At 38.6% G+C, this 144179-nt stretch overlaps 1 long non-coding RNA gene across 3 annotated transcripts; it reads left to right on the plus strand.

Moving 5' to 3' along the window:
• The first annotated feature begins 11539 nt into the window (after nucleotides 1-11539).
• Nucleotides 11540-76664, plus strand: LOC107503146. Of its 3 annotated transcripts, XR_004955651.1 has the most exons (5): nucleotides 11540-13906; nucleotides 14056-14106; nucleotides 73846-74031; nucleotides 76027-76085; nucleotides 76584-76664. It is a non-coding gene; the product is annotated as an uncharacterized LOC107503146 (long non-coding RNA). The 3 variants fall into 3 exon arrangements; XR_004955650.1 differs by having other exon boundaries at nucleotides 11540-14106; XR_004955649.1 differs by lacking the exons at nucleotides 11540-13906; nucleotides 14056-14106 and adding an exon at nucleotides 58094-61115.
• The last annotated feature ends 67515 nt before the right edge of the window (nucleotides 76665-144179 follow it).

Below are 144179 nucleotides of genomic sequence, written 5' to 3' on the forward strand. Positions count from 1 at the left end.
GAAAGCTTCTGATACCTCTGAGTGTCAAATGACAATGGAATCCCTCCTGTATCCCACACTTACTTAGAAAGCTTATGAGATAGAAAGTGGAGAGAATCTGGCTAATCAATCAGTCTATCTTATGAATATTAAACACGTTAGAACGTATTGGAAACTAAGGCCCTGAAGGAGCTGAATCACGAATGCCAGCACAGCAGTGTGAGACTTCAGTTTTAATCTAAGTGGCACATGGCACGACAGCTGAGAGGTAGTCCCAAAGGCAAGGTGCCTGCGGTCAGAACCCAGACCTGCTGCTTTGTCGTTTGCGTGAGTTTGGGCGCATTACTTAATTTCTTTCTGCCTCAATTTTTTCATCTGTAGAATAGGGATATAATAGTACTTGCCTCAAATGGTTTTTGTGAGGATTAAACAAATCAATGTAATTTAGTGATGTTTTAGTAGCATCTATTTGTTTGGACGTTGCTTAACACAGAGTGTGTGCCGTGGCGGTGTTTATTTAATAAACACTTCAACCTTGTGTTTTAACAGATGAGGAAGGTTCTCTTAGACATAATTTTCTTCAGATTTTCATAGGAATTTCTCTAGTCTGACTATAAAACCTTATATTCATGAAGTCACCGGTGTCAGACATTTTGAGATCTTTCTAATTACACTCAGAATTGCATGAGCCTCTTTTCTAAGGAATGGCCTCTATGTTCAAACTTCAGCTTGCCTCATCTCTGGATAGGATCATGGAAAACAGGTGAGAGGCCAGGCAGAAGCAGGCAGGGAACAGAAGTGGATAAGTGAAAGGCAGGAGTGGGGGCGGGGGGAGGGAAGCTGGAAGGAGGCTAAGGAAGGCGCCATTATTTCTTCTATAAAGACCCTCAGTGAATCTTTAGTTGGTGGGGGCTACATAAAAATATTTAAAGCAGGCAGTCTCCTGTCCCTTCCCCTCTTGTAATACTGTACCAGACTTGTTCTGTAGCATAAGAATATAAATCACCACATTGCAAGAGGCTCTGCAAACAGTACAAATTGCAAGTCATTCCTGGGGAAGAGGTGAGCAAACATTCCAAACCCCAGATGAGCATCCAGCAATGCGCCTGATTTTCCTGTAGGGTTAGTGGAATCTACCTCATTAGTGAGTGTGAAGCCCTGGAAATCACTGGAGTGTTGTCGCCTCTGCGGGACGTCTCTGTAATTGTGGTGACTTGGAACTGGATGGGCCCTTAGCAGTGCTGATGTGTTATTATTTAGGACTAGATGTGTTGAGAAGTACCTCTCACTTTCCCAGCACCTTCGAGTTGAACACTCATCTAGTGACTATTATATGATCCCTTCATATTACAATGCAGAAAATATTAAGGTTGTCCCCAAATGTATATATTTATGTTAAAACTGAACCTTGCATTTTACGGAAATAATACCGTACTTTACAGTTTTTAGAATTTTGTTACAGGATCTCATTTAATTGTTACATGTAATATATAAGATGAAATATGTTGTATGTACGAATATACAACTATAGGACACACATACTACGCTATACTATGCTATGATATAATATAAATCCGACACGAGGCAGATGATTTTCTGACCCCCATCTTACAGATGTGACATCTGAAAGTCAAAGAGCATATAATATCACACAATAAAGAGTAACATTATAAAAATTTATTCATTCATTCGGCTGTTCATATACTCATCAAATACTTATTCGTGCTTCTTTACTGAGCCAGGAACTATTCTAAGTTCCAGAGAGACAGAGAATAAGACCAAAAAGATCTCAGTTCTCTTGGAGATTACATTTTAGTGGGGGAAAGAGAGGCATTAAACAAACAACAGAGATAATGTGAGATTGTAAAAGTTGTGAAGAAGACGGTGAAATGGGTGATGGGATAGAGTGATTTTTGATTGGATAACGAGAGAAAGTCTCGCTGAGGAGATCACAAGTGATCTGAGGCTTGAGAAAAGTCAGAGCAGGCCCTGTGGGGACCTTGGGCCTGAGTATTCCGCATGAAGGGAATGGAAATAACAAAATCCCGAAGAAAGGGCTTAGCTGTATGCCCAAGGAAGTGAGAGGAAGAAGCAGTGTGGCCAGAGTGTAGTGGATAGGGATGTCAGAGTTCGAGATTTTACCCTACTTACAAGTTCATGAATTAAGCTGCTCCTATTTTATGGACGATAAGAAGACACGAGATTCCCGAGTCAGACTCAGCCCAGAGAGCCGCGGGAGAATCGTGTGTGTGTCAGGTCCCCTTCGTCCCCGAAGTCCTGTGGGGGCAGTACAGATGGGCCAGGTGGGTGCTGCATCCTCAGAGGGTTTGTGTACAGCTGAGGGACACTGAGCTTGGAAGTCAAATCAAATGCTGCTCCGTTTATAGTCAGTGCTAAGACTATACACTTTTTCCTGGAGAGAGACATTATCTCATCCAACTCACCGGATTCAGGAGTGGCCAGGGCCTTGAATTCTCTGCACGCCCAGCATGAACTCAAGGATGTTCGGGTCCATGGCAGGTGGCCTCTCCCTGCAGAGGGGCAGAACATGCAGAGAGGCAGACGCGAATTGGTCCTGGCCAGGATCTATGCAGGGATAGAATGGGACTCCATTTGCCAGTTGCTGGCTTTGTACCAGTATTCACAGAAACCTACAGACTTCTTATTACTCTGTGCAGTGAGCAGTTAGGGTCCTGGCAGAAAACTGATAATACATTTATGGGATTGAATGAAAAGGGTTTCAAACAGAGGCACGGGCCAGGTCAAGGACACCAATAAGGGGTGAGCGGTAAGGAACTCAGGGACCACTATTACCTGCGTCCAGAGAGAGCTTAGAGCCTTGGAAGAGGGACTGCCAAGTAGCCACTGCCAACAAGATGGTGAGGAGGTGGGGCAGAAATGGAGCTGGGTGGAGAGCGGTAACACCCAAACTCCTCTTTCCCCTCCAAAGACTAATCTCTCCTGCCTTATTTCCTACTAGATGAACTACCATACTGTATCATTATATATTTTTTTAAAAATTAGTAGAAAAGGTATACTATATTTATGTTTATAAAAGGATGCTCTTTTTCCCCATAAATCTTTAAATTCACTTTAAAAACATGTAATACAAAGTCTCGAACTCTCTGTTTTTCAAAACTAATTTCCTTATAAAATTGGGCTGGCTCACCCGCTTGTGTACAAGGCACCAAAGGCATTTGTATTTGTCCTGTTTACGCTCAGGAAGAGGCCCTGAGACAGGAAAACCGGATCCCAGTCCCAAATTTATCATTAACTGGTTATAAAATGACAGGGCTGTTAATGGTCTCGAAAGCTCTTTCTGGTTCACTGCTGTGTTTGACTACTTCATTTGATCGAGAAAGCAGGACTTCCTCTTACGGGGCAGCGTTGATTGAACTTTGTAATTAGCTTTGCTGTACTCATTGCTGTTCAGGATGAATTTTGTTTTCTTTTTAATCCTTATTGACTCGAGGTTCTTATATTTATTCCCATAGGAATACTGTTTTATTCAGATTTCTTTATATCTTGGTGAAAACCAATCCAGAATTATACATGATATAAACTGCTTCTCTTTCTTAATTTTTCAAATATGATATACAAAACTGAGGAAATAGAGTGATTGACACAAATATCTAGTTTTCTGTTAGAATCGAAATGTGATACTATCACTGTAGCTCTTTAACCTGAGGCTGTCTATGTTCCCAGGGTAATTACATGCTCACCACATACATGATTATCATATGAGCCAATAACACATTCCACTACTACTGGGGAGTCATTTACACAGATATTCCTGGAACTAGGGTCCTGAAGATTCAGTTAAATCCAAGCCCTTGGAAAATTTTGAGGAGCAATTTGTTTTATCGGGCCTCTAAATTTTTACTTTAAAAACAAAGAGCATTTCATAGCCACAATGATATTTAAACACAGGAAATCCCGTGGAAGTCATTTATCCTAGAATGACATGTGGAAATAATTATTAAATAGTTTCTCAAGAGACACAGATATGCATGCTTCTCTTTATTCCTTTGGTCAGATTTATTAAGAGACCTGGTTTTTGTGCTCAGATGACTTTGTGGCAAGAATCATAACATGATAAAGCGGAAGAAAACAGCTCTGGAATTAACTGGCCTGATTCCTTTCCTGAGGAAGAGGAAGGCCAGGAGGCTGGCATTTTCTTAACACAACACAGTTGGGTGGTGCCCAGGCAGGACTTAGAACCCAGATCTCCAGCCATAAATGTCGTCTCTCACACAGTACACGTGTAAGCTCTTCTTTCAAAAAAATCAAATGACAAAAAGCTACAGTCTTCTTTGACTGCTGTCCCAATCTTAATATTCTTCCCAGAATAACACTGTTATCAGTTGATGTGTAGCTTTCAGACACTTTGTTGAATGTTTACACACATGCACACATACACACATATATGTAGAAATACGTGTGTGTGGAAATATATGATATTGTTCCGTAGTTTTTCAAAAACATAAATACTATTATACTGTACATTTCATTCTGCAATATGTCTGTCTGGATATTTTTCTGGATCAGCACATATCTATCCCCATTCTTTCCAATTGTTGGCTAATTTTCTAAAATATAAATAAGCCATGACATATGATGGACATTTAGATTGTTTCCATTTTTCCTCCATTACAAAGTACTTTTCAAAGTTTAGATGGCATTAGAATTACCAGAGGAGCTTGTTAAAATAAAGTCCTGCCCCACCCCACATCCTCTGATTCAGTAGTCCTGGGGTGGGATAACCACCCATTTCTAATATCTAACAAGTTCCAAAGGAACGCTAATGCTGGTGGTCTAAGGGCCATGCTTTGAGTCATACTGCTGTAGTGAATATCGATCAATGCCCCCACTTCCCGTGAGCATTTGTCAGTATATTGCGTGTGGGCAGGAGGAGGAGGTGGATGTGAAGAGGATTTGCTGGGTCATACCACTTGTGTGTTTTTGACTTATAGATACTGAGAAATTGTCCTGCAAAGTGGCCATACTGCTTTGTGCATTTAGCCATTCCCCGCCAGCAGTGTGTAAAGTCAGAGGGCACTTATTCGCTCACACTCTCACCACCTTGGATGTTGACAATCTTTAGTTTGTCCCCACTATGTTTGGTGAGAATGGTATCTTGGTTTATTTGCCCTGATCACTGATGAGGTTGATCGTCATTTCAAAATGTATAGGCCATGTTGTTAGGGGCGCCACAACCTAAACGGGCCCTTAAGGGTTAAGGATAAAACATGCTGGGCTTGGGCTTCACAAGAACAGAAGACAAATAGCAGCTCAGCAGCCCGTGACACCAACATGTTTGTACAGAGAACTCTGAGAACTTCCTTTGTTTTACACCACCTGTGCTTGACCGATCAGTACATGACCAGTACCCCCTTTCCTCTTCTTTCCTTCCACTGCCCCTTGTCCCCATAGCACCAGCTGAAGACCAATTATATTGTGACAAGTCCCTTTTGCTTGCCCCCCTTTGTTTTTGCTGTATAAATATAGCTGCTTTGCAAAATAAAATTTGAGGCTTGATCAGAATACTGTCTTGCCTCCACTCTTTTCTCTCGTCCGTGTTACCCCTCTTTTCTTTAGGTTGGGTTCTCCTCGGTTCTCCCACCAAATAACCGGTCCCGCGGGCGGGACAGGTGGCGCCCAACGTGGGGCCCGAGTGCAGAACCCTTACCCAGGCGGACTACGAAATAACAGAGGCCGCGGCTCGTTAAGGAGAAGTTTTTCAGAGAAGAAGTTTTTCAGAGAAGACTGCCTTTCACCGCTCATGGAAGGTCCTCGTCTTCGGCTCACCGGAGATCGCCGTCTTCGGTGAGTGTTCATCCGCCTTAGTTTAGTTTCAGCACGGACTGCTAGGATCATAAGTAACAAATTTTAAACGGAGAAAAGAGTTGAGCATAAACTCCCTCTGTCTTCTCTTGGTCCTCTTGTCTTTTCCTTTTTTTCAAAGGATTTGGGACTTTTCTCTCTAGCCCGCTTCTTGGCACAAGCCGTCCACCCCTGAGGTTAGAGGCTGCTTTTTCTGAGTTGGGAGAATACAGTGTGTCAGTCGACTTTAAGGCAGAAGTCGTCCACTCAGAGGGCATCCCGGTCGTAGACCTCTCCCTCCGCCCTGGAGAGAGCGGTAGGTCTGCGATTCGCCTCTTGAGAGCCGTGTTGGCGGATTATACCAACCGACTGCCCACGTCGAGACCTCTGATATAATCCCTCCTCTGCCGCCTCTGTAAAAGAGCCTTGTCTATGCCCAAAGGCACAGCCGGCGGGACGTCCGTAGGCATCGCACCCCAGGGGGTCCGTGTTAGCGGATTGTACTAACCGGCTGCCCACGCGGGAGAGAAGTTAAGTTCCCTTCTCCTCCTTTTTGTCTTGATACCTATGTTCACTTCCTCAGTTCCTATCCCTCTTTCTTTTTAGATAAATAAAACAAAAAGATGGGACAAACCTTGTCCAGAGAAGCACAATTCATAAAAGACTTAAAATGCTCATTCAAGGAGCGAGGAATCCGAGTAAAAAAGAAGGATTTAGTCAAAATTTTTCTCTTCATTGATGAAGTCTGTCCCTGGTTCATAGTAAATGGCCCTGAAATCCATCCAAAAAAATGGCAAAAGGTAGGCAGAGATTTAAACGATAAGTTACAAAAGGAAGGTCCTGATGCCGTCCCCGTCTCTGCTTTCTCTTATTGGGGACTAATTCGAGACATTGTAGAAACCGCCTCCGATGACCCCGAAAAACGACAACTCTTGTCAGTAGCGGAGTACTGCCTTAAACCGCTGTCTCGCTCAGCATCCGTTGCCTCTCTTCCCACTGAAAAGCCCCCCTCTAGATGTCCCTCAGTCGTTATAGACATGAGCGATCCCTCTCCAACTAAAGGCATATACCCCTCTTTGCCCACAGGACATTCCCCTTCTCCTAAAGGTCCTCTTACCAATCCCTTATTGACTAAAAGACCACTCAATGACCCCTTAGATCCTGGTGATGCCGCCACCTTAGGAGATGAGGCCGTACGATATCGTAACCCAGATTGGCCTTCTACTTGGCCCCCACCCTACAATCCACAGTTCCGTGCGCCTGTTCTGCCATTCCCCGCCTCCAACGGCAATAACGCTTCACAAACCAAAGATAAGCTTGCTGCACAGATGGCCGAGATAGAGAGCAAACTGGCCTCCCTTCAGGCTGCTTTACAAGAGACTGTTCTTACCGCCCAACGCTTGCCTATAAAACCTTCCAAAAACCCCAAACCAAAAACCCTCACTTTCCCTGTCATCACCCGATCCCAGCGACCTGAATCTCCCACCTCTAACACCGCTGATCCCCCTGATGTCCCTGAAGGTGGAGAGGATACTGCTAACAATAATGATGAGGAAGAAAGCAGTGACGACGAACTCCCTCCCCCCGCCCCAGAGCGTAAAGAGTTCCATAAATTACAGTTCAAAAACTTAAAAGAACTAAATACAGCTGTCAGGACTTATGGACCTAATGCTCCTTACACCTTATCTGTCCTCGAAACACTGTCTCGAGGGGGACACCTTCTCCCTTGTGAATGGCTCCGCATAGTCCAGGCTGTCCTCACCCGTGGCCAATATCTAACTTGGCGGGCTGATTTCTGTGACCGCTGCCAGACTATAGCCGCTAATAATCTTAAAAATCCCCGCTCTCATTCTTGGACCTTTGAAAAACTTACTGGTCAGGGGACATATGCCACTGAGGAGCGGCAACAAAATCTCCCTATTGGACTCCTCTCTCAGACACATAATGCCGCTCTCGGGGCCTGGAGGACTCTTCCTAGTTCTGGCACACCCACCACGCCACTCACCAAGGTTATCCAAGGTCCCCAGGAAGATTACAGTGAATTTGTCAGTCGCCTCCTAGAGGCTGCTGAGCGCGCTCTAGGAAGCGACACCGCTAATGATAGATTGGTCAAACAATTGGCTTTTGAAAATGCTAACGCCTCCTGCCGAGCCGTCCTCAGGGGTAAGACCCGGGACAAGACGCTCGATGAAATGCTTCGCTTGTGCTGAGACGTTGATCCATTTACTTCCAAGGTATCTCAGGCCATTCATCTAGCGGTTGGTGCTGCAGTCCAGGCCAACCCTGGCCAACAGAAAAATTGTTTCAAATGCGGTCAGCCAGGACACTTTGCCCGTCAATGCCACGGTTCCCATGACAAACCCAGGGTTCAGGGCCCTTATAATAAAGGATCTTCTCCTCCCTCGACACCTTGCCCTGTTTGCAAAAAGGGCCGACACTGGGCTAGAGACTGCCGCTCCACCACCGACATACTCGGTAACCCCATCACTCGCCAGCAGGGAAACGGGCAGAGGGGCCAGCCCCGGGCCCCTCAGCCAATCCCTTTTCTCAGGGCCTCGGGGAACAGCCAGATAGAACAAACTCAGCCCCTACCCACCTTTCCCCAAAATCAGTCCATTCCCTTTACAGGGCCACCCCAGGAAGCGCGGGACTGGACCTCTGTGCCTCCTCCGACATCATATTAGAGCCCGATAGCGGGACTCAGGTGATCCCCACAGGCGTTTTTGGGCCCCCTCCTCCTAAAACATTTTTTCTTATCCTTGGAAGGGCCTCCTCTACCTTGCAGGGCATCACCATTTTTCCCTCTATTGTTGACAGTGATTATTCCGGGGAGATAAAGATATTAGCCAGTAGCTCCAGAGGCCCACTTTATATACACCAAGGTCAACGCCTTGCTCAGGCTCTGCCCCTACCCCTCGACACATCTAATCCTTCCCTAGGGCCTTCCCGAGGGGCGTCTACGCCTGGTTCCTCTGATATTTTCTGGATGAGGCGGGGGATGTTGCCTTTTCAGCCTCCTCACTAGCAGCCACTACCCCCTGGCCCAACCTCACGGTTGACCTTTGTAGGCTGGCTGCCGGAGCATCCTCAGACTGGGGGCTCCCAGACACATACCTTCCTCTCTCTGAAGCGCCTCAAGACCCTAAAGCTGACAATCGAGCCTACTCAGGGATGGGATGTGACTCGGGCCAAGCACGAACCGCCCTTAGAGACATCGACTTCTATGTTTGTCCAGGTGGACACCGAGACAGGAGCCTTAATTATAAATGTGGTTACAGGGAATCCTTTTTCTGTGCCTCTTGGGGCTGTGAGACCACGGGTGATGCATATTGGCACCCTAGCTCCTCTTGGGACTTTCTTGTTGTAAAGAAGGGCGAGAAAGACAAAGGCCCCAAATGGTGGGGAACCTCAGTCCACCCAGCGTGCAACAAAGGAAATCAGACGACCAAAGGTTGGTGCACCCCTCTTCTTATAACATTTACTAACAAAGGTAAACAAGCTCCCCTCGAAGGGTGGCTCAGGGGCCATGAATGGGGTCTCCAACTCAACTTAAGATCATGGTATCCAGGCCTTACGTTCAAAATTAGGCTTACCAAAGAAGTGCCTAATACAGAGAAAAAAATTATTTTGGGACAAAATTTGGCCCTATATCCCGCGCTTCCCCAGCCTAGTCATAAAAACAGGAAGACCTTAACACCCACACCTTCCGCCCCCTCCTATACAGCTCTCAGTCCTACTGTGTCCTTCCAAGCCACCTTGCCCCCTGCTGGGCCCTCTATGGGTAGCACCCTTGTGTCCCTCGCCAATGCTACCGCCCAGTCCCTTGCCAACTCCTCCTACGAGACATGTTGGATTTGCTTTTCCCCCGTCCCGCCTTTTTATGAAGGAATCGCTGTAAACACAACAGACATTATTTCTACCAACCAGTCTGGACTTACACGCTGGATAAACTTCCCTCAGTCTTCAGCCTCCCCCGGTCAAACACTGTCCCAATTATCAGGAATTGGAACCTGCATTCATGGAGCCAACTTGCTCCTCCCCCCTGAACTTACGCCCATTTGTAACTCGTCCCTAATTCCTGATACCTCCCACCAGTTTATGGTTGCTCCTAATGGTACTTATTTTGCTTGCTCGTTTGGGATAACGCCCACTGTCGTCCCTCTGCTATTAACAAAAAATCATGAATATTGCGTTGTAGTTATGCTAGTACCTCGAATTTCTATTCGTCCCCCCACAGATTTACTTCCTTTTTCTGGCTCCCCGCGCACAAAGAGAGAACCTGTGACGGCGATCACCCTTGCTGTCCTTCTTGGCCTAGGGGTCACTGGCGCAGGAACCGGCATTGCCTCTATAGTCAACACTAGGCAACAGTTGTTCACCCTTAGCCTCGCTATAGATAAAGATATTCAAGCATTACAAGAGGGCCTCAACAATCTTAAAGAATCCCTTGTATCTCTCTCTGAAGTAGTATTACAAAACCGACGTGGCCTCGATCTCCTCTTTCTCAAAGACGGGGGATTATGTGCTGCATTAAAAGAAGAATGTTGCTTTTATAAAGATAGAACGGGCCTTGTCCAGGACAGCATAGATAAAGTCAGAAAAAGCCTAGAGGCCAGGCAGAAACAGAGAGAAAAAGATGAAGCCTGGTATAAAAATTGGTTTTCCACCTCCCCACTCTTTTCAACACTGCTCCCTAGTCTATTAGGACCTTTCATAGGCTTGCTCTTATTACTCACTTTTGGCCCCTGGGCATTCAGGAGAATAACAGATCTAATTAAAAGACAGGTTGACTCGGCGCTATCCAAAGGACCTACGGTATACTACCAACAAATCACAATGACAGAGCCCTCGGAAGAAGTCGGCGCAGCCCTAAATTTCTCCACCTTGGCCCAAGAGGGACCTCGACCTTGGTATAGCAGGTTTGGTTGGTGGTAAATACCCCTCTCCCTACGGGGACGACATAAGGGACAGAGAAATGTCTACCTTCACCTTTGATAGACCAAGGGAAGGTATGGGCATCGAGATGGGTGCAGATGCAAAGCTACTGCAAGGGAAGACCCACTAGAGGGTCCCCTCTGTCCTTCCCTGAGAACATACCTGGTTTGCATAGAGGTTGGTATCCAAATCACAATTTAAAACCGGCTCTGCCTCTCCTCCCCAAAAGATACCAAGAGCCAACAATAGATGGGCGTATATAGCCCACGGGAGGAACCAGGTCAATGTTCCCCCACTCGGTTAAGGCCCGCCTTTCTAAAAACAGAAAGGGAGGAGATGTTAGGGGCGCCACAACCTAAACGGGCCCTTAAGGGTTAAGGATAAAACATGCTGGGCTTGGGCTTCACAAGAACAGAAGACAAATAGCAGCTCAGCAGCCCGTGACACCAACATGTTTGTACAGAGAACTCTGAGAACTTCCTTTGTTTTACACCACCTGTGCTTGACCGATCAGTACATGACCAGTACCCCCTTTCCTCTTCTTTCCTTCCACTGCCCCTTGTCCCCATAGCACCAGCTGAAGACCAATTATATTGTGACAAGTCCCTTTTGCTTGCCCCCCTTTGTTTTTGCTGTATAAATATAGCTGCTTTGCAAAATAAAATTTGAGGCTTGATCAGAATACTGTCTTGCCTCCACTCTTTTCTCTCGTCCGTGTTACCCCTCTTTTCTTTAGGTTGGGTTCTCCTCGGTTCTCCCACCAAATAACCGGTCCCGCGGGCGGGACACCATGTGAATCTCCTCTTCTATGAATTGCATTTATTCCCTAAGTGAGTTTTTAAAATAGATTGTTAGCTTGTTTTTCTCATGGATTTATAGCAATTTAAAAATATATATTTTGGATATTAATTCCGTGCCTGTTTTATATGTCTGAAAATGTTTTGCCCAATGCTCGCTCTTCTATACAACAGTTATTACTTTACTCCTAACTTGATAATTACTTAGATAGTACTGTTTCCTTAGAGGATCATAAAAATTATTCCAGAATAAAACATTTTTTTCCTTTTGGACCCTCAGTTCAAATCCTGCTAAATGTTGGCTAATGATCAACACATTTTGAAAACCTGAGAAACCTTTTAGCGAAAGGTACCGCCATTGTGGAAGAGCCCCCTGACCTAATCTAAGGGGAAAAGACTCACATAGTTGAAATAAAGCAACCTTCATCTTGTCAAAAAGGAATTTCTGTAAGCTCCTGAGTAAAAGCTCTTCTAAGCCACTTTGACATAGGATTATTCTCTTTTGACATATTATAAACATTAAAGAAAATTTAATGCCCATCTGGACAGTTAGTTTTTGCCAATTGCTACCACCACCAGCTGCAAAACTACACTGACTACAAGCCATCCAGCTGCCATGCGTACCCAGTGCCAAGGGAGAGCAAGCTGCCAACACTGCTCCAAGTGGCTGGGCTGGTTCGCAGCCAGGATTTGAGGGAGGATGTGCTGTGAAACACGGTAGTCCCGACTCGGCTTTTCAATGAGTGTTATTTGTGTTTGCTTTTTTTTTCTGGTCATCTACTGTGGGAGGCTGCTGGGGACACCATCCTTTTCCTGGAAATGGCAGCAAAACATGTTGATCCTTCTTCCTCTGCCTTTTATGTACTTGCTGGCATCCTTTGCATTCACATTCTGCTTGCATGCAGTCATTAGCTGGAACCGCTTGGAGCTGCAGAAAATGGTGTCATCTCTCCAAGACTGGGTTTCCCTAGCTCCTAATCCAATGGTACCCCTTTCCTTCTTTTATTTTTTTTTTCTTTCCTTATTTGTTCGGCATTTATTTTAGCACAAAGTAACACAAAGAAACTGCTTACTCAGCCATTGTTTCCCCAGAGGTGCTCTTACATATGTGCATTGGGTTGCAAGCACTCTTATAAGGGTATTTTTCCTCAACTAAGAGGGGAGTCTTCTTCCTTCCTTTTAGGAGCAAATCATTTTCCAGCTCAGAAGATAAATCCTCCATTGACATCTGCAGTAGGTTGTACCAGTGTTTGCCAAATAGTCCATTTCTTTTCCCCATCGTTTTCCCCTGTGGGTGGATTGACAATTCATCCCCTCTTATTTGCAGTTAGGAAAAACCATGTGACTTACTTTGGCCAATAAAATGTGGGCAGGAGTGTTGTGCATAACTTCCTCACAGTAATTTTTAGAGCTAGCTGGTTTGAAATGTTGCTCTTCCCTCTTCCCAAAGAACAGCAATGCCCAGATAGAGACTGCTCCATCAGCCTGGGTCCTGGAGTGAAGGCATGGAACAGCACATCAGCTTGCCTCTGACAGACCTGTAGTGTTAGTAAAAACAAAACAATTGTTAAAAGCCATTGGAATGTTTGGGATTATTTGTTACTGCAGCATAATGTAGCCCGTTGTGATGGATACAGTATCCTTTCATTTGTGAGTCTCTACAATAAAATACTCTTAACATGTTGACATTACGTAATAAGACATGGAATAAGAAATCTAGGAAAGTTATCCCTAAAACTAGGCGGTGCTGCTAAAATGTATCTGGCCAGGTTAACCTGGGATCTTGGAATGTGAGAAATTGCAGGGACCTTAGAGTTCTTCTAATTAAACCCTTGCATTTGCACATAAGGAAAGTGAGGCTCAGAGATGTTAAGTGACACACTTTGTCAGCCAGGTGGTTGGTGGAAGAAAGTTGCAGAGACTGGTGGAAGCCAGGCCCCCACTCCATGCTCTGCCAATCATGCTTTCTCCTGAGCTCACTTAGCACTGGGGAAAAAATGAGAGAAGATTCTTAAATAAAAAGTTTTTAACGTTTTAAGTATTTCTGTGAGCCTTAAACACGTTAAACTTCCATCTGCCTACTTTAACTCTGGATTGTCTCTCATTCTCTGCACTACTGTTTCATATCGAGGACACTTTATATTACCAAAATGAAATGCATATTTAGAAAAGCAAATTTACTATAATGGACAAGTATAAGAGTTTTTTTTAGGCACTGTTCCAAAATATACACATTCATGATCTTCTTCATTTTACCATATAGTTAAGAATTGACTCTGTGCGACTGTTTTTCTAAATCAGTCATGTCTAATTTTATTTTAGAACATGTGAAGAGTTCTGCTCACTTCCTGGATAACAAGCCTTCTTATTTTGTAAGTTATTTTTCTTTAATAATAACAGGAGTTGAGATTTACATAATGCTTACTATCACCAAAGCTCTTTTCAAAGTGCTTTATATCTTTTTACACACTTAGCCCTCACAGCAAGCTTGTGATGTAATATTATCATTTCTCATTTACAGAGGAGGAACTGAAGGCACAGAAAAGTTAAGTAACTGACCCAGCATCACACAGTGAGTAAGCAGCAAAGCTGGGATTTGTACAGACACATTCTAGCTACACTGCTCTTAGAATGGCTGTAATACTGATAATGTTCAAAGTAACAACAGGGCTGGAAGCTTAAAGACCTTAAGTGACTCACCCAAGGTCATATACATGGTGAACCTGAAATTCAAGGCCAGATCCATCTCTAATAAAAAAGCAGTGACAGTAAAGGCACTTAACAAAAACAAAAACAAAAACAAATGTTCACTGCTTTATGTATCTGATACTCTTAAGCTGAATACTTCACCTGGGAACATAGGCTCTCGGCAGAATAAATGGCAACCTTCTTATCGAAGAAGTAAAGAAGGGGAAACAGGCATCGGATGGGTGGTTGGACCAGGGGCCCAGTGATATCTCCTTTCACGCTAAGTCTACCTGATGCTGTAATCTTCATGGTATTTCTCCAGGAGAATTGCTTTTTTTGAAACGTGAAGTAGAAGTTAAGAGCGTTAAAGTGCTCAAGCAGCTTAACCGTGATGTCACTTTTGGGGCCAGTTGTAAAACTAGGGTCTTTTTACTCAGATATCATGTTCTGTATGATGGATTTTACAGTTTTAACTATGTGGGGATGAATTTTGCAGAGAATCTCAAAGCTTGAGTGGAACTTTCTACCACTAAAGTGTTGAAACTGTTTTCTGAAAGGAAATACTGAGGGGAAAATATTTTAAAGTCTTGTGTATGTGTTTTAATTTTTAATTAATGGCAGCCAAAAAGCAGTTTCAGAAGGACATGGACTCACTTTGTGAATCACTGCTTTAAACTTCAGGGCCCAGTCATGAGCATCCTAACCCCGCCCCCCCCCCCCCCCGATCTGTGGACAGGGTTGTTGGAGGATGCTACCCACCCGCCCCCCACCCCCACCTCTGGGATGAAAGGAGATGGGAAAATTTTAAGGCACTGTAAGCTCTCCAGGAAACAACTGGTATTTGTTAGGATATGGTTTTAAATAATGGCTTAAGTAAGATAGAAACTGTTTCTTACATGCAAGTCAGGCATCAGCCATCTTGTCCTGGAGGGGTTTGGGGGCTTTATGGTGTCAAAGACCCAGGCACTTCTACCTTTAGCTCCCCTACCCCTAGATTGCTGCCTGTATCCTGTTACCCAAATGACTCACCACCATACCCACAGTGCAGCCCATGGAAACGGAGAAAAGGGACCAGAAGAGGGTCCATCACTTCCTTTTTGGGGCATGTTCTGGAAGTTGCATTTATTTCTTCCACTCATCCCATTAGCCATCATTTGGCCACATGGTCACGTTCAACTCTAAAAAAGGCTGGAAATATTATGGGTGTCCGAGTGCTGAGATTAAAATGTTATTACTCTGGAAGGAGGGGAGAACAGACGTTTGGGGACGACATCCACTCTGCTTCCTCTTCCGCTCTTTGTGTCCACCGCCACAGTAAGGTCCCGAGGCCCTGCTCTTTTCCAGCCTTGTATGTCCAAGCCGTTATAGCTCTTGCCCGTTGGGTGCCTCAGCATCCCTCTTGAAAAGCTGCAACCCTCACCTAAAGGCCTACATCTAGCATTGGAGGGGTGGTAGTTCTAAGGAAGCATTGTCAACAACCAACAGGAGTTACCGAATGACTCATGTCTTTAACTTACTGTTCTTGATAGATATAGAAAGATCCCATCATAATCCACAGTAGTAGTTTAAAATTCCCGCTTCCCTTCTTCCTGTTTCTCTGTCCTCAGAAGCTGCTCCCAGAAAAAGTAAGAGTCCCCAAATAAGCCTCTTACTTCCTAGCAACTCCTCCACCCCCCTCCTCCCGCCAAAACCTATGGATATTCAGCCCCAAATGACTTTCCTCTCTTTCCCATCTCCCATTTTTTTTTTCTTTTTGACTATATGTTTCCACTCTGAAGGCAACAAACCAAGGGGGAGAATGTCGGTACAGGTTTTCCCGCGTCCAGTTGGAGAGGAGAGTGGAAAGAGAATGCCCGTTCTCCACACAGAGGTGGCCAGATAAGTTTTATAAATATGAATTAGGATAGTGCCACTCCTCTGTTTAAAATAGTTCACTGGCTTCTCACCATACTTGGAGAAAACACAACTAACTGCCTTTTCGGGGCAGACAGGCTCCTACGAGACACGGCCGTGCCCGCCGCAGCTCATCGCCGGCCCCTGAAGGGCAACCCACCTCCCCTTTGCTCTTCTTTGAGATCTTCCCTGCCCGAAGGCCCCATGTCTGCTGCTGCCTCACCTGAGTTGCTCTCCCTGCACCCGAGCAACTGCTATTTGTTTTTCAGTTTCTCTAAAATGTTGTCTTTTCAGAGATGCCTTTACTGACCTTTTATTCTTTAACAAACCAGGTTTATTTCCTCTAATGGGATTCGGCAGATATCCTGACATACATTTACACGTGACTTTATTTGTTTAATACTTGAATCATTCACGAGACTATTAGCTCCACGAAAGCAAGGCACTGTTTCACCTCTCACCGCGTACCCAGGCCTTTGTACTGTTAGAAGATGAAATTCTCGTTATAAGTTTCTTATGAACCTGTACCATCTATCTACCAATGAGGTAGACTGTTATCTTTTAAGAAGAGGATGCAGAGCCTGCACTCAAATCTGGACCAGTTGGGAAATGCTCATCTCACCTCTGTCTGCTTTTTTTCCTTCTGCTTTCTGCTCCACTCCACAGCCTAGGACATGTTACCCAACAGTTCAACAACAGATCAAGAGATGATACTGTGTAAAATAAGAGAGCTGAAGCTTCCCCTTTCTCAAGGATTGTTAGGCCCCAATTATTATCATACACCCCTAAACTTTGGGAGTGGTGTTTTAGCCAGCATTCTCCAGAGAAACAGAACCAATAGGGTATCTCTATCTCTATCTCTATCTCTATCTCTATCTCTATCTCTATCTCTATCTCTATCTCTATCTCTATCTCTATCTCTATCTCTATCTCTATCTCTATCATCTCTATCATCTCTATCTCTATCTCTATCTCTACCTCTATCTCTATCTCTACCTATATCTACATCAATACCAACTTTACTATATATCTCTATCTCTCTGTCTCTTTCTCTATCTCTATCTATATATCTCCATCTAATCATCTACTATATCTACTATATATCTATATCTACCTATAGCTATATCTATATTTATCTCTCTATGGAGAGAGAGATTTTGAGGACTTGGCTCATGTGATTATGGAGGCTGCAAGTCCCAAATCTGCAGGGTGGGCCAGCAAGCTGGGGACTTAGAAAGGAGCCAGTGTTGCAGTTCAAGTCTAACCGCTGTCTACTGCAGAATTCCCGGTTACTCAGGTGAGGTCAGACTTTTGTTCTCTTCAGGCCTTCAACTTATTGGATGAGGCCCACCTACACTGTGGAGGGCAATCTGCTTTACTCAAAGTCCACCGATTTGAATGTTAATCGCTAAAAGAACACTCACAGGAACATTCAGAATAGCATTTGACCACATATCTGTGCATCATGGCACAGCCAAGGTGACATATAAAGTGTATCATTATAGTGTATAAACTTGTTCCTCTGGGGGAATAAAAAGTCGCAGTGTTCTTTTGAGAGCAAAAATGGTCCACAAACAAAGAGCCAAAGTCCCATGGCTGAGAATGCTGGTGGGATGTAGAGGTAAGACCAGGACCCCCTCAGCCCCAGGAAGGGCCCACTGTACCCAGAGGTCCAGGGTGTCACTCACCAAGGAAGAGAAGAGGCAGATGAGAAGGAAGCGCAGGGGGTGGGAGGGAGGAGACAAAGCCCTCAGCGTGGGGGACCAGGCAGGCTCTCACCTTACCTTGGGCCTGAAGTCTCTCCCTTTGCTCTCTGCCTGTCTGTAGACACACTCCCCATTGCCCATTTTTAGTAATACACTGGTGGCTCCCTGCCACTAGGCTTATTTGGAAGCAATAGATAAATGTCAGCGCTTAGAAGCTATGAAACATCCTAACTGGCCCCCCTAGACTAATAAACATAAAAAAAAAAAATCCTGATTCAGGCAGCCTGATGGGCTCATTGGTGAGAGGGAGATAAAGTTTCCCTTCAGGACATTTATAATTTACATAATAAAAAGCTTTTCACCTTCCAGTCAAGGAGCAAAATTAATTACCATGGCCCTGTTACCTCTCTGAACATTTTTTGCTTAAACTGGCAGGAATAGTTTGTGAACTCTTAAATGAGGGGTGGGGGCCCCAGAAGAGGGAGTTAGTGGAGGCAGAGTAGGGAGAAGGGGAGCCTCTCAGCTCACTTTACAAAGCCTGTCATTTAATAAAGACATTTGTGGCCTGAACTGTCCTTTCAAAGCGTTCAGTACCGAATAATGTGCTAATGATAATGGAGTCCGCAATCTGAGGCCCTGTAATCACCTCCCCTTAGACAGATGTTGAATGGACAGTCACCAGAAGGGTTATCTCGATTATATCCTTCAGTCATGTCTTGTCCTCTTCCCTTTTGGGCACCAGTTCAAATAACAAATAGAAAAGCTGGTGTTCCAGTACCTTTGATTCTGAAGATATATGAACAGCCCAGAGTCCTTTCGTACCCACGCGGGGTCTCATTCCAAATTCCTCGAGCTTTTCAGAAATCTGACAGCATTACCCTACTCCTGTGCATTCTCACCGCTCTCATATGGGGGAAGCACGTGGCCCACCTTATTTCAGAGTTTTGCAGATTGAGAGATAACAGTGAAGGGAGGTTATGAAACAGTTCACTTTCCACTGAAGAGCTGGGCATAGAATTCAGTCTCAGGTCCACAGGGGAGCAGGGTCTCCTGTTAGACCAGGAGACTCAACCAGGGGGCTCTAGGAAGTGAAGTGGTTAGGGACTATGAAGTGGAGAGGTGAGAATGGAAGTCAAAGCCTTCTTACCTTTTATGGGAGAGGAACCATGATTGATTTAATTTTCATTGTTTTTTTTTTTTTAATAGTAATTATAACATAAAACGGTATTACAAAAGGAAATAGAAAAAGATGGCATGGTTACAAGTATGTTTTTCATCTCTTTTAAGCCTGGTTTCCTGTCTTGGATAAACAGAACATCAACAGGGAAGTAAGGTAGTTGTTTTTGCTTAAAAATTTAGAATTTTGAGGGGACAGCAGGACTCATGGACAGTCAGCACGTGAAACACCGTCCGCTTTCAGAGTCCTGCTCACTTTGTGTCTCGAGCCCTTGCTCAAGGAAAGCAGCTACTTAAGTAATACCCTGGAACACAAATGTGCCTTTCTACAATGCCAGGTTTATTGAATGGAACCTTCTTAGATAAACTGATCAGGTACCCATGCAGGTTAAACAGAACACACAGAAAGGGGCAGTGCAGAGTCTTATGTGACAGAGTGATGGGATGAAAGTCCTTAGCGTCTCCAAAGTGAGTGAGCTCTGTTGACTGGTGGTGGGAGTGGTTTCCTGTTGATTCCGAGCCAGTGGCTACAAAGGCCAGAGTTCAGCTCTCAGCATACCCATCTGTGATGCTCTCTGATCAGATTTGAGCATCATCTCTCTGAGGTGTTCAGCTCAGGATTCCTAACAGGGTGGAATCCTTATGTTTATGGTTTTTTTTTTTTTTTTTTTTTTTTTTTTTTTTTTTTTGCAATTGGGGCTTATTGAGGGCAATAGTGGCTGACATTTCTGTGATTTGGGGTGCTTCAGTCACACACTAAGGGGGACCCCCTTATGTACCAGTTGACATTATTACCGTGGCTCCCATGGAGTCCATCTGGTTAAGTCCAAAAAGCCCTCAATTCTTTATGCTCTGTACATTTTGATTCTATGTCCCCTTGCCAGAGTCACATCTCTGTAGCCATTTCTGGAATCCAGTGTCCTTGAAGCTGCAGAGCACCCATGGTTTTTGCTCTCCAGGTGGTGATTAAGTTAAAGTTATCTCTGGACCAGTTTTATCAGGGAAGGGTGCAAAATAAGTTTGGTCAAGTTGAAAAGAACAGTTTTTGGCATAGTAAGTGTAATGAATAAATTAAGGAATGGAGTGACAGGATCTAGCTACAGAACACTTTGTAGTGTCTTTTTGATCTGAATATAAGGCAGAAGCCGAAGATAGTTTAATTATGGTCCTACTTTGGAAAATATTGTCTCACTCTTTCTAGTAGAAACTACACAATGCTTGTTTGTATCCTGAGAGAGAGTAAAAACTACTGGGTGAGAACATGGACCGTGCATATTCTGCTGGTGCCTGCTGGGTGCCCATGGGTAGATTTCTCATCTGCTAAGTGGACACCATAAACTATGTGCCTAATAAAAGACGAAGTTTTTATAAGATCGAATGAATCAGTAAACGCAAAACACTTAAGATCCTTCTCAGGGCATAGTAAGCATTCAGTAAATAAATGTTAGCATTTCTAAATTAATAATATTTGGTATATAATCTTTTTGAGGGATAGAATTTATTTCATATGTGATTCGATCAACAAATGGCTAAGTCTCACTTGCAGGTGAAATGACCAAAATAACTAGTTCAGTTGTATCATAGTCCCATTATTGCTGGTAGCTTAGTGACCAAATTGGGTTGATTGTACCATAGTATGACATTGCTATGTACAATAATAAGCTATTACTACAAACTTCGCAAAATTTATGAGTCAGCTCATATAGACCTGACTAACATGATTTCCTTCACCCATTATTTATTTACACACGAGTGCAACTAATTATTCAAAAACCACTAAGCCTCTACTGAGGGAACAAAGATCCATGAGATCTGGTCTCACCCCTCAGAAAGTCCTGGACTCGGGAAAAGACAGGTTGCACATGTCATGTCCTCGCAAAGGGCCCCGCGTGCACCAGGTGAGGAAGGAGGCTTTTCCAAAAGGAGGAACTGTTTATGTCAAGCTTGATAGAAAACAGGGAGATAGCCAGGAGGGAAAAAACATTTGAAACAGTGAGAAAAGCAGGAGCTACAAAGTTGGAAAGGGAGAGAGTCTGGATGGGCAAGAGCCTGGGGTGACTGCATTCGGGTGTATACAAGGCAGAGAGGCAGGGAAAGGCTGCCAGGCCCCCTCTCTGGCAAAGTTTCCAGCGCTCTGGGGAGTTTGGGCTTCATCCTCTAGGCCAGAGGGTTTAAGAAGGGGTGAGGGAGAAGGGGAGGTGAGCAGGAAGGGCAGGAGAAGCTACCTCAGAATTATCACACCATGTCCTAATCAAGAGGGGGAAGGACAGTTATCGTGGAAATGGTTGAGAGCATAAAAGTTCTCTGGGAGATTTGAGTAAATTCTCTTCCTTCCACTCCTTGACCCTGAAACCGCCTTCCCCAGCAATGGAAGACATGGAAGGGCTTCAGTAAGGCAGGCACACACTAAGGGGTGCCTTTCCAAACTATCACTGGGATTGCAGTGTGGAGATGGACTGACACGCAGATCAAGGACAGATGAGTGTGTGATTTTTCAAACGCAGGCAGAGGGGCTCAGGTGTGAACTAAATAGGAAGCATTTAGAAAATGATCACTTTTTTGTGTCCTCTTGGACAGGGGAGGCTGAGAATAAGCGGCTTCTACCACTATCCTTAACAAAGGTAGGAATGCAGGACAGGAAGCAGTTTATTTTTTATATTTAGGTGCTGGAAAGACATTTCAATACCAGTTCAAAAAAATAGTTCAGGAGAGAGTTCTGTTTTCAAATTAGTAATTTTGTTTTGTAGTTCCAGCTAACCTATCTGAATATTAGACAAAACTTCACTTTTAAAAAAATTTTCTATAGCTCTTTTATATGTAAGAATGATAACGTAGAGGACAAGATAAATGGATTTTCTTTTCCCACATAGAGTATATTCTGTGTAGTTTAGTACCTTCTAAATTGAATTCCCCCCTCCCCCCCCCCAATACTAGACTCTTCTTGAGCCGACTCTTTCCTCTTTCAAATTCATGTAGTTTAACATTCCAGAAGTTGACTTTGTTCAATTTTGCAAGACGAAGATTCATGGGTAAAGAGAGCATAAGAAAATAAGAACATTCTTGAAAGTAGAGGACGAGATTAAGTAAGGGTAGGGAGACAGAGAAAAAGATAATAATTAGCAACCCAAAATTAAATTAAACAAAATAGAGGTTCCCAGGCCAAGAAGGGTCTTGGGAAAGGGGAAAAGAAGAGAGACTAAGTGTACTCGTGTTGATGTTCTTTGCTTGTATAAATTTTAAATCAAATTTGGCTTTAGATTTCTGGCAATGCAGACTCAGTGCAGAATGAGCTGGAAAATGAAGACTTCTTGCTTGCTACTTTTAGCTCTCACCATTCTGCTGGTTCAGACAACTTCTCACTGGGTTCAGTGTATGGCAATGAAATGCAAATCATAAATGAGGAGAGCTGCCCTCCGGGGAAAAGGGGGGCTCTGGATGCAATCCAAGGTCTGTAATACAGAGAAAAGACATATTTCTTTGTCACACACAGTAGATTCTCCCCGAGGGTTTCAGCGATGGGAATAAGATGATTGGGAGGGGGCGAGTGAGTGGCAGTGGAAATCATTACAACGTTCTTCTCTCCTATGAAAAACCAAACAAAAACAAACCCTGTGTGAGTGGGAACACAGACAAGCCCGAGGCCTCGCAGCCTTTCCTCAAGGCCCACTCCATGGACTGTAGTTATTAGCCAGGGCGGCAGAGCTGCAAAGCCTCTGTGACTGTGAGCTATACCTACATAACATGTATTTGTCACTCAGGTTGACCTGGGGTGAGGAAGCTGTCGAGGAAGCTTGAGATTGTTTTTCAAACATTTTGCGTTCAGGAAAATTCAAAATATGTTTTCCCAAGTATTAGCCCTCTGAATATTTAAAACCATGCGTATTCTGAGGGAAATTTAATCCACATGTTTCTGATTCATTTACACTTAATTCATCAAATTGTTGTTTTGTAAGAGTCATTTGATGTCCAAGAAGCTTTATGAGGGTTTGAGTTTTTTTTTTTTATTTTTTATAAACCTTCTTATTTGAAATAGGATGTTACTCATGCCAATGGCAATCCCAAACAAAATGCAAAGAAACATCAATCTGAATCTGACCTCACAACCGACCAGATTTTAGGTAGTGGGAGGTCAGGGAAGGAAGAAGAGTTGGGAAGGACTTCAGTTTGGCAGAATATAAGGAATATTCTCTATCTTTAATTGGGATGCTGGGAATGGAGTCTTTTCATTGACTATCCCAAAGGAAACTAAATACAAAGAACACCTCGTCCATGGGAGGCCTTAGCCATCTGCTTGTGGTTGTCAGTGGAGGTGGTTTTCCATTGTCTCAATCATGAAAGTCTGGGGCTTCTGATGATTTTCAGAAGGGTCTGAGCCTTGAGTAGAAAGATATTTGTTTTTCAAAACCAGCTTGATGTATAGTGGCCAAACACCAGTGATTTTTAACAAAGCCCCTTCTTTTTAATGCCTCACGCTGGGCTTCATCTATTCATTAGATGCTGATGTCCTTGGAGCTGACCAGGGGCAAGGACTTGGAGTTCTCTGGCGACCTGGCATCCGTGGCATAGATCTGGCATCTGTGGCATAGAAAGATATTAAACTTTGCCTTGATGATCAGATTGGCTTGACTCTCTACAACCATCGCAAGGGCTGAATCTAACTTGTCCCCCAAAGGCAGAAGGCCAATTCTAGGCAACTTCTCTACAATAAGTTTCTCGGAATGAAACCCCATTCTATTTTGACCCAAACACATACTCCCCCACCTCCACCCCCGACTAATATTGTCACTGTCTTAGTTTTGGAGCGGGTAAGCTTCCAGTGTGACGAAACTGTCAGAAGAATTAAAAAAGAAGACAAAATACAAAGGGTAATGAGCCACAGCCTAGAGAAATTTTCCTGCTTTAACCTAAAATCTTGAGATGCTGGTAATTGTCTACTGATTTTCATAAAGAAAAAAAAGACCATCTTCAAACACGTTTATAAATATGATAGAGGTAATTTCTGGGTTGGTTGATTTTAAAGATTTTTATGCCTTGTAAATTCTGACCCATGTTGCCAAATCATTTATATTTAATATGTACATTTTGCATTTAAGCATAAGTTGGCTTTTAGATATTTTCAGAAAACAGTGCTTTGAACTCAGGATAGAAATTTGATTGAGACTTTCTATAGTTGAAAATAAAATAATTACAGGGTGAATTCAGTGTTCTGGCTTTAGGTTCATGCTTGTAACTCCCACTCAAATTCTCTGATCGGCGTGAATATGCATTTCACTATCATGACCTTGGTCGATTTTGTCTGAACCCGTGCAATGGAGTTATAAGAAACCAGCCAAGAAGGGTCTCCGTGGAGAAGTTATGGGGAATTTTGTTTGTATTTTTACTGCCAGTGCCGGGCTTAAGTGGAAACTAAGAATATGAAGCACTTGTACTTTGCTTTCTGATGGTTAACCTGTACTCCAGAGTTTAGAAATCTTTGTTTTCAAAACTTGCAATGATTTGAGGTATGTGGGTGCTTTGGGAAAAAGTACATTCAATTACCCTTTGTCTTTCAACGTTCCTATTGGTAAAATGGACTAAAGATAATGTTACTTTCTTGAAGAAATGAGAAAGCAGATAAAAAACGTTAAAGACAGAAACCTGTTACAGAGTAAGAAAAGGCGTTGTGCAAAAAATAAAGAGCAGTTTTAAAATAAGACAAAATAAAAGAATTCTTGCTGCATTAGAAGTTATTTCATCAGAAGGGCTTCTGTTAGAATTTAAGCTTCGTGAAGATGGGGTTTTTTGCTTGTTTTGTTTACTGCAATATTCTAAATTCCTGAAACAGTGCCTGGCACATAGTAGGCATTCAATAAATATTTTCTGAATGACAGAATGGATGAATGAATATCAATAAAACTCGGCACAGCAGGGAAGTGATGGCCTGCTTTCTTTTTGCCTGCTCAAGCAAAGCACTAGTCTGACATATGGGGACACAGCAGGTAGATAGGCAGCCACAGAGTGGTACAAGATCCTGGAGCCTGGTGCCCTGGGTGGCCATGCTTCCACAATATGTCTGGGAATGCTGCTAACTGAGAGACGAACATGAAGTCACCAGTTCTCTAAGGACAAAATGAAGTGGCCCTTGTGCGATCTGGACGTTTTTCCTTTTTTTGGCCTGTGGCCTGTGTCCAAGTCTCAGAGACTGTGAAATGGGAAGGTGGGGAGTGGGGGGTCTGGGATAATTAAGCCTTTTATTCCTAAAAATGCTGTGGTGATAGAAGAAAGAAATAGGTAATGGTAGGAGAATTTAGAAATTCTGCTTCAATTCCTAAACTCTGGAATAATAAAAACAAGTTGTCTTGATTTAGTCACTGAGTCAAAATAGAAGTTGCTTTAAAAGATATCACAATACTGGTTTATTTGGGTGTGTGTGTGTGTATTATTTTGCTAGGCCCACCATAACAAAGTACCATAGACTGGGTGGCTTAAGCAACAGAAATGTATTTTCTTACAGTTCCGGAGGCTAGAGGTCCAAGATCAAGGTGTTGGCACGTTTGGTTTTTCTTGAGGCCTCTCTTACTGGCTTGCCAATGGTCACCTTCTCTCTCTGTCCTCACATGACCTTTCCTCTGTGTACTGAGGAACACACACACACACATACAGAGAGAGAGAGAGAGAGAGAGAGAGAGAGAGATGGACAGAGATATCTCTGATGTCTCTTCCTCTTCTTATAAAGACACTAGTTCTATTGGATGAGGGCCCCACCCTTAGGACCTCATTTAACTCTAATTACTACCCTAAAGGCCCTATTTCCAAATATAGTCACATTGGTTTCAACGCATAATTTTTTTTTTTTTTTTTTTGCATGGGGGTGGGACCATAACTCAGTTCGTGATAGGGGGTTAAGCAGTCTATTCTCAGGTTACAGTGTCCAGCATCCAGGGCATCTGTGAGGCCCTCCCAACAGGAGATATACTAAAGCAGTCATAGTCATTAAAAAGTAAGGATTTTCTCATGTGTTATGGTAGTGGAACTGGGAGGCATATTCTATGATCTCTGGCTCCTATTTCAAGTCCCATAATTACTATTGAATTGTGGCATTGGCTATACCGCAAGATATATATAAAGGCTAAAGCCTGCTTTATGGTTAGAAAGCCCAGGCAAAAATCATGTTAATTAGGAAGAGAGCCCATCTATTTCTTTTTTCATTTATTTTTAAAGGAAAGTTATATGCTAGAAACATAGTACTTAGGCTTTCAAATCCTTATGCAAACCACTGAAAATGCAAATTATTTACCAGTAATGTCAGCATTTTTTGAGGGAATTTCTATTATTTTCAATGCTGGAAATCTCCAGAAATTGAGAGCTAGAAAGACCCTCAGAGAAATCTATATCCTCATTTTATTAATGAGGCACTGCAGACCCCGAGAAGTCAAGAGACTTAATGAATGTCTCGCAGCTCGTCAGAGGCAGAGGCAGAGGCAGGAGTGCTTGAGCTCCTCATGTGGCCTTGGAAAAACTCCTGGAGCCTTCTTTTGGGCTGAGGTTGCCAGCTGCCTGAAAGTCATGGAAGGCCTTTTCTCCCTTGACCTATGCATTTGCCCTTGGGCCTCATTTAATCAATCAGCAAACAAGTGTTTAATGAATATGTACTTTATGCTCAAGGACAATAGACAAAAACATAACATCCTGTCTCAACAGATACTCAGTCTGGTTTTGGACGGCCAAGCTAAAATTCAAGAAAGACTATGAGAGCAAATACCATTTCTCAGAAGGAGTTAAAATCCTAGTGGGCTAGGATTATCTGCTTGGTTTCCTTGGAGTCTTAAAGAGTCTCAGGGTCAGATCTAGACGTGAACTCAACTTTGTTACTATCTGGGTGAGCAGTCACTGGGCTTACTGAGCCTCAGTTTTCCCATCCGTAATGGGGAGAGTGCAGGGCTGGGTACAGACACATTTGAACTGTTGTGGTGGTCGTTGTGGCTCTTATAGCCACATGACTGGAGGCCCAACTATTAACACAGCTGCTGCTGGTGTTCCCACTGCCTCCAGTGATAGCGCAGCAGAAGGTTTGCTCAGCCAGTAGCCTCCAGGCAACTCCTGAAAGCTGCTTCATTTTTATGGAATAAATGACGTGTCCAACCTTATTTATAATGCTCCTGACTATGGATTTTTGCAAGACCTGTTTGTAGTTCTTCTGTAGTCCTCCTACGTTGCACCTTAAATATCTAATTCTTCTCTTTCTTAGGTGAATTGGAGGAAAATGTAAACCTCGTACCTCTACTTCTATTGTAATGAACATTTTCCATGTTTGAATAGACACATTAGCATGTAATAATAGGAATTAACAGAATCTTTGGGTATAAATTTTAGCTCTGTATCTACCTGTTTTGTGAGCTTGAGCAAATTATTTAATTTCTATGTGCCTTGATAATCTTATCTGTAAAATGGAGACAATCATATATTCATATCCTATAGTTGCAATAATTGAACAAGCTAGTCCATGAAACATAATTAGTGTAGAGCCTGGTACATAGTAAGCACTCAATAAATTTTAGCTATTATTATCTATTTTTAAAGAGGAGATGAAATTACTTTGTGTAGGACTACTCTGAATAAAGAAGAAAGTTAAATAAAGAAGGCAATCTCAGAATAAATTCCCCTGTCATTGATCAGGTATGCTCTAGGCATTATGATAAGTTCTGGAGAATAGGGATACTTCAGGTTCCTGGAAGAGCTAATGGGGAAACAGAGGGGAAAAGTACACAATGATGTGGTAAGTGGAGGGAGGCACCCACAAGAGCCTAGATTGAGGGGAACAGTGTGTAAATCTCTCTGGGAAAGATGGGGAAGGAGGAGTCTTCACAGAGGAGGAAGAACTAACTTGAAGCTTGAAAGAATGGTTAGCAAGTGGCCAGGTGGATAACGAGGTCCAACATATTTAAAGACACGTAGGTATGAAAGAACAAGATAAATTCAGGAAACAGCAAATAGTTAGGTCTGTTGTAGGATGCATGGAGAAGAATGGTAGGAAACGAAACCGAAGATGGTGGGCAAGTATTGACTTTTGAACTATTTTTGTGCCAAGTTTTATCATGAAACCCAATATTCTTTAAATGTGTCCCCAGATTCTTTGCTCGGTGAATAGATGTTCTGTTAATAAAATTCCGTGGCTCAATAAATTTGAGAAATGTTTGGTACAACAAAATTAGTTTTTCTTACTGTAGATTTTTCAGAGCTATTGCTATAGCAAGAGAGGAGTGTAAAATGGAGCTTTCTCTAAACTAATTTGATTTTAGAATACTTTTATTTCAAGTACCTATTAACATTCACTTCCAGACAACAATGAAGAATATTGAGGAGGGGAGTGACATGTGATTATATCTTGTTTCCAGTTAGCATCTATAAGGGAAAAATGTTTTTTAAGGAATATAATATTTGTTTTTTAAGTATAGTAATTATTCTGAAATGGAGCAATAAACATACGTCAACCGAATCCAAAGGGGTTGCTCATTAAAAAGTAAAATACTGAATTAGTTCTTATTTACAAAGCATAGTTTGATGGTCAGTGCTACTTTCTATAGGGAACTCATCAGCGAATTTGTTGAATATTTAATAGAATTCTTTGAGTATCCAGTGCAGCACATTACTATATTTATTTTCACAGGTTGATAGAGCGGCCTTGGCAAGCCGAGCTATATGTCAACTTTATGGACATATTATGTAGGATGAGCACAGGGTCTTCTCTACCTGCTAACTGCATGACTGTGAGCAAGTTATTTGATGTTTTTAATTCCAAATTTCCTAACTTGTAAAGAGGAGGTAATTCCTGCCTCCAGGAGTTGTGTTGGTGGGATGGTGTTAAAGTACTTCGTGAACTATAAAGAGTTGTCTAAATGAATAGTCGTTAAGCACTGTAGGAAGCTGGCACACGGTGGGCCCTCAATAACATTTGCTGAAGCAGCTGATGAAAGTAGGTCTTGGCGCTGTCTTCTAGCAGCATGAAGAAGGGTGGTTACTCAATGAGTACAATGAAAAATCAGGAGTTATTTGTTAGCTCTCTCTTAAGACTATCAGCTCCCTGACAGATGAATCTGAACTGTGTTTTCCAGGGTTCCCCCAGCAAACTGCCCACAGATTTTCCTCATCAACAGAAGGCTTCCAGAAGTTCCATGAAATGCATCACCTTTGAGGTGGCAAGGGGAGCAGGCAGCGCTTTGTTCCTAAGACTTTTTCTCCCCAGCAGTGTTGCTCTTGGAGTTCACCTTAATCCCAGTTCACCCCAGGAAGTTCACCTTAACCATGGTTCACCCCAGGAAGCAGGAAGGTGGTTGGGGTGAGGACTCACCATGGAGTGTTCTTGTAGTGTTCTAACACCTACTTAAGGCTGGGTCCCCAGTCCCGGGCTCCACTCTCTCTGTCCTGGTGCTCAGTTTAGCGGAAAAGGCATATAGTGAGAACATAAGGCACCAGATGCTATTGTAAGCTCTGAGCGTTTAATTCAGCTTGAATTCTCTCTAGCTTTGATGCTGTAACTGGCTACCGTAAAATTATAAACTATGAAAACCTTTTGCAGCGTTCTCTCTTTTCCATGCCCTGTTCTATCTCAAAAGCCCCTCGTCACCAGAGTGGCCTTTGTTTCTCTTATCTTTTCATTTAGGTGGATCTCTGTCAGGAACGAGATAGTTCACAATAATGGGCCAAGTAACAAAAGTAAAATAAACCACGTTTTCTTTAAATGCAATAATGCTTCTTTGAAGTTATAATTATTCTGAATTTACCTGTTAAGCTAAGAACTGAAAAAAGGTAAAAGAATCAAAATTAATTTCCTGGTTATGTAATGATGGTTTTTCACCCTCAAACATAGTTCTTCCGGAAGTAATGTGACCTCTCCCCAGCAGGGGGCAGTGTTCATCTTTAAATGATGCGGGCCTGGCTAGCGGGCCTCACAAAACCCGAAATCACCCATGTCCAAGAATCCCATGCCCTCCAGAGCAAACATTCGAGATTCTTCATAAACACAAATTTCCTGAATAAAATCTTATGGTTTGGTAAGTCTAGATTTGCTCTGAGTTCTGACATTAAAACAAAAGCACTCCATAAAACAGACCCATCGGAGACTTTATGGCAGCATTTGGCCTCACTGTCATTGTAAATAATGTTTTAATCATTTGGGGTTGTTGGGATAGTCACAGAGTAACTGAAAATCACCCTAGTATTATCATAGCAGCGAAACCGGGGTTTTGTTTTTGTTTGATTTTGCTTACTGTAGTCATCCTGAGGCTGCTCAGACAACCAGGAGACAAATGAAACAACTTGCTACCTTCAGACAATCCAGCCCCTCAACTGAGGCCTCTTTATTCTTCCAAATAAGCATATTCTAGCTTCCTGGAGCAGAAGTGAGTTGTTCACCTGTGGTGACTTGGGTTCTGAGTGAAAGGACTGTAATAAAAATATGTCGCAAGTCAGATTTAAACTATATAATATATAACAAACACGGTATACGCTAAGCTTTACCCATAAAACTCTTCTGAGAGTGAAAAATGGCAACCATACATTTGGGCACATCTCCACAGCAACTTAAGCTCTCTGCTGATACCCACCCCTTCCAGAGTGGTCTGGGTTGGTAGATGGAAGGTTATCTGCTCTCCAGTGGCCTTGAAGAACCAGCATTCAAGAATGTGGGTGAAGTCAAAAGATTAAAGTAGCCACGCTGCTTCCAAGCCTGAAATCTTACGTAAAGCACACAGCCTTTATTTTTTATTAAAATGCGAAACACACATTTTAAGGAAACATTTAGGATATTTTTTCCAAGTTCTTGAAGAATTTTGCTTTTTTCTGCCTTCTAAGACATGGTTTCCAGTAATTTTCCCATACAATTTGTGCTTCTTGTGACTGATAGTTTATAGCAACACCTAACACATTTTATGGTGCTATTACAAAATTTAACAAAAATATATGAGAATGGTGTGTTTACAAAGTTGTGCAATCTTCTAAGTTAATAGAAGCAAAGTTCCTTTGGAAGAGTTAAATGGGTCTTAAGCTATAGTACCCAAAAGGGTGGGGTGTGGGAAAGAGAGAGAGAGAGGAGAGAGAGAGAGAGAGAGAGAGAGAGAGAGAGAGAGAGAGGAGAATGTAGCCCTTAAATTATTCACTTTTGCTTTATTCCATTATCATCATTTATAGTTGTATTTGGTTTTCACACCAAGGCAGCTGTTTATTGAAACAGACTTTCATAAATGTTAAAGTGTTTAAAGCCTAAGAGTTTGGACTTTGAGAAACACAAAACAAATCATTTGACCTTGAATTGTATATCATGATCCCCTGTTTCAGCATAAAGTCTGCATATGTACATGTTTAATGAATAAGACCCTTAAGGTTTGCAAAAAAAAAGCAACACCCTAGATTTATATATTCCATTAAACATGATCTTCACAGGCTAATTAGTTAGTAATTTCACCCTTGCTTGTAATATAAACCATTTTATGCTCAATAATAATAAAATCTATGTAAACTAGGCTCTTTATTAATAAACATTATGTGCTTCTGGCTTTCAAATAAAATAATGCTCTATGTGCCTTTCTATCATGCCTAGAGTAATCACACAGTAAAAATCAAGCAACTAAGACAGTGGTGTTTATCTCGTGTTGTAGAAAGACAATACGGAGACCATGTCAGAAGCTTAAGAACGACATATAAACTAAAGAAGGTTGGGATGGAGGACGGAAGAATCCAAGTCTTTATTTCAGCATTTGGCATGAAGATACTTTTAAGCTCTCAAGATTACTTGAAATATGTTTTTGAATCATGAGCTGACATTAGTGGAATCACAGACAAGGGAAATGACTTGAATCAGTCTTGCTCATCAACATCCCCCTGACCTGTGGGAACCCAGAGAAATGCTTAATGGAGAAGCCCTGGTTCCACTTTTTGAGTCTGTACTGTGAGGCAATGGCGGTCTTCTGAGGCAGCTCCTTCACGGACAATAACCACAGGAAAACTTAGGTTTCAGCAATAAGTATCATACCAGCTGAGCTAATCAATATTTTATTAAAATCATCTAACAGAAAGGCTCTGATTTGTGGAATGTGCATTACTCTAGGACGTTAGCTACCAGTAATAAATCACACCTGGGCCGGACCAGTTAAATAATTTTCAGGGTCCACTGCAAAATGAAAATGCAGGGCCCCTTTTTCAAAAGTTATTAAGAATTTCATGATGACAGCAGAGCATAAAACCAAGTGCAGGGCTTCCTAAGCATGGGGCTTATGAAACTGTACAGGTTGCACGCTCACGAAGCCATCTCTGTGCCTAGGAGACACAGCGGCCCCAGGCTCTCCTCATGAAATTTATTTTCCCTATGTATTTCACCTCCCTAGAAGATGATAGATTTTGGTCAACACAAGAAGAGCTCCAGTTATTCTGGAGCCAAGATAAAAGTTTTCAATAAGAATAATTCCAAATAAACTTTTTGCTGATATTATGCCAAATATAAGCTATGAGTATTTGGAGGACTCTGAAAAAATAAAATCTTGATTGACAAGTGAAACTGTCTTTGCTGGGAGATATATTACTTCAGTTTTAAAAGCAGAAGAGGCACTAGGAAATTCTAGTCACACTATGAAGACTCCTGTCTGAAGTTTCCTTCTGTTATATAATAATAACAAAAACAATGGCAAACATTTATTGAATGTTTATTAAATGCGTTATATGTATTAACCCATTAACCCACCAAACACCCCAACCCTTTACGATAGGTAATGTTATGACCAAATTGTAGAGCGGAGGGAGAGAGCAGTTAGGTAACTCACTCCAGGACACAGAGAAGGTGAATGATAGAGCTGTGATTTCATCCTGGGCATTCCTGTTCCAAAGTTCATACCCTTCACCACTATGTCAGGGTGGAGAATGTGGAGCGTGAAGTTGTTGTTTTGGAAGTTTATTCCATGACCACTCAGGTGCTGTGGTTCAGCAATCTGACAGCCTGTTTACCTTCTGCCAGACAGTCCTATGATTCTTTGTGTCCATTGTAGTCAGTATTCACACCATCATGGGGCCGTATGAACAACATGGGGCCCCCAGGATGACTGCTTTGAACTGAACTGATCAGTTCAAACAACCATTTGACTCAATCAAATAACTGGTTTCACTGATTGTTTATTCGACGAGGTTGATCGGTTGTATGAACAGAGCGAATGGGTATTTTAGTCTTTGGGACTGTGGAGACACAGCCTGCCACTGAAGTAATACCACTATTGTATTGTGATGCTGAATGACACTAGTCAAGTTCTTCCTGTAAAAATCAACATCACCAGGTTTGACTCTGGGGAAAGGGCCATTGTTTCTTCTCTAATCGAATCTAAGCAAGTTAAACTGTTTTTATTCCTCCGTGAAAGCAGCTCAGTGTATTAAAGAGTGGATTGAATCCTCAATACAGAGGTAAACAAAAAATAAAGGACAGAAGGCGTACTTTTATTTATCCCCCTAAAGGAGGTTGCTGCTGAGAATCCTAGAGAAGATTTTCTTCTATCTAGAAAGTCAAAGTTAGCTCCACTTTTGTGAGTTCTAAGGCCAGTGAGCAAGTCAGGTATCCCCCACAGTTCTGGAAGAACAAGTTGGAGGCCAGAGGGCAAACCAGTGTTTGTTTAAGGTTGACCAGTGCACGTAAATGACCCAAGGAGGTTCATGGAAGTGTTGAAAGGCAGAAAATCGAAAACCTGAGGAATGTTTTTAAGAGTCAGGTGGTTAGTCTCTTTGCTCTGTAAAGATCTGCAGAATGATCCCACTTACCAGCATGTATCTCTGTATCTCTTTATCACTGTTAAATATTTACAGATCAGTGCTTAACTGCCAAGCCCTTTACTTATCAGAAAGCACTTTTTATAAGGCAGTTAACACTGGAGTTGGAGGAATAATGAAAATGCCCTCTGTCCTACTCACTTCCCAATAGCTAATGACTTTGCCGAGAAGGAAATCTTGGAACATTCAGAATGAATTCGGAGATGTGAAGGTAATGTATGTAATTAAATGATAGATTTGCCCACTGTCATAGGTATGTCTCTGTTGGCAAGAAAACTAGATGCCAGGCATTCTGGATCTGCTTTATTTATTCATAAATATTCAACAGATATTTATTGAGAGCCTTCTTTCTCCTTGGAGCTGTGCTAGAAATTATAATAGACTGGCGAATGTGGCAGACAAGAATGCCTTCGAAAAGCTGCAATTTTAATAAGAGGAGAATATGGTATCTGGATAAGTATACTTCCACTACCAAACATGAAAAGACAAACAAGAACTGCTCTACTTGTAAAATTTTCTGTTTTCATTGCCCATTTCTATAAAAGAAGCTTTTACCTGAGGGGTAGATGCCAACGCTTCCTGCCCATCACTAAAGATATGTCTAGGGGAAAATCAAGGAAGCATAGAATAGGACTGCATAATAATCTCAGCTGTAAACTTTAATTTGTTAAACACATGTAAAAAAGGCAGAGTAATATTCACTATTGGATACATCAAGCCAACCGTTTACTCTGTAAAATGCTTTTATGTACAATGGATCTCATAAAGCTGAACATTTAGTCTATTTTACTAATGTTGGTCCACTTGCACCAAAGAACAGCATAAGTGATGTGGCACGTGAAGTTTTCCTCCAGACCTTAGCCAACACCTGATCAATGGAATAGTTAAAATTAGGATTATGTTTTTCAGCCCTAGAGTCAATTGCCCTTTAAAACTCAAGCTTTTCTTAGAGTTTCTGTGTTGTTAATCAATAGAATAATCTAATATGTAGGACTGATTTCCCTGAGAAATAATCAGGTTTTCAAAAGTTAGTGGTTTTGTTTGTTTGACTCTTAAAGAGGCTTAAGAACATCTAGTTTCCTGGAGCCTTGAGGGAAGTTGGACACTCTGTGGTTGTTAGTACCTGGAGAGAATGAATGCGGAAGGAAATTTTTTTTTTTTTATGTTGGCCTCTTTTCTCCAACTTTCTGTCAAACATTTGGGGTTTGGCAAATCTCTTTTTGCGCATTTTGCCAAGCACTTTCCCCCATAATTTAAAAAAACTATGTACGCTTCAAAAGAAATTTAATCTGCATGTCCCTGGTTCATTTACACTTAACTCATCAGAATATTTGCTGGCGTTCTTTCATTGTCTAAGAGTTTGGTGAATCCTCCAGCAAACTCTGTCCTTCTGTCAAAGTTTCTTATAATAAACAAAATTTCAACTATATAATTCTATACTCTCAGGAACCAATCATTCTGGTGCTGTTTGAAATACTCACATTTTCACAGCTTTTGATGATAGTGTGTCATCCAAATTTGTTGGGCCCAGAGTAAAAATAAGAAAAATAATTTGATTTAATGATAACATAACTTTTAAGAAAAGCATCAGCTCTAAAAGTCGATTTTCTGAAAATGGAATATTTGGGAAAGTTTGATAATCTCCAAATATCCTGCCTATGTAAATATTAGCAATCGATTCAAAATATAGGTTGATGCCAGTTTAGCTGACATAATTTGAGATTCATTTAAAATCCTAGAGTTAAAGAAAATAAAACATTCAAGCTCTTTGCCTCTTTCTAATGGTACTTTAAATTTGCTTCTGAGAACTCTGAAATAGTGTTGAATGCTTTAAAAGCAAAATGGCTAATGTGTCTCCAAAAAGCAGTTTCGGCCTACACCAGTATGAGCTACTGAAAGTTATTTGCCTCAGAGTCAGAAACCCAGCTTTCCAGATCTGATTGTCTTCCCACCACTCCCTGAATTTTTGTGTGATTTGGGGATCATTTATAAAATTCCTCTAGTTTTGGGTCTCCCTTTGTGCAAATTGGGGAAACCAGGCTTGCACTACCTATATAAAGATATTTTGGGGGATAAAATGAAATAATAAATAAATAAAATAGTATTTTAAAATCTATAAGTGTAAAGCATTTCTACAATGGTACCTCTCAAACTATTTTTGGTGAAAGACAATGCTTTTCCCTTCAATCTATTATGAGTTGAAACATTTATAAAACACAATGAAAATGAATGCTAGGAAAAATGCAATAAAAAAGACATATGAAAAATATAAGGTCAATTTTAAGTGGTATTAGACCCAATGAATATGTAATTATTGTTACTTAAACTGGCATAAAATTTCAAAATGCTTTCTCTTAATTTCACTTCCCATCTCATCACACAGGGGTAACATGGACCTGGGCTTGTCCCTGGACCCCACTTCGAGAAGCTGTGCTTTGGGAGACATGGCAGGGACAAACAGTAACTTGTAATCGTCCTAAGGATCTTCTTTTCAGCATCCGACAATGATGGCTCCTATCTCCAAGTAGTGTTGTCGTTTCGAACCGCCATCTCTCTTTCTCCTTTCCTAGATATAGTAGCTCCACTTACGAGACATATTTTTTGAATATTTCCCATTTAAATTTTCAATGATGCTCTTTTAGGCTTCATGCCTTGGCGGCATCCTAGGTTCTGCCATTTCCTTTACCTGTAACTTTTACTTCTCAGGCATCTCCCTTCTCTCTATTCCCGTTGCTATCCTTCTGCTCAGGTCTCCTTGCTCGAACCATTACCAGCCTCTGTCCAGTCTAAGGTACCCTTCACACTGAGGCCAAATTAACATGTCTCAGCCGCATCCCTAATTAGATCAATTCCTTGTTCACAAACATTCTAAGACTCCTATTGTCTGTCAAATGGAGCACTGCTCCCTAATCCTTCCTGTCTTTTAGGCTCCTCTCATGCTATCCCTTTTTGCTTAAGATGCCTGCTCCCCACCTCCAGTACCCTGACAGTTGTATCCTCCCTATCTTTCCAAACTTATGTCAAACACCATCTTCCCTGAGAAGACTTTGCTGGGGGACGTGCTCGGTCCTTCTCTGTATGGCTCTGTGGATTACACAGAACAACTGCCCTCTGCTCTTCCCTGCCCCTAGCCCAACTCAATTACGGACAATTTGAAATGAAAGGCTATGCCTTACTAATCTCTTAAAATAAAAAGGTGATAAGTCACTGAGTAATGTGAATTCCCTTTGCCATAAAAAAAAAAATTATCAGAGAACATGTAGAAAGTTAATTTTCCCTTCATCACGTCTCCTCATCTCAGTATCTTGGGTTGCCATGGTCATGTGTTTGGTTGTTTGGGATGCATTTGTTGAGACTTTTTCCCTTTTAAGTATTTACATATATGACTTGAAATAGCTTGCTTTTGTGTGCGCATGCCGGGATCTATAAACATGTTAGCTGTTATTTCTTTTGTTCTGCAATTTGTCCTTTTCATTGGGCAATCTGCCTTGGAGACGGGATGGTGTCCACACCCATGGATTGACCTCTCTCTCTGACTAACCCCCAGCATTCCAGGAATAGAAGTGGCAGAGCTCATATAACTATTACACTTTCGGATCGTCTCTACTTTTTTGTTATTACAAATATCTGTATCTTTCTTTTCTAGAACCTAGCTAGAACCTAGCACAGTGCCTTGTACGTGTGAGCGCTTCACAAATATTTGTGGAACTGACCAAACCAAGAAGTTCCCAAATTCCTTTGACTTTTTAACTTTTTGTTTAAAAGATTAGAAGTGATAAGCACTTGAAACAGCCCAAAGACATTTCCTGGAGTTTCCTGGACAACTCGTATTTGGACTTGGCAGTTAGGGTGAAATGTGGAGAACATGAAGGAGGGTTTCAAGGAGGCTAATGAGGAGTAAAGAAGTAGAAAGTAAAGTTTAGAGAGAAAGGCTAAAATGAGACTGAGAGCAGACTCCACAATATTCTTATGTGACGATCACTGTTCTTTCTCTACAAAGACAGAAGTTAGGAGAGGACTATGAACATGTTAAGTTGATATAACAGGAGAAGGGTTAAATACAGGATAATTATGGTTTCCCTCTCTTGGAGACTTTTATGAGCAGAATTGTTTCTTCTCTCTAGGAAGATAAAACAGTAGTCTTATCTAATCCTAAGGAATTAGGTGACTTTTCAGGGATCTTTTCTAATGGAGAACTTATTAGCTCATAATTGCCATTAAGCCTTAGCTTGTGCCATTATAATTGGTTCAGAAAACTAAAAATTCCCAGGGGGAACTATTTTTATGCTAATGATTGGGTAAAATGTAAGGGTCCAAGTCTTATATTTAATTGCATTGTTCCTAACTTCTTATTCTTCATCTTTTAACTATCATTCTCTGGAAAGAAATTCTTTCAGGTAGGTTAGTCATGGAAGTCTGCCATTTAATTCTTTCGTCTTCATTTAGGTTACAATTCCATCAACATTAGTGGATCATGACCTGAGTCATGGATGGCCTTTGAATGCAGGCTTAATCCTAGAAATATATATTCATGTGTCAGACCTGTGTCCTTTAAAAGGATCTTTTAAGTTATCTTCTCTGTCGAGTCACTGAAAGATCAGTGATACAGACTGTCATTTCTTTGATGACTGAAATAGCCATAGCATCTATAGCTTCTAAATCTTTGTGTTCCAAGGCCCCTAGACAAATGCTGCCAAAAAGGAGACACTTAAATGAGTGGATGAATAAATGAGAATGTATTAAGGACACAGCTAAATTCATATTCTCTGTCCCTCTTTGGGCTCCAAGAGTTATTTTTTCCTCTCTTCGCTTATTTCTGGATTCCTGGCAAAGTTCCACCTGAAGGAGATTGCCCACGAAGAAAGACATTTGTCACCCTGACACCTAACACAGCAAGAGAAGGAGCAGAGCTGCTCAGAGGCGGCAAACCGCAGGAGTCAGAACTGTGCCAAGCCCCTGATTAGGGCCAGAGTAACTCTAGCCATTTCCCTTCGCTGCCTCTTTAGAGTCATACTACCAACTTGTTACTTTTTTTTTTCTACAGGATTCCATACTTACATTTATCCAAGAATTATCCAGGAAACTGCTCATTTTATTTGTCCTTTCAGCCTGTTATTTCAGGTTAAATCTGTAAAGGCAAATTATTAGGGCTGTAACTCTAATCCCACCAATTTTCTTAGGCCTCACGGTTAAGTAGTGTTATAGCAAAGTCCTATGTAAGCAGCTCCTACGTGCTCAGGAGCCTCCATCAATCTGGTGTGTTTTCACTGCATTGGGCTGTTTCAGGAGGGCTGGGGGCAGGGTAATGGAGTCAGTTAAACAACTGCATCGGACAGAGTTACAAAGAAAAAAAAATCTTCCAGGACACACGCCTTCTACATTTTCTTCATTTACACATGATATAATTATATTCAGAATCACGGCCAATTAGAACTAGAAGAGGCTTTAGGACACATGAGATCTAGTGATAGGACACGAGGAGGCTTCCAGTCTAGTCCCTGACCTGAGGCTGCTGATATGAGTGGGCGGATTCGCTTTGCAATAATTCCTTGAGTTGTGCACTTAGGATTTTTGCACGTCTCTGTATGTTACACTTCAATGAACAAAATTCGGTAACTTGAAAAAAAAATGTGATCTAATCCAACCATCTTTTAAAAAAAATTTTCAATTATAGTGGGCATTCAATATTATATTAGTTTCGGGTCCACAGCATAGTGATTAGATATTTATATAACTTATGAAGCGATCGCTATCTTTCTTAATAATGAGGTAACAGGGAGCCAGATGTCAATTTCAGTGTCTAAAATTGTGAGCGCATCAGAGGCTGAGATGGACTGAGAACACAGGGCTTTGAATTGCCAAGTTGACTGTTTTAATCTGGTGTTTTTTTAATAGCATGGAGCAATTTCTAGATCATCATTTGTCAAATAAAAGTTCCAAATAAGATCTCCATTATGCTTAGTAAAGCAGGAAAATTAGTTGATACACTTTTAAAAGGAGAGTGAAAGCAGAGAGCATTTCTGCTCAATCTTGAATTAAAAGGGAACTGTCAATTATCCAGAATGTCCTAAAGCTGCTGCTTCTCTGCTCTAAATTCTGGGGCATGTGTGTGTGTGTGTGTGTGTGTGTGTGTGTGTGTTTTGGTAGAGGCAGTACAATTCAGAATCCCATTTTACATGTGGTAGAAGTTTCCAAAAATTTCAGATAATTCAGACTAATATTCCCATGGATAGAATGTGAAATAGAGCAGACATGTTTTGGGTGAGAATTAATTTACTAGTTTGGGTACCCTTACTTGTACCTTTACTCTGAGAGCCATGTAGCCACCCTTTCCTACTCTTTTCCATTATCCTTACATGGTGGGCAATCCCTCTTACCAGCTATGTTACCTTGGACAAATAATCTCTCTGTGCCTGACTTTTTTCATTTGTAAAGTAAAGGTAATGATACTGTGCACGTACCTCAGAATTCCTGGAATGAATAAATGAAGTAGCTTCTTGTCTATCACATATGATAAGGTTTGGCTGCATATATGATACACAAGATACCAACGACTCAAACAAGGTAGAAACGTATTTCTCACTTAGGTTCTAAAAAGGTTGAAGGCAGGTGTCCAGGGCTGCTGTGACAGCTTCAATGGGACCCAGGCATCTAATGTCTGTTCCGCTGTCCCTGTACAAGCCGAGCCTGCTGATCCCTGTATCTGTGGTCCTTCCTGTCCTCTGATGGCTATGTCCTCTGCATCCCTCTGGCATTCCTGTGCCACCCAAGCTGCCCAATGATCCTCAGTCAAGCTCCCCTACCCCGTCCCCCGACCAGGGAGCTTTTTCCCACTGTCACCTTTGAATTGTTTATTTGGAAAGAAGGAGAATTCAATTTATGCTTAGGTATGGATAGTTGATGGGCCTATTAGATTTGCCTTTTTATTGCTCAGTTTACAAGAAGGTTGCTCCAACAATGAGATTTGGGAACTAACAGTGGGCGTGTTTTGGGAAGAGAGGCTCTTTCCTGTCCCCTTCAATGCTACAATATAAACGCTGCCTACCATGATGGTCAAACTATTTAGTAATGTTTACTTGTGCATTTTTACAAATGATCTCTGTTTTAGAGATTTAGCATCAAATATTTGGAAAGCTGAGGTTGGAATAAGGGTCACTAAAAATTATAGTCAGATGACTTTTAAAATTTTTTCCACAATCTATATGGTAAATGTGCATGTTTGGTGGATGTGTTTCTAGTTTTATCTTGGAAATGTAAGATCTTTGAGAAAGAGAAAGTTTATTTGTAATAATTACATGCCTACTTCAGATTATTCATAAAATACATTACATTAGAAAAATTTTAGGTTAAAACAACTCAGGAATTTTGAGAGGAACTTGGACCCAAAATATTTTAAATACATGTTTTTGTTGTTGTTGTTGTTGTTGTTGTTGTTGTTTGCTGATGAAATTACCGAATCTGGACATGATTTCGTACCATGAGCCATTCAGGACTGGCAGGGCTTTCCTGTCACTGCAGATGAGCTTAGATGTCAAAAGCCTGCTTTGTTGCCAAAATCTGGCGTATCTCCAGATTATGAGTGCTAAGAGGAAGGAGAGGGATGTGAAGAGCTCTCCACAGTGTGGGGACTAAGTGCTATAAATTACATGCTGTAATCAGAGAAAAGAGCACATTTGCAAAATAGTTTTTTCTTCTTTTGATTATAAATATAATGTAATATTAATATAACATGGATAATAAAGAAAAGCATAAAAAAATAAATGCTTATACTTTGTGTTAATAAACTTAGTAGTACATTCAGTCTTATATGTTACACAACATATTTTCTTACAAAGACTTTTAAATACTTTTCCTTTGAAAACTTTAAAAAAGTAAAACATACACATGAACATGAAAATTCAGACAGTATTGAAATTTGTAAAATGAAAAATGAATGTGTCCCCAACCAGGTCAACTCTTTGAGAAGTAACTTTTTCTTTGATTCCCTTTTCAGTTTTTTAGTTGTTATCACTATATTTTTAAAAGAAATGTGTATATTTTTATTTCTTTCTTAATCAGCTTTAGTCATATCTATTGTTTCTCTAGCTCTGAAAAAATGTGAACTTTGTCTTTCTTAGACCCTCTCTTACTCCTGCTTTTCAAATACTGTTCGTCTAAGTTTAATTCTTTGGTTCTATTATTTACCTTACCATTGTAAATAAAATACTTAAGCTTCTGCTTGATCTGTCAACTTTGAATTTGTCATAATTTCCTTAAGAAGTTGACCTCCTGCACTCATCTTCATTTCTTTGGCCGTCTCTGCGTTTTCCCCCTAACTTCTCTCAGCTATACCATTGCTTTTGCCCTGCCATAATTTGTAACACATTTCATTTTATCACTATAATTGTCTTTAATATTCTTTAATGTCTGATAGTAACAGAAGATAAGTATTATTGATGGTTAATTTTGGATATATTATTTTTTGGAGCCAGGTACACAGCTGAAATCTTGGGATTATTTTTCTATTGAACCTTTGAGTTGTTTCGCTGTTTCTTGGCTGTCAATGGTTTTACCTTTTTTGCATTCCTTCTTTGCATGACTTGAGCATATGATTTCAAAAAGTGGGCGTGAGAAGTAAACCATCTGAATCATTGTGTAAATGAACATGTCTTTATTTTTTTTTTCTCAGTTACCAGACTGGATTTTATAGAATTCTAAATTCAAAACAGTTTTTCTTCAGACTTTTGAAAGCATGGCTCCAGTGACTTCTAGGATCTAGTTATTCTGTCGTCCAAAGCCAATCTGATTGTTGTTCCTTGTTAGGATATACCATACTTTGGTTTAGTCTTGGCATTTGGCCCAACTCTGCCATAGTTTTTGGTTTCAGCAATGCAAGTGAAAATAAGTGAGACTTCGTCATCATTTTTGGCACCCCTGAACTTATGCGTGTGCTTGAGTTTCTTTAATCAGTCCACTAATGGTATTGAAAGCAAGGCGTGTCATTTGGATGATTGCTAATTTCTAGGTCCTTATTTTTAAATATACATAAGCATTTTAGGCATAACTTAGTAAGAAAAAATGTCCTTCTATTTTGAAGTTCTATCAATCGAAGCAAAAAGGTGCAATTATTATTAGAAAACAAAAATAATACCCTAACGACTAACAATGATAGTAAGAATACCAATTTTATAGGTCAACAATAATTATTAAGAACTTCCAAATATTCAAATAAAAAGGAAAAGAGATCGAGAGTTAATACAACTGTTAGCAGAGGGCATGTGAGCTGGGGAACTCTCAGCCCTGTCTCCTCCACAAAAGCAGATCTCTGGGCTGTGCCTAGCTTCCTTTGCCCTATGCTGTGTTATGGAAACTCTCCAGGCCTTAAACTAGATAAATTGTAAGGCTCACTTTGTTGGTTTCCCATCTCTCAAAGATCATTGTCCTTTGTTGCTTCATGTCCAATATCTTTGAAAAATGTTTCTTAAGTTTTGTCTGGTGTTTTAGATGTTTCAAGCAGGAAGATAAATATGGTCACTGGTATTTCATATTAACCAGAGGTGAAAGTATTATAAACTTAAATTCTTACATGAAAGAAAATCTCCAAAACAAGTAGACTTGTGCGCATGATAATTTCAAGATCCATGATAATTTTAAGACGTAATAAAGAAAAAAAGTGAAAAGAATAAAATTACAGAAAAACAAGGAACTTAAATGCATTTATTCTCACTATACTGCAAAACTACACTAAAGAATATTTTAAGGAGCAATTTCCTATTATTTTGAGTCTATGGACTTGGTTATGAGTTGGATTGTGTCTCCCAAGAAGACATTTTGAAATCCTAACCCCCAGTAACTCAGAATGTGACTTCATTTAGAAATTGCATCATGGCAGATGTAATTAGTTAAGATGATGTCACACTAGAATAGGGTGGGCTCTTAGTCCGATATGATTGGTATCCTTAAAAGAAGATGATAAGAAAACAGAGACACATGAGGGGAGAATGTCATGTGACAACAGAGACAGAGATTGGAGTAAGGCAGCTATAAACCAAGGGATGCCAAGAGCTGACACCACAACTAGAAGCTAGAAAGAGGCAAGGAGGGAATATACCCAGAGACTAAGAGGGAGCATATCCCCACCAATAACTTGATTTTAGACTTTTAGTCCCTGGAACTGTAAGACAATAGATTTGTGTTGTTTGAAGCCACCTAGTCTGCGATACTTTGTTATGGCAGCCCGGGGAATCTAATATAGAGACTATACATTTTTACAAAGTTGTTGAAATGATTACTATAGTTTGCTAACCATTTTTAAGTTTTCGAAGATAAAGGATAAACAGTACATTCTAGGTATAAGGTTTCTTCTAGAAAACATGCTACTCAAAAAGTCTTCTGAACTATATATTTTTTGCATATAAAAGATTAGTGATACTATTAAAAGTACCAGTTGAAGTGAATGTCGATTTAATATCCCAAATGATGTGGTGACAGCAGGAGCAAGTTAATAGCTGACAGTTTTAAAAAAATTCTTTATCTTACCCTATTCAAATTTGACAAATAAAAATTTTTAAAATTAAAGTTTTAAATAAAATTTCAGATTTGTTCTTGCATACCTAAGGTTCATTCAATGATGATGATTGTTAACTTTGGCTGGATATTGATTTCATTCTTGGTTAGTTTTTTTGTTTGTTTTTATTTGATTTTGGACCAAGATGTATATTCAGAACACCTGTACCTTGAGTGTAAACTGTTAATTCCTCCTGAAATCTTTTTGGATCCTCATTTCCGGGCTACGTTATCAGGGCCCCTTACTCTCTGGCTTCAGGTTGTGCAATGGGGAGTACAGGTAAGCCATCAGAAGGTGGGAAGCAGGTATGACAAAGAAATGTATTCCTTTAGTTCCCTTCCTGTAGACTGGTCTCAGGCTGCCTGATGATTGACCAATTAATTGCCATTGCTCCTCTCAAGGTGAGTCTCTCATCATGACTTTCTAATTCCAAGTTCTGGAAACCCAGGATCTGGAAACTCATCCCTTCCCTGGTGCCTTCCAGGTAGGATGGGAACAGCTCCACTGGTACTGGCACTATCCCTTGTGGTTTTCCCACACTTTTTAGAAAAGGATCCCTTTAAAATTCCTCCTGGGATTATCCTAATTTAATTTTTGCTATTGAATTCCTAGTAGGATTCTGACATGGACCAGTCGGTAAACCTCACTTTCAGTGCTGCAAAATGGCACGTTCCTGTACAACCAAAGATCTGTGATGGGGTGTAGAGCCCCAATGACCCAATATCAAAGTCTATACAGAATTTCAAAGCCTCCTCAGGAAAAAACTACTTAAAGAAAATATACTCCTGATTTTCAAGCTACTAGTAATAAATGTTTTTCTAATAAAGGAAGAAAGGCAAATTATGCAGAGAATTAATTTCATTTTTCAATCCCCTCCCTGCCCCCTCACACCCCCATATGATATTCACCTTCTGTCATTACACATATGGGCCTGTGTTCTTGACACTTAGAAGAGTCTCATCCTTTAGCAAAGAGTTGCAAATGACTTTTTTGCTTCTGATATTAAAAACCCCAAGTGTGAATTCAGGTTGCCACCTGACCGTACTCTCTATATTCCTTGTATTTTTAGTAATGTTCCCATACCTCACTCAGTCTGGCTGCATTTTGGCACTCTGTATTCAAAGCTGTCATCAGAAGGCTGCACCCTATTTAAACCTACTGTGGCTGTTTTCTTTTAAAATCCCTCATTAATATCTATTTCTTAATGTGACATGTTAACATGTGGGGGTTATTTTGATATGACTTCTAAAGTCATAAGCAACTCTTTTCCTGGGAAAACTTCCCAGATTTTTAAAGATCAGTGTATTTCACTTCATCTATGTGGTGCTCTCTAGAAATTGGTGCTACTTATGTTATTGTAAGATCATGATTCCCTCCCTCACCCCTTTTATGGAGTGGGGTGATTTGATCTAAAGTAGAGAAGACTTTCATTGGAGGAGATTGTTACTGCGAATATCCCTTACTGATGATTCTAGATCAGAGAATGCTAGAGCTTCAGGGGCCTTAGCAATAATCTAATTGAAAGAGCTCTGTTCATAGGTGGAGAAACCAAGGGAAGCCAGAGTACTCGCTAAGGGATACACAACTAGTTTTTAGAAGAATTAAAACCAAAATGAAGGTATCCAAATTCTTGCTTTTTATACTAGACCATACTTTCTTTTAAAGAAAAGCCTTGTATAATCCCTTCTCATTAATTTGCAACAGTTATATAAAGTCATATAAAGTCACTGTGGAAACTGAATTAGTGACTACTGAACCACTGCTCCTAAGGGGAATACAGGGTTAGGGTCCTGTGAGTCTCTGGTCACAAAACTTTTGTCAACCAGTCAATATATAACCTTGTCTTATGTGATACACATTTTATGTGATACACATTTTATGCGATATACATTGTTAATTTATTAACCTTGAATTCGTGGCCAACAGAACTAAAACTCATGCCTGAATAGAGTTTATCTAACGCACATACTTTCTCCATAAGGCACATCGCAGCATTCTTTCTTTTGGGAACACTAAACAGCACTTCAGCACTATTCCCGAGGGACATTTTAAACAGTGCTATCACCAACAAAAATGTGAAAAACGTGGCACTAAGGAGACTGTAAAAGGACACTTGTTTACACAATATGAGAACTGAAACAAAAGACAGAGTGTTGCCTTGTTCACCTCAGCTGGGAAAGTGCACATTGACCAACTCAAATTTTTTACCCTCTGCATTTTCTGTGAATGCACACAGAAGTGCCATGACTATTAATTTCAGGGTTTCAAATAAATTTTAGTGAGTAAGTGAATTTGAAAATATGAAATCCGCAAATAATGAGGATCAACTGTATATAGAAAAGGCGAATAACAAATCCAAATGGGACAAGTTAGGAGTACAAAAGAGGTATTGTGACAACATCAAAACCTTTTATTATAGAAATAAATAGGATTACTCTGTAAAGAACACCTGCATTTAAGGTTTTGTTTTGTTTTGTTTTGTTTTGTTTTTTGGTTCTTCCTTTATTCTTTTTCAAGTACCTTCTTTGCTCCTATTCATGACAACCTGTCTGCATCCTGCCCACATTTTCCTCCTCATTTCACTGAAAATGCTCTTGCTGGATTACCAACTCTCTCCATCTTGCCTAATCCAGTGTTCAACTCTCATTCTTCATTTCATTTACCCTCTAACACCATTTGGTCAGACCAGCCCTCTCAAAACATTTTCCTCACTTAGCTTTCAATATCTCATGCTTTCCTGTTTTTCTCCTACTGCATGAGCACTTTTTCTCAGTCTCCTTGATAGATTTTTCTCTTTCATCTCCCAGTCTCTAAATATTAGCATGTCCAAGGCTTAACTCTTTGCTCTGTTCTCCTTGTCATTCTCTAATAACACAAGTATAAATAATATGTATTGAAAATTTTTCCATATTGGGGCAAATGAAGGAGGCTGCTATTGTATGAGTCCAGCCTGCGATTCCCACCCAGTTGCCTTAGGGATTGAAAGGAGTTCTATTTCCACAGAGTATGATCAATTCTGGAGAAACACTTGTACCATATGACTCCCAGATTTATAGTTTCAGACTTGACTTCTCCTCTGAGTTCCACAGTCAAAGTCAAATATTCAGTCCTCAGGAATGACAGTGTGACATGGATTTGCTTTCTACTTAAACAAGAAAATTGGACAAAAGATATGAAGATGTTTTCAGATTTTAGACAATAGTGAGTATAGTTCTGTGAGCCTCAAGAGAGGGGAAACAACGGCAGTCAGCCCTACAATCACCCCAGCTTTTCAGTGGGAGGAATAGGGAGGAGATACCAAGCAGAGTGTGGCAGTTTTATTTTCTCTGAGTCTTGGGAGTAAATTGCTGCTCAGGGTGTTGGAGGCACCTAGAATTTGCAAAGCAGAGTTCTAGAGAGGAGGGAACTACACAGAGAAAAAGAGTTCCAGAAATATACATAGAGATCTCATTGAGATTTTACTAAATACTGAGGCATGTATGCATAACATTAAACTTCATGAGATAGAGCAAAGAGGAACTAGGGAACTGAATAATTTTTAGCTCACAGAGGTCTTCTGAGAATTTTTCAAGCTTTCACCAGCCAGGGTGGAGAACCCTGTTGAATACATCAAGAATTCAGTAATTGAGACTCTATTGAGGTATGCCTTTTTAGTGAAGCTTAAATCATCTTAGAATAAATAAGTGATAGCAGTGATGGTGTTAGCAGACATGGACATTAAAATGACTAGTCTAAAAATGCACATATTGAGGAAAGAAATTAACAATATAAAAAAACCATGTGGAACTTCAAGTTGAAAATCACAATATCTGAAATGAAAAATTCTCTGGATGGGATTAACATCAAATTGCAAATTAGGGAAGAAAAGAGTAGTGAGCATGAAGATCTAGCAATAGACCTATCCAAAATGAGACACGGGAAGGAAAAAAGACTGAAAAAATTCACAATAACTATGATTCGCGGACAATATTAAACAGTCTAACATATTTGTAATTAGAGTCCCAGAAAAGAAGAGAGAGGAACAGAAAAAAATGTTTAAAGAAATAATGACCAAACAGTGTCATCATTTGATAAAAACTATAAATCTGCTGATCTAAGCTACTCGAAAGTTCCCAAGGAGAACAACTGGGAAGAAAACCACATCAAAACAATGACAATCAAACTTCTAAAAACCAAATTTAAAGCATTGAGAGAAAAGAGATGTATATAGAATAAACAAAAAAATTTTACAGGCTTATTTACACCAGCTATGTAGGTCAGAAGACAATGAGAAGGTTATCTGCAAAATAATGAAACTGTCAACCTCAAATTCTATACTCACTTTGGAAATATTTTTTTGATGATGGAGAAATTAAGAGTTTCAGACAAACAAAAACTAAGATGATTTGTTGTCAGTATCTATGTATCTATACAAGATACTGTATAGTATTTGTTGTCAGTATCTAATGTATCTATACAAGATACATTAAAGTGGAAAAATAACTTTACAAAATAAGAACAAATATATATATATATTAAAAATACTCAAATTATTAATGTCAAGAGTGAAAGAAGAAACATCCCTATAAATCTGACAGATGCTGGGAATACAATAAGGGAATATTATTCTCATCTTTTTGCCAGTAAATCCAAGGACTTAAAATGGAGAAATTCCATGAAAGACCCAAATTATGAAAGCTTAAGAATGAGTAGAAAATATAAATAGTTTTATATCTATGAAATAAATTGAGTTCATAATTTAAAACTTTTCAGTAATGAAATTTCCAGGCCCAGTTGGCTTCACTGGTGAATTTTATCAGCTATTTAAGAAAGAATTACCAATACCAAAAAAATTCTTTTAGAAAATTGAGGAGAGAAGACATTCCTACGTGATGCCCCCTAGTCAAGTGTTTTGTCTCTACTAAGGCCTAGTAACATGCTAGAAGCACTTGGCCATGACACCAGATAACCATGTGTCCATTATTAACTATGTTATATTGAACCAACTAAGTGATAAAGTCTGAAGTGCCCAGCAGTCGTGTGTAATACGGAAATGTTACATCTTGGATGAAGCCTAAATAATACCAGAGGGTATGAATAAGCCTGGCATGAGCAGATAACCCAGATCCCCATGTAAAGCAGTACCCAGTTGCCCTTCCTCAGCCAGTAACTGTAGCTACATGGAGATGTACTATATAATCAACTAAAGTAGGAGAGAAAAGTTTGAGCTTGATTTGCAGATGGATCAGTTTACTATGTGGGAACAAATAAAAAATGGAAGGAAGCTGCATTGTAAATATATTCCAGGTGACCTTGAAGGTCAATAAAAAGAGAAAACCTTCTTAATGGACAGAGCTGTGAGTGGTGCAACTGGTCATCCACTTTGTGGGAAGAGACAAGACTTAAAGTGAGAATATATCCATATTCTTGGACAGTAGTCAATAACTGGCCATCTGATCAGGGGCCTAGAAGGGAAAGGATTGGAAAGTAAGGTCTAGTATGAAGGCATGTGGATAAACATATGAGAATGGACATGAAGCATGGAGATTTTTATATCATATATTAACAAAAAGACTCAGCAGATAAAATGCATTGGCCAGTTGCGATTAGCCAGTTTTCAATCTGGCTTCTCCCTGATTGAAATATTAAAGTGACTAAGATGGCAGAGATGGAAACTATGCATGGTCTCATCAGCATGAACGTCTATTTTCAAGGCAAATCTAACTAACCCACCTCTGAACATCAAACCTCACTTATCCACTGGGATTTTGTGTCTGCAGAGTTCTGATACCCAAAGAGGTACTATTACCAAGAGCTCAGACCTCTCAAGTATGAAGATTTGGTTCATATCACGTGATTAGCCACCAAGGCTTCCTGCTCTTCTTTCACAGGTATCACACCTGCGGTAGGTGAAGTCTCTCCAGAGTATTTCACTCCCTCTCTGTTTATCCTACATAGGTATTTCCCCCAATAAATCTCTTGTACATTTAATCCCATCTTGGCATCTGCTTCTTCAAAGAGCCAAACTGACACAGAAGGGAACTTGATCAACCTGAGAAAAGGTAATTACACAGAATTTACACCAAGTGCTTCCTCTTTGAGGTAGGGAATAAGGCAATGATATACACTCATACAACTCTGATTCAGCATTTTTCGGAGGTCCTAGCCAGAGCAATAAGGCAAGAAAAAGAAATAAAAGGCGTACATATTAGATTGGACAAAATAAAACTGCTTTTACTTATAGATGACATAATTACCTATCTAGAAAATCCTCAGAGATCCATTAAAAACTTACTAGGAACTAATAAGTGAGTTTAGCAAAGTAGTAGTATATAAAGACAATGTACAAAAATAAAATATAAATCCTAGAACTAAACAATTTGAACTGGAAATTAAAATAATAATATAATTTATAATAGCATCAAAAACCATGAAATTCATAAGTGTATATTTAGAAGCCACTCGAATCTTAACTTGACCAAATTCTGGCTTCTATCTCACCTCCCCGAGTGCTATCTCAGTCCAGAGTACTTACATTCTCGCAGTTGTCCAGACCAAAGCCCTGGGATATATTCTTTATTCTCCTCTCCTCACCTCATACCCAGTCCATCACCAATTCTGGTGCTCCTTTTAAAATATATCTTGAATCCTAATACTTACACCCCCTTTCCTGGAGCAATCTATCGCCATCTCTTTCACGATCATCTGACTGGCCTCTGCTCTGTCATTTGTTGTTGTTTCTGTGGCCGTGACCTCACAGGCAAACTTTTAGGTGAGCAGGGAGTCCTAGCAGAACAGTCCTGGCTCCTGAGGGAAGCCCTCCACAGAACCTCAGTTCTCCTGCTTGCTGGGGCTGGGGGATGGAGCGCAGAACATAGTAGGGTGGGAGAAGTATTAATTTTAATCAGAATTTTTTTAATTTTTATTTTATGATATTTTTTGCTTAAATAAAAATTGCTTGCACATCTGCATTTCTGTGGATAAGAAAGGCAATTTGGGGTGCTTTGCGAGATTCCTAGTTCAAGAGCTCCCTCTGCTGTCAGTGTAGCAAAGTATGAAATTTTTTTTTACTAGGTTGTGTGTGTGTGAATGTATCTGTGTGTTGAGGGAGGATTGATTGATAGAAGGAAGGGTTGTGCATTCTTTGATTTTTTTTCTTCTTCTTTTTTTTGTCTTTAAGGATTCTACCTTCCTCACTCTTGCTTCCCCCCTCCCCCCTTCACTATTCAGTTTTCTAAAGGCATGGCTCTTTCCATTTACTTTCCCCTCCCCCTCCCACATATCACTTTTCCTGGAATATGCTGCCTTTACGAGATGCCACCTCGAGTCCAGCACACGATTTTAAGTCTCTTCTCTGATTCTTCTCTGATCTACCAGGACTCCTTTCTGACATTTTTGCACATAGGGTGGACTTACTCTATCCATAATTTTAGATCAGTCTATGGCCTTTGCTCTCGACTCTCTTTCCTTCAGTCTTTCCAAGATTGCTCTTCTCCCCGTGGAGATTTGGGGCAGCAGGAACAGGAAGGCAGCCTGCTAGTTCCCTAAGTTTGATTCTAATTAGCAATAAGAAGAGCTTACATTTGTAGGTGTCTGCATATCTCTAAGTACTTACACTATGTTAACTTTTCTTGCTCAACATCCCTCTGAAATAGGCAGAATAGGTTTTCCCACTTTACAGATGAGCAGACTGAGATTTAGTATGATATGTTACTTGCTTAAGGTCCCATGGTTAATAAAGAATGAAACCAGGTCTAGATGCTGTCCCCTTCAAACCTTATTATCTATTATTGTCCAAGTGGACATTTTCTAAATTACAGATTTCCTAAGTTGAAGATCTCCGAGTCATCTCATAACACTTTCTCAAAGGCTTAAGGTTTGCCACTTAATGCACTTATCACAGAATAAATGCACAAAACAGGAGGAAAATCATTAGCTATGGGATAAAAAGTATATGCTGTTGCTACACTAAGCCATTTGCACGTAAGTTGATGCTAATACCTCTACAAACCTAATATGTCTTTTGTTTATTTGCTTTTTTTCTTCTGTTTCATATGGATTCATCAATTGGCAAGTATTAATTTGATTATAACAGTAGTTTCTCAAAGTTCTACCTATATACACAACAGTCAATGGCAGATTAATGTACATGAACTCAAGCTACTTCATCATTGCTTTGTAAATAAAAGCTACCTCATTTTTACATCCTTATGCTTGAAGTTGATGGTATCTTATCTGGCATCTATAACAAAAAAAAGCATCATTTGGCATCCCTGCTCCAAAACACTGAACTTCTATCAAAGAAAGCATTCTACTACGTTTCCTTAAACAACCTTGTGAATCTATGACAAGCAATGACTTGTTCTGAACAAAACCCCTCAGCTACTGAGGATAATGTCTTTTAGTCAATAGTCGCCGTCTTGTTTATAAAGAAAATGCAGTCATTTTCTTTACTGTGTATACAAACTCCGGAGAGCTGTTTGTTTGGTTTTTAACAAAGACAATACAAAAATAAATTAGGCCTCGATTTGGTTTAGGTAAGCAATCTTTTGAGCCACAGCTGTATTACTAACTGATCCATAATTGCTCTGCATTTATGAGGTACATAGTTTATTCTCTCGCTTGCCACACAATAGGCCGAGCAAGTTAAAGAGCTCCAAGTTTCAAGGACTGGAGTTTTGGGTGCCTGCCAGGACTGATCTGTTTAACAAACAAGCTGGAGGGTTCTTATTAGTAGCTTGTGGCTTGCAGACCATGAAGCCCCTGGGGCCTGATGCACTGATCAAATGGTGGATCTTTATACCATCGAGGCTATTGGATGAAAAGAACGGCACCACATTACTGAATGCGCTTCTCATCGACCTTAATTATGGCACTGCAAATGACTTATTTTGTAACTCTTTCTGTTGGTCCAGAAAACGGGCTATTAAAGATTAACATAGGAACTATTTTTCAAATTAAAATGTGGACAATTCCGATGAGTTACAGCTATATTATTCATATTACAAGAACAAGCCCTGGTTAGATTCGGAAAGTGAAGAGTCATATTTCTAGTGGAACAAAACATCTTTTTTTCTCCAGTTTCTGCCCCCTGCTTAGATTTTTGTTTCTATTGAGTGACTCAGGGTGGCTTGAGGCTTTAAAATTAATGCCTGGTAGAGTATCATTGAGGCCTTAGAAGAATGAAGTTAGTCTGATCTATGTTACATCAAAAAAAAAAAAGAAAATCTGGATAATATCATCTTTTGCCCTCCTTGATCTCACACATTATCTTCTTCTGCTTTCATTAGATTGCTACCTTAAAAGTGTTGTTGTATTTTAATAGAAGCTGTTTCAAGAATACAGATTCACGAGTGGAGACATTTTTGAAAATTGTCCAGTATGTCATTAGTAAAATCTTTTGTGTCTCCTGCTCTGTTGTTGACTGGCTAATAATTTCCTCTTTTAAAGTTAGAAGACAATTGTCCATTAAATACCAATTTGATAAAGTTGTATATATGTGTGGTATAGAAGAAGAGAGATTTGAGAACACAAAGCTATTTGCTAAAATGATGAGTAACTCTAAATATGATTTGCATTCAAGGCAGAGTTACCCATATTATGATGATGTGACCAAAAAACAGTATAAAACAGTTTTTTTAAATGCTAATGATATTTAAATCCTAATCTCTGGTAAAGGGACCAAACCAAAAACAAGTTTTATTCCCAGTTTTACAATATTCTTGGACATACTTTATCATTTGTAATATTGGCATGGCTAAAGTAATTTTTAGTTATTTAGGAGGAAAGTATTTACATAGAAAAATGTAATCCTAAAAAGTGTAGCTATTATTTCAACTGTAATTATTTAGTGTTCATAAAATTGGCTGCATTTATTTCTTACAAAACCATTTAACCAAAATCAACGCACCATAACAAATACCACACTTTTCTTCTTTTATTTAGACCTCAAAACCATTTACTGTTAGCACTGAAACTGTTCTTTATTTTTCATTTCTTGACTTTAGAGCTGTATTTGTATATGCGGATCATTTGGCTATTTTAATAAGCATATCTGATGGAAATTAGCTACTTTAAAAGGTGCTTAAACTTGTGCAGGTTAGGCATGCAAATTACATTGAGCCCAAAAGTTCAGAACCTGGAATAAATTAAAGTAGACAAAGTGGACTGTGAATGTGAAGCATAGCTAACAAAAATTCATAAGATGCAAAAATTCTTTATTTCAATTTGCATCATTTGTTTCAATCTAACACATACTTTTTGAATCTCTCTAATGTTCCTGTTTCAGTGCTTGATTCAGGGAAGACCAAGTCCTGGTTCCTGCTTTTGCTGAGTTCACAGTGTTGTAGGGAAGACAGAAAAGTCAGACTATAACCGTAGTGGAAGTGGGCACATGCAAACATGGAGATATTTGAAGATAGTTCAAAGGATAGTGTGACCACCTCGGAGAACTAGGGCAGGGAGACAGGGAGAGCTTCTCCAATGAGAATCTCTCTTACGTGGTTTTTGAAGGGTCAGTTGAAGTTTGCCAGTCACAGAAAGGCAAAGGGAATTCCAAGGGAGAGCGTCTAGCATGTGCAAAATCACAGCGGGTGAACGAGGAAGCAGGTCTAGTGCTAGAGTTAAGTGAGCAGAGGAGAATACTGGGACCTGAGGATGAGAGGTTAGGCAAGATAGCTTGGGAAGGATCTCAGATGCCATATTAGGACTTGGCATTTTTGAGGTAATAGACATCCCTTGAAGAGTTGACATAATCAGATTTGTGTGGTTGCACTTTAATAATATATTTTCTATTATAAAACATATCAAATGCATGTAATAGAAACTCAAAAATGCTTTAACTCTACCAACTCAGAGACAACTGTTAACATTTTGGTGTATATTTTTCTGATCACTTTTCTATGTATAGAATATTATGTATTCTATATTATAGATTCTTCTGATTACTTTTCTATATATGTGTATAATGTATGTATCTCTGTTTGTATGTGTATATATATTTAAAATGGCTTCATAATATATTCATTTAATAACCTGCTTTTTCACTTAACAGTGTGTATGTTGAACATTTTTCTCTATCCACATTCTTCTACAAAATGATTTTTAATGACTGCATAGCATTCTATTACATAGAAGTATTCCAAATGAGAAATAATTAATTAATGGACATATGTATTATTTCCATATGTTTTGCTATCATGAATAATCATTCATGAAACATCACTGTGCATATACATCTTTGTGTGCATACCTGACTAGGTTCTTAAGATATAGTCCTAAAAGTTTTATTTATGGTTGAAGAAGTAGAAATAATTACGATGACTTTGCTATGTATTACCATATTTCTCTCCAGGAAATATGAAAATTATCCTGGAGAGGGGTGAGGTTATAGGCCAGGAGACATATTAGGCAGCTATTATTAAGTGAGAATGACTGGCGACTTATTGAATATGATAGGTCAATAAAAGGAAGACGCCAGCTTCCTGTCTTGGGTGATGGGACCCATGGATATACCTAAATAAGAAAGGTCCTGCAGGAAGAAGAACTTGATTTCTTTAAAGTCCATCATTGTGTATTCTAAGTTTAGTTAGGAATGAGTATTCTGCCTAATACTTTATTCCTTCTATTACCAATTTTTTAACTTCTTTGGATCTAAATACCCAGACTCAAACTATTAGATAAATTCTTTTCAGAATAAAAATGACCCCACTTAATTCAAATGAGAACATTTACTGAGTAGTTTATGCAAAACTCTTTACGTGGTGCTTATGGAGAGGGCAGGAAGAGGGATTACAGAAACACTGGAGGACATGGACTTGGGAAGACCTGGGGCAGGCATTTTATCTTCATGGCCCTGAATGAAGGAATTTGGTACCAAGCCTTGAAAGAACTTCACTGATGTTGCTTCCAAGCCTGGCATGTGCTTTTCTGATATTCTACAGAATTTTAGAGCTAGGGAAGTTTTTCTCCAATCCTTCTTCTATGAGTGAAAAACTGAGTCTTGAATGCATGGGTCGATGTTTTCAGAGTTCTACAGGTGAGCAGAACTCATATCTTTTCCTTTCTATCTCCCTCATCCTGTGTGGCCCCGAGCCAGGAGCCAACGATTTCAAGGCAGTACCTCTAAGAAGTTCACACATAGCAATGACTTTAGAGTACTGCCTGAATCTCATTTAAGTAAGAATGAATTCTAATTAATTATGACATTTCTTGTTTTGAAAAGGGAAGGATGCTGAAGTTTAATCCTTTATTCAATAAATGACTACCGATCACTGCTACACGCTAGGCAGTGTGCTTTGTGTAGGGGATATAACAAACATAAAGACAAGATGCTTGCTTTTACAGCATTTATAGTACCAGAAGGGTCATCTAGACAAGAAAACAACCCATTACGATGCAGGGCAATGGGTGCTATGGTACTGGAAATATAAGGTGTTATGAAAGCTGTAAGAAGACATTGAACCCAGACTTTGGCATCAGAGGAGTCTATTTAAAGGAATTGACATCTTTGTGGGGACCTGATCTTTGGGAAGAAGTTAGATAGAAGAAGTGGAAGTGGAAAATAGAGAGAGTGTTCCAGGCTTAAAGAACGTGGAGAGAGAGAACAAAGAGGCCTTTAGTGAAACTGAAAGACTTCCAGCATTGCTGGGCAGGAGAAATCGTTGTGACTGACTCCCAGATTTCCACTGTGGGCACCCTGTGGATGATAGTATGCTTAGGGTCTGCTGGCTTCAGAGTGATGCTTTATCATCCACAACAGAAGTAATCAGCCACAGGTCATTGATCAAGGCATGATCCTAGCAATACAGGAATCTGGGAGGACACTTCATGCCTGTCTCATTGTATTTTGCATTTTCGATAATTGTGGCTGTGATAATAGAAATGGCATTTAGAAGATTCCTACTCTGCAACATACTATCTCATTTAGCCTCGCAAGAGATATGTATGATTATACTCAGGTTAAATCTTTTGCCCAAGGTCATAAAGCTGGTGAACAACAGATAGAATGCCAACCCAGATTTACAATTTATAAACAAAGTTGCATGAGAGAGCCTTTAGGTAGACCCAGGTCCCATCCTAGTCATATCTTACAGAGTTCAAAGAAACTCATCTATCTGTTGAGTATTTGCTAGCTTATGGGCAAATTCTTTCTATTATGAAGATTAGAAAAATGACCTTTTGAACTAAATGATGAAAAATTCTCTCCCTTCACCTTTTCAATTTCCCACTTCTAAGCCTGAGTGACTAATGTTCTGCCCAAAAGGTGATTTGCTTCTTGGCCAAGACTGGGACCATTAAATAACATTCCTATCAGTATAAGAGCGTTTCCTGGGAAGTAGGTTGGAGACTCCGAAGCTGTGTGAAGCCATTTCAGAAGTTTGGTCCTTTTAGTTTGTCATATAAGTGTTTCTTTATATGATGGTATTAAACCATTGAGCAGTGTAGGGCTCCCCCAGTTCGGTTTACAATTTTAGATTGGGGAGTCCTAACTGGTATGCTGAGGCAATGTCTGTCCCACTAGTGCTTTGAGATTGGCTTACTTGTGTAGTTGCAAGTTGACTCTTCAAGCTTGAGGAGGACCAAGAATGGCCAAGAGGCTCCAGGCGTTGTGAACCTTATAGATAGTATGAGTATCGATGTCACTTGAGTGAATAAGATTGGAAAGCAATGGTTACAGCAGAGGTTTCCAAGTCTGAATTAGCACGAGAATCACTTAGGGAAGCATTTTTTTAAAAAAGAAAGAGGGTACCAGATTTCTAAGGTACCAGATTTCTAAGAGTCATATTATTTGACTCTTGGGGCCAGGAAATATGCTCATAAGAAGCTTCTTAGGTAACTCTGATGTTCTTGGTCTACAGATCAAGGTTCAAAAGTCTGGATTGTAAGCGTGAACTACAAGATGAGACATGCCTGCTTCAAATCATGGTTCTATCACTACTTACTGCATAATTTATATAAACTCTTGGAGCCTCCATAAAATGTAGACAAAGACACATTATACAGATGGAAGAAGTACATAGTATAATGCCTGGTCCTGAGGAGCACTGAATAAATCCTAGTTATTATTACTATTATTTACACTTACTGGTGCTTCAATGGCCAGAGTTAACGTAGTCTCCATGGTTCATCTCATTCCTTTGTTTCTTTATCCCTCAAGGTTAAGACTACCACACAACCTTTCTGTGCCATATATAGTTAGCATTTTGGAACCCCCTAGAGATGGATTTGCAGTAACCACTCTACCTTTCACCTCCAGGGGCACAGATTTTCAGGTTTAGAACATAGTGACCATAGAGAAGAGAATAATGGTAATTGGCTCGCCCATGAGTTGACCATGACTTTACTCATTACCTGAGCCAACCTGGCTATGACTAACTTTGATAAAGAGAAAACTGACACAGTATATTCCAGAGGAAAGAAAAAAATAAAAACTTTTATTTCCTTGGTTAATATAGATAAATATTTGTATGTCGTAAGTATAAGTTCTTGTTTTTAAACGATTTGCTTTGCATTAAATTGTGCCTTTGACCAAGACTTCCCAGGGTATTAATAAGACCTCAAGCTTCTTCTAGATGAGTAAAACCTTCCTTGGTCAAATTAAGAACAGTGCCATCTTCTATAAGGGTTTAGAAAAAAATCCAGCTATAGCAAATGATTAAAAGGCAGCACCACTTTTAAAGATAAAAGTTTATAATTAGCATGGAAGTTTTATAATTTAAAATGGAAAGCTTGTGAAGCTATAGGAAAGCAGGGTAGACCTCGGCTACAAAATAACAGGTTTCATATGTTAAAAATATCAATCGTTTAACCCAAAAGGAACCAATTTTAACACATTTTTTTCTAATATGTGGGTCTGAGACTCAGGTAAATCCACAGACGTAGGAAATAAGTCATATCCTTAAAACTAATTACTAAACTTTTCCCATATATTGCTCTCCAAATTTATAATTTTAAATTTCTATTCCATCAGAGTTACTGAATTCAGTGGGTTTTTTTTTTTACTTTATTCGAAAAGGGTAGGAGCGCTTATATAGTATACTGCATTGAAGTTTGTCATCTGTATAATAGCCATGTATTACTTATCTAATTGCTATTATCCAGACAAATATGTTTTTCAGTCATCTGGGATCTATCTGGAATAGTATAACTTCTGTTTTAACTTAGGGTTAGTTTAATTTCAATATTATTTCACTTTTGTTTATCAAAAGCATACCTTTCAACTTGACAGGTAATAAATTGGTATTGTCAAAGAACTGTCAATCATCTAAGAATATATTCTTCTAATCAACTGGCATGAATTTGATACATGATAGATAGCTTATCAAATGTCTGTTTGGATTCTTTCATTCGGAGTGTGTTAACTGAAACTATGGAATGATGAAACTTGATCTCAGGCTCAAGTAGTAGAATTTTTGTACCTAAAATATAAAGAGGGCTTTTAGGGGGTAAAGGAGCTTAGGTGATGAAATGCTTCGCTGTGCAGTGCCAGCTCCTTTTGACCCCCCATTTCTACCCCCAAGGTTAGTTTAAAATTGGGATCACCAAATTCCAAAGCCCAACTGCACTCCAGGATATAATTTAAACTATGCGGTGGTATGAGTATCGTTTCATTCATAGTGCCTGACAAAGAAAAGTAAATTTGACTACTAGAGGTTTCTTTTTAGGAAACCAATTGGTTTTTACCAGCAGTGATCGCATCTCTGTTCACACTCATGACGGATGTGGAGACAGCCAGCTTCCTTCTGGGGTTTGCAGTAAGTTTGGAATACTTTTCTCAGCTATTCTGGCACGACCCACGTTCGTTTTTAGTTATTAACGGAAACTTCTACAATGATCTACTAGGTAAAATGTAAAATCTATGTCCCATAACTATTTATGCTCCAAACTAAGACCTCAGTCAAATCTTTCTCATATAAAAAGTGAACAGGAGCCTACAGCTTTCCATAAACATAAGAGGTCAAAGAGAGACTGTGATTGTTTCAATTGGTTTGATCTTTCATGGGCTAGCTCTCTGTTCTCTGAACTTCTACTACACTATATTTTAGTATAAATCGTGTTGTCACATTCGTGTTTGTGAAGTTGTAGTCTGATACTGGTTTATTAAAAGCTCTTTAGTACAGAGATTGAATTCTGTATTCCTGCGACATTGGATTAGGAAATTGTATTTTAAAAACACATTAACTGAATTATGTGAATTGATTGCAACTTGTCAGGATTACTTAGAGATTTGCTTTAATGTTCTCCCTTACATATGTATGCATGCATGAGCACGTTGCAGTTACAAGGCTCTAATCCTGATTAGCCACACAGTAAGAATCGTGTTACCCGTAAATTCTGGGAAACTGTTGGCTCAGAAAAACCTGTGCAGTTTTATGAATGTAGTGTAGAATGGATAGCTAGCCTGAAGTAAAGATAGAAAAATTGTGTATGTGTGTGGGAGGAGAGAGTCTTAGGGGGCTCTTAAGGTAGTGTAGTATTTGGATAAAGGCACTTTTATCCAACCTAAGGCTCTATTTCCAAAATCCTGTCACCTGAGTCATATTCTTGCCAAAGGCACAAAAGTGGTGGTCAGTGTTGGTGGAAAATTTCCTCTGCTTACAGGCCGTTAGGTTGACATTTCTCCTTATATAAGTATTTCCATTGTAGATTGCTGAAGCTGATTATATCATATTCTGGAATAAAGGATTTTACATTTTTAAGCTCCCACTTTGACTCCACATTATTTCAGTCAAATCAAGATCAGTCTGGAAAAGGAAAGTAACATCAACATGGAGGAAGCACCAGCTCAACAGAGGAAACACAAATCAGCATGCGGTAAATTTAAATGAAATGATCGTCTTAACAGGTTACAGACTGAATGGGGGAAAAAACCCACAGAAACCTTTGTCTGGGAAGAGGCTTAAGTACAACCACCTTCTATAGTTTAAACCTATTCCTAGGTACCCACCTCTCTTCTTGCCATATTTTTAAAAAGTATATACATTTTCTCAAACTTTGTTCTTTACTGAATTAGTAATTTTTAGAAACAAAGTGTATATATCCTCAGGCATAAAAGTGAAATGTTGCTTAAAAATTAAGCAACTTTGATATACTATAAAAATTGCCTATCTTCCAACTCCTCCCTGCCCCCTTGCCAACTAAATTGATACCTAACCTGAGATTCGATAACAATGTTCTTATTCTACATTGGGGGTGATTGATCCAGAGGTTTTAGAAATGATCAGTATTAACTAAAGAGAGGAAAGGGGCTGTGGTCAGCTGGGCACGCCTGGGTCTGTGGCAGTGCTGCGTAATCCTTACCCCAGACAGGACCTACAGATTCTTTCTTTGAAGCTGCACAGAATTCAGTCAAAAATGCTGTCAATGTAATGCATGTGTGTATACCTTATTTAAGGTTACATTCTTGAGGTGCGTTTAAAATATGACTGCTTTATTTTAAAAAATGTGGAACTTTAAGTGCCAAAGCGCTGACAAGTAAGATAACTACAGTAAAAATTTCTGCATTCACTTTTACCTCCATCCTCAACTTCTTGGGTAATACCTATAGCCGACCAAAGATTTGTCTAATGAGTTGTGAACCTTTCTTTTGAAAACTGGGTTCTGCTCACAGTAGAAAAAATAAGTAATCACTGCTCTTATGTGAATTCAGCCTAAAATTGCAATGTTTGGGTCCATATGGGGACAATTTGGCATGGGAGGTAATTACTGAAAGTATAAATGTAGTTTAACTCCAGCAAGTGATAACAACATCAGAGGCAGTTACCAAGCATCACTCTAATTACCTGATAGTATTTATGAAGCATCCATAGACCACTAGCTCTATATTTTAAATTGTAATAACAATTACAGTGGAAATAGACCTTGTCCTCTGGGCATCTACAAGAGAGAACTGATAGCAGATAATCAGATGCACAAACTGAACATTTCTCAATCCTCCTGGTTTTCAAACATCATGATTTTGCTCTCCAACACATATCCCTGGGCAAACTGCTGTAGACAACGTGAACTCTAGGACAAAATAGAACACATACATATGAAAAAATGAAATTGGACCACCTCCTTACACCATACACAAAAAATAAACTCAAAATAGATTAAAGAGTTAAATGTGAGCTCTGAAACCATAAAACTCATAGAAGAAAATATAGGCAGTAAACTCTTTTTTTAGCTTTATCTTCTTAGATATGTCTCTTTGGGCAAAGGAAACAAAAGAAAAAAATAAATGGAACTACATCAAACTAAAAAATTTTTGCACAGTGAAGAAAACAAAATATGAAGACAACCTACTGAATGGGAGAAGATATTAACCAATGATATATCTGGTAAAGGGTTAATATCTAAAATATATAAGGAACTCATGCAACTTAATGCAAAAAACCCCACACAATCCAATTAAAAATGGGCAGAGGACCTGAATAGATATTTCTCCAAAGAGAACATACAGATGGCCAACAGATATATAAAAAGATGCCCAACTAATCATCAGGGAAATGCAAATTAAAACCACAATGAGATACCACCTCACACCTGTCAGAATGGCTATCATTAATAACTCAACAAATAACCAGTGTTGGCAAGGGTGTGAGTAAAGAAAACCCTTATACATTGTTAGTGGGATTGTATATTAGTGCAGCCACTATGAATAACAGTATGGAGTTTCTTCAAAATTTTAAAAATAGAGATACTATGAAATCCAGCAATTCCAATTTGGGGTAATTATTCGAAGAAAACAAAAAGACTAGTTTGAAAAGATATATGTACCACTATGTTCATTGTGGCATTACTAGTAATAGCCAAGATATGGAAGCAAGCTAGGTGTCTATATTACATATATATCATATATATATTGTATAATGGAATATTATTAAGCAATAAGAATAATGAAAACTTGTATTTGCACCAACATGGATGGAATAAGTCAGACAGAGAAAGACAAATACCATACGATTTCACTTATATGTGGAATCTTGAAAAAAATGAATAAACAAAACAAAATAGAAACAGACCCATAGATAGAACAAGCTGATGCTTGCCAAAGAGGAGAGGGGATGGGAACATATATTTTTTTAATTAAAAAAATAAAATAAAATCATAAGGAAGAGATATTATATTTTTAAAAAAGATGAAAGATTATGATTTCCACAGGGAATTAAAGGTCAAAATGCCTCATCCAGGATTACTCTGTGGGTTTGTGAATGCAAAAATGCATTTAGGATCAAAAGGAAATACCATCAAAAATGTGAATAGGTTGCTCCCTCCTTCATCAGCCAATTGCAGACTCCTAGAAGAAAGTTCAAGGGTGTCAGATTTGGATAGGCTCTTTCAGGCCAACTTCTCACTTACACGTAAGTCTCAGCTAAGAGTATCACTGGCAGGATTAAAATAAAGTGCATAATATCTTGATTGTATAGGGGATCTGAATTTTTAATACATTTCTGAGTGAAACACTGGATTCAAAATTGGATTTACTTGGAAATGTGAATATTGGAGTAGCAATAAAGAACTCTAACTTTTATTGACTTTCTAGCACGTGTAAGTAGTAAGCTGAAGGCCTTTCATATGCATTATGGCTCATCACAGTCATTTGTTCTCCACTCTTTATTTTCACAAATTCATTCAAATACTAACTCTATTTTAATATATTAATCCCAATTTATATAATGTCATCGTGCTTTTCATGGAATGGCACTCTATTGCTGTTTTAACTTGGAAGAAACTGAAAGGTCATTCTTGGAAAAGACTATGATAAGTCAAATCTAAGTCTTAAAAGCTTAAATAGTCTTATATGCAAACTGGAGTTATATAGTGAGGAGGAGGAGAGATGAAAGCACTTTCGTCTTTTAAAAATGTGACTCCTCCTTATAATTTTATGAGAGTACCCAGATGATCCTATTCATTGAATAATCTGTCTCGAATATGAATTCTTGGAGAACAGATTATCTTCTATATAGTCTGAAAACAACATTCTTCCTACCAAAGAATTCTCACTGTAGCATTTGATGATAAATAATCTATTATATGCTACCTGTTTTTTTCTTCCAAAGATGAATTTATTCACATTTTTCACCAACACACGTAATATATATGTCCTGATTATCTTCACTCGGTTAAACAATACCTTCCTGCATATTTTTGCCTAGTTGCACAAGTTATAAATAGATTAAGATATTTTGAAAGTTTTGGTGAGTTACGACCCTGCCCATACAAACACTGTGTATTTTAAACAATACAGTGTAATTCTATGTGGAATCTAGAGCTTGGTAGAAGCATGTAAAATCTTACAGTGGGACCAGAGTTTTGGGTTAGTGAGGTCGAATCTCCTTCCAAATGCAGAATGTCTTTTTATACCAACAATGTGTAGCACACCTGTATTAACCAAGGTTCTTCATGGGATGTGTTTGTATATAGAAAGAGATTTATTTTAAAGAATTAGCTCATGTGATTATGGAGGCCGTTAAGTCCAAAATCGGCAGGGTGAGCCAGCAGGTTGGAGACCAAGAAAGAGGCAATGTGGCAGTTCCAGTCTGACAGCTGTCTGCTGGCAGGATTTCCTCCTGTTCAGGGGAGGTCAGTTCATCATTCTATCCAGGCCTTCACCTGATTGGATGAAGCCTACCTACACTATGAAGGGCAATCTATTCAAAGTCCACCATTTTAAATCTTAATCTCATCCAAGAACACCTCTCAGAAACATCCAGAATAATGTTTGACCACATATCTGGGCACTGCGTCCCAGCCAAGCTGAAACATAAAATCAACCATCACAACTCCCAACAATAGCAGTTGGAAGGAGTGTTGCTTTTCCCATTTTGCCCGATTTGGGCAATCAAATTTTGCTTGTAATAGGGAAGTAACACACACACACACACACACACACACACACACACACGAGTTCAGTTAGACTTAATGAAAGCTCAGAATGGTTAGTAGAGAATAAGTGAATCCACACTATGAAATGACAACCCTACACATAAGTAATACTAGGACCAAAGTGGGAGAAGGGATCTGATTTAAAATTCTCATTTCTTATCACTAAGTCTTGTGACTTTTGCCCATGTAAAAAGGATCCAGAAACTCTTCTAGTTTCCTCTTCTCTTTGGTTTGTCCTACAATACTCTTGTCCCACGCTAGGAAGCGTAATTTTTTCTTTCAGGACAGTAGCCTGCATCTACTTCTGAATTCGTTTGTGTCCCCTTTTATTTTCTCTCCTGCTCTCCCATATTATGCAGATATTTAGAGCTGCTCACACTCCAAACCCTGCATTCAGAGAGAATGCTCGGCTTTTCTATCTCTCCTTTCTCATGGCAGTCCATCCTTTTAACTTTTTAAAAGTACCAAGTGACCCTATAAAAATATTAATCACATTTTTCCAATAATCTCAATAAACAAGTGACTCTAGAAACTGAGCCAGCAGGTAAGTGTTTCCTACTTTCCTTCCACTTCTCTAGACTTCCTATCTCTATACAATAAGCCCATAAACTTGCCCGGAAAAGGAGAACTCTCCTTAAAGTTGAAAAAGGGGAGAGAATGAGCAGGTGAAAGCAAGTTTTCTTTAGCTGAGGTTTCGCGGATGGGGGAGGGAGGAGATTGTGTAGGAAGGAGGAGGAAGCTGGGAAATCACACACAGTAATATATTTGTTTCAAGTATATTTCTAATTAAGCATTTCTTTGCTAGTATAATAAAGGTCATGTACCATCTTCAACAGATGCCATTTACTGTCTAAGGTGATGGAAAGCATGGTAGTGTTTGAGGCAGCTCATGCCAATTTTGGACAGCTGTAACTTTTAGAAATTTCCTCTTATTGTGTCAAAATCTTATCTATCCTCTGAAATTTTACTCATTCTCCTATATCTGCTTCCCGCAGCAATGAGTCTTTATTATCTATCGTAGAATACAACAAAGCTCCTAAATCTTATTTTTTCTTGTTTATACCCCCAGTTCCCTCAGTTACTCTTTATATGACACAATTTTTAGACTCCTCTCTTTTAGTTGCCTTTCTGGATACTTGCTAGATTTTAATGTTAAGATGTTTCAGAACTGACCTGAGTACTTTAGCTAATGGCTATCTGCCTTATACCTAGTAAAGTGGAATTACTACTATTTTGTCCTATGATTTGTGCTTATTATCATGACAGTTATGTTTGCATTAGCTTTTTAAACCATCATATTACATGGTTTGCTCATATTGAGATTATGGAAACTCAAATCTCCTGGTCTTTTTCATTACAATTATTGTCAAACAAGAACCGCTTCATACTTAGTTTTCCATCTTTGTTGTTAAATTTCGTCTGGTCGATCTACTGGCCTTTCAAAATCTAGCTGTATGACACGCGCTTAAGGACACAGAAACGTTAAAGTTCTAATAAAGAAGGACTTCTGCTGAGTGGGAGCAATGAAACCAAATAAACATACATTTCAATCAAAATAATTAGTGCTACATTCATAAAAAATAAATGTAAAAATAAAATAATTCATTTGAAAAGAAGTATAAAATATATTTTAAAAGTAATAAAATGGTTCCAATTTTAGTATATGTGCTGCCGAAGCAAGTACTAAAAGATATAAAATGGAAAAGTAATTATTTAGTAGTAATGAGCTAGATCTAAATCCCAGGTTATATCGATAAAGGCCAGAATGTGAATGGGGGAAGGGATGGGGATTATATAAACACACCAAATTCTTAATATCCCATAATGAAAATAAATGTTTTTGTTTCATTCATGAATTTGATATTTTTTAAAATATGAGTTCACATGTGATTTGAAAAATTTATCAGCAATCACAAGTAAAATAAAAAATATAGGAGATCTGTGTTCCAAATTACTGTGAACGATAAAAGCAATCAAAACACCAATCAAAGCAAAATACAGGCGCACACAAAGTAAACAGCAAGACATTGCCCCCAAACAAAAGGAATAAACAAAATACTAGAGGTAAGGTCAAATATCAGACATAACAATTGAAGTAAATTCTGTAAATCTCCCAATGAAAAAAACATACATTTTTTAAGATGAGCTTAAGAAAAGATAAAGGAAAAAAATAGGCAGATTAAAACAAAATGATACAAATGTTTAATACAAAACATAAAACATTGCAACAATAGAACAGAAAATGGTTAATATCTTTGATATCTAAAGACCACATAATTGACATGAAAATAATAAATTTCCATTCAAAAAATAAATAAAAGACAAGAATAGACAATTCACAGAAGAAACACAAATAGTAATATTTATATGGAAAAATATTCTATGTCTCTGTAGTCAATGAAATTCAAATTAAATTTAAAGAAAATTTGAGATTAGTTTGTTTTTGCCTACCAAATCTTCAAAGAATTTGAAAAGGAAAGATTATTTTAAATGGTGGTAAGATGGGTTCTTTCTCAAACCACTGCTGGTGATAATGCAAATTAGTATAAACTTTCTGAGAACTCATTTGGAAATATGTATCAAGAATCTTTAAACATTTTTCTACTAAATAAATCCACTTCTGGAAATGTACCCTAAGGAAATAACTGGAACCGCAGATGAACATTTCTGTACAATACCTTGCAAAACAATTTATTAAATTAAATTTTCAGAATAAAAGCAATAATTAAATTATAATTCATTATTAATTTACCAGAAATTATGTTATAGTTTTTAATTTCATCAAATCCAAGTTTATAATCAAATGCCAGGTGAATAAATGTATGATTTTAATTTATACATTTATACATTACTGTAAATACATGTGAATTTACTTAATTCTAAGATACATTTTTTTTTCAAATTCTAAGATACATTTTTCTTTTTTTAATGCTTCTTAAATTTAGATAAATTATACATTTCATGTAATTTTTTTCTCAACCCCCAAAGCTGTTTTTAAATTGATATGTTATCACACAATGATTTACATCTTGGAGTCAAAGAAATACTGTGTGTCCACATGCTTTAAAAAATATTGCTTATATAGTTGGAAAATAAATTATTTTTTTTAAAGAAAAAGGCTCTTGTGGCATATCTTTAAAAATTGCTTTTCATGTTGGTATTTAATGAGACTTATTGGAGCTCCTCTGCGCCATGTTTATGTTCTGCACCTGTGACCTGCTTATTTACTTACTAAAAAGAGAATGAAGCCCATTTGGAGTAGATTTTCATGATGAATACACACCAGATCCTACTGATCAGCATTTCATTTTCTATGGTCAACAGACCACCTATTTAATAGTCTCTTTCTGGAATTTTACAAGATAACAACGTCATGCCTACTTACTTATTGTTTCTAGAATCAGCTCTGAAACCCTGTATCGTTCCCTTTCTGGAAAACGAAAGTGAGTCTGTTTCATTCCAATTTCCTGACATAGCTAAGGTTTTCCTAGATTCAGTGGTTCCCCCATAACCTACAACTTCCTTTAAAATCTTGGAGTGTAAGTCCTCCAGAGGTGGAGTGTAGGCTTCATTTAAGCAGCTCATTCTTTCTGGGAATTTGTGTACTCTTTTAACCTATGTTGGACTATTTTAGTTTTGAAGATAATTTTCTGTGATTGAAATGCTTCTCTCATCTACTAGCATTATAATGTCATCTCCAGTATTATACATTTTACTTTCTTATTCACATCTGTGATCTAAGCAGAGTTGAAATGATAGGTTTTATTGCCTTTGTCACTTTTGTAAGCTTTGGCGTAATCAGCACATTACGATTCTGACAATTTTCTTATACATTTCACAATTTGTGTCCTTGGTTATATGACCTTCCTTGCCTTTATATATGTATTCTTTCCAAATCTAAACTCATCAGAGAGTTTCTGGGAAGTCTTACTGATGTCTTTATCTCCACATTTATTAATCACAGTGTGGTCAGAAATTCATTCTTATAACCTCCATCTCTCTTAGGCCATGTTCTCTTTCAGAGTCTCCCTTCAAAAACCCATATTTGAAATTTCTCTAAATGACTAGCTTTTCAAACTTTTCCATTTTTAAAATGTTGGGTACCTGCCTAGCTCTGATCAAAAGTCTACATCTTAGATATGAACAGTTTCAAGATGGCATGATCACCTTTTCCTACATTCCCTATTGCTTTTATGGTTGGTGCCAGAAAATGAAAGATTTAAATGAATACTTTGCTTTGTCAAGATAAATAGGCTAAGTAATTGATATCAGCAAGTCGCTATGTGGCAGGGGTCTGCTTGGTCCTGATTGCTCAATTTTGTAACACAAAGTGAGAGCTGTCAATTTCGGGTTTTGCCCTTAGGAAAAATGCAACATGACTGGTCTTGCAACTTCAGAGCTTTAAAGTCTACACACACATTGTATGGAAGACTACATAGTACACACACAGCACACTGAAATCGAGACTCCAAAGTACCTCACCATGCTTCTGCAGGGCCCTGTAATTCACGACCACAATGAGCAGAACAGCGGTGTTCCTTGTTTATTCCATCTGAGTAACCCAATAGTAGTAAAATTAAAACTTCCTAAACAAGAAGACATTGAACTCTTTAACGAATTCAGCTATGTTATAAAAAAGCCCAAATGGGTTTTTCAATGCAGACATTTTGTCGAGACGCTTAATTTGTTTGTCAGACCCAAAACGTGGGAGTTTCACAAGTGTTATTTCTTTCCCATGCAGGACATAACAGTATAACAACCTATATTGTTAGCATTTTGTCCTAGTCTTCTCTGTTAGATTTTGGTGGAATTCTCAATTGAAATGATGACGTGTGTGATAGCTGCAGAGAGTAAGTCAGGACATTTAACATCTGTTAGAAAGAAAATATTAGAACTTTAATTTACATTCATTTTTTATCTCTTCAATTTAAATTTCTATGCGTGATGTAATTAGTAGTACATTTATAAAATATATGAATAGATAAATGTAAATATATTGTGGGGAGTAAAATTTATTGATTGTGGCACATGATCACAAAAAGTTGGAAACAATTTTGTATAAGTGTGGTCCCTCAAATTTTTATTATATATATATGTATATATTTATATTAAATGAAGATATATATTCTTCCAGATTTAAGAAGCGATATTTTGTTACATGAAAAAATTGAGTCTCTTAGTATTTACTCAGAACTCAAGAGGAATAAATATGCAAAAGTTTGGAAAAACAACTTAAAATAAGATTTCATGACCTGTGAGGTTTAGTTAATATTAAAATAGGCTATAGAAGGAGAGACTTCTAGCTCTCACTCAATATTTGTTCTATCTTCCTCCGTAGTCGTGGAACCCATGACTTTTAAATAGTGCACATTCTTCAGTTTCCATTACTCTTGGTGCTATAAGTAAGTTATAGCTAATGGCGTGTAATCAGATATACTTTGGCTTCCAAGTGCATTCATGAGTCCAACAATTGTGTATACATCTTCTGAAATGTGTCCTTAAAAGAAGGGCATGCCATTCTCCCCTTTCTTCTTCCTGCTGGGAGGAATCAGGACGTGATGGCTCAAGATCAAGCATCCTTCTCATGAAGAAAAAGCCACACACTGAGGATGACGGAGCAGCAAGACAGAAGGAGCATAGAATCTCTGTACTAGCTGTGGACTGCTAACCTCCACATTGCCACTATAGAGAGAGAAATTAACTTTTATCTTGTTTAAAGCACCGTTGTAGCTTCTCAATTACTCACCACTGAATCTAATCTGAGTAATGAAATAATTTAGGTTGTGAAATATTTCCTTGAAGTACAATATATTGACGAATCCATTACAAAACATCTCACATACTATGAATTTAGTTTGTATATACTTATTATTCTACCTTTATTGAATATTAATGACCAGATACAGAGGAAAAGATTCAATTTCTTACAGGTAAAATAGGAGACATGAATGCAAACAAAAACAATAAAAAGTAAGATGTGGTACAATAAAAGAACTCTAGAATAGAAAAAAAAATTAGGAGTAGAGAACATTTAATCTTGGGCAGATGCAACAAGAAGTGGCAGAGATTGGGAGGTAGGGGTGGTCATGCGGGCACAAAACATGTTGTTGAGAAAGCATACAGTAGTCATAAGAAAGGCTAAATGGGAGAAATTGTCCCAAACTTGCTCTGGGACAAAATTTTTTGTGTGTGTGAGACAGTTCACAATCAACTTTCTTCTGGAAAGAAATTAGCATTCCTGATAAATGCTTAAGCAATTTTCTGATAAAATTTTAATGCGATTAAGAGCTCTTCTAAGAAATCAGCTCCTCACCCTCTCAGCTAATGCTTTTTAACAGATAAGTTGTTTTTTCCTGAATTCTGTCTAATTTTTTATTTAAACATTCTCTTTTTCTATAACACATCCCTACCAATAGTAAATCTTTGATTTAGTCTCTTTGTACTTTTTCCCAGGCAGCAAGAGAGATGAAAACTTAGGCACGAGAATTTTTTAGCATAATCGTATTTGGATAAAATAAAGTGTGCATTTGAGGGTGCAGTAGTTGCTAAACCAGGCTAAATGATTTTGGAAAGCAATGACTACTGGGCTAATGAATTTAATCTTTTTGGTGGGGTGTGTGGAGTCACTTAGAGTAGCCAGAAACACAGTGGATGCTCAAATGCAGTTATTAAATTGCATAAGGAGTCTGATGCCATCTGGTAGTACTATAGGACTTCTTGTCTGGTATAGAGTGCTGGGTCAACCTGAGCTGCTTCTCCACCACTTGACAAGCTCTGATGTGAAGATCATCAAAGACTTTCTTGTACTACGTTGTGATTTGTGCAGCACCAATCTCAGCCTTCGTTCTTTTTGACCTACATAGTTCATTCATGGGATTGTCCTTTCTCTCATTATGAAAATTCTCCCCTCTTGGGCTATCATGATGTAGTACTGTCTTGATTCTTCTTTTCCTCTCTACTTTCCTAATTCTCTGACTACCCATCTTCTTTCTCCTAAGTGACTTTCTTCGTTCTTCCAGAAATGCTGTCCTGTGTTTTCCTCTTTCTGCACATGCCTCCTCTTATGGTTTTCATACTTGATGATACATCAGGACTTTCTGCAGCATAGTAAATACCTTTGACCCTATGACATGTTAAAACTATTCCTGTTAGCACTATCTTGAAAACAGTAGGATCGGTGACCATAGATTTGGGCTTGGCTGAGATATGCTTGGATGCACAAAGGTGGACCAAATGACTTGTCAATGATTTATTCCTGAATTAGGACTTTATGCTTAGGTCTTTGTGTTTTTAACCTCAGATAATATTTGTCTGCCTTTAGCACTAAGAAACTACCTTAGGAAATACTTTCCAGATTAATACTAACAATATTGTTGATGGCACATTTAAAACAGGTGCAAACAAAAGTCTCAGTTTAAGATGTGAGTAGAATGAAAAACATAGGGTATGATTTTATCAGGTTACTTTTTTCCCATATCCTATCTCCATGCTTTCTAATGTTGCAGTCATCACAAAGAATTATAGTTTTGACTGTGAACTCCTTGAAAGCATGGACTATATAAATTTGCTTCTGCACCTCAATTGGTTAGCACATGCCTAGTATATAGAAGGTGCAAAACAGAATTTGACCAATTAAGAAAAATGATGTGATTAAGAAAAAAATAAAATCATTTAACAAAAAAATTAGAAACTAGATAAAAGGTAAAAATGAAATTGAGAATTTTTTAAAGGTCCGAATTTGCTTCTTGACAAATTTTAAAGAAATGTCAATGGAAATTATGATGATTAGCTTTTATACATTGGTATTTATATATCCTTTCCAGTTGACACTCCTCTTTTCCTGACTTCCTTTGTGATTGTTTGACTGAAGTGGGTAAAGGGGATCAAATATATGGTAGCTGAAGGAAACTTGACTCTGGGTAGTAATCACACAATAGAATATATAGATGTCAAATTATAATGTACAACTGAAAATTATGTAATTGCATTAAGCAATGTTATCCCAATAAACTTAAAAAAAAAAATAAAACAGATCTGAAAAATTTTAAACATTTCTGAAATTAAAAGGTGTAATCTACTTACCCTCCCCTTAAACATGGATCAGCCCAAGTGACCTAGTTTTACCAAACAGAATGAGAGAGAAGCAATCCTATGACATGTCTGTGACTAGGTTGAGAGCAATGACACAGCTTCCGCCTGGCTCTATATCTTGGGAGAAGTGCCTTCGGGGGCCTGAGCAGCCATCTAAGAAGTCCAGATACTCTAAAGCTGCCATGATGCAGAGAACACGTGGAGAGACCACCTAGAAGAGCCTCACTTGTTTTAGCCACCAGTACTATGAGCCTTTCTAGCTGGAGCATCAGGCGTAAGAGTGCAAAAGCCTTCGAAATGACCCCAGTCCCAGATGCCATTTGCCTATAACTGCATGAGACCCAAAACTACCCAGTAGAACTACTTCCAAATTCCTGAATCACAGAAACATAAAAATCCTCCCCAACACTAAGTTTTGGGGGGATTTGCTATACAGCAATAGATAATGACTACACATTCTCACTAACCTATGCCCTCAGCCAGATTCACCCATTTAAGTGCATCATGCTTTTCAAAACATGTTAAGATTTACAGATAATAAATCTATTTATGTACTTCTAAATTTTATTCTCATTTCTCGCAGGTATCCCTGAATAGCTAAAGCAAGGGCCCACTCATACTGGCTTGAGAGTTATGACTATGGAACTTCAGAACGCAAGGCCTTTCAGAGCTACCAAGAATGTCACTTAATTCACTATGTCTGGCTGAGGAGGAAGAAAGATGGAGAGGAAGAGGGGCTGCTGAGTGACTGAGGAAGTTTATATAGCAGGTGATTAGAGCATATTGGCACCCCTGCTACAAACAGAATGTAGTTTTTTTTTAGGGCAAAGGCATGTGAGCCTTTAAACGAGGCTGTATATCAGCTTTCCTGTGACCCAGAACATGGAAAGGTCTGGATCTGGGAGATGACTCTGTGACCTCACCAGTGTTACACCTCTGAAATTTCGAAGCAGGAACAATTATAAACAGATACAATATACCTGAAAAAGAAGATATCTCTTATTTTCAGAGCTTTGAGTTTCGTTATAGGAGCTGTGTTTTTCGACCTGACCAGAAGAAAAATCCACATTCCTTTTAAGATACATAAGGTGCTTGTGTCTTTGGGTACGCTAAGTGGACAGAAATAATCCCTGGCCACAAGACAAAAACGCCAACTAGCAAGGGCAGTAAATTCAGCTAACATTGCCTCAGCTCAATGACCAATTGAAAGAGGACATTGGCCTGGCCACTTGGCCAGGAAGAGGGGACAGTAGACATTTGAGGGTAGTCATGACTTCAGAGAGTTCTAAAAGAATCTTCACTTTCTAAATGGACCTGGTGTTACTTAATTGTTTGTGAAATTTGAGGAGACTTGTTATACACTGTTGGACTTCGGTTTCTTTTATTATGATTTAAGTTACAGAACATGTAAAGTTGTGAGGTGAGTGTCTATATTTCTTTCAAATTCTCTTCAGTTTGGTTGTAATTAGGGTTCCCACAGACACGTAGTTCCCTCTGCCTAGAACACCTTCCTTCAACTTGCACCCTAAGCTGCCTTCTCATCATGAGCATGTACTTCTTGGGAAGAACCCTCCCCCCTGCCACCAAGGTCGACCACCACCTCATTTATGACATTATTGATGATTCTCATACCTCAATAAGATCATTTTCCATGTTGTGTGGTCAATATTTGTTTTCTGACTTCATTCACTAGACTGTGAAGTCCTGGAAGGCTGGCTCTTAGATGTTTTTTGTCCTTTTGGTAGATTTTTATTTTCGGCCATGGATCATATACAGATATTAGACCTTTCCTAGTTTCCTCATCCCACTCTCCAGACAAATAGTAGGTACTCTCCTAACGGGTCAAAATAGCTTACCAATTGTGGAGAGACAAAGAGGCTTGTCCAGTGAATTGCTCTAGCTTGCCTGGTAGGAGCCACGTGGGATCAGTTACTACTTGTCATCTCAGCAAGAGGGTCAGTGGCCAGTCTCAACTTTCTATAAAATCTCCTAAAGATGTCGGTGCAGGGCAGCTTGTACACCAGCACTGGTATGTACTGCCCCGAGCAGCTAGTAAGAAAACTTCAACTCTTTTGCCCTTATTATCACAAGGCTGCTTTCCTGGGAACCCTATATATTTTAATTGAGAGTATCTTTGATTTCTGTTATTGACCCCAGTCAAAACCAGTTCTTAAATTCTATTATGCTCCTGGAGACTTGGTAAATGATCGGAGTTGCCATCTGAGAACCCAGCTACAAGCAAGTGACAATAAGATAACAAACCTAGTGGAAAACCAAAATGAATGAATTAAAAGAACTATTTAATTCTTAATATACAAAGGAACTTTGACTTTCATATCCCATGCTCAAAAATAAAATGTTAGGAGAATCTCTGCATTTGAGTCAGAATAGAAAGATCTGTCTGTGGCGAATGTCAACCTCCTATCTTTCTGCAAATTGTTAAAGATTGGTGGTTTGTTAGCTCAAATAGGAAACCAGTAGGAAATATAGTATTTTCCCAGTGTATAAATCCATGTAAAGATTATGTTTTCAGGTGGAAACACTATTTCGTCTAATCACCATTTGAAATTTTAATTTTGAGTTGTGGTACTAGGCCAGGACAGCTATGACAATAACCTCAAAACTAGGCAAACACTCATTCTTTTAACTCAAGATCTATTTTGTATTGGTTTATAACATGCCTTACTCTTAACAAAGACTCTCCAAAATAGTATTTAATTATAAAATTCCCTAATCTCTGCATAAAACTCTTCTCTCTACCCAGATAACACAGATATCTAGAAAAGTGACTTGACATGATGTGAAAGCGTGTCAGGATTAGAGGTAAGATAGTTCTCGGGTCTCCTAAATCTGTGTTTTTTTATTTGTTTGTTTGTTTGTTTTAAACTGCATGTTACTTCCCTGGCTTTATGGTTTAACGAACAAAAGGTTCAGCAGAATCTTTGGACATCAAATGGCCTTCATGAAACAATGTCTTGATGAGTTAAATAAAAACGAATCAGAAACACATGGACCCAACTTCCCTTGAAATATAAGAGGGAATACAAATCAAGGCAAAGAGCACTTAACAAACACTGGGTTTGGGTTTCCTGAACCTAAAATGTTAAAATAATTAGCAAGGACCTATTGAGGCTGAAAAGTGATCAGTTCTTAACTCAAAACTGAAATAACGAAAGGCGGAAAGGTCCTAGAGAAAGGAGTGGCCATAGGGCAGATGGAGACCTTTGAAAATTAGCTTTTCTCCCAAACCACTTGTTTCCCAAAGCTCACTAATTTTGTGTTTATTTATTTATTTTTCTTCTCTTTCGCTTTGATTTTCAGGCTGATGACCTAAAATACTCTGAATTAGTTCAGCACAAGTCTTTCTTGTCCCTTCTCAAAGGCAGGAAATGATGACTTTTGGCAAGACAATGCTCTGTTCATTTTTGAATGAAGATAAATTCATGTATTGACCATTCAGGAAGTTTGTTTAAGCAACCAGGGTGAATTTATTTCCTAATGAGTTGGACTTCTCAACATTCCACAAACCTAGAAAATAAATTCTTTCGGGAAGTACCGTGAAAAAGTTGTAAGAAAGAATTATTACGTACTAGAGTACAGATTTTTAAGTAGATTGTAAGCCTCGGGGTGGGGTGGGGGGACTTAAGTTACTAGGAACTGAGAGATAGCAGTTTCCTTGCTTGATCCTACAGTGTACCTGGAATTCCCGGAATTCCTTCTCTGGCCCAGATTTTCTTTTCTTTCTCACGGAGGCCTTTGGGACTCCTTTATTCTGCTTCCTTTATTCTTCCACAATTGCTTCCCTCCATCCTTTGTGATTTTTTTTCTTCCCACATTTAAGTCTGGCTGCAGAGCAGGAAGCAGTATCCAACCACTACTTCAGAACATGCATTATTTTAAAAGATTATTTTAGAGACTTTTTAGAGATTTTATTGGTAATCATCCTAAGAAACTGACTGGGGCAATAAAAATAACAGCCAAGGAGAAGTCTCAGGTTGACAGAGTAATCCCTGGTTTCTTGGTTGCTGACTTCCTCCAGCAACTGAAAGTTCGAATGCAGTAACCCTGCCTTGCCACTTATCTCTGAAAGTAGAGCTCAGAAACCAGACTCGTTTTCCAGGATGGCCCTTGCCAAGTCTGAAGATACTACCCAAGTTGCAGCATTAATGCCTTCTTTATGTTAAGAGGGAAGTGTCCATCTCTGAAGCCCTTCTGCTTAGAGAATATTTGTTCACCAGTGCTATGCAAAGAATTAGCCTCTTTGGGTATATTCTCATGTGGCCCTCCAATCTATGAATTTTTTTTTTTTTTTTTTTTTTTTTTTTTTTTTTTAGCCATTTCAGACTCATCAGGCAGGAGCAAACTTAAAAATAATATTTATTTAATCATTTAAATATGAAACACTTTACTTACTTATCAGTGTAATAGATGTTTATGTCCATTAGGCCCCAAGTGTCAGGTACTGTGAACAAACACATTGGTCAAATGTGTGATGTGTGATGTAATTTAACTCTAATAAATTGTGAGAGTATTCAGCAAAGCTCGAGTCTTGGACAAAGGAAGCAACTTTATTAGTTCATTCAACAAACACAATCACATTGCTTTTTCCTGGATCTCTACTGGTAATATTTTACCACATGACAAAAAGATGAGAACAATAGTCTGGAGCTGAGGAGCATTATTTACATGCATAATGGAATCTGACACTCCCTTAGATGTGAGACCTTCTATCAAACGCTTGAATCCATTATTTCCTTTTCCGCCACTATAATAATGGCATCTATTATGAGGCAGGCACATGACTTATGCTCTCTCATTTAATTATTGAGCAACCCTATGAAATAGGTAAAGCGAGCCATATTTCATGATTAAGCAAATTTAGACCCAGAGAAATTGAGCAATTTGCTCAATTTTGGGCCATTGATAAAGTGGAAGAATCTACATTTGAACCCAGATCCAACTCTAAAGCATATTGTAGTCATCACATTCCTCTTTATTTTCTCAATTGTTCTATATACAATGCCTGGAACTTTCAAAGAAGTCTGCATTATAAATCAGTTCCATGATTAAGTTTATATGGCCAGAAAAACCAATCTCATGATTTCATAATTATGCTATTATAGGTCCATGAAATGTTAGGGACATTTATGGTCACCAAATCCAACCTTTTTTTTTATTTTTATTTTTTTACATAGATAAGAACCCCTTAGATATAGGATGTTGTCTTCAGAGTGACACTTAAAACAAAACAAAAAACAAAGTCCTCCCATTCCTCAAGCCAGTGAGCTTTCCAATCCATTTACCATCTGGTATAACCAATCAAGTTACAATCAAAAGATAAAAACTTCACCAATTAAAAATAGCTCAGAAACCCACCTCACTTGAGCCCCAAAGCTATCATCATGCTTTAAGGTCATTGCTAAAGTAATCTCTTCTCAAACCGAGTTCTGGGGGCACTTGAATATTTTGAATTGGGTTCTAATGGTTGTCTAATCTTTGACTACACTGTTGATTTTGATAGCTGGAAGTCAAGATAGAAGAAGGTAGAGTTACAATCCATACTAATAATATGGGCACTTGTATAATGGCATCAGTTGAGTCCTCAGCATCATTATACAGCATCATTTTGAATATATGGTTGGTTCAGTAAATCCATAATAGCATTTGATTCCTTAGACTCAGAGCTCCTTATCAGTCTTAAATAATATTTCTCTTTGCCACAAGTCCCAGAAATTCAGCCTGTTTTCGTGTAAAAAAAAAAAAAAAACGATCGTGTACCGACAATTATTTTTGAGGTGTTATTATATGCAAATGCTGTTCTAAATGCTTTATACATATCATTTCATTAATCCTTATGAAGTAAGCAAAGTTATTGTTTCCATTTCATAGATGAGAAAACTGAGACAAAGAGGTTAAGAAACATTCCCAAGATTAGACAACTGGTAAGTGGTTGAGCTGTTCTTCACTATATAATTTTGGTTTCTCCCTCCACAAAAGTTCTCCCAGTTCTCTCTTTCTTTGATCACTCCCAAATGACACCCATATATTATATGCCCCTCCCATCACATTTTAAAAAATAGGGGTTTTCTGGGAATTATTGCTATAAAACAAACAGAAAGTAACATAAACATTGGTAAATTGCAAAGTTACAGCATCTTATAGTTATTTTGATTGTGATTCATGATCTGTAGCTTATGACTGCCTCCTGATATGACAAATGGAAGCCTCAATGGTCTACCGTTCTTTTCTTTTTTTATTTCCCTGGGGATAGCAGTGTTTCACTCATCTGTGCCTTTTTCTTCGCTTGAGGAAACTGAAGTGCTTGAAGACACTGGTAATAGAGGCCAAACAAAAGGAGTACTTTGATCCTATCTCATAGGCTGACTTCTGTGTAGCCTAGAATGATCCCCTCTGGGGGACTAAGAAGAAGGAAAATGAGGGGAAGGAAAGGAGGGAGAATTATCCTTGTCAGTTAAAGCACAATCAGTTTGTTTTGCTATAGCATCTTCTGGTAAGAATTGAGAGTACCTGGACTTAATTTTTCTTTTAAACAGGTCTATCACTTACCCTTGTGGGGATAGTAAAGGATAGATACAATTAGGATCACATGGTGAATTGGGCCATTGAAATTTTCAGGGCCAACTTCAGATGTTGAACTTTTGGTTCCCTGCCAATCAGTTGTCCAGGTGTTAGTCTGTTGGAAGCAGGCAGGCACATTTCATGCAGAAATGAACTCCAGTGTTTGGGTTGTTTTTTTTTTTTTCTTTAATGATATACTATTATGTCAACACTTTTATATGTTATGAAGAAAATCCTAATTAAAATCAGAAAACCAAAGAAGTCACTTTACTAGGACTCAGTTTCCTAGCTTTTAAAGCGAGAGAAGGAACTTGTCATTTCTAAGGTGCCTTTTATTCTAACATACTTTGCTTTACAGAAACCATGTGAGTGAAAGAATGTATGCTCTTCTGCTATTTTGAATTTTATCAGACTTTGTTTTATTCTGAATATTAAAGCAGAATTGAATATTTTTCAATTAGCTTTTTATGTAGTACCAAACACATATTTAATTCAAGAAGAAAAAAAAGCCAAAAACTTGTTTTGGGGGGCGGGGAGAGAAGAAGTGCTCTTCAGTTTTCTTAGACATTAAATGGCTTATTCAAAGCAACATTTTGATAAATTGTGTAAATGAGAGAGGAACATATGGATTAAATTTTCCTTGAAATACATACGTACTTAAAAATTAAGGAGAAAAAGTGCTTGGCAAAATCCATTTGGGATTCTGCCAAATGGGAAACAGTCTAAAAATAGTTGAAAATGCCATTTTATCTCAAAATGCTGCTATATTCATCTATCCTTATTGATTATTTTAATATTGTTAATCATTCTCCATGTATGTATTTATTTTTTCAGTTTGTTCTATGCCCTGGGGGCTTGTTCAGTTTCGCTACCATTTTTTTAAAATAGCATAGTTCATCGGTCACTGAAGAGCACATCACAGTATCTATCGCTCCCTGTGAGTTTCCTGTTACTTGGACTTCTGTGGAGGTTTCAGTTTGATCTCTCCTAGAGTAACAACTGGCATTAATTCATATTGTTTTAATGAAAAATTCTAAGGAGCACTTTGTGGTAGAGAAATAAAGGGGATCTGGTCTTTGAAGATGTGGAATATGGTAAATAACTTTCCAGTAAATCATGCTATTGCTATGGAAGAGCTTTGAGAGAAGACAAGCCCTGAGTTTCATGATTACATATAATTCAAAACCAGATAATCAAAGACTTAACATTAATAATCAAAGAGATAATATTCTTCTGGATGAATAGAAGAAGTTGGTTTCTCAGTGGATCCCATTTTACAACTCGAAGAAGAAAAAACATTATTTTCTCAAAAATCTTTAAAATCACAGATTTCTGATCAAATTGGCAGAGCTTTCTAGTTCTAAGTGTTAAATTGATCCTAGTGAAATGATTCAGAGCAATTTGTGTAATTGCTTTACAACAATCTGCAAGACAGACCATGAAAGGCGCATCTCTGCAGATAAATTGGTCAGATTCCAGTCTCTAGGACGTATCCTGAAACCTGACATTCTGCCTGAAATTTTTCTCTCCTCTTTCTGCTTCTCACTCCTTTTTGTAATCTAATCTTTTTAGCAAGAATTCTATTTTGTCATGAAGATATAAGGAAACAAGAACATTTTCTTAGTGTTAAAATCTCAAACCTTAGGAGATTTCATCAGATACAGCAGATACAGCAATGTACTAAGAATATGTTCAAGGCAATGACAAGATTTATTTTCACATGATGATGATGACAATATCTTATCCTTTGAGGTTAATCATTAAAACACAACAGTATGTTTTTTTAAAAATTGTCGATGTATCCTTTTTCTGCTATAGTATCAAAATGTTATTTTTAATAATTATTTTTCAGTGAATTGTTTATGATTTAAAGAGAAAATTTCTTCATTGGGCTCATATGTTTGTTCATGCAAAATTGTAAATAGAATTTTTACAATTTTATGGGATCTGAAATTTAAAATGTTGTGTAATAACTCAGTAGCAGACAAAGAAGTGAAGACTTAGCTAACACCCTGGGAACTTCTCAAATGCTGGGTTTTATGTTTAAAGGGCTATTCAACATAATAGTGTATATCTGAAATATAAAGGAAATAATTTTGAAATGCTTTATTCCATTTACTTAGAGAATATTATAAGTAACATTATAAGATTAATTTTGCTCTTGGGTAACCCAAACATTTTAAATATATATTATTCTATTCTTTAGCCTACTTGTTTGAAATGTAGTGGCATATTCAGAAAGTCTGAAAAAGAAGGGGTAAATATAACTATTTTACTAATGGTATTGTGGGAAATTATTTCAGTTTATGAAGAAAGGAAACTAGATGTTTGAACACCTTCCTCAGCATAAGGTGTATATTTGCCATACTTATGTCAGACTTAAGTATAACATGGTGGTTTGAAGACTTAGATTATTATCACAGTTTCTTAGTTACTAAGAGAACTTGCTTTTTTTAAAAAAATCAACCTTATCAAGGTATCACTTACATACAATAAAATGCACTTATTTTAAGCATACATTTAGATGAATTTTGACAAATATATATATCTGTGGAAACACCATCACCACAATCAAGATGTAGGCTATTCATATCACCCCGAAAGTTTCTTTGTTTCCCTTAGAAGTCCATTCCCTACTTTAAAGAACTTTTCCACCCCTGATTTACTTTATACCATAATAGATTAGTTTTGCATGTTCTAAAATTTGATATGAGTTCAATTAGATAGTATGTACTCCTTTGTGCCTGACTTCTTTCATGCAGCAGTTTTTTCTATATTCATTCATATTGCACGTATCAGTAGTTTTTTTCTTTTCTTTTCTTTTTTTTTTTTCGCTGATCAGTGTTCTATTTTATAATTATATCACAATTTGTCTATATATATTTAGGTTGTTTCCACCTTTTGGCTGTTATGAATAAAGCAGCTATAAACATTTATGTACAGGTCTTGATGTGGGCATATGTTTTATTTCTCTTGAGTAACTACCAAGGAGTGAAATTAATAAATTTATGGTAAATGTATGTTCTACTTTTTTAGAAACTGCCGAAATGCTTTTTCAAATGTTGCACTATTTTATACTCCCACTAAAAGTGTATGTGAATCCTGATTACTCCACATCTTCACTGACACTTAGTATAATTATTCTTTTTAATATTAGCCAACCTAGCGGGTATGTAACGGTGTCTTATTGTGATTTAAATTTGCATTTCCCTGATGACTAGTGATGTTGGGCATCTTTTTATGTGCTTATTGGCCATTTGTATATATTCTTTTGTGAAATGTCTTGTTTAAATCCTTTACCCTTTTCAAACTGGGTTGTTTGTCTTCTTTTTGAGTTGGAGTTTTTTTATATATTCTGGTTAAAATTTCTTTGTGAGACATGTGCACTGGTAATTATTTTAAAAACTTTTTTAGTAATATTGTATCAGAAAATATTATATCCTGGCAATATTGTATCAGTTTATCTTCTTTAAAACATTTCCCCTCAACAACAACAGCAGCAGCAGCAACAACAACAGCCTAATAACTCGATTTAAAAATAGGCAAGGACTTTAATAGACATTTCTCCAAAGAAGAAATACAAATCACCAAAAAATGCTCAACATCCCTAATTACTAGGCAAATGCAAATCAAAACCAAAGTGAGATACTACTTTACACCTATTAGGATGGCTATTATAATAAACAAACAAGCCCAAAACTAATAAATATTGGCTAGGATGGGGAAAAATTGGAACCCTGTGCATTGCTTGTGGGAATGTAAAATGTTGCATCATCTGTGGAAAACAGTATGTTAGTTCCTCAAAAAATTAAGGATTTCCCATATGATTACCATATGGATTACCATATTGTTCTGCCATTCCACTTTTAGGTATATACACAAAAGAACTAAAAGCAGGAACTTAAACAGATATTTTTATACCAATGCATACAGTAGCATTATTCACAATAGCCAAAAGATGAAAACAATCCAAATATTTGGAAAGATGAATGGAAAAACAAAATACAATATATATACATAATGAATATTATTCAGCCTTTAAAAGGAATGAAATTATAATATGTACAACAACATGGATGAATCTGGAAGACATTATGCTAGGGGAAATAAACCGGGCACAAAACAACAAATATATGATTCTATTTATACGAGGTGCTTATAGTAGGTAAATTTGTAGAGACAGAAAGTAGAATAGTGATTATCAGGAGCTAGTTGTTATTAGCTTAAAATAGATATTATAAATATAAGACATTATATGTAAACTTCATAGTAACCACAAAGGAAATAGCTATAGTAAATACATGAAAGGTATGATAAAGGAGTCAAAATATGCCACCACAAAAAGTCATCAAATCACAAAAGAAGACAAGAGAGAAAGCAAGAAAACAAAGGATCTCCAAATCAAAAAATAACTAACAAAATAGCAATATTAAGTCCTTACCTATCAATAATTACTTTACATATACATGGATTAATTTCTCCCATTAAATATATAGAATGGCTGAATGGATTAAAAAAAAAAAAAACAAGACCCAACAATAGGTTACCTATAAGACACTCACTTTATCTGTAAGGACACACATAGGCTGAGAATGAAGGGATGAAAAAGGATATTTTAAGCACATGGTAGATAACTATACTTATATCAAACAAAATAGACTTCAAACTAAAAATGGTCAAAGAGATAAAGGAGGTTGTTATATAGTAATAATAAAGAGGTCAATTCATCAAGAAGACATAACAATTGTAAATATTTATGCATCTAACACTGGAGTACCTAAATACATAAGGCAAATACTTTTTGGAGACTTTAATATCCCACTCTCAACAATGGATAGATCATACAGACTGAGAAAAAATAAGGAAACAGTGGATTTGAACAACACTGTAGACCAAACGTACAGAACATGTGCAGAACATCCCATCCAACAGTAGCTAAATACACGTTTTTCTGAACTGCACATGGAATATTTTCTAGAATAGATCATATGTTAGGCCACAAAACAAGTCTCCACAAATTCAAGAAGATAGAAATTACATCAAGTATCTTTTACAACCACAGTGGTATAAAACTAGAAACAATAACAGTAGAAAATCTGGAAAATTTACAAAAACATGGAAATTAAACAACATTGACATGAACAACCAATGAATCCAAGACAAACATATAAAGAGAAATAAAAAATATCTTGAGACAAATGAAAATGGAAGCACAACAGTCCAAAACTTGTAGGATGCAACAAAAGTTATTCTGAAGGAAGTTTATAATGATAAATGCATACATTGAGAAAAAAGAAAAATCTCAAATAAACAACCTAACTCTATACCTCAAGGAACTAGAAGAATAAAAACAAACTAAGCCCAAAGTTAGCAGACGGAAATAAAGATTAAAACAAATAAATAAAATAGACAATAGGAAATCAATGGAAAAGATTAACAAAGTTACCAATAAATACAAATGATATGAAATGGACAAATTCCTTGAAAGATGCAAACTACCAGAGCCGAATCAAAGCTCAGTCAAGGAGAAAAAGGTAACCTGAGCAATCCTATACCTATTGAGAAATCAAATGTGTAGTTAAAAATCTTCCTAAATGGGGGGAAAACAATTTTAGGTCAGATGGCTTTACTGGTGAATTCTACCAAACATACAAGAAATAACTAATGCTAATTCTACACAACTCATTTATGAGCCCAGAACTACCAATTATCAATACTAAAACCAGTCATATTTGGATACTTGATCTATAACAAAAGTGGCACTAGAGAACAATAGGAAAAAGGTTGTCTTTTTAATAAATGATCATAGATCATTTGTTTAATCACATGGAAAGAATTTTCATCTACCCCTCACTAATCACAAAATTTTATGTTTTGATTTTCATTTAAATGTGAAAGGTAAAACAATAAGTCCTTTAGAAAGCAATGCAGGATCATAAAGAATATCTGCATGAATTTGGGACAAAGGCTTCTGAAACAAGACACAAAAAAGTACCAACCACAAAGGAAAAAATTTCTAAATTAAACTGCATTTAAATTAAGAATCCCTTTTGTCAAAAGATACCATAAAAAGCGAGACAAGCCACAGAGCAGGGGAAGATATTTGCCTATATATAAACAACAAAGGACTTGCATGCAGAATATAAAAATTATGAATTAACTGGAGTTATCAACATAATAGAAAAATAGGCATGAACTTCAACAGACATTGCACAAAAGCAGATACCCAAATGGATAATTAATATATGTAAAAGTACTTGACCATATTAGTTATCAGAGGAATGCAAATTAAAGTCGAAATGAGAAACCACTATGAACCCACTAGAATGATTAATTTTACTCACTGTGGTATGTTGAAGCATTAATGAAGATGTGAAACAACTAGAATTTTTTATACACTGGTAGTAGCAATATAAACTGATACAATCACTTTGGAAGATTGTTCGGCAATGTCTACAAAAGTTGAAAAATCTTATATCAATATAGCAATCGCATTCCTAAATATATTTTTTAAAGAAATGCATACATACTCACCAAAAGACCCAGCAAGGATGTTCCTATTGCATTATTCATAACAGTGAAAACCTGAAAACCCAAATGTTCATAAATACTAGAATAAGGAAATACATTGTAAAATATTCTACAATGGGTCGCTATACATGAAAGAGAATGAAGAAACCACTGATACACCATAAATCTCACAAACCCAATATTGAGAAAAAGAAGCAAGAAACAAAATGACTCAGACTGCATGATTCTTTCCCATCAAGTTGACAACACCTCTTGGCATCCGAAGTGGGAATAATAGTTACTTTGGGAAAGGAAGTTAGCACAGGCAGCTTTCTGGAGAGCTTGTGACGTCCTTTCTTGATCAGAGTGTCAGATGTGTTCACTTTGCAAAAATTAAACTACACTCTTTAAGATTTGAGTGATTTTCTCTATATATGTTATAACTCAATTTTTAAAAAGTTTATTAGCATTTGTGTTGCTCCGGAACTACTATTCTGTATGGCATATTATGAGAGTAAAATGAGCTAAATGCAAGTGAACATATTTTTTTTCCTGTAATATGCACACATTACCTGTGGAGTCTTATTTTTCACATCTAAAGTATGACTTTCAGAAAAAGTCCTAGGTATATCAAGAACTGGAGTCTGGAAAACTGGTTACTCTGAAGCCAGCACTCAACATGACCTATGCTAGGACGCTTTGGGCACTTTGTGGCTGTCTTGCAGTAGACCCAGTCCACGGCTTTTGCCAGACCACCATGAGCTTGCCGCTAGATCTGATGATGGATTATTCTTTCCAGCCAGGTTGGAAATGACCCCATTTTACTGTTCCTCCAGCACAGCAAGTGCATTTTTAACTCCCAGTCTTGCTCCTGCAATTTCCTTCCTAAGAAGCCAGCTTTCTACCAGCCAGTATATAATTAGTGGGGCCCGATGAAAAAGGAAAATACAGACCACTTGTGCAAGAGTATTAAGAAGTCCAAGACAGAATGCAGCACAACATTAAACCAAGAATGGGGCCTTTCTTAAGGTAGGACCCTATGCACCTGCATAGGTTGCATGCCTATGAAGCCAGCCTGGCCCGGCAGGAAACAGCACATTCACTTGGAATTTTGAAGTGACTTATCTAAGAGATTATTTACAGAGATGTATGCAAAGTTGAGGGAACCAGTGATGACTGTTGAAGCACCCAGGCATTAAATGGCAGCAGTGGCAAGCTTTTGGGACAAGCGAGGATAGGGGGTGACCAGAACCTGGTTAAGAGCTAAGGCCATGGAAAAGCAGCTACCCCAAAATAACTGTAGTTATAGAGGAGGAGAACTGCTGTCAGAATTGTGGCAATACACGGAGGGAGTAGGAAAAATAAATAACATGCCATCCCTCTCTTCCTGCCTCAAATGTTCACGTGGTACGTCTTATTGGCTGAATCCATGCAGGAGCCAGAGGGCAAAAGGGCCTGGGTAATATAGTTGCTGGACAGCCTCCTGGAGACCTAAATAAGATAGAGAAAAGTAGAGAATAAACCTAGGGGCAAACATATTCACCAGCACAATGTTTAACTATATACATGTTTTCCATCCTTTAGAAGAGTACTCATCAACCTTGGCTATGCATTAGAATCACCTGGAAAGCTTTAAAAAATACTATCACTTAGGTCCCAATCCCAGAGATTCTGATTTAATTGACTTGAGGTACAGCCTGGGTCTTGGGATGTTGTAAGTCTTTCCAGGCGATTCTAATGGGAGGCCAAAGTTGTGCATTAGAGTAAGATTCCTCAACCTCAGCCTTATTGACATTTTGGGTTAGAGAATTCTTTGTCGTGGGGGTTATCCCGCGCCTTGTGGGATGTCTAGCAGCATCCCTGGTGCCAGTTGCAACACCCAGTTATAACAACCAAAAATATCTGCAGACACCAAGGGGCAAGAGTACTTCCCCACCCCTCTTTGAAAAGCTCTGTTTGGAGCAGAGGTACTTAGTGTTGTTCTGGGACCGGAAGCATCAGCATAGCAGGTGGGGGTGAGAGAAAGAATGTGTTATAAATGCAGGTTATCAACACCTTCCCATCCTAAATTTGCTGAATAAAAAACTCCAGGTTTGTGGCCCAACAGTTCATTTTAAGAAGTCCTTCAGATGATTCCGATGCATGTTTAAGTTGAACCAACTGCTTTAGAGCCTGAATTGAGTCCAATTCTTCAAAAGAACTCTCTCACCCATGTCAGTTTATACCTATAAGCTTATTCCTTTTCTTTGAACTTCCAGGGTATTATATTCTGTGTTTCTCATATTAGCACTTAGTAGTGTGTTTGTTAGTTAATCAGTAACTTTGTTACTGGGTTATTTTCAGCAAATTTTACTTCCTTACAAGATTATGAGCTCTTCAGGAACAAGGACTTCTCAAATTAACATGCAGCAGACTGGATGACCCAGTACTGCTTGGAGGGGGAGTGACGGTCAGCTGGGGAGCCAATGTTGGGAGCCATTTTGAGATATATTAGAAGCCATTATGAGGCACTGAAGAAGTCACGTAACTAAAAACCATAACATGGCTACTGAGTTTGCTTAAACAATGGTTCTAGGAAACAAGATGTTGAGTTACCTTGGCGAGCCTCGTAAAGTCACCTTTTTAGGTAATAGAATGTTTTACAACCATGGAGACAATGATGTGTATGATCTTATGTAATTGTCAAGCATTGTTTTAGTATATATGTTGTGCTTTGCTATGGTATTTAGTATGTATGTTGTGCTTTGCTATGGTAATCATAAAGATATATAAAGGCTATGCTAAATAAACTCGAGGCTGCAGCTCCGACTGCACGCCCTCCCGAAAGATCTTTTCTGTCTTCTTCTTTTTTCTTAGGCTTCACTCCCCTCTTTCAGGTGCTGTTTGAGCTCAGCCAGCTGGCACCGGCAAGCCAACCCCAGGGAACTGAACCTAAAGCTATTCATTTTCCCTGGAAGCACTTAGAAACATATTAAGGCAAGGCTTCTCAAACTGCCATGTGCAACTAAATCTCTTGGGGATCTTGTTAAAAACTAAGTTCTGACTCAGTAGATTTGAGATAAGGCCAGAGATTCTGCATTTCTGACATGTTCCTAAGCTAGACTGATACTGCTGATCCTTATAGCAGACCTCGATTGGCAAGGCGCTAAAATGCTTATCAGTTACATGCACCTAGTAGTCACACAGTCCTGGAGCCAGGAGACTCCAGAACAGTTAGATGGGCTAGAAGTTAATCCTTCCTGAAAATGGCAAAGGGAGCTTCTTAAAAGACCCAAAAGGTTCTGTACCCTTGTCAGCTAGTTTCATTGGCGGTGACTGGATGTCTTAAGCTGGTTAAGTTCTTGTGATTTTTACTGACATTGAAGGAACTTTGTTCTCTGACTATGTATTCTGGTATCTTTATGTCAACCTCTGTGCCCTTGTGATAATAGTCAAGATCTATATCCTGCATTCCTTTCCTCTCTCTCAACTCCAACCCAATGTTAAACATCTGATTAATGCTTAATCAAATAGGTGAATAAGTGAATGAGTAAATGAATAAAGTCTTAAGTGACCTTTTGGTTTCTCTGCCTCCATATAAACCCAATCCAAGTATTCCCTTTCCAAGTTGTGGGCACTTGGATAAACGTGAAGTGCTATTCCACCATTTATTCAAATCCATCCATCGTACCCAGCCAAAGAAGGCTGACGTGCAACTCCCCAGGCAAACAATGGGATCTCTAAACCAGTGAGTTAACTCTAGGACTTCATTTGTTAAGACCCTTGTGATAGTCCCAGGGGAACAAAGACAGAAACAGGACTTCTTGCCTCATAAAAATTGAAAAATCTCTATCATTGAGATGACAGATTTTATGGCTAAACCATCCTCAATTTTTTTTTAAGAATTGGAGAATTAGTTTCTGCCCCTTTCTTGGCTAACTCATTGCCAAAGTTAAAAACCCTAACATTCAGGAAGTCTATTTTCACTTTTTTAATCTAAGTATTTTTCTTGCAAAGTCAATTTCTACTTATTCTGGCCTTAGTGGAGGGAGAGAGAAAATCTGAGCTGCACATTAGTACTTTATGTATTTGAAATCTTACTCTATTAGGACAATCTGAAAGTTTGTTTGGCTAAAATAAATAGTCCTTATTAAAAACTATTTTTCCCTTCTTCTGCTTTTCCATGTTGGTAATTCTATCAAAACAATGAATAAGAGGGGAAAAAACTGTAGCATTACACATAATTGAATAGAAAACAATAGCAGCTTGGAGCTTATGATTAATAAAGTAGTTAGCTTTCTCATGTTGGGAATTCTATCAAAACAATGAGTAAGAAAAAAAAAACTGTACCACTAGAGATAATTGAATAGAGAATAATAGAATAATGAATAGCTTAGGCTTTATAACTGACGAACTAGTTAGGCTGTCTGGTCAAATGTTGCTGGGAAAACATTATCTGGAAAGACTTTATGGGAAGAATACAACTTCCAAAGAAGGCTCAAGTTCCTAATGGAAAAATCAAATATGAGCTTTTCAGTAGTTGGCAAAAATACTCCAACATAACACATTACTATTTCAGGCTTCTCGTGAATTATGTCACGTTACAAGGATGATGAAAGACATGCTTGCTCACGGCTTTATTGACAGCCCTATGATCTACTTCCATTATGCCAAAGACTGACCACAACTTCATCTTGCAGAGAACCATAGTGCCTTAGGGACAGAGTCTAATGTGGGTTCCTATCTTCAGGCAGATGTACAAACTAAACCACCCCTTTCATTTTTTTTTCTAAGAACTGGAGAACTGGTTTCTGTACATTCCTTAGGTATTCCACTGCCTATATTTAAAAACCTTAAAATTCAGAGAGTTCTTTGTGTATTTTTCACCTAAAGCTCTTTTTTTTGTAATTAAAATCAGTTTTTAGTTATTTTGGCCTTAGTAAAGAGACAGAAAATTTGATCTGCACATTAGTGCTTTATGTATTACTATATTAGGACAATCTGAAATTTTATTTGGCTAAAATAAATAGTCTTAATTCTGTTTACTTCTCCTCAAATACCCTACTACCCAAGCCTCAAATCATCTTTATTATATCCTTTTAGGGCTCTTTAACTCTTTCTTGTCTTTCTAAGTTATGCTTCTAAAACTTAAGTATAATTGTCTATTAAGGGCTCCAGGAGCAGAAAATGATTCATATTTTGAAGGCTTACATATTGACTTTTTACTTAGACAATTCAAATATATATATATACATATGTGTGTGTATTTAAATTTGCATTAGAAAGAAACACCTTTGTTTAAAATTGGACATACATCTTCCAGTTAAAAATAGTAGTCTGAGCACAAACATCTCCATTTTCCTCCAGATCTCCTTGAAATGACAGTAGAGCTGTACTTAAATAAATAAACAAACAAACAAATAAATAATAAAAGCTGAACAATGCTGGAAACAATCTGTCAGTCAAAGATATTAAAGAATTCCTAAAATAGAGAAACATATGTGGTCAGAATAGACAGAGAAAGAGCAGATGAGACTACAGCTTAAGATACCAGAAGTAAACCAGGGACATCCTCAGGAGCCCCAGGAAGCCTCTAAGTACAATGTTACTGATGCAAAAGGTAGAGTGAGCCAGTTACTAGGTTAATCCTTTGACTCCCACCTAAAAGTGGGTGGCAATGGGAACTTTTGGCTCTAGGCTAAGCTAGAATATTATATTCCAAAGGAAGTGTGTGATTTGTGCCCAAAGTTTTGCAGTGAAGGTTTTGCAAGAGAGCTTGAGTATCTCCAGAATATATATATTTGGAGAGGCTGTGCTCCTGGGTCATCACCATCTTCACTCTGGTACGTAAGCTGGAACATTGTCATTTGCCATAGCAAAGGGAAAAGAGAGAGTTCTAGAGTTCTCTGAATAAATTCTGTGGTCTGAGAATAACACACATCCCTCTGCTCATAACGCCTTGGCCAGAATTAGTCACATGACCTTATTCAAGCTCAAGAGGCCAAGAGGTGCAGCCTTGATATGTACTGGGAAGGGAAAAGCACCAGAAATACTTGGTTGACAGGACTCATGACTACTTTGTTACCTACAGAGGCGTGAGAATCAGATGAACAACAGAATTTTTATCATCAACACTGTTTGCTAGATGACAATGAAGCAGTGCCTTCTAAATTATAAAAAAATAAAATAAAATAAATGATTACTTAGCCTTCTATTCCTACCACTAAACTATTAGTGAAATGTGAAGACATGTAAGGATTCAGAAAATATATCACCTATTAACTCTTTTTGAAAAACATTTCATGCTTGAATAAAAGGAGATCTCCATGTTACACATACCGTTTACACAAGAGTAGGTCAGGTGCTTAAACTAAAGTGTTATTTGGCGAAGTATTTGAGGAAATGTCCTGTGATATGAAAAAATTTGTAAAAGCTCATATATTGGACAGCATCTTCTCTTGTAGGGGATTGTTTTAGACAAAAACAAAACAAAAGCCTTGCGTTATGCAGGATCAGATGGTACTAGAGAATACATTCTAGTAATTACAAATATTAATATAAATAATAGAAATAAATGGGAATCAAAAAACAAAGGAAAAATGTAAAGAAAGCTACAAAAATTATAAAAATATACTGTATGTATATGTGTTAAAATTATGTACAATTATATACATAAGTGTTATACATTATTAATTTTCAATTTTTTAAATTATTCTATCTATAAGCATAAAATATTTTATTATGATTACAAAAAAGAATATAAACGGCAGGAAAATGAGGATGTAGAGATAAGGGTGAAAAAGTTGAAGGCAGGTAAAGCATAATAAAATCTGATTTGTACAGCACTTGGCAATTCACAGAGCATTTTTGTTAATGTTTCATTAGAACCCCTTAAAGGGGTTTCCCCCAAATGGAGACTCTGAGAATCTATTTTATAAAGTGGCAACTTATCAACTAAAAATGATATGTAATAAGACTCTAGCTCTATCCGTGCTTTTCCTACCTGGCCATGGAGCAACCGGATCTATGTCGTTGCAATAATTTTAAAAAGCTATCTTAGGCCAATACATTTTTTAACCTTTTTGGGTCAAGGATGCTTTTAAAAATCTGATGAAAGTTATAGATACTTTCTAAAAAAAAAAAAAAATCAGCAAATACAATTTTGGAAACCACTTTGAGAGGTTTATCAAGTCCCTAAAGCCCATCATCCCTGGAGCTCTGGAACCACAGGCCCAGGTTCTGGACCTCCACCACTGAGTGGTCTTACTTCCAGTGTTTTAGGACCTGCAGCCTAACACCAGAGCGAGGACATGGATGGGGCAAGACAGCCCAAGCTTTTGACTTAAGAAGGGGAGAGTAGACCCTGTTTTTGCCCCTAAAGTTACAGGGGTTCGCTAGGGCCTCGCCATGTGTACGAGGGAATACTAAGGACAAAGGGCTGCCCGATAGACAGCAGAGTGGGTTCTACATAGAATAAAGCGTGCTCTGATCTAGACATCACTATGCAACTGAATTACTGACATTTGCATAGCGCTCTATAGTCACGAAGCACTTTCACAAACATCGTCTTATTGGTACCCCTCGGTGGAGCTTAAACATTATTTCTTCAAGGAGGACCACCAAGGAATAGCAGCCCCATTTTATAAGATTAGCCAGTTAAGCCTCAGGAAGATTAAGAGACCTGCCCAGGGTTATCCAAGGAGTTGATGACAGCGTTGGGCCTTAAGAGGTTTTCAAACAATTATATTTTTCATTCTGCTCCCTCAGACTAGCCTTTTGTGTGAGTAAAATGTGGAATATGATTTTGGACTCTTGGAAAAGCCTCTTTTCTCTAATGGATCATAAAATCCTTCTATTCGGTAGCAGAGGGAAAGCTCAAAATGCAAATCAAATGTATTGTCATCTAGCAATAATTGCTATCAGTTATTCGAGGAGGAGATGGAGGCAGGCTGGCGATTGCCCTGTGCGGTGGTCTGCTGATGAGCCTGTACGGAGCACTGGGCACTCGAGGAGGGACTGGCAGAGGAAGCACATCCCCTGTACACAGCCAACTCCTAGTCTCCAACGAAGCCTGGGGCTGGTCCTAAGAATAACTCAAGGAAAGCAGGAGGTTGGCAAGAGAAGAAAAAGTAAAAATAACACATGTAGAGGCCTAGGCACTTCAGAACTGGATCTTCCTCAGCTTCATTTCTCGGAGCCTGACCTTAAGGCTGCCACCAAGTAAGCACTCAGGAGTTGTCTGTGCTAAGTGGGGAAATGTGAAAGGCATAACTCATCATGGGAAATCAAGATTAATAATAATCTACGAGAAAGAAAATCTAGATGGTCAAAAATAACTCTTCTACATGTGACACTGATTAGAAGGAAGTACTTGGGACACAGAAATCTGGAATGGACAATGAACTGTAAATAACACTGTAGGAAATGTGAGGGTCCTCTGAATGGCCTAAGAGAGCTCTTTTGTCTGTAATGCCCCATTGTTAAATGACAAACTGGTTTAGTGAGGGCAACTCAGTGGTATATTCCCAACATAGAAAAATAACAAAAATAATCAACCAGGAAATGGTCAGCTAGTACCTTGAACCTCCTCAGCTGAGAGAAGAGACTATTGCATAGGGCCAGGAGATATTGAAATTCCCCTTCTAGAGCAAAGACAGAGGGAAAGGCAAGGCTGTGCTGTGGTCCCATTTCTTGTTTTCTTTTTGTACACAGATGGCTATGGTGGTGGCTAGCCTTCAAAACCTCCAAATACAGTGATGTGACCACTCTGTTTCCGCAGGTAGGTGCTGGAAAAGAGACTGAAGGAGAAATCGTAGCTCTAGGATGTAACCCTCCTCTGTTTCTCATAGAATAGTTGAGTAACCTCACAAACATTCTCCAACGCAGCGTTTCTCAAATCTTATTTATTTACAACTGTCAGAAGTTTTCTCCTTTGTAAGTACTGGCTTTATTTGTATTTCTTTGAAATTTTTCTATAAATACATCTACATTTTTCAACCTAATGCTAGAGCTTAACATCAAGTGTTCAGTATATAAGCAATTATTTTTCTAGAAACAACAAAACAGCTTCAGTTTTATTTGTGTTTTGTGGCCTAAAAGTACATTTTTTCACTATGATTTTTCTTTGAATACTTAGGTTCTTGGGGAATGACATCACTCAGAACAGAGACTGGGAAACACTTTGTACAAGTTTTTAAAATGTGGTTAAAAGTTGGGGGAAAAAACAGATTCTTCCAATCAATGATAGTTTTGGAAGAAAGTGGTATACCCAAAACCTCTCTTCTTTCCCCCAACCCTGGCTGTGCAAGCTGTGAAGGAGGTGATTTTCATTCAGAAAACGGAAAGACAATAAGAATGATGCGAAATTTCTCAAAATAATAACAAGGAAAGGGAAAACATTTCTTAAAGGCAAAATCACGCAGAAGTCAATTTGTGTGTCCCTAAAAGAAAACTTGACCAAAAAGAAACTCGGTAGTTATTTCAGAATCCTTGGTGAAGGTTAGGTGTCTCTAATTGGTTCCCAGAAAGGTGAATCGCACTCTGTGGGATTTACAGGTTTCTAACCAAAATGATCCTCTCCACCTGGAAGGATTTCGCTAAAGAACAGGAGAGAAATTGGCCTCACTGCCCTCTCAGGGAATGTGTTAGGTTTAGATTATTCAAATCAGCAAACATTTACTGCTTACTTACTAGGTTTAGAGACTGTGCTTTGTAAACCCAATGAGTTAAAAAGACAGAAAAAGATAAGAAAAAGGTAACAAAGACAGGAATCCTGCATTTTATAGTTATAATTGAACGAAGGGAATATAAGCAAGCAAATAATTGCAGTACAATGACTCAAGGCACTAAGAGCTTTTATTTGTTGAATGATCATCATATGATACGTATTAACCCCTTACTCCTCACAAAACCCACTTTACATACAAAGAAACTGATGCACAAAATAGTCAGGTTGTTTATCAAGGTCACATGTAAGTGGCAGAGCCAGCAATCAGACCCAGACTCTCTGGCTCTAGAGCCTTGGACATCACCGTTCTGGGAGCCTTCAGAGACGGTGATTCGAAAGATGAAGAGGAGTTCACCAGGCACACCGGGGGCAGGGGACAGGACACTGTGATGCTAGTGAATCTAGTCCCAGAAAACAGCATGTATTAAATGCCTGTGAAAGGTCCATTTAAATATGAGGTGATGCCAGAGTGCTCCGAAGTCAGTTATGAATCTGCGTTCCCACTTCTCAAGTGCCTGATTTTCATTATTCATTTATTAAGCATCTACTTAATAAATACTACTGTGTGCCAGGCAGTATATTCGGTATTAAGAATGTAACTCTGAAGAGGACACCATTTCTCTCTTAGGTCAGAAGGGTCATTATATTTGATTTGGAAACCCATTGAGTTTGGATAAATTGTTTGGGGTGGCATAGACTCAAACTTTTAAAACTAAATTAGGACTGGGAAATCTGTCAAATTTGGGGTCTCTGTTCTACACCTCAGTAAAACCAAACAAACAAGTAACAACAACCAAGATCCCTCATCTTTCCCCCTCTGGCAAAACACTTTTATTTTCCATAAATGCTTTAATCAGTTTGGAGTATTGGTTTAAACGTTTAGAGTGTACTTGAGAGCTTCAAGCATCAAACAGACTTTTAAAGTGGCTTTTCCTGTTAACATAATGTTTCTTGTAACCAGTCAGTTGTGCCAAAACTCACTGTACAGAAGTAAGGCTGCCAGGTGGGGTCATATTTCGGCAGTAATGCATTAACCTTTTGGATGGCACTGCGTCTTTTCTCAGTTCACATCTTTAGTGTCTTTGTGCACAACTTCCAGAATATCAGTTTGCCGTCTTGTAAATCTGTTTGCATTATTTGTGATAATACTTTACCCTTTATTATAATTACCGCAAGTCATGGGAAGGTTCAGCTGTTTCATTAGTTGACTGAGAACAACAAAGTCTAAAGTTTCATTGAAATCAGATGTAATGTTTGTGTTCCAAGGTCAGCTGGAAACTAATAGGAATAATTTAAGCCATAATATCCCAACCGAGGCTGAGCCATGCTAATCATTCTGCAAATCATACTGGAGTGATTCTGAGGGGAAAAACATCACATCCTATTTCTCCCTCATTAAGTATACTGAAGCCCAACTTTATAAGAGGAAAGAATTAATCTATAACAGGGTGGTCACAGTCTGTGCCTCTTGGGAACCACTCACAGGCGACCCTCAGCAGCCAGGAGCCACAACCAAGTGGGTATTAGGAGACTGTAAATCTGGCTCACCTTCATCCTTCCCCCAACCCCCTTTTCCCCCTTTTAGTTGTCTTTTTCTTTTCCCATAACCAAGCATGTGTGGATCCAGGAGATTCTGAGAAAGTCTAGAACCATTCAGAAAGTTCTCTGACCAAGCCTCCTTCCCCCCACACACCAAAGCTGAAAGTGGGAGGAAGCTTCTAGAGTGAGGAAGGAAAGTATGGCACTGAGGAGCTTTACCCACCAGGCTTCACCTTCTGGCAGCCAATTGAAAATCTTCCTGTGATAACTTTCAGCCTTTTATCAAAAAATTTATCTGTAATCATTATTTTAATGAATGAAGAAATGAATATAGCAAAATAAGGGTCTCAGCTTCCTCACCATGACTGAAGGATCCTCTTCTCTCTAATAGCTCCCAGGTCTGTGTCCTCTCTCTCATGAACAGAATCAATCTGGGAAGATAGGCTTCTACAAGCTGCAAACCTAAAAGAAGAAGAATGTCGGTCCAAGCCAAAATAAATATAAAATACCTATAGTCATCGTCTGACTAGTTGTGGGAGTTTTAAACAGAGATGGACATCAGAATAATTTTATAGGCTATAGAAATTCTGAATCTGTTAACCCCACAAAGTAAATGCAAGCTTATATAGGGCTGGATGGTCCTGGGAGAGCATATTTCAGGCCCCACCATTCTCTCCCTTTGCTTTGAAGGAGGCGGGGGAGGAGGGGGGAAAAGAAGTCCAAAATAGTATCTCTTTTTGCTTTGGGGATACATAAAGGTCCTACATCAACCTCTAAAAAACAACAGTTTGGGGAATGTTGGGGAGGGGGACATAACTGTTGGCACGGGGGGTGCCAGACTAGGGGTGAAAGAGCTGCCTGTGGCTATAAGAAATGTAAGAGCCACAGATCTGGGCTTTAACCCTCACACTGCTGTTCTAATTCAGTCATTCACCAGGATCTCCTTTCTCCTTCCCTTTTCCTTGCTTTCTAATTTCCCTTGAAAAAGGAGGCCATGTACTAAACTCAACGGAGGTCAGCATGGCGAGCCTTACAAGCTCAGAGACCAAAAGTAACCACATAGGATGATCTGAACATAAAAATTCCTAACTAAAAGTGAGATATGGCAGGTAGTCACGACCTAAGCCTGAAGCTTCTTGGCAAAGGTCAGTCTTCACCTTAAGTGATCTTGTCTATTGCCTTTTTGCATCAAGAAAACATACTTTTGAAATGTCAGAGTAATCTTTTCTAAACTCCTCAAGGCACAACCTCCAGGCACTGGAGCAGGAGACCACAGAATTCTCATTGTTATCTTGCTCACGTACCATCTCTGTGTGCTGTAAATGTTCGTCGTTAACTACCCTGTACCTACCGATGTAAAATAAGTATGTGTTTCTCTATTTTGCCTTTTTAGCCAATCCCAGAGATTTCCCTCGATTTGCTGTCTCCTGCCCCCTTAATTTACCACCAATAGATTTCATGAAACCCTCCTTACATCTCTTTATTCTAATATATAAAATAAGCTGCAAAACTGCCATTCTCCAGAGCATTTTCTCAATCTGTTGAGATCTTGCTTCTTGGCACTTGTCGGCAATTTGTTTCCAATAAACCCATAAAAATTCTCCACAAGTCTGGACGTTTCTTACACTGACACCTGTAACCGTTTACACTTTGCAAAATGCTTTCGTATAGTAGACCGAAACTGCTGATAGTAGCCTGTTTTACTCTACAGATGGGCGTTTCATCTACATCTACAACCTAATGCATTACTGCATTTTATCACCTTAATACCCCGTTTTTTGCAGATGGAGCCCATTAGTCTTGAGGACCCTCAGCCCCTGAGATCATGTAACGAAGGAGGTAGCCCACCTGGAACTTGAACTTGGGTTTCTGACTCCAAATCTCATGCTGTCTCACCTGCATTGCCGCCCCCTGCTCTGTGGGCTGATTCTGGGCGAGAAGCGTGAGGAGGTAGGGAGATGTGTGTATGTTCTTTTTCACCACGAGTGATAGAATCACCGTGGGTTTAAGTCACCTCCATAGTCCCCAGGCAATCTCTCTTCCAGTGCACATCATATTAAATATATGGAAATGTACCCATATCCCATGTTATAATTTTTACACATTTTATAAAATTAATGCTTATAATATTGTGTTTAAAATTATTTGGTTATGAAGAACACAATTTAGGATTGACTATGATTTCTTGATCACTTGCAAAATATTAAATTTTAAATTTAAAATATTCAATTTTATTGAGCATAAAATTACATTTACATACAGTGAAAATTTTGTGAATTCTAAATTCAACACTAGATGAATTTGACATAGTATTATTTTTTGGAGACATCTAATTGTTTGTTAATATCAATTTGCCCTTTCCATATTTTTGAATATTTCGACTTTTAGATTGTTTTTTTTTTTTTAAGATCCTTAGAAATCCCATAGACCTGAGGTAATATGCTTTCGATATTCAGTGTATAAAACGGCCTGTCAATGTCTGCTGGCTTCGAGAGCACATTCATTCATTACCATTTCATGTGCACCGTAAGTGGAGGAAAACATAATCTTCCCTGTCAAAACCAATACCAATGTTTGAAAAAGCTATTGTCATTAAAAACGACTCCCTGATTCTACCAACAAAGATCACAGACTCTGCTAATCCTACACCAACTCAAGGCAGAAAAACCTGGAGCAACTGGAAGGTTTGAGTCTTCTGATTAAAGGAATGCCAAGGTGTCTCAGGGTTAACCCAGAAGCACTGCTCTTCAGCTCCTCCTGTCAGTAGCTTGCTTTCCAGCCCTAGCAAATGGCATACATGGAACAAAATGAGGTCTCTCTGATGAGGATTACCCATGGATTGTGCCAATTATCATTGAACGGACTCTGAAGGTGTCTAAATTTGGGGTGAATTAGTAATAGTTTCTGGACATTGGTTTTCTTTTTTAAAAACAGGATTCCTGTGTTCAGCAATTTTTATAGGCTTGGATCTTTCCTGGCAAAAGTGGAGCACAGCAAACGCTCTGAATTACCTCTGCTAATCAGTGTTTTTGCTGACATCATGATACAAAAGCCAAATGAAACATTTAATCGATGTAGTAGCTCACGAGTGGTCTTTTCTGGAACATTAGCTTACGGAAAAAAATGAGGGGGAAATCTTTTAACTTCATGGGCAGCATTTTATTCTCACCTAAGGGCTTTTACCTTTCTCTGTGTCACTACTTCTAACATCTGAGTAGGACAGACATTTTTCTTTTATGTTAGTAAAAAACACATTTTCTCAAACATTTATCATGAGGCTGGTAGACTTTTAAACTACTCTAAGCTCCATACTTCATTAAGAAAACAAGTCTCAATATTTCTGGCCTATAAAGAAGAGTGATGGTGATACTTTCTTTGTTCCAATACATTCATTGACTCATTCATGATCACACATTTATTCATTTAGCAAATGTTTATTGAGCATCTACGCTGTTAGATACTTGCAAAGTGTGTTAATGATGAAATATCCTCACTTAGAATTTGGTATTTTATCATTAATATCTCAAAGCACATTATCCAAACTGGGTTGGTAAAAGTGCCAATATCACCAATTTTTAATTTAATTAATAAATGCTATTTATGTGCAAAGCCCTACACTGGGTACCACATGTGGATGTTTCTTTATTTGTACAACAAAAATTTACAGAGCAACTACGTTTTACCAATACTGGTCACCGAATAACAGAGGTGAATAAGAAACAGTCTCTCAAAGTATTTCTCCTTTATTGTGGGAGTGATAGGCATATAATCAAACACATATAAAACCACATGATAGGTGCCACAACAGAGCTGACATTTGAGACAGAGTGGGAACACACACAGGGAAATCTTCTCAGAGGAGATTTGTAAGTTTTGAGCTTTTTCTTTGTGAGTGTCTTCGGATATTTTGTCATCTGCAACCACGAAGAATGTGTGTGTAGGGTGTGCTGCTCAACCACAAGGGGCATTATTTATATAGCAGACATTGTAGATTAGTATATTTTAAACGAAAATTTTTCTAAAAGTATTGATAAAATATTTGAAGGCATTGCCAAGGTGGAGAAGGGCTTTCCAGGAAGAGGGAATAATCATACAAGACAACTGGAGAGCGTGGTGCACCGGAGGAACTGTAGCTAGTTCCAAATGATTGGATCGGAGGATGCACTGACTGGGAAGGAGATTGAAGAAGTAAGCGCAGGCTCCATCACATTCTCTGAACCTGCCCTTCTACCTGCTGTTAACTTTCAACATCATATCTTAAGCTAATAGAGCTTTGCCTTCTCCTACAAGTAAACCAGATGCTGGTCCCCCAGTTCAACTTACCTGTTATTCTAACTGGGGAGGTTATGACTTGATTCTAATCTCCTGTGGCATGTGGAAAAGTCAGTGAGGGATTTATCAATACCATTGAACTCAGTAAAAGATATTATGTATCCTTAGTGCTTTTTTCTACTGTGAGACAATCTTTCTTAAGCCATGGATCTTGTGTCTTATGGGAATCACGAAAGAACCTCTAGCATTCTAAATATCTAAGAATTAATACAAACCACCTCACTGTGTAGCTTTTTCACTCACTCTACTCAGCCTCCATCATCAATCCTTCTGCTTATTCTTGCTTGGTTAAGATCTCCTTTCTTCTCTCTTATTAACATTACCATCTTCTATCACATGGCTTAGCTTGAGTGAAAATACCACTATTCCTAAAACAAGTAGAACAGCAAGATCCAATATGTTCAGCGAAAACTCTTTACCATTAGCCCACTGATGGTCACCCTGAAAAGTATCCATTCTTTTTGGTGATGGGGCATTTTCCATTTGGTCACCTCAAATAAGCCAGTCGAGAAGGATTTTAACTGACCCCTCTAATTGTAAGCAATGGTAAAGAACTTGGGCTAGATTAAGAAAAAGGGTGATTTGTAAGAAAGATATAGAGGAGCTAAAAAAAACTAAGGTAAGACTGATGGTTCATATGAGGAAAAGTTCAGGACTTTAGGGCAGCTCTGGGGTGCTGGGCAACAAGAAGTAATGGACAGTATTGGCAGGACATTGCCACTACAAGTGAGCACTCATCTGTCCTTGCTATACTGTGCTGAAGACTCAAAGCTCAGAGAGCATGTCAGATTGGCCAGGTTTGAGTCAGGCTCTTATTCATTGGCTGGGGAAGAGGATGTGTCTTAATTGACAGGACTTCAAGACCGTACTTAATGGGTTCAGGTGATTTTCCTCAAAAGAAACAGGAGCCCTGTTACAAAATAAGGGAGGTGGGGGTAAATGCTAATGGTCAGAAAAAAATGTCCACTGTAATATATTTTTCTCTTTTCCAAACTTTGAAAATCCTACCTTCCTTTTTTGGGGTGTTGATAGAGGACTTTTAAGAGCCCCTTGGTATTTTAGGAGCTAAAAATAATGAGAAACGTATATAGTGGGAGAGATAAGATTTAGGGGGTTAATCTTTTTCCATTTCAGATTTCCTTAGTCAGATATTCTTTTCTATTTTATAATTCTATTTTATAATTATCAATCATATGCACTTGTAAATGTAAAAATAGAAGAAGGAAAATGAGGAGAGGATTTCTTTTTAAGGAAAAACATTTTTTTTGAAACTTGACTTAGAATAATGGGATTTCTTCAATTTGCTATATGCAAAATAACAGAGAGCTTAGTGTATCTGAGAGATGGATTAGACAGATGTAGCACTTAACTATTAACATTTGTGAGGTTCATTCCCACCAGTGAGATTTGTGAGCTGCTTCCATGAGATGCTATGCAAAATCAGTTTAGTACTTTCCTCATTTGTCACTGTGCTGTGAAACTGGTAAAATATAGAGGAAACAGAAAATTGGGCACATCTGTGGATTTGGTTGTGTCCTGATTATAGCAATGCAATTCCACATATGTGCATGCTTTCACAGGAGAACAGGTTTCTATCTGGCTCCAGACTATCAACGCTCAGCTGAGGTTTTACAGCTCTTTTGAGGTAAGCATGCCCTCCCTCTACAGAGCCAAAATGGTAGCTTAGCTATAAGATTCACTGGTATCTATTCTGTTAAATTGTTGCAAATAGGGATTGGGGGCATACATATGTCAACCTCACGTAGGTATTTCTCCGATAATAATGCTCGGCATATTTATACTACTTTTTAGCAGGGAGCCCCAAACACTTACTAAACATTTATTCATTTTTATATTAAAAAGAGTTCAGTAGATCTCCTAATTCCCATTTTACAGAAAAGTGAGAGGCCTGTAGCCAATGAGTGAATACATAATTGTTAGTATTAATTCTTTCCTTCTTTTTCTCAAAACGAAATGAGAAGTGCTTGATGATACTATGTGACAGTAGTGATGATATGTTCGACTGTATTCTGTATCAGAGATTCTCACATCTGAGTGTGCACAAGGGTCACCTAGAGATGCAGACTGCCTACCTCTGTCCCCAAAGATTCTGATCCTAAAAATCTGGGGTGGGGCCCAGGCATAAGCATTGGTAAGAAATACCCTCCCCCAGGCGATTCAGGGAACCACCAATGGAGAAACACTGATCTAGATGAAATAATGAAAGTACACGATTGTTAATAGAGAAACGGCAGCAGAGCTCTGAAGCAACTGCAAATTCTTTTCTCAAGCTGACCTCTCCTTCTCCAACCACTTCCAAATCCACTCGATTATTCCACTTTTAAAAGTATTTCTTAAAAGCAGCTGTTACTATCACCATAGTGTAAGAATCTCCAGAAGGATATATCATCTCCAAAGAAAAAATAATAATGTAAAAACTAAAGTGTGGACCTAGTTTTCAATTCATTTCCATAGTCAATCAAAGGAACATGGCCTCAATTTGTCCCACCAGGACTTGGAGGATCTGGAACCAGCTTGGTCATTCAGAAGAAGCGGATGCCATTTCCAGAAACTATTTTCAGAAGCATTATCCACATCCTTAGGGATTTTTTCTAACATTCATCAAACTGCTTCTCGTGTGACAAATGAGCCTCTTAAAACACATATGGCCTGTCCCCATAATTCCATTAAAGACTTTAACGACTCTGGTAATAATGATGACTAACTTTGATTATTTACTGTGTGCTGAAAGCTTGTTACTCAGTATTACTTTTGATCTCCCAATAATCTCATGAGGTAGATATTGTTTTATGCCCATTTTACAAATGAGGAAACTGAGATGGATTAAATAATACACAGGTCGATAAGGCTCTAAGTAATAAGCCTTGATTTGAAACAAGTTTTGTTTGACTGTGAGTCTCTGCACATAACAACTATCACATTTCCTCTCTTAAAAGTGCGGCAAAGTTGTGCAGCGAAAAATCTTTGAGATAAGAAACTAGGCTATGATAGAATTAAACCGTGTTTTTAGATAGAGGGCGGTGGGATTCTCATTTCTCAGAATTCGAACTTCAGAAGAGTGCTGCAGTACTTTACATGCCATGTGTTATTTTCCATGTCATTATACTGAGTTAAAATACCTTTAGAGTAATTGTATACATAATCCAATATTGCACAAATCGAAAACCTTGAAAGCTTCTGCCAACCTTTGTCCACCCCAGATCAAATGCAATCCTATGTACTAAACCATAGTTATAATTTTCCTCCTGGTTTCACTTGGATTTACTTTAATAATCTTTGATTGTAATTAAAAATCAGGGTATATGTGGAATAGATGAAAAAACCAAAATTATTCTCTTTTGTCTTTTAGAAAACTGACAGTTATAAAAACACTCAATATAATCAATTCACTTTTGCCCCCTATTGAACTAGTATGCTATCAACCACAAATATGCGTCTCCACATAAGACAATCACTGCAGTTCTGTGGTAAATACAGCAGGACTGAAGTCATTGCCAAAGAAGCATCAAAGCTTTCAGAGCAGCTCTTGATGTGCACAGTTCAGAGCTCAAAGAAAGAGCAAAGAGAAAGAAGCCAGTGGCAAGAATGGCTTTGCGCTATGCTTTCAAACTAGGTTAATATAAGGCTAAAACAGCAGTAAGATATGCAGATATAAAACAGATATCTGTCCCTTAGTGAGCTGACTGGAATGAGGTTCCAGAACCTTTCAATGTTCAGACATGACTGATCCTAATAACTGCAAGATTGAAAAAAAAAAAAAATCCTAATAGCTAATCCTGACCTAATGGTGTCTGTGTGGGAAGTCCAAGATCTTAGTGATGAGGCATTAAGATCTATTATCTTTTCAATCCTATTGTTATCAGGATCAGTAATGCTGGAACATTGAGAAGTTCTGGACTCTCATTCCACCTTTCAGTCTGAAGTGACTGACAACCTCTGCTACATTTGCTAATTATGAAAAGTATTTGCTTCCTAGACATCCATGAGAACGCTGCTCTGTTCTTGAGTAAAACTACTTATTGGTCTGGTCAAACACCGTCCTAGATTGGAAGGTATCGGTAGCAGCAGTATTAGTTGAGAAGTTCTGCTCTCCCTGCAGCTACTCAGAAACACTGATTCACTGGTTTGCAGTTACTCTGTCCTCCTTTTCTACCGAGCCTGATGCTACCACATTAGAGTTCTACAAGAACCATGGTAGGAATGAACGTCTGCCATCTTAGTCACAGCCTTTCACGACAGCCATCGCCCTAATGGATAAGAATCCCCTTTTTATTTCAGAAGGCAATATGCTGTAATCGGAAGAGGGTAATGCTGGAGATGTATAAAATCTAGTCTAATCCAAGTGCTGTTTTTTATTAGTTTTATATATAGTATTGAGCAAGTGACTTAATTTTTCTGGGTCTCAGTTTTCTCATCATAAGATTGAGATAAAACTCAATTTTAGGGTCATCACCATAAAGAAATAAAAATATTAAAGTGAGATAAATAAAAAGTGGCTGTGTTATTGTTGGGATGATGGCAAAGGAAAACAGTGATACAGAGTCGAGCCCTCATTTCTTAAAGAATGGGATTCACTTCTGGTGATTTTCAAAAGAAGATGGGAGGAGGGAAGCAAGGTCACATGCTCACTAGGGTGGAGGGAAGATACATACCAAGGGGTAAGCAGCGAACAATGCTCTCTTAAAGGCAACGAGTTCACACCATTCTAGAGAAAAAATTCAAGGTGGTAGAACTCTCTAGATAGACACTGGTTTAAGGAGATGGGGTCCTGCTGGGAGTTCCTGAGAGAAGCATTCACCAAAGATGGCCTCAGCTCTTTCTTACTCTGAAAGCCCTTTCTGAATCTACTAGCAAGAGAAGCTATGTATAGTAGTAGGCAATTGTAAATGAGAATTGTAGCATTTTGGGGTAAGATGGTTGGGAAGTCCGTGGCAGTCCTTATAAATGGATCTCTCAGACTCCAAATTCCTCTTGTTGGAAATAGAGCAGATATTCTACAGTGTCTGTAGTTTATCATTAGATCAGCCTTTTCCCTGAGGTCGTAGGCACCAATGCTAGTAACCAACGTACATCTGAATGGCTGGGTCCTATATCCCACAGGTAGCCCACGATGTATTGCAAAAGATTCCTCAACCTCTTTCCAGTCTCACAATTCTCCTCCCTGTTTGGATGAAATTTTGAGGTGCATTTTCTCAAACTTCTCCAGCAGGCAGTGTTTCAAGTACACAAGATTGTACACTTGGAGGACAAAACTGTGGGGTTTTGGGGGGCGAAAACAGAAAGTGATAACTTTGTAGATAATGTATTCTTATATTCCCACATTTAAAAATATAAATTTTGTTTTATTATTTCCAGAAAATGTTATACTTTGAGTACAAATGATATAACTAAAAAAACTGGCAATAATGAGTGAAACTCACGTACCTAAAGATCTTCTTACAACCTTAAAAACTTTTCCTTAATTGATAAGAGTACCTCCATTAAATAAATGCATGAAAATTATGACTTTCTAAAAGAATTCCAGCTCTCTATAAAAAAATAATAAAAATCTAGAAGATGATTTTTATGATACCATGGCCTTTTGCTATTGAAAATATTTTGGGGCAGGTTGAACAATTTTATACTAATAGAAAAATTAGATAGAGTAAGGTTGGGAGCTGGAAAAGAGAGAAGTCCTTTACTATAGCACAAATACTTTTCATAATTAGCAAATGTAGCAGGGGAAAAAAGTATGATATGGAAGTGAAAGGTAAATAGATTTCTGTCTGATAGGCTTGAAAATTATCCTCATCATCAAAAGGCATCTTCAAACTTGACATATAAAGATGATTACTTTTTACTTGAGTGTACATTTTTTTTATACAACACTTTGAACTCCTCAGTCTTCACCATCTGTAAAACTCAATTTCCGTTTTATAAAAAAAAATTGCTGACATCTGTTTAAACCCTAATATCTCCACAACCATGTAGAATGTTAACTCAAGCTTGGTGTCATGTTAAATCGTTTTAACTTTAAAAGAATATTAAACTTATGGTTCTGTTTCAACTTTGCAATGATACTAGTATTTAACCCTTCAGATATTTTAAATTGCTTACCAAAGAAAAAGTTTGGATGGGAAAAAATGAAGGCAAATGTGGATGCTTCATTTTCACATGATGCTTAGAGATTTTTCTAAAATTTACCAAGATTTTGGAGTCTTAGAATAAGATGATGGACTGTTAGAAGACCAAAGATTTGATTAAAACATGTGACAATCTGGATCTGACTTGTCATTAAAGAGACCGCTACCAACAATGACAATTCTGTGCTTGGGCCAACACAAGTCAAAATTGGGAATTAATTTTAAAAAACTTGGAATTATAATCTATTGAACAAATTTAAAGTACTTCTATATTCATGATGTTATTAAATTTTCAGAACAGCCTTGGTAGATAGAGTGGCAAGGTACACCTTAGATTTTTCTCCCCATTCCACCTTTAGAACTGAAGCTCTTATTCTCCCAGCTACCAGAATTGCTGTCTGCTGATGACTTAGAGTGAGTCCTTTCCCCAAGAATTGCCTTTAGCTGAAGGGAGCTACCTCACACAAGGCTATGTTCCTGCCTCAAGGACAGCCCCCATCCAATGACATCATGATCAATAAGGGAGCAACAAAGGCCTGGCCCTTTGTTGTCATGTTAAATCGTTTTAACTTTAAAACAACTCTGAAGGGCCATCCCAGATCCAGAGATTCCCCTGAGGTCTCTTTTGCAACTTCATTGCAGTTCGATTTTCCCCTCTGCTCAATCCTGTTCTCTCTCCCCTCTCCCCATATCTATCCAATGGAATCCCTACATGCAAAGCTCCATCTCAGAATCTGCTTCCCTGGGAACCCAACTTCAGATCTCAGTGCCAGGAATAGTTTTAGAAAGTAATATCTAAAATAGGATTTTAGAACTGGGTTGTCTGCCAGTTGGCTGGCAGTGAGGTCCCCAGCCCTGGTAATAAATGGAATGTGGACAGCATGTTGTAGTCATTGTTAAGACTTTCACTAACAATGAACTGAGATGAAGTACACATGGAAAGGAAATCCCTGGCAGCCACAATATCTCACATGTTTGCGAGATTCAGGAAAAGAAGTAATTATAAAGACAACGGAATTAGATTGTTGTCGCCGAGTGTGATCAATGCATTGGAGAAAGAGAGTGGAAGGGCAAGAGTGATTAATCACCATTTTAAGGCAAAGTGTGAATGCAGAGGACCTTCTTAGAAGCATATGAAAGGACAAACGTTTCCTGCGGCCAGAGAGCACAAAATGTTGAGGATCAGTCTCAGGTCTCAATTACAAGTAGAGCTGAGCACCGAGAAGTTTGAATGGTCAATGTCCCATCAAGTCCTCTATACCAAGGTCACAGCCCTGGTCATGAAGGAGTGCAACCCAGTGATCACGGATGGGGACATCTGGGTGGGTGCACTAAAGAATCTTGAAATCCCAGATGCCCCTGGATGCTTGGCATATGAAAAGTAGCACACTCTTCCCTACTGAAGGCTGATCCTACCCCTTGTATTAAGATGATACAGTTTCCTGCCTTGTGAGAAAATGCCCTCCCTCTTAGGGTTTATTCCCAATTCCTCTCTTGGCTGCTGACCAAATTAGGGACACACCATAATATAACCTGGCCAAGGATATGCTGGGCCTGCTAAGGGTGGAAAGAGACTAGACACTGAAGAAGCTATAGGACCTGGGCGACAAGTACCCACATCTGTAGTCCCCATCTCTGCGATTCTAGCCTCTGAGGGGATTGTAGAGGCCCTGGTTGCCAGAAGGAAATGCTTCCAATAGGGCTTTCAGCAAGAATTCCTTTCAACTCTAAGCAACAGCTGTTACCTGGTCACTTCAAGAATACATACCAAAGGCAAAGAAGAGAGTCACCATCTGGCAGGTATAATTTATCATCAGAAGAAGTAGGGATGCTGCTACACAACAGGAAAGAATTCATATAGTACACAGCTAGTCCATCTAGTCATTTGTTGATACTTAGTTGTCTAATTTTGACTGTAAATAGTGTAATTGCCATAACCAGAGAAGGGCAGAGAGGACAGGGGCTAGGACCCACTGAAGAATGAGCATCTAGGTCACTCCACCAGGTGAGCCACTCAACCAGTAGAGACTCTAAAGATGAGGAGAATAGAATGTGCAGTAGAGCAGAGAGATAAGTATCAATCGTAGCCTCATTATCTGTTACAGTGGTGGGGGGTTATAGGTCATCCTCTGACCCTCCTGTTGTCAGTTTTATCAAGAAGAGAGACAAATCAGAATTTTGCAGGAGCTGTTTCCAGATGGGGCATGTTTATATATGAAGTGACTGCACCCCAGTGGTGCAAGGGGTGCATGCCTTGGGTATTGTGTGCTGACCAAACCCTCTCCTCACCTCCCTGGGAACCTCCATTCTCCCAGCTGCCAGCATTAGTGCTGGCTGAAGGCTTCATTTGAGTTCCTCCCCAGGATTGCTCTCGGCTGAAGGAAGCTGCCTTTTCCAGGATTATGTCTCCTCCATTGGAGGGGAGTAGTCTGCATTTAGTGACTGCTTGATGTGGTAGTGCAGGCATCTGCCCCTTTGTCTAAATACAGGACAATTCTGAAGAGCTCTACTTATCAAGACAGCCCCATAGGGTCAGCTGAGGCTGCTGTAGAAAATTCATCACAGTTTACCTTCTCCCACTGCCCAGTCCTGCCTCCCTCATGCACTTCGTTCCTAAGAGCCATTCCCATTGAACATGCAAATCTCAGAGTCTGTCATCTTGGGAACCTAATCTCAGATAGGTGGTTCTTATTATCTTCTCCATCTTGGAGATGTGAAAAAACATGGCCTAGAGAGGTTCTAGAATAGCCCATGTTTACAAAGGCAGCAAGGGGCAGAGACAAGATTGTACTAAACCCAGTGCCTCAACTACCTTCTTCTTGCCCTGGGTTCCCTCGCAGCCCTCCCCTCACCCTCCATTTGCCCACATCGTCAATGCGCATGGGCCCCAGTGTCTGGCTGGCGTTGACTCGATGCTGGACATGCAGCGGTGAGCTGAGCACCATCTTGCCCCCCGTGGTGCTCACAATGGAGCCTGCAGCTTCTCTCCCCGGCTGGCTGTCCCCAGCCTCTGTGCAAGCATAACTGCCCTGAAATTGCTGCACCATTATCAACCCCGATGTGAATCAGCTTGCTGGCATGGATAAAGATTTCTTAGAGATTAACTTTATAGTATTAATAATGATATGAAAATGTATGTATTATTTTTCCTAAAGAATGTCATCCTTTTAATATGAGATTCATCTCTACTGGTAGCATTTTTGGTTTCAGGACATGTCAGAGGAAAACTGATCTGCAAAATTGGGCAGACCCAAAACACTTGGAAGCACACAAAATATAAGTCTCTCCATTCCTCCTACAAATGCAGCTGGCTGGGCCAATGTCCCTTACTATATGCTGCTATATGTGCACAAGGACCAGTTTTTAATACATAATTTAATAATTTATAAATGAAAAATATACTTATTATAAGTTTTTAAATATTAGGATTAAATATTAAAATATTTTTTCACTATTGTCCCAAATTGTCTAAGCATTTAAGAATATATTTGTTTTCTAAAACATGCAAAAAAATAAACAACTCATTTTAATCCATAATTGTTTGAATAAAGGAGAGCTCTCAAATATTCCACCTAACTCAATGTTCACTGTGATCCAGCTTTCTTTTTTTTATAGATTTCCACCTGATATATGTTCTATATTTTCCTTTGCTCAATTTCATTCCACTTTTCCTTTTTATGCCCAATTGGCTTTCCCGTAAAACTTTGCTACCATTTTAGTGAATGATTAGAAAAAGCTGGACTAAAGCCCAAAGTCTGAGCTAAAGAAATACTAACAAAGGTTTTCGTGAGCTTGAGTCAAAATCTATGCAATATTAAGCTCACTTAATCATATAAATATGTAGAAAAGATTAGAAGGGAATCTTTATCTTAAAATGACAGACTAAATTTCATAAGTTTGACCAAATATAGATGAATAAACACACACACACACACACACACACACACACACATTCCTATGCAGAGAGCCAGAGGGACCCGGCGGTTTACACCCCACACTCATTCATTCACTTTCCACCCCGTCTCCCTGTCCTGAACCCCCAAACCAATGATAGACGGTGCAGGATTTCAGAAGCCCAGTTCCCTTGCTTCACCTGGGGAAAACTCCTGCAGGGTCAGGCTGAGGCTGGGCCTTCGCTTCAATTGCATCCTTGCTTGGCTTCCTCTTCTCTCATTAGCTTTTCCTGGTTTACTTCATTGATAAATTCCTTCCATACACATCCTTGTCTCAGGGTCTGATTCAGAGGAAAACTGTCTTAAGACACTTTCTGATGATATATGTACAATAGAGTATCAGGAATTAGAATAAGATTCAGGAAAGCTAAAACCCTTAAGGAACTGAGACGTTCAAAAGAAAAACAAAAACAAAACAAAACTTAGCTATGTTTGCAAAAAGAAAAAGAAAAAGAAGTAAAAGCTAGGAAATTTTATAATGTAAAAAGTGACATATTAGAGGCAGACCTCCTCATCTCCTGGGTTGGCGCCATCTGGTCTATTAAGGAAAATAGAAGAATAGAGGAAGCTTGGTTAAGAAAACAGAGCAGATGATGTGTCCTAGAGCAGAACATGCCATCTATCTATCTATCTATCTATCTATCTATCTATCTATCTATCTATCATCTATCTACTTATTTATTTTATGCCTACAGCACCCAGTCTTCAGAACATGCCAGTTTTAGTGTGTCCACATCTCAAGGCCAAGGCAAGTCACAGCTCAGAGCCTTAAGTAACATTTCATGGTGTGATCTCATAAACACCTGTGGATTTTTGAGAAATCATGGAGAAAGGGGGAAATTGCTTGAATAATGGAGCTCGAAAAAAATGTGTTCTTGATTTTCAAAAATGGGAAAAATGTAGAATGGTAAATTTGATTGATAAGTACATCCATACTTCAAGAACTGGTAATCGAAGAGAGAAAAACTTAGAAAAGAATGGAGTGATTATCAGGTGCTAACATAGGCTCACTAAGAGTCTTCATGACGAAGAACTTTAAATTTTTGTATTGGGTTACCAAATAACATGTTCTCAACATAATGAGCATTATCAGTGAGATGTCTGATAAACCCACACTTGCTTGCCTTGTGGAGAAGATGAGGAAGTGTCTTCTTGATGATTGTAAAATAAAGTTAGTGCTAATACCGATTAATGGGCTGAGGTCAACCCAAAGAAGAGCTTTTGGGGAATATACTATGGAGAACTTCATTTTCTTCAATGACCTAGATGGCCAGCATAATTTCCTAAGCTTTGTCCTTTACCATTCTTGAATTTCCACCCAACCTTCTTCCCTATTTCCAGCGCCTCTGTATTCCTCTATCCCTGCAACATATCAGCTTTCTCCTCCACTGGACCTAGTGCGACAGACTAGCAGTCACACGCACTATTACAGCAGACTCCTTTGTTCTATTATTTCCAACCTATCAATATCCCACCTTTGGAATAACTCGGCCTTCCCTTTTCTTTCATTATGATCCCAGGCTACTGAGAAACATTGGCGAAAATTGCAAACCTATAGCTTCTAATTCTCGCCATCTCTGCTTGGAGTAGCTTCTGCTTCTCTTAAGCTTTCTAACCTCTGTGAAGAACAACATTTACTGAAACTGAAATCCTGAGGATACTCTTGACCTCTTTCTCTTCCTTACTCTTTATATTTAATCAGTGATGTAATCTTGCTGATTCTACCTCCTAAAAATTCTCAATTCTGTCCCCGCCTCTTCTCTATCTCCATCTTACTGTACTTTAGTCCTTATGAACTCTTACCTGAAGGCTTGCAATAATCTCCTAACTGGCCTCTCTGACTCCAGTGTTCTCTCCTCCAGCTACTGCCAGAGATGTTCTCCTGACACAGACATCTGATCCAGTTATTCCCTTTGCTCGAAAATCCCCTAAGGGCCAAATTCGTTATCCTTAGTGGAGTGTGACCATCACAAGTTGAGCCCAACCTACCTACCTCTCCAGCTTCATGTCTCATGCTCCCCCATCTCTATGTCTCTCTAGATGGCACATGCTTGGAGGACAAGGATCTTAATTACTCTGTATTCCTCTTGCCTAGAATAATGCCAGCTATATAGTAGACCTTTGTGCATTAGTGAACAACTAAAAACATAAAAGAAAAATATTTATCAAATTGGTCAGAATTCAAATATGGAGAGAGTACTTCTAACATAACAAAATAAAAACCAGAGAGATTTCAATTTGCTAGACCTGAAATGAACCAAGTTAGTTTTAATGAGGACCAAAGATTCAAAACTACCTCTGCAAGAACAGCATAAAGGAGGCCCGCTTTACTTTCAGGTAAGATGGAAAAAGCCCAGGGTTTTAGTTGGATTCTGAATGAATAGTGGCCAGGGGAATGGTATGGCTGGTGAAATTTTATGAAACCCTAAGTCATTTTACTAGAAGCACAGAGAGCCTTATGATAGGGGATATGGTTCCACAGTGATCTTTACTGGTCAGAACACAGCCAGGTGCCAGGGACACTACCAACAGGTAGAGATCAATGAGAGGATGGCATTTAGAATGGCAGAGTCTGGATAACATGTCATGTGAAGAATTATTAAAAACCTGGAGTATTTAAGCTAACAAAGAGAAAACTTAAAGGGAACATTATTGTTTCCTTAAATTTTTGCAGAGTTGTTGTATAGAAGACTGATGGATATAAGCTGGGTTCTTTCAAGAGCAAAACTAGCTGAAATGAGATAAAGTTATAGGACAGATGACTTTAGTTCTGTATAATGAAGACATCTCTATCAATGCGAGTTATTACAAAAATAAATGGGCTGTTGTCTGAGTTCCTTGAAAACTGGAAATGTTCAGGCAACAGTTGAATGATGGTATGTCAGCAATATTAGAGAGGGAATTCTAGAAGGCCCCTAAGTTTTTTCTAACTCTAAGGGTCTGCAATCCTATATTTTATTTTTAGTTAAGTTTTAAAGGAGCCCACTGAGGAAATCCATTTGGAAACTTTCAGTAACAGTGTAAGGTAAAAATCCCAGGTCTCCAACTAAATTTGTCTAAGAGGCAACCCCTAACCTCATTGGTGAAGGCCTGTGTTTTATTTCTTGGTTTGGGGGCCCTAAGCACTCCAGGGGTTGCTTGTGGTAGGAGAAGGTCATAGATGTGATTAAGACCCTTATAGCTAAGCCCAAGATTGGAACTAATAAACAGCTGCGCTAAAGATATTTGCATCATGATCAGAAAGCAAAGGTAGAAAGAAAAATGCCCCAAATGGAAGCTTCATCAGACCCAAGAATCCTCCTGGTTTGTTGCAAGTACAAAGTAGGACTTGACCAAGTAGAGGCAAACAATGGAGGAAGCATTTTGGTTGTTAGCTGCAAGTCCCAAGAGTTCAATTCCTTGCTAGGTTCCTCTCTAAGTCCTTGGCTGCTTTATGCCTTGTTTTCTCCAACGACAAATGTGGAGGCTAAGAGACACCACTGACGCTACTCACCAGAGGCCTGGGATTCAGGAGTTAATGTCTGCAAAGCATTTTGAGCTTGTTGGAAGAAAGGCGCTAGATAAATACAAAGTGTTGTTGTTATTATAGGGAAGAAAAAGTAACTGTTAGCTCAGGGTCTATAATTAGGAAGCAAATATAGTGTCTGGTGGCTTTGATAATAGGATTTCTATGAAGATGTGGCATGCAGTAAGCCTGTTGACTGAAATGTTATAAATGACATGATTTTTGCCATCCTAGTCAGAATCCTTTACATTTTAGTTTTTCAGTTTTGCCTTCCCGCCCCTCCCCCATGCTCTATTTTTAGGTAGATTCTAAGAAGGCAAGTGTCAAATTAACAGCTCAGAAACTAATAAACTTAGTGTGTTTGTGGAGAAATTATGGTCTTGAAGGAATCAGGACTTGCTCCGTTCTTTCTGGAGCCAAATCCTGAAGACTCTGAGCGGAGCATCAAGAAGATCTTCTGAGTTTCTTCAGATCCTGGGCTCTTGTCCTCTCTGTTGTCTACCGTTTGCAATCACTGGGCCCTGATGGATGCCTAGTCCTACAGCTTGGCAAAGAAAGCTCAGGAAATCTTTCAAGAGAAGCATAAATCCAACTTCAGGTCTTGAAAAGTAAGTAAAAGAGGAAATAGTTTTAAAATATTTTAATGTGTTTATCTGCATATTTTCGGTCTACCCATAATGTTCTGAGAATTTCAATGGTTTAAGAAAATCACTTCTTAAAATAAGAAATACTGTTTTTTGTGGAACAGTCAGCCATTTAGTCTCCTATGGCTCTTTCTGTTATCAATTTGCTCAGTGATTTTTACCTGTGTTTGCCTGAATTTCTGCCCTGTAAAATTGTCATAAATGATTACCATTCTCATTGATCTTGCTGGAGAAAGGCAGCGAAAGCAGAATTTATAGATGTACGGTTAAATTCTAATCTTTGGCCTATCACTAACTAGCCAAGTAAAGGGTTTCATGCAAGTTTCCAAACTTCTGGTGCCTCGGTTTTCTCATAATTTAATGATTATTTAATAATTTAAATTTTTTAAAAAACATATTTTTATTTAAATAAAACATTTAAATACTTTAAATAAAGCACCCATTATGGATTTTTCCAGTTTTAAATCTTTTAATTTCATTTTTACTTCAGTGTCTTTTCTAAAAGACATATGATTATACCTTTTAATGGTGATTTTCTAATTTGTTCAAGATTGTTTATCTAATTTTACTATGGGGACCAGTTTGTTCATAGAAACTTGGTGTCATAATTCTGATTTTAATGTACCTGCTACATTTTTAAAATACAGACATTTCAAGCGTGTGTGTGTGTGTGTGTGTGTGTGTGTATTTCATGGATAGTATCTCTTTATTTTAAGGTGTGTTTTTTAAAGTAGTTATACGCTTGCTACATTTACTCCATGGGTTTGGACTATTTTTTAATGTGAACATTTTTTTTTGTTATTGTTACAAAGGAATACAAGTTAAAATATGTGAGATAGAGATTTGTATTTCTCACATTCACCTTGTCAGTTGAGTTGTAGAAATGTGGTCCAATGCATTTATTTAGCAGTTACAGTAAGCCAGGCAATGCATGTGGTGTCATGGTGTGTGAGGGGTAGGTATGGATGGAGGTGAGCTGCTGTGGGAATAAGATAAGGTCTCTAATTACTCAAAGTTCCTGGCACCTCGAGGGTGTGCTTCATGCTTTAAGAGGTGTTACAACTTAATTAGTGTTTATTTAAATGTATTAGTTTGCTTTCCTTTAAAATCAATGACACTACCTGAAAACAAACTTACTGCTCCCTTACACTCTGAAAACAGGACTACTGATTTTAAAAAACAATGTCAATTCCACCTTCTTCCTTAGCAGCAGATCCTGAGCTTAGAGCGGTTTGAAATGGTCAGAATTTATTCCTGGGCCATGTAACTGCAAAGTAGAATTTGAAATGAATTTAAATACTTCTCACACCAATTTAGGGAAATCTAAGAGAAATGGTTGTGTCGCCTTAAGAACTATCGAGAGAGGACTGAGGTTTAAGGAAGTAACATTTCTGAAGTGCTGAGATACAGATTGTGACGCAGAGTGTAGGAGCAGGGTGCCGTTAATGTGAGCACAATAGGCAGTGGGGCCTCCTTGCCACCAGCGGATGAGTTCCCCTTCCCGCGGCATGGTGGGAGGCGGCCTCCTCCCCAATCGCAGTGGCAAAAATGCTGTCCCTGGCCTCTGCTCTCACCACTTTCTGGGCCAGATGGAAGAGGCTCATCAGAGGTCCTGGTGGGGTAAGCCCCCTGGGGAGTCGGCTGTGGTCACCTCTCAAGTCCTCCAGTTCCCTGACACATCTGCTTTCCTGAGTGACAAATTAAAATGTCTGAAGCGGCTGCAGCCCGCTGCCGCCAGCACACATGGCCAACATGTGAAGCTGTGGTATTCCCGAGTTTTGACGCATTCCTTCTAGGACACAGGGACAGCAGTGTTTAGCAGTTGACACAAGAGGGGTTTCTGCTGCCTGCCAGACAGCTGAAAGCTGCAAGAAATCTTTTGTGGGTTCCCTGAACACTTTGAATTCTTCTAGCCAGCCTGACAGCCCTCCAACACCACTCTGGAAAAGACTGCAACGTTCTTGCAGCACTGGGTGAACCTTCGTGATAGGGCTGAGGGGGTTGGGGATAGGACCCCAGGAACACTTGAAGGGGGTGGTGGCTGCCAGCAAAGCAAATACCCTCCCCTGCCTCACTGCAAAGCAGCAGCAGCAACGCCAGCAGACAGGACCCACCTCTGTCCTTCACAGATTCAAGGGGACAAAAAAGCTGCAGTACCTCAAGTAGATCTTAACTTTCTCTGCCCCTCACTCCTAACCCACCTCTCCCCTCCCTGGCCCCCTCTGCCCCTGCAGGGTTTGTGTTCAACATCAAATTAAGTGTTCATGACAGCTAACCACAAGTTATTAAATGTGATTCACTGCCACATTGCTGGGCCTTCACTGGTGGTACAGAGTAACCACTTAGACAAACCATTTGATTCATGGCATTGATACAAAGAGTCTTTCAGAAGGAGAGAGGCCTTCTCGGGCCTTTAGCTGAAAATTGTTTTATTTCCGTTATTCTCTTAAACAGGTCAGTGAGCTGAATTAAACCCCAAATCCTTTCTAACTGCTTAGCTGTGAAGTCTTTAAGATATTACAGAGCTTGCGAGAAGTGGCTGCGGATTGCCAAGTCAGCGGAAATTTAAGAAATCAGTGTCCAAAATGAACTTATGTTTGACAAGTGAGACAAACGATCTGCAGCCAGTGTGAAGGGTGACGATCTTTTAGTGTTTAATGCTCATAATAATTAGGTTTCCTATCATAGAAAGACTCTATTATTTTCGAATAACTCCTGCTGTGATGGGAGAGTTGATAAAATAGTTAACTGTTGCTTCTCTTGCTTAAAATTTCTCCTGGCTTGTGTTTGGAAACAGACATTTTATTTCATTGTTTTTCTATTTCATCACTTAGAGCCTGGAAGTAACATATTGACTCATCATGTCACTGTTCTCTCCTGGGCAGAGTGCTAAATTTACTGGAATATTAGGTCCTGCTTGTGCTAAGCCAACTGGATTTATACATTTAGAAGGTCCTAAAATAGGAAGCTAAGTGGTCTTTGTTCAAAATTCGGTGGACCATGTGTTCTTTCTGATGCTGCCCATGGACAGTTCCCAGTAAAAGTACAGTGTGGCCTGTGCTCGCGGCAGCACTTGAGGTTCAGAGGCTTACCATCTGTTCATAATTGGCATCTAGATCTGATATATTATAGAGGTATCTCGAGCTTATTGAATTTAAAAGGGGGTACCAAGTTTGTGTGGGATAAATTCAGATCTAACTTGTCATCTCCCTGCCAAGAGCATGTAATTCATTTTCTTATTACCAACATAGTCTATTAGAAAATAAGTTAGCTATGTAACAAATTGAAGTCTAAGAAAATATCCATATTAGGAAACCTAGTTCGATGATTAAATTAAGCAAGGATTACTTTGGCGTGAATAATTCCACAATCTGCTTTTCTGTCCTGAAAAATGAGTTTAGCAAGGCATGGCTGTGCTTATAATATTTAACAGCTTTATTTTCAGGGTTTTGAGTTATTTCCCTCTCCATCAGTCTTCCAAACATCTTGATTTAGTGTCACCTATTTCAATATCATTTATGAAATTTACAGAATTGGCTTGAGTTAAAAAAAATGTCTTACCCAAGGGGCCACATCAAAGTTAATATACATTATTTGTTCATTCATTTATTTATTTAGTACGTAATGAGTGCTTCTTTGGTGAGAGGTACCTTATAATAAGTCAAAAGCATTTGATCATTAAAATGTCATTTAAAGTAATAGAAAAAAACATAATTAGAGTACAATTTGCCCAGATACATGAAGTTAAAGTAAAATCGATTTTCTGTTTAACTGAGAATCAAGCCAATAAGCCTTTTTTGTTCAGTTCTTATTGAAAAATCTAAATAGATTATGTCATTCTTCTCCCTCTTGCATAGAATGAAGAGAGAGAATCAAATATTTGGTGACGTAGCATATGGCTAAATCATCATTCTTAAAAAAATGTTCATTTTATTGCATTAATATGCACCTACCCCAGAACCTATGATGTAAATATTTTCTTGTTGTTTTAGCTAAAATGGATCTGTTTCTTTGTCTTTTGACTCTTTCCTCAAGTATAAAGCAAAAAAGTAAACCCTAGATAATGGAGGGTTTGGATTACAGTTAGCCAATGTTTTATTAAAATTCAATAAAAAGTGTCATGCTGTCTGTAACAGTAAAGATGGTGTTTACTTAAAAAGCAGTTTCACTAATATTAATAAAGTGATTGAAGGACAGGGAATAATTGAAATATTTTTGTTTACTTGAAATTATGTACTAAAGAAGTTGGACTGATGGCTTGCTTTTAACTTGTCAATTTGCATATAGTAGTCCCCCCTTACCCGAGAGGGGATGCTTTCTAAAACCCTCAGTGGATGCCTGAAACTACAGGTAGTACCAAACCATATTTATACTATGTATTTTCTTATTCATACATACCTATGATAAAGTTTAATTTATAAATTAGGCAAAGTAAAAGGTTAACAACAAAACAACTAATGAAGTAGAACAATTATGACAGCATACATAATAAAAGTTATGCGAATGTGGTCACTCTCTGATAACTGAGACAGCTGCTAGTGACTAATAGGTAGATAGAATATAAAGTGTGGATGTGCTGGACAAAGAGATGATTCACGTCCCAGGCAGGATGGAGCAAGATAGTAAGAAATTTCATTATGGTCAGAATGGGGGCAACTTAAAACTTGCGAATTGTTTATTTCTAGAATTTTCCATTTAACATTTCCAGGCCTCAGTTGACTGTGGGTAACTAAAACTATGGAAAGCAGAACTGTGGATAAGGGAAGACTATTTTACTTATAAAAACCTAATAAAATCTAATCAATTGGCAAAATCAAAGAGGTCTAAAGTTCACCAAAAACAAGCAAACAAACAAGCAAAAAAAAAATCATCTTGCTACATAATATAGAGTAAATAAATCTCTAGAGTTCGAAATCATCCAACACATATGATAATTAAAGGACAGTATTGGAAGAATAAGTAACTTGGAGAGAACATGATGAAATTAAAAAGAACTCTAATGTAAATTTGCGAAATTTGCAAAATTTTATGATTCGTAATAGATCTATTTGAGTGTATAAGTAGATTTCAAAAGTATGTGCTTATCTAGGATGGCAAATGTATTCATTCCTTTAACACGTACTTACGTAACTCCTACTATGTGCCATTTCCTCTATTGGATACTAGGATTCTACAGCAAACAAGGTAACCTTTATACACATTGTTTCCTACGGCGGGGGAATGTATGAAAAAAGAAATTTCCATAGAGTGTGATAAATGCACTTCATTCATTCCACCATTAGTTATTTAATAAGGGCCTAGTGTATACTAGGATGGAAAGGGGCACCTTCGAGCAGAGCGTTTAGTCTGAGAAGCGGAAGAAAAGCCAAATAAGCTCTTAATGAAGAATAAAAGATCAAGAGGAGATAGTGCGTGTACAGGTAAAGGAAATGGTAGACCCGAGGAGATAGTGCATGTACAGGTAAAGGAAATGGTAGACCCGAGGGTTCGGTTGAGAAGACAGAAAAGAGTTTAGAGTGACTCATGCAGAGGAAAGAAAGGTGGTGAGAAATGAAGCTGGAGACATAATAACCAACATTGACTGAGTATAATATGCATCTCACAACAGTTGAGAAGTCACTGCTATTATTATCCCCATTTTAAAGATGAGGAGATCAAGGCCACAGGATCCTACGCCTAGAAAGTATAGACAGGGTCTGAATGCAGTAGTCTGGCAGGAGAGCCTTCGCTATTAATTGCTTTATGAGGCTGGAGATGAATAATTGTTGGCACTAAGAAAGTTTAGTCTTTATACTAGGACAAAGGGAAGTCATCGAAGCATTCAGTTAGGTAATGAATACTACCATTTGACTTTTAGATGGATCATTCTGACAGCAATGTGAAAAATGGACTCAAAAGGAACAAAGTGAAGATATTAGTTAGAGGCTATAGCAATGGTCCAATGGAGAGGTTCTAGAAGCCAAACTAGGAATATGCAAGGAGGAGTAGAGGGAAGTGAGAGTTGTCAAAGATCTTTAGGAGATAGAATCAAGATGACTTAGTAATTGACGAGTGTGAACAGGGTGGGTGGAGTGTCAAAATTGCTTCTATGTTCCTGGACCAGACAACTGGACGGATGTTGGTGCTGTTAACCACTCTGGAAACACAGAGGTGAACCAAGTTTGGGGGGCATGTGATGAGCTCAAGGTAGGACATTTTGAATTTGAGGTGCCTTTGAGACATCTGAGTGGAAATGTATGTAGCCGAATCTCAGGAGAGAAGCCCAGGTTGGCTGTGTAGTTTCGTTGTCATCAACACACAGAAATAGGAGACGTTCGTGTGCAATGGCAGGAGGCCGTACGTCTGGTCTTCTCTCTGCATTCCCTCACTGCGATTCTTCGAGTCTGCTGTTGTCTATTTGTTTTCTTCTCACATCCTCCCCCTCATTTTCCTCTTCTCACAAGGTAATAAAAGGCGAGAGAAACACAGTGAGCCCCTATCTGCTCCCTAAGATTTCTGCCTCTGCATTTCTTCCTTCTTCCTCTTCTTCCCGATTCCCATTTTCAATTAAGAGTGAAGTTATCCACCATTCTTTTGAGCCACAGAACCAGGAGACACCCCTAAGTGTTCCATACCGTACCAAGCACACATCATATCCTAAAAGACTCCCTCAGGAAGATCTTCAGATCCGAGCCCAATGGTTAAGTTACTCTTCTTTCTTCCTCTTCCATCCGAAAGTCCTTTTTTCTTGCCATCAGAGTCATCATTCCAGACAACAAAGCAGATCAAGCCAGTCTCTTGTGTGAAGAAACTTGGGAATTCCCAGTAAGGTTCAAAATGCAGCCCAAGATCCTTAGTGGAAGAAGCCTTAGTTCTTCAGATCTGAATGTACTAAGAATCTATCATGAGGCCAAGCGCTTTATGGACTGATGCAGTCAGTGTCCATGAGAAAGTTTCCTGGCATGTTCAAATTAGGATAAATGAAGGAAAATTTATGTATAAAGGAGCTATTTCAGAAGTGTGGGTGTAAGGAAGGAAAAACACGAGAGATAGTGCAGTAACTGGGGTGAAGTGTAGGAAATCTAGGGGAATGTTTTAAAAATCTAGATATTTCCAAAGATTTCCAAATAAGTTGCAATGATTTACAGTCCCACCAAAAATGTTGAAGAGTATCCATTTCCCTCATCAAATCTTTTCAATCATTTGAACTTTTGGGTTGAGGGCAGAGACAGCTCATTGTTTAAATTATATTTTCACAAAGGAACAGCTCTCCATGTGTTTATTGGCCATTTATCTTTTATAAATGAGAAAACCGAGGTTAAATAATTAGCCCAATATCACACAGCTAATGAGTGGCAAAGTCAGACCTAAGAGTCAAACAAAGAGTCAAACAAAGATCTGTCTCCTCTTCAGCCTCTTCTATTTCTGCTGCTCTATCTAGCCTTCATGGTATGACAGATAAGACCTTTCATAATCTGACCCTTACTAGCTTTCTATTTTTAACTCTCCTCTTTCCCTAACTTGAACACATCATACACTTCAAGACTTTATAACTTTGCACATGTTTTCTCCCCAGCACTTTTCACTTGGTAAATTTTCACTTTCTGGATAAAGTGCTTCTGCTTCGAATTATTTCTTGACTTCTTAAAGTGAGTACTATGTTCGTTTGTATATTGCAGTTCATATTATATTTTATCGTAATTACATGTTACTCATCTGCCTCTTCCCCCGGGCCATAAGTTTTCTCCTCATGCTGTTTCCTTTGTCATTCATCTCTGTTTCCCTGCATTTTGCCCAGCACGGGTCTCAGAGTAGGTATTGAATATGTGATTGCTAGATGGATGTTGAATTAAAGACAAGAAGCTTTAAATTCTACAGAAGAATAAAATAAGAGAAAAATCAAATCTATTAAATTTTTTTTTGATCTCCTACCACAAAATATGCAAAATATTATGTTAGCCTGGGTGAGTTAGCAGCCTTTGAAATCTTTCTCCCCCAGGCTGCCAGCCTCCTGTTACTCGCTGCTCCTATGTACATCCATAGAGGGGATCCACAGCAAGGTAGAAGACGTTTATACCAAAAATTATCCGCTGAGAATAGAAAGCTAGATCTCACCTTAAATCTCCTATAATTGGGTTTTGTTATTAGAGAATATCCGTTTCTCGAATACCTGTGTATAGGAAAATTCTTTGTCATCTTAGGGCTTTTACCACATAAATTTCTCTCTCTCTCTCTCTGCCATTTTTAACTTGTTCCCAGATTTAGAGGTTTAAAATAAAACCAACTGAATTTTTCCTCTTCCCAGGCACATGTCTAAGTCCTTTATGCACCACCTACTTCCAGACCATCTGTGTTAGTATCCTCTTGCTGCTAAAGACAACAAATTACCACACACTTACTCGCTTAAAACAGAACAAATCTATTCTCTCATTGTCTGGAGATCAAAGTCTAACATCAAGGCTTCAGTAGGACTCTGTTCCTTCTAGAAGCTTTGGGAAAGGGTCAGTTTTCTGGCCATTTTCAGCTTCTAGAAGCTGCCTGCATGCCTTGGCCTGTGGCTCCTTCCTTGCCTCACTCCAACCTCTTGTTTCCATTGTCACATTTGCTAATACTAACTCTGACCTTTCTGTCTCCCTCATATAAGGACCCTTGTGATTACAAGATCATCTCCCCACCTCAAAAACCTTAACTTAATCACATCTGCGAAATTCCTTTTACCATTTAAGGTAACATATTCACAGGTTCTGGGGATTAAGACATGGGCATCTTTGGAGAGTCATTATTCAGCCTACAACATAATCTAAATAGCTGGTATTGAGGATTGCTATGTGTTAGGCAGGCACTGTGCCAAGCGCCTTATATACTTAGCTCACTTAATTTCCCTCCAACTCAGAAAGGTTCTTTTTTTTTTAATCATCCCTATTTTACAGATGAGAACACTGAGGCACAGAGATGTTTTAAATACATTTGCTCAGTCATATAGGTATATCAGAACTTAGACTGAAGTCCAGCTTGGTTTTAATCTTAACTAATGTCCCATTTGCTTCCCAGAGCTGATATTGTCATTGACTATTTGTACCTTATAATTTGCATATTTTTACAAAATGACTTTAGCAGAAAGTCACCAGATGGTCATTCTACTCCTTCCTATGCCTCCTTAAACAGCCTGTTCCCTCAAGCTTTCCAGACCTAGAAAAATATTTAACAGATTCATTCACATTAAAGTGCTAGGGGTTTAATCTACCACCCCTCACAGGCGTTTTTGCACTTTAAAGGAGGCTGGGAAGAAGGAAGGAAGAGAAAAACCTGAGAAAGGAAAAAACTGAGTGAGACATAAATTTAAACCTTGCTTTAAATAATAGACTTATAACCTAGCATAAAAGGGGCATGCAGTGTTGGCCTGGGAGTCTCTCAGCCCATACTGGGGGGCAGGGGTGGGGGGAGGGAGTCCCAGCCCTGAGCCTGTTTGCTCTCAGGTCCTTTTTTCACCCTTCTCTGTTCTGCTCTTTATCGAAGGGAGTCTGCATCATCAGGGTTGGCAGTGACTGTCACTGGGTGAAGATTGTAAGGGGAGAGAAAAGGAAAAGCCAAGATACAACTTCCTTCCCTAGGTCCGCCCCTAACATTTACAGAGTCGAAGGTAAAAAAAGGTCAAGTGGAGGCCCCCATACCATATGTCTTAATAAAAAGAGCTATAAAACAAGCTAACAAACTGTTAAACGAAACACATTCTCTCCTCCTACCTCATCAACTATACCTGCACATTAACTTTGAAGGCTAGTTGGGGTTAATATTCTTTGGCTCCAGATCTTCCATGCCTGGACATGGTGGCACAGGAAGAGCTGGCCTTGGTCCGCACCCCTGTCTCTACCCGAGCCCTGGCCCTCACTTTGGCCTGGCCTCTGGCCTGCCATTCACTTCTTGTGATCTTTCACACATATATGCAGACACCCTGTCCATATGTCCAAGCTTCATTCGCTTTATCCCAAATAGTTGTTCTCGGTCACCTCTGGGCTGTTGGCCTCCTAGAATGCATCCTGGAGGTGTGGCCCACTGCAAGTGGGAGCCAGAGGCCTTCACAGTCCCTAGGCTTGGGCTCAGCCATTGAGACAGAGTCCCAGTGTGGCATAGAAGCAGGTGCACAGGCCTTGAGACCAAAGATACCTTCCTGTAATCTCAAACATTCTCACTCTGTGGCAAGGGTGGGGAGCTCACTACTGGAGGAGGCTGCGAGGAGCCCCAGCGTGTGGAAATGCAGATCCAGGTGAGGCCCTTTCCAGCTCTGGTCCGGGAGCCAGGCTATCTGCTCCCTCTCTGCCTCAGGTGATGTCTCAGCCAGTAACTATCTCCTGCCTGGCTGGCTGTAACTTCATCTACTCCTCTGTTTTTTCAACCTAGGAGAGGCCATGCCCTTCTGCTGTTGCTAATCTCAGGGTTTCCTAGCTGTCCTTCATTGGCTTAATGCCCTCTTGTAGCACTAGTATAACCGATGCCCTATATTAAAATTTTTGTTTTAAATGCTCAGACAGGTTTCTGTTCTACTGATTCAACACTAATTGTTAACAGCAGCAAGTAATTAAGGATTTTGCTTGGTGCCATGTGGGAAAGAGGTCAAAATCTTGGTGCACTTCTCCCCTCCCATGAATGAGCTTGAAAGATTCCTTGACGCTGTGGGAAGTATCTTTACTTAGGGCAGCTACAATTCTACATCAGCAGCGCTAACTTCAAAGACATTTCTCAGAAAAAGGGAACAAACTTCCCTGCTGAAGTAGCCCCACCTGAAATCTCAGAGAAAGAATCATTCCACTGCTAACCATCGCCTTTCTCCTAGATTTGGCCTTGTCAATTATTTACAATAGAACAGAGTCGCTCCTATACGCACACTACCCTTTTGCAAAACTTTATGAAAACCAGACTTCGTACAGTGTTCTAAGTTTTGCTGCATCAAAAAGAAGTTTAAATATTTTCATTTAATGTGGAAATATTTTTAGATGATGAAGATGATTAAGTGTTGAAAATGTAGCGATCTGTTTGGCACTGAGAGAAAAGAAATATGAAGAATTTTTAATAAAAACCTGACCACAATGGTGTTGGAACACAATCTGTCTGAAATACAAGACAGATACTTTATCCCACAGGCTAAGCTGACTTTACTAATAGTTTTGGACAGTTACAGGTGTAATTTTAGCTACCAAAGGGAACACAAATTGTGTTATAAGAATGCAATAGAAACAATGGGAAATGCAATTAAATTTTTAAAAGAAACACTGAATATAAAGTTAGAGCTAATATAAAGCATATTTTCATAGACTTTCACCAATGTATGTGAATCTAAGCTATTATGAAAATCAGATTTACTTGCTGGCCTTCTTATTCAAAGAGTGTGAAGGTTGTTTTTGCTATGAGCTCTAGCTATAAACATTTCATAAACCTTGCACCTAATATAATTATTTTTTGGTGTGTTTCGTTTACAAAATTAAATTTTTAAAAAATACCAAAAAAAAAAAAATTGAAATAATGATAATGGATACTTATCTGGAAAGAGGCCCATGCCCATCACCCTTGTTTCGATATAGTAAATGAGGATATCTTTCTTTTTCTTCCTTTTTTTTTTTTTTTTTTTTTTTTTGTCTACGTGGCTTTAATTTACCATTGTGAAACGCAGCGTGTGTGGGGAAAATATGTGTAGAGAAAGCTTTTATGTGTTTTTTTGATTAAAAAAAAAATCAGTGCCACCAGTCCATGAGTGATCCTAAAATAACAAAGCAGTTATACGTGTGTGTGTGCATGCTGAAAGGAAAACTTTTGGTAAGGAAACAGATTTAAGTTTCAAGTTTCCAAGGACCTATTTTAAATGACAGCAAGGAAAAAAAATATTGTAAAAGTGATGAAAAATATCCCAGCAGTATCCTTTCAGAAGGCTATTTAACTTCTGGTGGTTTGAGTTGTGCAATATAATTTCTACAGCCTTTGAAATATGTGGGCGCCCTCACTGCTATTTACGTTCCCAATACTCGGAATCAAATGCTCCATTAGGGCTCTGAGAAGACAGGAGTTTCCAGAAGAGCTTGGTAATTGCCCATTTATTACTCAAAAACAATGACAGGGGATCATCATCTCTTTTCCTAAGTAACTCTGGCATGTGGTCTCAGCCAGGCACAGGAAGAGGCAGGGAGGTGTCAACTCAGAAGTGGTCTCCTGCCCACCCCCTTCTCCCAGGAGCCCTAGGACGTAGAGAGGATGGAGGTATACTGGAGAACTCATCTGACTGCCTCAGTAGAATGAAGAAAGCAGCCCCTGGGCCTCTCTCTTCCAGTGTTCCCCCAGACTAAAACAGCAGAGGTGACAGCCCTTCACTACGGAGCCATGCGCTGTGTTTGTGGCTCTGTTTGCTCCTCTTTTATCTTGTTATTACTGTGCTGTCTCCGCCCATCTCTGTATTTTGTAAAATAGCTCCATCCTTCTTTCCTTCTCATTCCACTAATTTTTGGAAGAAAACAGTGGTGGCAGAAATGTGGTGTGGGGGTGTGTGTTTTATATGATTGGATTAAGAGCATGACTTGGAATTTTTTTAAAAAAAGGCCTCTGCCGATCAGATAAAAAGATTGTGCATGAACTGAAGTCTTTGCTAAGGGCTGTGCTATTTCTCTCTCACGTATGGAGGGAAACACTTCGCTTCACGTGAGGATGCTCTTGTCCATGCAGGCTCAGGCCTGGCCGTGCTCATAAGAAGGCTGCCCCTCCATGTAGCAAAGAAGGAGACAAGGACACACCTGTCCATCCTCCTGCTCTATGTTTCCCACAGGAAATGTCCTCTGTCCTTTGTAACATGGGCAATTTTACTGGCGTCGGCGACGAAGTGCACTTCCACAGGTTATAACGTTCTTATCATTTTTCTGAGGGTTGCCATGGAATCGCAGACCTTGTCCCACTAGAATGGCCTTGCTGGTGTCCTTTCCACTTGTAAACTCCAGCTGCGTGTGCCGGGCCCAACGGTGTGCAGTAGGTTGAAATCTACATATTTTTAAGCACTTTTAGAGACACTCCTTAATTTTCATAACTCTGTGAAGGACAGTGGAATAAATACCCTCTTTACAGATAGGATAATTCAGGCCTTCCCTGGTAACTGGTACCAGCAGGGAACCCAAGTTTCTTAGTTCCCAATTCAAAGTGCCATCGTTTCTTGTCCCATTTACCTTCTTGGCTCCACCTCCGCATTGCAGTAAAGCTATATCACTGGGTTAATACAGAATCATGTTGTGTCTACAGAAAGAGTTAGTTTATGCTTTTTAAAAATGAAATTAAGGATCTGCAATGCAGGAACTGATTTTTCCCCCACACCCCTGGCCATACAGCTTCTCTTTTTACTTTATGCCTCAAACTAGGTGGATCTACAAAGTGAAGGGGGAAGAAGGTGTCTTGTGGGAGTTACACCCTTCTCCAACTACTTTTAGGTTATAGTGTTTTCCTTTGAAGTATAATCAGAGAAACAGATATTTTACTATTATAGTTTCAACGTATAAAGGGAACCCAATCCTCTGTTCTTTGAAAAGTCTGTTTTCCCCAAATAAGCTGCTTCTCCCCCCCCCCCCATGTATCAATGGAATAATTGTGTTGTTTCCACAGTAGAGAGCCTGGAGTGTGAGTGCAGAGGGGTCCTGGGCCTTCCATCTTGGCCACTCAGGCTGCTGTCAGGAGCTTTCTGAGAAGCTATCATGCTGGGCTAGGAATCTCTCATGACATGCTAGCCAAAGTTCTGGCTCAGCTCCACAGCCTCAGTCCTTTCGTTCTTTGCTGTGAAGATCAGTGAGGACAATTGTACAAATGACCCAGGCATCAGACAATTTCAGAGTTTACAGCATGAACGACTGCATCTAAAAAATATCTGGTAGAATTTTATGTGAATTGTACTATGTTATACTCTCGTCTACCCAAATGACATGTCACTTAAATAAATCTTAAAAATCAGATACAGGATAATGCCTAAACATCATACTAAAAAATCGTTGTACAATAACTTCACTTACAAGAGCTCAATGTTACATAGATTCATATTTAGTGTGGGTCAAATAAAGGCCTACCATCATAAAACCCCCAGCTTAGGGAAATAAGATTAGCTTCTCTGAAGACTGAGTCAGGCTGAAGGAGGTGCCCCTGTTTAAATATTTTCCCTTCTGCTTCCACATTCTTAATCTTGAGCTTATATGCAGTTTTAGGTTTTCCTAAGTGTTAAATAAGACAGAAAAGATGCCTGTGATTGGTTTTGTCATATAGAGAGTCCAAACTACATCGCATCGGTGTTAAGTCGTGGATCGTTCTCCACAGACCTTTGGCTAATGTCCCCTCATGTTAACCTCTGTGCTCTGTGGGTCCCTAGTGACTCTGCTGGCTTCCGACATCTTCTGCGTTCATGTGGCTCATTGGGAAATCCCACTGTTTTCCTGCCAAAGGGTTTGTTACCTAGGTTTAAATTCTGTTTGGAATGAAAAGTATAGTTAACTTGTTTCTGTGGGCTTTTTTAGAGTGATATGCAAAACCAAAGTTAGAGCAACGGAAAACAAACATTTGAGAAAGCACATAATTAGGGGGATGCAAACTCAAACTGGGGAGGCTGATTTCATGAAGGGGAGAGGACTGTGTGTGGTCAAAGAAGAGGAAAAGTGCGTGCATGATTCGTCTGCTTTTGGAGAACCTCCTCCCTTGGAAGTGGAGTCCAGGGAGCTAAAAAGTTAAACAAAAACCTACAGATTGATAAAAGTCGCTAACCTAAATGGATCTGACTAATAATCAAAAGGGTGATTATTTCTCAATTGCAAAGTCTCTAGTTATCCACAGACCTCCAAAGAGTGACCAAATACCGAGACGCAAAGTCACTCCTTCGGAACTTTTCACAGGAGGGTTTACGCAGAGATGTTTTCTTCACGGCGTCAGAAGAGCGTCCTCACAGACCCACAGGAAAGAGCAGGGGAAGTGAACAGCTAGCACGGTCCCTCTCCAAGAGGAAGAGATGAGAAAATTTAATAAAACAAAATATACCCACTCCCCCCAAAACAGCAGACCATACTGTTTCTCAGAGGAAAGATAAAAGGACTGCAATTCTTTTAACAACCAATATGGTGCTGAATTTGATGGGTACAATGAGGAAAGTTACTGCTGTGATATGGGTGGGTGTCTTTTCTCTCTTTCTAGGTGGCAAAGGCAGCAGTCATTTGAATGCTGTCGAACAGCTTTCCAGCTGACACAAAAGAGCAGACGGTTCCACTTATTTCTGAAATTAGATGCAATCATATCTGTGAATCACGCAGCAGCAAACCACCGTAATCTGCATTACAATGCATTATCCTGCCACGCTCCCTAACTGCAGTCTACCTCAGCAACAGAGACACTTTGCGGTGACCTGCACTGTGTCTGCCAAAAGCACCAAGCCACGCTAAGGCAGTACAGCGACAAAAAAGAACCGCTTTCTGCTGCGAAAAAAAGAGCAAATTATAACAAGAGTCAAGTCTCAGCTAATGCAAGACTAGCATCTTCTTGTTCACAGTTTGCATAATTAGATATCATGAATAGTTTTTTTTTTATTGTTCTAAAAATACTCCTGCTTTGTTTAAATCAGCTATTTTCTTAACAGCATGACTTTGCTACCAGAATTAGTGAGGTAGTTAGGGCAGCGGCAGAGATAAGGTACTTTTAGTTAACATTTAGGGGGAAAAAAAATCTCTTTATGGACCACTTCCCCTCCCCCGCTCCCTAGCAATTGTCAAAAGAGGCCTAGGTTTCCAACTTGATATAACTGAGAGGCAGCCCACTGGAATGGTGAGGGAATTGGGTCAGGTGTTTGAGCGTCAGAGGGACCCTAATACTGATGAAACCAAGTTTTATAACTTTTCTAAAATAAGACATTCAGAGCCTCTACTGATATCTTTACAAAATAAAATCCTTGATTCAGTGGGGCACAGGGTACCAGTACCATGCCAAATGGCATCACAAAGTTCAAAGCCAAAGGAAAAAATAAAATTTTTTTTTGGTTTCACTTGTTTAAATGATACTTCCCTTTCCTCCATAGGATGGTGGGGGAAAGATGAACAAATTGCTTGACCTCCTAATCTCCCATCCTTTATCTGTTTCCCTTCTCATTTACTCATGGTCTTCATGTTATAAAGAGTGTCTTTCTTTCAGGGGAAGAAGTGGGCATCAGGCTCTTTCAGGAAGTAGACAAGTCATTAAAAGTTGTTTTTTTCCCTTAGCTTATGAGCCTGAATAGCTATAGTAACAATGACCAATCCTGGGTTCTTTTTTGGTATAATATCCAGTAGGCCATGGTGACATTTATGTCCAATTTTTCCACATCCCCAGAAGCCTAGGAACTGGCTGGAGAGCCCTGGGGCTGGGTAGACCCCGGGAACACTGTGACTCTTCTCCTATAGCAGTGGCAGAAGCCAAAGCAGTCTTTAATGGAGGTATTTGGAATCACTGCCTTTCCATCCCCTTAGAATGGGCCCTGAATGCCCCATTTGATAAAACACCCTAAATGGCATTCAAAGAGCAAGGCTTATGTTATTCTTGAACATGCCTTACAATGCGCTTTAACCTTTGCTGTTTTTAATTCACATTAATGATCCATAGACTTCCAGTGACTGAGGCAAAGAAAATGGCAGCAAAGCTTTCGTTTTATTTTGGCACTTTACTTATGCATTTTTCTACAATTCTTGCATGTATATAGAAGGTATTACTACTAGTTTTTTTCAGACCTGAGCATCATTCCTTTTTTTGAGAGAAATAATAATAGCCAACGTAACAATACTGTGACACATGATGTATTGTGACGATTTCTATTTCTGCTAGAAAAAGTGAGCCCCAAAAACCTCCTGACTACAGTAGCCTGAAAGCTCAGTGAAATTATATGATTCTTCCTTTCTCCTCAAAGTTATAGAAATAAAAGGGCTACTATCCTGGGTTAGACCTTTCATGCATCTCCAGTAGATAGAGATTCCAGGGTTATGACCAGCCTTATGACATCACGTAAGAAAATTTAAAAGACCTTCCCCAGGTAGCCCCATCTTCTGCGCACAACCAGTTGAAATTGATGTCTGTGGTCCCATCTAACTCTGAGTACATTGGTTTCTTCAGTATTGGAAGTAACAAAGTTTTTAAGAATACTATGAAACTTCAACTTCTTTTTACTTGATTTAAACTATTCTTTTAATAGATTTGGTAATCAGAGCTTAGATAAATGGGTATTGACACCTTTCATGATTTAACTGTGATCAGCTTTCATCTATCCAGAGAGAAATGTGCTACTTTTACAGTTTAATCTCAACAGAGAAACCCCTGAAAACCCAGGATTATTTTTCATATCCCTCTATGGATAAATTTACAGTCTGTTTTGTATTTCTTGGGATGTAGTGATCAGAACTGCATGTAGCACTCCAGGTGGGAATAAACCCTGTTGTACAAGAGTAACATAACACCTGCTGACAGCTTCCAGCTTCTCCCAGCACTTGGTCTCTCATAATCTAAGCAAGGTTGTCCTTCATGTATCTAATGAAAGACACTTAAAGAAAAAACAACAACCTTCAGACCTCTGCAGATAAAATCTGAGTGCTTTTGTCTCAACTTAATATATATTTTATTGAAATAGCAGTAGTTAATCAATACTAGGACTTTTAATCAGTAATAATAGATATAGAATTAATCTGGCCGTTTTGAGTTAGTTCAAGGGACATTTTAAATTTTTACTTGTTAAAACCAAAATATGGAATTTTCCAATATGTTGGACTTTGCTGAAGCATGAATCCTGACATAGTTTAATTTAATTGTACGTAAGCTCCAGGATAAGTTTTGAGCATATTACAAAGTACCCGATGATCTCTGTTTTCTTACTCAAGGCCTGGCACATCTGTTACTGATTTCTTGTGCCAGGAAAGGTGACAGCAATCCAAGCTGGGAGGTTGTGGGGGAGTGGAGTGCCTAGATTAGAATAATTCTGTATTGATGTGTTCAAGGGGGGAAAAAATAAAGTTCCATCAGACAGGCACTGATGTGGCACAAACTCACCCTTCTACCCACCCCTTTCTCCAAGGCCACTGCCAACTCACCCTTCATTTCTCATGTTGATTATAAGTGAAGCTTTGACAAGGGGGGCATTCTGGGTATCAGACAACCGCATTATAATTCTACTGAAAAGTGTTCTTATTGTTTCTAAATTACTAGTTACAGTTAGCAGGCCTGGTGACTTGGGGGGGCGGGGAAGGAGGCATTTCAAACAAACACATTTAGCCTTAAAGCTGGTCTTTGTAAAAGAGGAAGAGTGACAGATAGAGATCACCTGTGTACCTCAATATACAAAGTGGCTTCTGCTTGGGAAGAAGTGAGCACCATTAAGTTACTTAATTGCAACTATTAAAGAACCCCTAGGGTATATGTCCGGAGGAACTACAATACCCAAACTTAGTTTTCATCTCATAGAGATGCATAGTGTAGTTTTACCACAGGCCCACAACCCAACAGAAGCCATTCCTTATTTTTACTATTGCATTTTCCTGACTGAAAGTTCAGGCCGTAGGCAATATGGTCCCAATTGCCAGGGGCTCCATTGTGGTGAATTTCCTGGGAGTGATCTAGATTCCGAAGGTAAGAAATAAACTCTATTCCTTGTAACAGTCACTCTATCCATGTTGATTTCCCAGAGAGAGCTTAGTAAATGTAGTGCAACTCAGGGACTCAAGGGCGTTAAGATGACATTGAGATTTCTCTGTCCAGTGGATATTTCATACGTTACATGCGCGCTGCCTAATAACCCTGTATTTTGAATGAGTATATGTAATCAACACTTCACTTATTTTCTTCAATTTACTTGCCTGGTCCCAAGACCTTCTTTAATTCCTCAGAATCTTTGAATTCTGTTTATTGAAGTGTAGACAAAATCACAAAGGGAAGTGATACCTTTCAGAAACAAGGGATGTTATCTGGATTACAGCAGGTTCTGAATAATAATGGATTTAAGAAGCAAAACCAGAATGTTGTCCACTGTGGGTACCATTCCCAGCAGGTCTGGTCTTGCCCCCCAGAGAAGACCAAAATGTCAGTTTCGCTGCACTACTGTGGTTGCTGTTGTAATAAGAGAGGATAATAGCTAGGTTTTTCTGGTTTCGAACAACTGATTTATGATGCAAAACTGCTGAATATTTCTGGTAAGGGAATGTATTGTTCTTTTTTGTTTCTCTCTAAAGTCAAGACCTTGAATATTTGACTAAAAATATTGAGGCCTATCTTGCATTCTGGATAGTATTACCACTTTATTCACACTAGAAAGATGGCTCTTCGGTCTCCATTTTCCCATTCCGTTCCCCTACTCCATTCCCCTCTTTGTCCTACTGTAATCTGAGCAAGTCATGTAACCCATCTTTTTTGTCAGTTTGGGTACCATAGATGAAACAGAGAGCTTTTTTTTTTTATTGTTTGTTCTGAACACGAGGAACCCTTAATCAGCTGTTTTGAATTAAAGGTTGAATTTCTTTCATGTTTTAGAGATCAGAGCATTGAGAATTATATGTATATAAGCTTAAAGAGCCAAGTAAGATTTGCAAATGTTGGTAAGTGGTCATTATGTCACATATGTATATAAGTTGGGAGTGGGATGGAAGGAAACAGGGAAAAGTGTAGAACTTGGGGATAAAGGGGAATGATGCTAAGGAAAATAGAGGGGTGCTCTGGGGTATGAATGCATATAGCGTGTAAAGAACTGAGAAGTAGAGACGGCTTCATAAAGCACAACTGTATGTGCCCGTCTCAGGTGCCCTAGCTAGGGCTTAAATGAGTACTTACTCTGCTCATTTAAGAGAGCCTCCATGGTTCTCTCTGCAAAAGCCTGATTGGACTCTTCAGTGAAGAGAGTGAGATTGTCGTGGAGTCACAGGAATGACACTAGGTTCAACACTGGAGACAGGTTCCGGTCCCAGCTCTTCCACCAGTCAGCTGGGTGAATTCTCAGGTTTGGGGGATTTTTGTTTCTTCTTCTAGAAATGAGAGTCTGGGCCTAAGTAATGGCAAAAAGGCTCACTCACCTATAAGGATTTGAGAGCATTGGAGAGGCGGTACAAGCCTCCTGGTAGCTTGAATTAAACAGGCCTGTAGCTAAACATTAATTTGAATATCTCAGTGTTGATTGGGGCTGAGCTGCAGAGGTGGAGCACAAGGATGTATTGCTGCCTCTTAAAAGAATATCATATCCGCAGGACAAAAATAAAAGCACCTGTTCACATGTGAACATGCACACACATAGAGATGTGTCCTCTCGTGCCTTTAGATATTTTTTTAAAAGTTCCATTGGCTTTCAAAAGAGCTCTCCCCAGTGAAATTAAAGTTAGAGAGCAGAAATAAGTTACTAAAAGAGGACCAAATCCAGTTCCAGAATGCCCCAGCACTTACCACTTTGACTAAATAATTGAATCTAGTGCATCTGTTTTTTAATTTTTTTTTATTTTGACTCTGTAATGGAGACAATGCCTATATCCTAAGTGCTTTGTGAGAATTGAACAAGATTGTATATTCAGAAGCACTTTATAAAATATACAATTTATATAAGCATTGTTATTTTCCAATCATTATAGCTATACATGTGACTAAAACCCAAAGCATTCCCTATAAAGCTTGGGGGCTCTAAGAGAGAAAACCCCTCCTCCAAATCATTTTGAAAGTTACAGATTCTGTTAATTCAACAGAAGGCATTTGCAAAGTGTTATGAGGGAACTCTGAGCCTTCACTCCCTTTCCACCTAAAATGACAAGATCATGCTAATAGGAACAAAGAAGTAGAATGTCAACAGTCACATTGTGCACTTGAGAAAACTAAAGTCTCCACAGAGATTAAATATAGGACCCCAGTTAGATTCCTGGGCTCCTCCTGCTCAGTCCTTTATTTAAAAGTTTTCTATGCTAATATTATTTTAGCTAAATCTAGTAAACTAGGGACTTACTTTTAGGCTGAGTGACAGTTGGTAACCTAGGACCTTGGTATTGATTACTTAAAATGTTTGGGGTGAGGGGACAACAAAAATCAAAATCAGGTTAGAGCAAGGGGAGGGGGAGAAGCCTCACCACCTTTTTATCCACAGTTTATATATATTTTGGAATTATCTAAGCATGTCACTGTTTAGACCACTAAAGGAATATGATATAAAACTTCTGATTCTCATTTCATAATATGTTAATCTTTATTTATTCCCTCCAAATGTTTTTAAAACAATCTCCCTCTCTGGGACAATTGGATCTTGTTTATCCTGTCAAATTTTAGTAGAAAGCAATTTTTTATAACCAAATTATAAAGCTTTCAACACTGAGGCTTATCTATGATGGAAACATCGACAGAATGTTAACTGTAGTGGCTTCAGTGATACATGTGCCAGTGAGGTAGAATTTCCAAATTGGGTAAATGCTGAAACTATTTATTATCTATTTCAATGCCCTTCCCTGCACCATCCCCTCATCTCTGCATGTGAAGTGGGTCTGATCCATTTTTGAAATGAATTTTTAGATTTAATATCAACTTTATACACCCGTTGAACAGACCTTAATTTTCAGATTTATTTAACTGTAAAACATGTTCCTGTTTCTCCAGTAAATTGATTTAGAAAGCAAGACATAGCAGAGCAGCATCCTACAGCCATTTGATGCTTGATCTTAAAATTTAATTCTCATTAACTAGAATTAAATTTTCCAGAAGAAACTAACATTTTGCTCTTACCTCTGACCCACACTTGGGAGAGGAAGAAGAAACTCAAATCTATCCCTTCCTTTAAAAGTCAAACCTGAGTGGCTGTGAACAAAATTTCTTCAAGAAGCCAGACAATTTTTCACCCATTTGAATGAAAGCAGAATTTCTAATACTGTTCTTTATAAGGTCTTAACAGGCTTCACAGACAGAGGTTAAGCTTTATAATGAAATTTTCCAAAAATTAAAAGGTGACTGAGAAATTGAGGCTCTGATGAAAATAACAAAAACCTCTAGAAAGCTATTAGTAGCCCAGGACCTGAATGCAGGAATCCCGGCTCCCAGATTACCGCCCGGATCTCAGCAGTTAATCAGACGAGGATTCCATTAGGGTCTGGAATTGTTCAAGCGCTTTGTGGCTGCCACAAACCCCGGGTCTTGTGTGGAATGAAAATGAATATGACACGAAAGAAGGAACAACTCGAAAGAAATAGAAAGCACGTCCAACTGCAAACTCCCAAATCAGAGGGACTCTGGGAGACCCCAGATGAAGATCATTTAATATGTATGCGAATGTTTTCGAGAGCTTTTTCCTCCTTGGCTTCTGAAAAAAAAGATGTTGATACCAAACGTATGGAAAAGGGAAAGGAGAGAAAGACATTAAACATTCGGCTGTCAGGGGAAAGAGCAAAAACAGTAGCAGCCCGCTGTGCCTGAGGACAGAGAGGAGATGCAGTAAGAGGAGAAAGTGAAACTCGTCAGTTGAGTTCCCCTCTTCCCAACTCACAATCACCAAAAAAAAAAAAAGAGGAATGGGGGAAAAATGAATAGAATTCAATGTGAATACATGAATTGTAGGGGATTTAGATTTAGGAATTGTCATCCTTGTGGTAAAGTAATATTTTCTTTTTGCAAATACACCCCTTTGGCTAATGTATGCTTTTTAAGACATCGATCTCAGCTCCTTGTCTGTTACAGAAAGCTACCCGACCATCTCATTTATCAAATAATTTGCACTGAAACAGATGAAAGAATAATGGAGAAGGGAAACAAAACATGTTTGATGTGCTTCTTTATCAGAAATGTGTGTCAAAGGTCAAAAAAGCAGTGCTCTAGAGCCTCTTAAACATGTCATTGTCATAATATAAAAACTGACTTACTAACTTAGATTATTTGGAGAGTTAAGTGCTTGTGTTATTGCAAATTAAACTAATTAGTATCATTTCCTGACAGCTGCAGCAAGTGTTAGCAATTCCACGATTTTTCTTCAGCCCATTCATGTGGGATGCACAGAGAAGAGACAGCTTTGTGATTTAATGGAATGGAATCGGCTTATCATACTAAGGGCATATCATTCCACTCCCAGCAGAGAACAGCTTCCACCCTCATCCCTTCCCAGTTCCTCCATTATTGTTCTACTATTAACTTATTACATAGGAAGAAGATACAGATGTGAGGTGTCAGTGGTTTCTCAAATAGTTATGAGATGGAAATGCGTCAGAATTTGCCTGTAATATTTCCTTTTTGGAATTGCTGAGATTATGTGCTTCTTCCTTTGAACCAAAATTGTAGCTGCCCATAAAACATGCTGGAACTAATTTCCTACCACAGCTAGCTTAATTGTTATAAAGCAGCCTTATAAAAATGCCTTGACTAGAGCTTCCAGCATTAGTAAATGAAAAGCTAAAGCAAAGGGTTACATATTTCATCAGCCTTCCTCGGGAGCCGATGAACTTCTCACCATGAATGGTTATCGAAGAATAATGATAGGTGATTTGCAACATTAAGCACAGGGAAACTTATAAAATGGCTTCACTCTATTGACACAAAAATTAAGGAATTATTCAGACTATCAGCCACTATCAGCCATAATCTGATCCGATAGCAATGACTTTCTATATAGCTTAAAGAAGTGACAAACAGAAGCATGAAAAAGAGGAGGACGAGAAATAATGAAAGAAAAAATATATATATGTAAAAGAGAAAAACTAAAGATCTCTAATAACTATGTAGTGACAAATTCAGATCACAGTACACTCATACCTCATTCCTGATTTTGCTCCTGATTTCTACTAATAATGATTTTTTCAGTCCATATTTAATAAAGCAGCAAAGGACTCAGCAATGTGTCTGAGATTATTTAATGTCTCTGAGATTATTTAAGGTGAACCAGTTAAGACTTAAAAGAGAGAGCTAAGAACAAGGAGAAAGGAACCTCTATTCTGTCCCTGAAGGCATGTAAATATCATAAAAACAATTGACTCTCTTACAAATGATTCAGCAGTTCTTAATCAGATTTCAAAAACAATTTATTACACTTTCTTCATTGTTAAGGGTTACTTTCTGCCCAGGACGGACAGAGGATGCCCCAAGAAGGAGTAGTGGGTCTGGATAATAGACCTCACTTACACATTAGAATCACCGATTAAAATAGAATCTCTGAACTTGGTATTGGTATTTAAAAACAAAAAACAAAAAAACTCACGTGATTGTGATGGACAACATAATCACTTGAATAAAGGAACTCGACTCAATAAGACTGGCAAAGAGCCAAACGACAAGGTGATGAGTATGATGCGTCTTTTAAAAAATCTCTAAAGTATAATTGAAAAACAGAGTACTAGAAAGATACATACTCTTGAGCTCAGCATCTCTGCTTCCAGGAAAATACCTTACAGAAGGACACATACACAGGTACCAAGATACTGGTTGTACTACTGTTTGCATTAGCAAATGGCTGTGAAAAACCTTAAAAGGCAATCCGTTAAATAAATTGTTTATAACCACACAATGAAACACCACACAAATGTTAAAGAAGGAAGTAGATCTATAGATGCCAATATGGACCAGCCCTAAGATAAAATATTAACTTAAAAAAAGCAAGATAGACCCTGAACGAGCCCCATCTCATCTGATCTCAGAAGCTAAACAGGATTGGGCCTGGTTAGTACTTGGATGGGAGACCACCTAGGAAGACTGGGTGATGTAGGCATAAAAAATAAAAAAAAATAATAAAGGATTGTAAGCTGACAAGGTTCTTGCTATCTTTGAGGTCAACCAAGGGTTACCTTGCCTAAATGAATAAATAAATAAATAATAGAAAATAAATACGAAATAAAATTATTTAAAAAGGCATGATAGAGAATAACATTTATGGTGTACTATTTTTTTTTAATGAGAATATATGAATTTGCATAATTATAGAGTATCTATGGAAAGATACACAAAAATCTGGTAACCAAAGTTGCTGTAGTTATCTCTGGGGAGGGGATTTGAGAAACTGGGGTTCAGAAGAAGGAGAGAGACCTTTCACCATATGCTCTTTCATGCTGCTTGAAATTTTTTCAATATACTGAGTACAGATATTGCCTTTGACCATAGCTGATTTAAAAATTAAATCTCTTTAGTTAGATATGTTCTATTATTTTAATTCTTCTAGAATGTTTCACTGCTATCACATGCACGGTTGTATTTCTATAACTTAGATTCTAAAAAAAAAAAAAATCCTGTCAGTTTTTGCATTGAACAAACTGATAATGCTATGGGTTTCATTTTTAATTCATGAAATCTTTGTTAAAATTATCAGCTTTTGTGGTGATTTTTATTCCATTCGAATCCATGCAATGGAACTCTTGTTTATTGAGACCTCCTCTATTAAGAGCAGATTGCTTCAATACAGATGTGAGGACATAGCAGATAAATGTTCTGACCATGGCGTACGGCACATAGATGGGCTCCTTTGGCTTTGCTGGATTATGGAATGACACCGACATGAGTAAAAGAGAAGAAAAAGGCACAGAAATTTCCAAGACTAAACAGTGGACACTGCAAATTCATGCCAAAATTTTCACTACTCAGCAGAAAATGAGAATAGTAAAGACATGAAGTGTTTTTTTGAAAGCAAAGCTTATTCAATTTAAATGTCTGTCTTTGGAGATTAGGAGCTTCTATATTTTGAATGCTAAAAAGTCCTTCCTTTTATGAAATACTGTGATAATACATAGTAATTGCTGATTTTTATTTTTAAAGCCTTTATTTGGTAAAATAAAACTGACAAAAGCTATGCCGAGCTCCCAAATTTTACTTTGCTTGGTAACACTGAGAGCCAGAGGTTATGGAGCTGTCAGAATAGGAAAAAAAAAAAAAAGAGGAAAAAAGGCTTTCTATCAATTGGCTATTTTTTAATAGACTTTTAATTTTCTAACAATTGTCTATGTAAGACATTATTTCTAAGTCTGTAAAACAAGCATTAATATTAGTACACACTCAATGCAATTTGCTTTATAAAAGAATTCTCTAAAACTTCTACCTTATTTAAATTTTTTTTCAATTGGAAGTATTAACTCTTTTCCAAAATTATGATTTTAATAAGATTGAAAATAAATCATAAGATAGTAAAAAGTGCCATGGGGAAAATTTTAATATTTGATTAAAGCCAGAACTAGGAAATATCAGCTCCCTTAAGTCTCAGTGACTGTGTACACCCTCACTACCATGAAGGCCTGCTCATTATTAACCAAAAGGAAAACAATATTAGAACTATGACATTAATTGCAATGTGTTGACAAACTGTTGACTACAGGTTTTTTCCCCAAAAGGATTAATTTTTGTTGTTGTTTTTCAGGCTTATTGGCCTATTATAAATATGTATGACTGCTTTGGCGGGAACACATAGTCAAAGAGATGACCCCGTACACTAGGAATTAAGTGACTCACTGAAATTCAATTCCATTTAGGAAACATCTATTGACTATCTCTAGCATGCCAAATACTGTACTAGGCATCTGGAATACAGAATAAATGAGATCTGACCCCTGTCTGATCTCAGACTACTCACAGTCTGCCCGGGATTCATGTATATATGTAATTAACCATAATCCATAATGCTAAATCTGTGTTCTGCTAAAAACAAGACAAGGTACTAGGGAAAGAAAAAGGGTATGGGAGTGAGTAATTCCACCTGCGTCAGGGAAGTTTTTTATGCTGTAATATCGCTTTATTTTTTCATTACAGTTGGCACACAATATTATATTAGTTTCAGGTATGCAACATAGTGATTAGACATTTATATAATTTATGAAGTGATCACCCCCATAAATCTAGTACCCATCTAACACATACATAGTTATTATAGTATTATTGACTATATTCTTTATCCTAAACTTTACATCCCTATGACTATTCTGGAACTACTATTTTGTATTTCTTAATCTATTTCCCTTTTTCATCTACTTCCCAAACCCTCCTCCCATCTGGCAACATCAAAATATTCTCTATATCTATTAGTTTGTTTTGTTCTGTTTTGTTCATTTGTTTATTTTGTTCTTTAGATTCCATGTGTAGGTGAAATCATATGGCATTTGTCTTTCTCTGACTTACTTCACTCAGCACAATATCCTGTAGGTCCATACGTGTTATTGCAGATGGCAAGAATTCTTTTTTATGGCTGAGTAGTATTCCATTGTATACACGTACCACCTCTTCTTTATCCATTCATCCCTTGATGAACACCCAGGTTCCCTCCATATGTTGGCTATTGTGAATAAAGCTGCAATTAACATATGTATTCACATGTTTCTTTGAAGGAGTGCTCCCGTTTCTTTGGATAAATACCCAAAAGTGCAGGGAAGCTTTCGAAGTGTTTAAGAGATGCCTGCTTTTAAACTTGATCTTAAAGAATGAATGGTGAAAAAGATATACGATGCTTTGGTATTACAAAGATTGAACTTATTTATTCATGCATTTGTTTTCTCCATTAAAATGTGAGCACTTTAGGGCACAGGCTCTGCCTAATTCCACTTTGTATCTCCCTAACACTTAACACAAGGGCTTAGTGCATGAATGAAGAAACTGGATGAGCAACAAACTAAAATTTAAAAGGTTAATTTAAAACATGAGATAATGACCCCTTAATCTCTAACATTAAGACCAAGAGGGACAACTCTGAAAACACTCTAGTACATAACACACATGCACGCTTCCTCAACTACCTAAAACAGTCCCGAGTAAACAATTTTAAAACATGCTTTCTCCTCTGATTTTTGTACAGAAATTTATTTATCATCTTCTTGTCCTGAGGGGATGTCAAACTTTTCGACCTCTTAATTCTTGGATCTAACAGAGTATTTGGTTTCACCTAAGGCTAATTATACAGTTTAAAAGAGGGTGCAGAATGAATGTTCAATAAACATATTTGACCAATGGCAGTGTCTCTGGCTTAGAGAAGTTAAAGGTCATCTCATTTAAAAGAAAATTTTTGTTACATCTTTCCACTGGAAAAGAGAAAAAAATGTTTTTTTCTTCTTATTCTGCCTTCCCC

This window comes from Rousettus aegyptiacus, unplaced genomic scaffold (assembly GCF_014176215.1).
Source record: "Rousettus aegyptiacus isolate mRouAeg1 unplaced genomic scaffold, mRouAeg1.p scaffold_m13_p_2, whole genome shotgun sequence".
In the NCBI taxonomy this organism is placed as follows: Eukaryota; Metazoa; Chordata; class Mammalia; order Chiroptera; family Pteropodidae; genus Rousettus; species Rousettus aegyptiacus.